At 45.1% G+C, this 130,473-nt stretch overlaps 1 protein-coding gene across 1 annotated transcript; it reads left to right on the forward strand.

Annotated features, from left to right (window-relative positions):
* Positions 1-4,005: 4,005 nt before the first annotated feature.
* NID1 (nidogen 1) lies at positions 4,006-92,555 on the forward strand. Its single transcript, XM_003824506.7, has 20 exons — positions 4,006-4,373; positions 20,245-20,544; positions 23,562-23,788; positions 26,959-27,341; positions 30,928-31,077; positions 35,865-36,116; positions 38,741-38,941; positions 42,338-42,583; positions 44,261-44,404; positions 51,189-51,314; positions 54,900-55,049; positions 56,421-56,543; positions 74,508-74,735; positions 77,344-77,516; positions 82,873-82,999; positions 86,598-86,769; positions 87,725-87,882; positions 88,433-88,556; positions 89,271-89,383; positions 90,397-92,555. The coding sequence occupies exons 1-20, from the start codon at positions 4,149-4,151 to the stop codon at positions 90,516-90,518; spliced, it is 3,744 nt and encodes a 1,247-aa protein (XP_003824554.2). The 5' UTR covers positions 4,006-4,148; the 3' UTR covers positions 90,519-92,555.
* Positions 92,556-130,473: the final 37,918 nt, after the last annotated feature.

Below are 130,473 nucleotides of genomic sequence, written 5' to 3' on the forward strand. Positions count from 1 at the left end.
GTGCACTCCACGCTGGGCGACAGAGCGAGACTCCGTCTCAAATAAAATTAAAAAAAAAAAAATTCATGAATTAGGCGAATTCCCTGGAATTGGAACACTAATACATTCACATCTATATGACATCTGGAAAATAAAAGAAAGCTCCATGGCCATACATGGTCAGTTACCAATCCTCACAGGAGAGTGAGATTAGAACAAATGCCTCCTTCAGAGCAATAGCCAATTGAGCTATTTTCCCACTCAGCTGCCTGGACTTTTGTCTGAATCGTCAGAGAGAAGAGTTACCTTGGGGCCGGGTGTGGTGGCTCACAACTGTAATCCCAGCACTTTGGGAGGCTGAGGCAGGAGGATCATCTGAGGTCAGGACTTCGAGACCAGCCTGGCCAACATGATGAAATCCCATCTGTACTAAAAATACAAAAATTAGTTGGGCGTGGTGGCATGCCTGTAATCCCAGCTACTCAGGAGACTGAGGCAGGAGAATCACCTGAAACTGGGAGGTGGAGGTGGCAGTGAGCCGAGATCACGCCACCGCACTCCAGCCTGGGTGACTGAGGGAGACTCCATCTCAAAAATCAAACACACAAAAAAAGAAAAGTTACCGTGGCTTCTTATAGACACACAGCCTGAGACCTGCTTCTTAAATTTTGTGTTTCTGCCTCATCAGGATGACAGCCATCAAGAAAAGAGTATAAGTCTCAAAAGAGCAAGGTTTCATTTTTTTTTTTTAAAGCTGGTATATTACAGAATTATGGGTACCATTGGTACTGCAGATATCAGACGATTCTTAAATATATCAGTGAGTTCTTAAATGGTTAAGAACCGTGCACATTTTATTAATGTGTATGCAGCATTGGGCTAGGCTCTGCGAAGTCAGGAAAACAAATAAAGCACATGGGCCTTGCCCCCAATGAGCTCTTATCCCCGACAAACATACGAAATGACTAGAGAAAAAGACCGAATTATTATATACACTTAGAAAATGTCCAGAGCACAATATAAAAGTAAGTATTCGATGATGAATGTGTTTGGAACTACTAATTCTAAAGGAGTGACAGGGACACACTGTCCTAGTAGGAGACACAGCATCAATATTACGTCCTACAAGGACTGGGCAATGTGAGGCGAGTGCAGGGCTATAAATAGTAAATGACAGAGAATTTACCGTATATACTGGACTTACTCAGGCCAAGAGATACTGATGAAATAAAGGAGCACAAGCATGCACAGATAGATCGTGAGCATTATGTATAAACAATGGAGCAAATAGATCTTGTGGGTGGAAATAAAGGGAGAAACCTTTCCTTCCATAGATGGGCAGGATGGCGCGGCAGAAAGAATAATAGCTTTGGTGTCGGACAAACTGGGATTCAAATCCTAGCTCTTTCACTACCTGTGTAAAACTGGGCAAGTTATCTAATCATTGCAAACCTTGTTTTCACTACATAGGGCTACTAGCTTGTGCAGTTATTAGTATTAAATTGAATGCTACATTAAGCATCTAGCAGAAGCAGCATTCAACAAGCGATATCTCTTGTTGGTTTGTGTATTTCTTAAAGCATCGCACTGTTATTGTTGTGTTTGTCTCCCTGATAGATTGTGAGCTTCTCAAAGAAAGGATTGTGCCTTAACGGTCTTGGCATTTTGAATTTCTAGTATAGAATCTGGCTCATGGTAGATTCTCAGTAAATATTGACATAATAAGAATCACGAAAACGGTACATTTAGGTAACAACGATGGTTTGATATTAACGGAAAACTTACTTTGTGCCCAGCTAGGAGCATTTAATGAATCACCTTATCTAATCCTCACGACAATCCTTTGATTTTAACTATGAACATCCCATACAAGTGACAAGGATATTGAAGCTTAGAAACCTGCCCATGCTTATACAGCCAGTAAATGGAGAGCCTTGACCTCAGCCAGGTTGGATTCAGGCTGTGCTGAACCAGCAAAGTAGAGAACTGCTCTCCTCCTGTAGTTGCTGAGGAAAGTCCCATGGACGGACCAATAGGAGTTTCAGAAGCTGCCTGAGTACCAAAAAGGGAGAGAATTCGTGAGAAGGGTAAGAGCATTCCAGGCACAGACTACAGCTTCAGAGGCAGCTCTGATGTGTGACAGAGGCTGGGGTGGGGTTTTTTGAAGGAGGAGTGTTGAAGGCACAGGCCAAAAAAGGCCTACTGAGCTTGGGGTTTCCCTCAACCACAGGGCATGGGGAAGTCGTGGGGCCCGTGTCACGTGCGGGTGAACATAGAGAAGAATCTCCATACAGAGATCCTGTAGCAGCTGAAACAGGCAGTGCTGGGGCCCAGAAGCCCAGAAATAGTCAGAACCACAGATGGCATAGAGTAGAGTCAGAAGTGCTTCTGGGGAGCAGGCTGGGGGCTCACAGTGCTGTATTGTTGGGAGGGAACTGAAGGAAAAGCACCATATTTGACAACAGACTGCAGGCTGAAGTAAAAGGTAGTAAACAGAGGGCACTTAATGCAGTGGTTATAAGTGGGGTCCTTGCAGCTGGAACACCTAGGGTCACTTACCGGCTCCCAGCTGCATGACCTTAGCAACATGACTTAACCTCTCTGGGCCTCTATGCCCCTTCTCTGTAAAACAGGGAAGGTCTGTTTCCTAGGGTTACTGTGAGTGCAAAATGAATGAATACTTGTAGAACACATGTTGTCTCTGATGGGTAATAAATGTTATTTCTGATGGCGAATGAATTCATAAGAAAAAGACAAGGTCTCATGAGTAGATCAAAAGCGTTTTGCTTAGAAGGCATGTTTCCTTTGCTTTTTCTTCCTGTCTTTGCTGGTTCAGAACTCATGCCCCCTAAATTTTATACAGAATTTGCTGTTTTCTGAAAAATTATTATAAACTAGGTTCAAGGTCGTTACTTTTAGCTGCTGACAGGAAACGGGGACGTCCTGTTGACCCCTGCAAGTTAATAGGTCTGACATCAAACATATCCAACTCCAGCTGTCCCAGATCCTCTTCCCTGACGTCAAAAGGCAGTACTTGTTTTCCAGTCCTCCAAGTGCAAACCCTTGAACTCAATTTTAACTTCGTTTCTTCTCCTCTTCAATGCCAATCTTATAATCAGGTTTTGCTCCTTCTTTCATTTCAATGTTTTAGACTTGGTCCTCTAATAACTTACCTGTCTCTACTTTCACCCTAGTGCCAAATTAACGATCAACCGATTATCCAGGATACCACTTAAATCGCTTATCTCCCTTTGTCAAGAACTTTCAATAGTTTCTTCTCCGAGTGATAGAGCGAATTCAAATTCCTAAATTTGTGATTCAAGGCTGTACTTCAACCCGTCCCTCCCCACATCCTCTGCTGGGGGATGGTGCCCTGAATAAACCCAGCTCGGTCCTCCACCTCCCTTCTCTGCCGCCTGACGACATCCCATTCCTTCCAGAGCACCCGGCTTGATTCCCGCCGTCCCACCTGCAGCTTTCCCCGCCAGTTTTTCCAGCCCTAATGTCTTTGATGACTTGGGGCCCCCATCTGACACTGGCTTGTGTTGTCCACTGGTGACTTTGCCTCGGAGGGTGAGACCCCGTTTCCTGGCGAACCTCCGCAGTAGGGAGCACAGGATCAGGCACTCAAAAAACGCGCAATGAATGGGTGGATGAGCCCATGAACGTGTTGGTGGCTCGGTCCCTTGGCTGATTCCCAGCTCCCACCCCGTCTTCCTACCAGGGTCAAGCGAATTGGACCCCGGACGCGGCCGAGCGGCAATGGGGTGGGCGCCGTTCCTGAATCCGGAGCGTTTCCACGTCGCCGGCTCTCCACGACCCAACCCTAATCAGAGGACCACGGTGCGGGTCCCGCGCTCTGCTCCCCCTCCCGGAGGCGCCGTTCGCTGGGAGTCGGGCTGGTTTCGAGAATCGCAGGCACCGGCGCCCAAGGCGGGAGGTTCGGCTTCGCCCCTCGCCCTCCCCCTCGCGGCCATTGGGCTGCCCCGCGGCGCGCCCGCTGGACGGGGCGGGGCCCTCCGCTCTCCCCTCCGCTCCCCTCCCCTATTTCCCGGGGTGGGAACGCCGGGAGGCGGGAGGCGAGGGGGCTGCCAGGGGCGTCCTGTTACATCCCCGCCTTCCTCTGTCCTGGCCGCGGGACCGGGTTTGCGGGACCGCAGTTCGGGAACATGTTGGCCTCGAGCAGCCGGATCCGGGCTGCGTGGACGCGGGCACTGCTGCTGCCGCTGCTGCTGGCGGGGCCTGTGGGCTGCCTGAGCCGCCAGGAGCTCTTCCCCTTCGGCCCCGGACAGGGGGACCTGGAGCTGGAGGACGGGGATGACCTCGTCTCTCCTGCCCTGGAGCTGAGTGGGGCGCTCCGCTTCTACGACAGATCCGACATCGACTCGGTCTACGTGAGTGAGCCCCGGGAGGGCGGGCGAGGGGCTGCAGGGCGCGGCGGGCCGGGGGCGCCCGTGGAGCCGGACGGACTTGGGCGTCGCAGGCGGGGACCCGGACCCGCTGGCCGCCGGGGCACCGAGCACGGCGCAGGGTCTCCCGCCTCTGCAGGGTCCGCGAAGGTCTTCCCGACCCGGTCCCTGCTATCCGAAGAGCGGGTCGCGGGGTCTGGGTGGCTCCACGCGCCCCGGGCCGTGACCCCGGCACCCATGGACCCCGCGGAGCTTCCTCCCCGGCGGCTGTGGGCTGCATCGCCGCAGGGAGGTCAGTCCGCATCCCTCGGCTGTCCAGTCCCTTCGGGGCTAGGACCTGGCCGGTCCCGGGTGGAGCCAGGGTCTCGCGCGGAGCCTCCGCAGGGCAAGAGCCGGAGCTGGATCGCAGCCTGCGCGCGGGCCCCGGGACTCTTGTGGCTGCGGGAGAGTTTCGCCGGCAGCCTCCTGTATTTGTGTGTGGACTCCGGATGTGTCTTGGCAGTGATGCTGCTTTCCAGTTGGGCTCGTTTCAGAGTCCAGAGTCCAGAGCGGGAAACACAGGGCTCCCAGTGATCCCATTTCCTGTGGCCAGGCATTGTCACCACGGAGGCCCCAAACGAGGAGCGGGACCAGATGACCTACAGCTCCCTGGATCCTCCCCGTGAATGGCCGGGCCTGGGGTCGCTGTCAACTTGTTGAAGTCCTTCCGTGCCGCTGCCTTCCTCGGCCGCGCACCATGTGGATTTCATATAAGGCTTGTGTGCATTCCAGAAGTGTGGGGGGTTGGCCGGGGAAGGGGGTTGGAACTGCAAACGCAGCGGCTGCAGCCTGTCCTGCCCGTGAAATGGCTGTGCTCCCGGTCTGGCCTGGGGACACTGCGCCTTAGACAACACTCACGTGGAACTTGTAGGCTTTGCCTAAAACGAATGAGCCCTTCAAGTCTGGATCCACAAAGAGCCCTCCCCCATGTTGGTTGACTGCCCTGGCCCCTTTGGACACTGGTGAAGCCTGTGGATCCCTTTTCAGTATAACGCTTTTATTTTAGCTTTTAGAGAGACGAGGTCTTGCTCTGTTGCCCAGGCTGGGTGCAGCGGCGCGATCTTGGGTCACTGCAGCCTCCAACTCCTTGGCTCAAGCTGTCCTCTGGCCTCAGCCTCCTGAGTAGCTGGGACCACAGGCGAGTGTCACCATGCTGGGCAGTATAAAGTTTTAAATGCATAAAATAAAATCCACAAGATGACCAAGGAAGGCAATTATGTTGAAATACAGATCAAAATATTAAAAAAACACACATCTTATGCTCTTATGTACTATATATGCTTATATGCTTACTTTTTTTTTTTTTTTTTTTTTTTGAGACAGAGTCTCTCTCTATCTCCCAGCCTGGAGTTTAGTGGCACAATCTCAGCTCACTGCAACCTCCACCTCCTGGGTTCAAGTGATTCTCCTGCCTCAGCCTCCTGAGTAGCTGGGATTACAGATGACTGCCACCACACTTGGCTAATTTTTGTATTTTAAGTAGAGACATGGTTTCACCATGTTGGCCAGGCTAGTCTTGAACTCCTGACCTCAGATGATCTGCCCACCTCAGCTTCCCAAAGTGCTGGGATTACAGGCATGAGCCACCATGCCTGGCCCAATATATGCTTACTTTTTTTTTTTTTTTTTTTTTTTTTGAGATGAAGTCTCACTCTGTTGCACAAGCTGGAGTGCAGTGGCGAGATCTTGGCTCACTGTAACCTCCACCTCCCAGGTTCAAGCGATTCTCCTGCCTCAGCCTCCTGAGTAGGTGGGACTATAGGCATGCACCACCATGCCTGGCTAATTTTTGCATTTTTAGTATAGACGGGATTTCACCATGTTGACCAGGCTGGTCTTGAACTCCTGACCTCGTCATTCACCCACCTCCGCATCCCAAAGTGCTGGGATTACAGGTGTGGGCCACCACGCCTGGCCTATATGCTTACTTTTAACAACATTAAATAACAAGGTGTAGCAGTGGATCCAAGGGCAGTTCAGGTAACGATTGAACTTTGAAGATCATGAGCAATATTCTGAGACACATGCAGCAGCTATGATATGATATGAAAATATCTGTGACTTCTATTAGTGACTGCTTTGTTGCCTGCATTCATAATTAAAGGAAATGCTAAATATCAGTTTTTGGTTATCCTTTTTTTTTTTTTTTTTTTTTTTTTTTTTGGAGACAGAGTCTTGCTCTGTTGCCCAGGCTAGAGTACAGCGGCTCAATCTTAGCTCACCACAACCTCCGCCTCCCAGGTTCAAGAGATTCTCCTGCCTCAGCCTCCCGAGTAGCTGGGATTACAGGCACGCACCACCATGCCTGGCTAATTTTGTATTTTTAATAGAGGCGGGGTTTCTCCATGTTGGTCAGGGTGGTCTCTAACTCCTGACCTCAGGTGATCCACCCGCCTTGGCCTCCCAAAGTGCTGGGATTACAGGCATGAGCCACCATGCCCGGCCATTAGAGATTTCTAAGTAGATGGCTGACACGATTTAACTTTAAAAGATTATCATTTTCTTCAACAAATAAATGGCATGGTGGGGAAAAAGAAGGAGGGAGACCTGGTGTGGATCAAAAGAGACTTCAGAGGCTTGCTGACCAAATGCAAGTGAGGACTTTGTTTCAGCCCGATTAAGACAAATTGGCCATAAAAAGGTGTCTTTGAGACAAACTGCATTTCGAGAAGAGGTATACATGCAAATGTGTAGATATAAGTTTCATTTCTCTTGGGTATATACCTAGGACTGGAATTCCTGGGTCATATGGTAACTCTATGTTTAATATTTTGATGAACTGTCAAAATGTTTTCCAAAGCGACAGCACCATCTGACATTCCCACCAACAATATATGAGGGTTCCGATTTCTCGACGTCCTCACCAACATTTCTTATTTCTGACTTTTTGATTTATGGCCATCCCAGTGGGTGTGAAGTGCTGTGTTGTGAATCTGATTTGCATCTCTCTGATGGCTAATGATGTTGAGAATCTTTTCATGTGCTCATTGGCCATTTGTGTTTCTTCTTTGGAGAAATGCCTGTTCAAATCCTTTGGTCATTAAAAAAAAATCGGGTTTTTTTTTTTTAATTGTTGAGAAGGGCCTCATCTTTCAACAAGAATACTTCATAAATGAGACCAGCCTGGCCAACATGGTGGAACCTCATCTCTACTAAAAATACGAAAACCAGCCAGGTATGGTGGCGTGCACCTGTAATCTCAGCTACTCAGGAGGCTGAGGCAGGAGAATCTCTTGAGCCTGAGAGATGGAGGTTGCAGTAAGCCAAGATCACGCCATTGCACTCAGCCTGGGAAACAGAGTGAGACTGAGACTTTGTCTCAAAAAAAAAAAAAAAAAAAAAAAAGAAGAATCCTTCATAAACGAAGCTGTATTTTTCACATTGGATAACATTAGCAGGCAAGTGATGTCTGGTTATTACTTGGCTTGCCACGCTAAGATTAATACCTGGTGTTAAGGAGATTACAGCCAGATCATGCCTGTGAAGTTATATTTTTCCCCAGGTGAGCAGCAACTGAGCTACGGGGTGACACTCACTTTGGCCTTATCATCTATTTCCTGCCCACTAATCTTTCACCTAATGGTTTTAGCATCTATTGATGATCTTTGCCTGAAACAGTAATTAAATTAAAGTTTGCAGGATGATGTTTTATTTTGTTTTGCTGGTTGCTTGTTTCTGTCATTCTTTCTGCATTTATTAGCTGGCATATTCTGTAAAGAGGTTTTCCTCATCAACCATGACTTTTGGGTAACACTGATATACTGTTCATTCTGGAAAGGCAGATAAATGCTGAACTCTTTTCCTGTAATTTTTTATGTTTAAGTTAAGGAATTTGTGTAATACAGTACTAGGCTCCAATTGCCACAGGTAAACTTCTGATATCTATATTCAGGTTGTTAAGGAGAAACATGTGTCTCCCCAGAGATTGGGGGTCTCACACCCCAAGGCCCTTGGTGTTGCATCCTCAAGGGCTACTTCTTTGATAGACACACCCGTAGTTAAAATTTAAAGAACCCAACAGATTTTTTTTTTGCCAGTCTAATTTAGCCTGGGGGGTTTGTATATCAACTTTAGTGATACTAATGCTAATAAGTTCAGATAACCCACTACCATCGGAAAAGCCCCAACCATTTTTAAATGTTGGAAAGTAATCTCAGGTAGAAATTTTCTGCAGAAGAGAGGGGTAACTGATCCAAAGTCACTTGGACATTAACTGGATTAAGTTGAAAATATTGACTCATCTCTATTACCCTTATGTCAGAGGCATGTGAACTGAGCAATTCCATCTTGAACAGGCGCTGGGTAAAATGAGGCTGAGACCTACTGGACTGCATTCCCTGATGGTTAAGGCATTCTAAGTCAAAGGATGAGATAGGAGGTCAGCACAAGATACAGGTCATGAAGACCTTCCTGATAAAACAGGTTGCAGTAAAGAAGCCGGCCAAAACCTATCAAAACCAAGACGGCGATGAGAGTGACCTCTGGTCATCCTCACTACTACACTCTCACCAGCGCCATGACACTTTACAAATGCCATGGAAATGTCAGAAAGTTACCCTATATGGTCTAAAAAGGGGAGGCATGAATAATCCACCCCTTGTTTAGCATATCATCAAGAAATAGCCATGAAAATGGGCTACTAGCAGCCCTTGGGGCTGCTCTGTCTATGGAGTAACAATTCTTTTTTTTTTTTTTTTTTTGAGACTGAGTCTCACTCTGTCACCAGGCTGGAGTGCAGTGGCACGATGTCGGCTCACTGCAACCTCCACCTCCTGGGTTCAAGCAATTTTCCTACCTCAGCCTCCCAAGTAGCTGGGACTACAGGCACATGCCAACACGCCCAGATAATTTTTGTATTTTTAGTAGAGACGGGGTTTCACCATGTTGGCCAGGATGGTCTTGATCTCTTGACCTCGTGATCCACCCGTCTTGGCCTCCCAAAGTGCTGGGATTACAGGCGTGAGCCACCACGCCCGGCTGCTGTTCTTTATTCCTTTACTTTCTTAATAAACTTGCTTTCACTTTATGGACTTGCCCTGAATTCTTTCTTGTGCAAGATCCAAGAACCCTTTCTGAGGGTCTGGATCGGGACCCCTTTCCAGTAATCCTTAGATTGTCTCTAAGCTTTATTTACCAATCCTTTTGTTTCTATTTCTATTTCATGCCAGAGTCATTTCTTCTGTGGGGTTAATGGGGATCACTTGCAATTTGGACTTGGAGTTCTGTTCTGGCACTTCTAGTGTTTGATCTTAGGCAAGTTATATAAACTGAAACTCATTTTTTCTCAAATGAAGAATGAAAATGATATTAATCTTTACTAGGTTTAATGAGATAACTAAAGTAAAAATGCTTTGTAAACTGTAAAGCACCTTGCAAACGGATTAGGCTCCAGGTCCACTTGTGGGCTCTAGGCTGAAATTAATCAGTCTCCACCTTGATTGTGTCCCGGACTTGCCTATTTTCTGGACTTCCTTTTTGTGTTTTACTTTTTTTTGGACTCATTTTGTTTTCCAGCTTTTTGTAGCTACCCAGTCACTAACTTTGAAGCCATCCCAAAAAACATTGCAACTTGCATGACTTTTGCCCTCAGTGTCTCTAAACCAGGCAGCCAAGTGTAACAGAAAGAGCACGGGTTACGGACTCCAGCAGATGTGTGTTCCGATCTTGGTTCTATCACTTACTGGCTGTGTGACATTAAAGCTAAATTAAAATCTCTCATCATTTCCTTGTCTGTTTCAAGTATGCGAAAAGAGGGATGGTTGTACTAAATGCCTGTCACATGAAATTTTAAAAGATAAAAAGAGCCTTAGTAAAGGACCTCAACATTAGGTGACAGCCCATGTTTGCTGCATTTCCACTCTTTATGTTAAATTATTTTAAGTTCCTGCTGCCTCTCACCCATGGAGTTTGCTTTTGCAAGTTTCACTGTCTTCTCAGTACAGCGATTTGTATTTGTAAAAGGACGCTGTTTGTTTCTCATTTGTTTCTACCTCAAGTATTCTCTAAACACACATGTTTTGGAGAAGGCTCCCCCTAGACTATTGCAGGCTGCTTTCTGCCCTGGGGACTGTTACTAGGCTCATCTAAGCCCCCTGCCAAGTGGCTGTTGTTTCACTTTTTCAGGGAGTATTTGGACATAAGAAATCTAACATAAATTTTAAATGTATTGAGCATCTGCATATAGACTTTCTCCGGTGATTCATGCTATCTGAAAGTTCACGTTAAAGATGAAATGAGACAGGAAGTGCTTTCTAAGATGGGAAACACCCTCCCATTATAAGTTAGGTGCTCTGTCCATCCCCTTCTTGTCAGTTGGGTTGAAACAATTGTACATAAGTGGTTCCAGCTGTTACCCATGTGGTGCTTGGCATTTTCACCCTGGGTTTTTTTGTGATCTAATTGACATGCTCTGCCCTAGGGCAGCTGGATGAAAAGCCGTATTGTTTGTTGTGTTTCTTGGGGTGAGTGGGAAGACATGGTTCTGTAAAGGGGCATTTAGTTTTACTAGCCACATAGTGAGCTGAAGTTTAACTTTGCTAAAGGAACTTTTTCTCAGTGTGAACTGATGTTGTAAGCAGTATTTCAGGGAAATATTTACATTGCTCAACATGCTGGAAATAGCTGTTTTTCAGTAAACAAGTTTTTACTCCTTAATGCAAATTCACAAAGAACCTCACCTAGGCAATATTTGGTTACCTTAAGTTACCTTAAGATGATAATATTACATTATTATCATCAGCAGCACTCTCAGTGATTCAGATGGGCTTTCTCAGAAATGCATTCACCCCATGAGGGTTTTGCGATATGATCAATACAGCAAGGAACGTGCTGCTGCCATTGGGAGTCAGGATCCCTAAGTGAGGGGTCAAGATGCCAATTGCAAACTTAGAGAGAGGGGCAGACAGCAAGAAACATGTGATAAACCCTGGTTGGGAGGTCAGAAAGCCTTCACAAGGGAAAATAAGACTTTGCCAAGCACCTGAGCTGAGAATTATCAAGAAGGTTTTTGGAGGAGGTTTTCTTTTTCTTTTTTTTTCCTTTCCTTTCTCTCTCTCTCTTTTTCTTTCTTTCTTTCCTTCTTTCTTTCAGTCTTACTCTGTTGCCCAGGCTGGAGTGCAGTGGCGAGATTTCGGCTCACTGCACCCTCAGCCTCCTGAGTAGCTGGGATTACAGGTGTGCATGACCACGCCCGGCTAATTTTTGTAATTTTAGTAGAGACAGAGTTTCAGCATGTTGGCCAGGCTGGGCTCAAACTCCCGACCTCAGGTGATCCGCCCACCTCAGCCTCCCAAAGTGCTGGGATTACAGGCGTGAGCCACCACGCCCAGCTGAGGAGGTTTTCAAGAAGGAGGGAATCATAGATCCAAAAGCATGTAGTGTTAACTAGGAGAGACACCATGGAGAGTTTGGAGAATTAAAAGCAATCTAAATTTTTTTTCTGGCACATTTCTCCTCTAGCCTTTTACTCACCAACATTCATAAAAACTAAAGTGCGATCCCATAATCCATGTACTTTTTTGAGATGGATTCTCTCTCTGTCGCCCAGGCCGGAGTGCAGTGGCACAATCTCGGCTCACTGCAACCTCCACCTCCCGGGTTCAAGCGATTCTCCTGCCTCAGCCTCCTGAGTAGCTGGGATTACAGGCACCCACCACCACGCCTGGCTAATTTTTGTATTTTTAGTAGAGATGGGATTTCACCATATTGGTCAGGCTGGCCTCAAACTCCTGACCTCAGGTGATCCACCTGCCTTGGCCTCCCAAAGTGCTGGGATTATAGGCATGAGCCATCGTGCCTGGCCCCGTGTACTTTTTAAACTAGTACAAATGTAGTGAACAGAAAGTGATACTGGTAACTGCTGTGCAATACTTACGCTTCATGTTTTGTTTTTTTTTTTTTTCCTGGACTCAGGGCACTGTATGGGGTGCCTCAGGCTCTGTAACTTTTGATTAGTTTTAATTACAAAATCTGCTTTTACCAGCACCACCTTCTGCTCATTAATGTGGTCTAATGTGCCCAGTGCAACTAACACTCCTGTGTCCCTGGGAGGGGAGTGGCAGTGGTAGGAAAGTCTGGGGAAGGAAGAAATTCAAAGACCAGGAAGGGTGGACGTAGACAGTGGAATGGTGGTTACCAGAGGCTGGGAAGGGTAGGGTATGAGATGAAAAGAGGTTGGTTAATGGGTACAAACATACAGTTCGATAGAAGGAATAAGTTCTAGTGTTTGGTAGCAGAGTAGAGTGACTATAGTTAACCAATATTGTATATTTCAAAATAGTTAGAAAAGAAGATTTGAAATGTTCCCAATGCAAAGAAAGATAAATGTTTGAGATGGTGAATTTCCTAATTATCCTGATTTGATCATTACACATTGTATGTATGCATGTATCAAAATATATACTCCACATGTACCCCATAAATATGTACAAATATGATGCATCAATACAAATAAAATAATAAAGTGGATCTTCACCAACACAAAAAGGACAGTGAAGGAGTCCCTCTTCTTAATTTTTGCTTTTGTTGCTTGTGCTTTTGGTGTCATCTCCAAAATGTAATTGTCAAGATCAATATCAAGGAGTTTTTCCTTATTGTTTTCTTCTAGGAGTTTTATAGTTTCAGGTTTTACATTTAATTCTTCAATCCATTGCGAGTTAATTTCTATGAGTGCTATAAAATAGGGGTCCATTTTCATTCTTTTGCAGGAGGATATCCAATTTTCCCAGCACTGTTTATTGGACAGACTACCTTGTCTCATTGTGTGTTCTTGGTGGCCCTGTCAAACACTAGTTGACCGTAAATGTGTGGGTTCACCTCTGGGCTCTCAGTTCTGTCCCGTTGATCTATCACGGCTATCTGTGATAGCTTTGCTAACCAACTTGATTGTGCTATTCATTTCACAACATATACCTGTATCAAATCGCGTTGTACACCCTAAACTTATACACTTTTGTTTATCAGTTATACCTCAATAAACCTGGAAAAACAAAACCAAATAAAAACAAGGACAATGAGCCACAGGCCCTACTGACAGAGAACGTTAGTCTTGGCTTATCTATTAGGGCCATTTGCCTTTCTTTGCTGAACTTCAGATCAGTCAGGTTTGTTGTATGTTTTTTTTTCTATTTTTATTTTTTGAGATGGAGTCTCACTCTGTTACCCAGGCTGGAGTGCAGTGGCGTGATCTTGACTCACTGCAACCTCCACCCCCCGGATTCAAGTGATTCTGATGCCTCAGCTTCCCCAGTGGCTAGAATTACAGGTGTGATTATCCACTGCACCAGACCTGTTATATGTTTTTAAAAAATAAACTTTTATTATGAAAAATTTCAAATATACTCAAAAATATAATGAACTCCCATGTATCCATTACCAGCTCCAACAAGTACCAATTTGAGGCTAATCTTCTTTCATTGATGTCCTCACTTATTCCTAATGTTCCCTCCCCATCCCCAAACTGAATTATTATTATTATTATTATTATTATTATTATTATTATTATTATTTTTGAGATGGAGTCTTGCTCTGTCGCCCAGGTTGGAGTGCAGTGGTGTGGTCTTGGCTTACTGCAAGCTCCACCTCCTGGGTTCCCGCCATTCTCCTGTCTCAGCCTCTCGAGTAGCTGGGACTACAGACACCCGCCACCACGCCCAGCTAATTTTTTGTATTTTTAGTAGAGACGGGGTTTCACCGTGTTACCCAGGATGGTCTCGATCTCCTGACCTCGTGATCCACCCACCTTGGCCTCCCAAAGTGCTGGGATTACAGGTGTGAGCCACCGCACGTGGCCCTGAATTATTTTTAAGCAAATCCCAAATATTTTATCGTTTTGTAAATGTTTCAGATGTGCCTCAGAAGAAAAGACTCTTTAGGCCGAGCACAGTGGCTCATACCTGTAATCCCAGCACTTTGGGAGGCTGAGGCGGGCGGATAGCTTGAGCTCAGGAGTTCCAGACTAGCCTGGCCAACATGGTGAAACCCTGTGTCCACTAAAAATATACAAATTAGCCAGATGTGGTGGCACACACCTGTAGTCCCAGCTACTCGGGAGGCTGAGGCAGGAGAATTGCTTGAATCCAGGAGATAGAGGTTGCAGTGAGCCGAGACTGCACCACTGCACTCCAGCCTGGGTGACAGAGTGAGACTCTGTCTCAAAAAAAAAATTCTTTAAAAAAACAAAATAGTAAAATCATGATCATACTTTAAGAAATGATAATAATTCCTTAATATTGTCCAATATGCAAATGGTTTCATGAAATGTTTTATTTTGCTTTTCAGTTGATTGGTTTAAATCAGGGCCCAGACAAAGCCCACACATTACATTTGGTAGATGTGTCTCTTAGGACTTTTGTTTTGAGATGGAGTTTTGCTCTTGTAGCCCAGTATAGAGTGCAATGACGCAGTCTCGGCTCACTGTAACCTCCACCTCCCAGGTTCAAGCGATTCTCCTGCCTCAGCCTCCCAAGTAGCTGGGATTACAGGCACCTGCTACCTTACCCAGCTAATTTTTGTATTTTTAGTAGACACAGGGTTTCACCATGTTGGCCGGGCTGCTCTCAAACTCCTGACCACAGGTGATCTGCCAGCCTTTGCCTCCCAAAATACTGGGATTATAGGAGCAAGCCACCTCGCCTAGCCATCTCTTAGAATTTTTAAAATCTATAGGTCCTCCCCCAACCCCAGCTCTTTTTTTTTTCTTTAAAATTTATTTGTTCAAGAAACTAGATATTTCTCCATTTTAGTGCTTTATATTCTGGATTTTGCTGATTGCATCCCATTGTGTCCATTAGCATGTTCTTCTGTCTCCTGTATTTCTTGTAAACTGGCAGTTAGATCTGGAGACATGACTGAATTCAAGTTATGCACTTTTTATTTATTTTATTTTAGTAATTGGCATTTTACTCCAGTGGCAAGAACGGCAGTAATGCACAGTTCTCTGACCCTTCATATCACTTACAACTGAGCTCACCCTCAGGCCTTATTTCTAAAATAACCTGGGCGCACAGGTCTTATCCTGCTTTGAACCTGCCTGTCCCCTATATTGGAGGAAGTCAGGAAGTGGGGAGACTCATATGTATCAGACCACGTGTAAGCTCTGGAACTACTGTGGTGACCAAGACAAATGGAGTCCCTGACCGTGAAGAAATGACCACATAGTGGGGAGAGAAGCCAGAACCTGCAAATAGGCAGGAAGAAGACATATCAGGGGCTAGGGTTGTGAGGGAAGGGAGAAAGGCATCCACTGGAGGGGATGCCAGGAAGCTCTCTGAGAAGGCACTGTTTCAGCTGAGGAATAAGGATAAGAAAGGCCAGTCATGTGACTAACGAGGTGGTGGGGTTGGGCGGGGGCGTGCTGGTGGTAGCTGAGATGGAGAAAGTGCCATATACAGTAGCTTCTCACTTAACATTGTGGATAGGTTCTTGGATACTGTGGCTTGAAGCTAAAAATGCATAACTAAACCGATTTGACTGTCGGGTAATTGACAGAAACAACATTTAAGTTCCTATGGCTTATTTCTGGTCAGAAACATATCACCAAACTTCCCATGAAGCCCAAAACACTTCTAGTATTAAACATTGAAATAAATAAATGTGAGCTATACATAAATTTAAGATGAATAAAAACAACCAAGATATTATTTACCCAATTTTTGATGAATCAGTGAAAAATGGAGGTCATGATGGTAGTGGGTTCAATCAAGGAAGAAGTGTTTGCAAAGCAACATTGTCAACACTTCTGACCCACGAAGTTCGAAAACAAACAATCACAAATCCGGCAGCTTGCTGAGTACTTTTGTTGGTGTATAATTCATTGGTGCATAATTTATTGGTGTGATTACTCATACTTGATACATTTTCATTCTGTGATAATTTGTATTCATTCATTCATTCCTTCATTTTCCAGCTGCTTATTCCAGTTCAGAGAGGAGGGTGGCCAGAGCCCATCCCAGCAGCTCAGTGTGCCAGGCAGGAGCCACCCTGGACAGGATGCTGTCCTATCACAAGGGGGCTCCCACACACCCACACTCACTCACAGTCGGACAGTTTAGACATGCCAGTTCACCCGACTTTGGCATAGCTTTGGGATGTGGAAGGAAACAGAGTACTCAGAGAAAAGCCATGCAGACATGGGGAGAACACGGACACCCCACACAGACGGTGGCTCCAGCAGGGAATAGATTTTTTTTTTCTCATCAACGTTATAACAAAACAACGTTGAATGCAATGAAGTTATTTGAGGACCTGCTGTAGTTGGAAACAGGACATGCAGCGTGGGTGGTGAGAAAGAGGAAGGAACCAGGACCCACTTCCAGGTTTCCTGGCTTCACCAACTGAGCGAATATTGGTGATGGCCTGGGCATCAGTGGTCACATGGGCCCGAGGACTCCCCGGCCCAGTGCCCTTGGGGATTGTGCCTGAGTCTGTGCCTCCTCCTGCCTGAGTGCCTGTGTCCTTTCCCTTTTTGCTCCCTGCCCTTCTGCTGTTGAATTGCCCAATGGTACTTTCAAAAGATGGAGAAAAGGAACAAGGCTGATAGGAGCATCGTGAATTTGACAGACTTTTCAAAATGAGACTTGCACCCAAGTGGAAGGGAATATTTTTCATCAACTTTGCTACTAACTGTTACTTCCAGGAAAATGAAGTTTACAAGGTAGAAGTTTAAAGCTAAGAATCCAGTGAAACTTCTGGCTGTTCTGCACATTACATTTATCTTTGAAGTCGTCTTTCTTCATTATCACAGACGATCGAGCTGAATGTTCAGTAAAATTAGCTGAAAAATAATTTTCCAATGCAAATACTAATGAGGGTTATATGACCGTTGTCCAAAGCATTTACAGTGCTGCATGATATTTGTCCTAAAACCTGACTCTTAAAACATTCCTTGTGAAAATAGAAATATTCCCATGCCTAGATTCCAAATAATAAAAGACACTGAGAGTGTTTTCAAAATTAATGGACTGATTTAAATTTCACTGGAAAGCAGCTTTTTAAAACTAAATTGTCTGGATGTGGCCTCCCTGTGATCACTTCCAACTGCTTACTGCCAACTTCTGGCGGCTCGAGAGAGTGAGCCGTTTCCCACGCTCCCACATGGCAGCTCCCTGGGATGCTTGTGCTGAGAGATGTTTGGGTCCCTGGAAGGGAGACAGAGGGACCAGCTGGAAGAAGCCCCGTGTCTGACTCCCTTCTCCACAGCCTGCCAGTATCTTCTAGAAAAGCCTTGCTGGTGCCGGGTGATGATGGAAAATATGTCACCCAAAGAGTTAATAGCCCATAACATGTGGTTAAAAGAGAAAGTTTTGTTAAGTCTGCATTTCACTCCCAGAGCTCTGGTTCCAATCCTCACCTGGGCGCCAATCGGTTCTGCACATTGAACCTTTTTATTAATAGCAAGTTTTTGGCATGTTTAGAGTTTGGTCTTTAATTCCTCTCTTTGTTTCTGCCCCTGCACTCTCCTCTAGTAATGAGGTGTGAAGTGACTGAGGGATAAGACTCTGGGAGGAGGAGGAGGGAGGGGAGGGGGAGGGGCAGGGGGAGGGGGAGGGAAATAAGTGGCCTGGAAAATCCACTGGCCTTCTAACAACTGAGGGTTGCTATTCTGGATTCGTGTTTTTCCAATCTGCAGCCCTTAAAGAGCAAAATAAAGTGCCATTTGCAAAATCTCTCCCTTTTGATTAGGGAATCTTCTTTCTCTCTCTTTTTTTTTTTTTTTTTTTTTTTTTGAGGCACTCTTGCTCTGTTGCCGAGGCTGGAATGCATCATCAGTGCAATCTCGGCTCACTGCAGCCTCTGCCTCTTGGGCTCAAGCGATTCTCCTGCCTCAGTCTCCCAAGTAGCTGGGACTGCAGGCACTTGCCACCATGCCCAGCTAATTTTTTTTTTTTGTATATTTAGTAGAGACGGGGTTTTGCCATATGGGCCAGGCTGGTCTCGAGCTCCTGGCCTCAAATGATCCACCCACCTCCGCTTCCCAAAGTGTTGGGATTACAGGCGTGAGCCTCCGCACCCAGCTAGGGGATTTTTTCTTTCAATTCACAGATTATCTAAGGAAAACTATCACTGGCTTGGTCTTCCATGTCATCAGTGGATTGTGCACTAACAAGAAAGTGAGGGGGTGTTAGACCTCATTGGTGAGCCTGAGTGCCCCCACTCCAAGGGGCTGTTTGCCACAGTATCTCAGGGGCCCTCTTCCCATTTTCTCAAGGAGCATGAGTTTTAGCTGAGTAAGAACAGTGATATCTTTTTTTTTTTTTGAAATGGAATTTCTCTCTTGTTGCCCAGGCTGGAGTGCAATGCGCAATCATGGCTCACTGCAATCCCCACCTCCCAGGCTCAAGCGATTCTCCTGCCTCAGCCTCCTGAGTAGCTGGGATTATAGGCGTGCACCACCATGTCCAGCTAATTTTGTATTTTTATTAGAGACGGGGGTTTCACCATGTTGGTCAGGCTGGTCTCGAACTCCTGACCTCAGGTGATCCACCCGCCTCAGCCTCCCAAAGTGCTGGGATTACAGGTGTGAGCCACCACACCTGGCCAGTGATATCTTTTAATAAGCAGTTATAACTGATTTCAAGAAGGCAATTCATGAAGTAATTAAAAGGACTGATTTTGGAAAAGGACCAATTTTGGAGTCGGACTCCGTGGGTTCAAATCCCAGTGTTGCCACTTATTACTTGGTAACTTTGGACACATTGATGAATTTGCCTAATTTTCCCCATCAGAAAAATATGGATATTAGTAGTACTTAGTCTTTTTTTTTTTTTTTCCCTGAGATGGAGTCTTGCTCTGTTGCCCAGGCTGGAATGCAGTGGTGCAATCTTGGCTCATTGCAACCTCCGCTTCCTGGGTTCAAGTGATTCTCCTGCCTCAGCCTCCTGAGTAGCTGGGATTTGGTGCCCGCCATCACGCCCAGCTAATTTTTGAATTTTTAGTAGAGATGGTGTTTCACCATGTTGGCCAGGCTGGTCTTAAACTCCTGACCTCGTGATCTGCCCACCTCGGCCTCCCAAAGTGCTGGGATTACAGGTGTGAGCCACCACGCCCGGCCAGTAGTACCTAGTCTTAAGAGGTTCTTCTGAGCATTAGACGTTAGTAAAAATGCCTGGAACATGGTGAGTATTCAGTAAATATTAGCTATTATCCTGACACATTAAACTTCAAAATAATTAGTGATACCATAATGCCCCATACAGATTTGCTTCTTGATGCTATATTGTGTCATCATCTCTTTGTGTCAGTCCTTTCCCTTATCCTTCTGGATTGTGGGTTTCTTAAAAGGCGGGGGCTGGACCTTAACCATTTTTCTTTTCTTGCTTTTTCTTTTTTGAGACAAGGGTTCACTCTGTCACCCAGGCTGGAGTGCACTGGCGTGATCATGGCTCACTGCAGCTTTGACCTCCCGGGGCTTAAGCCATCCTCCCAGCTCAGCCTCCCAAGTAGCTGGAACTACAGGCCCGAGCTACCAAGCCTGGCTAATTTTTGGTATTTTTGTGTAGAGATGGGATCTCACTTTGATGCCCAGGCTCCTAACCATTTTTGTACGCACACCAATTAGCAGTCCTGGTAGGGAGTGATTACTCCCTTTTTCGAGTAAATTCACTAGGATTTGAATAATGACTCCTGTTCTTTTTCCACACAGCCCATTTTGCCTTAAAATGAATGCTGGGGTCTGCAGTTCAGGCTCGTATCTTTCTCAGATTCTGTTGTATTCTACATAGCATGGGTACAGCTGACAGTATTCTAGGAGTGGGTGCTCAGTCTTACTGAGAAAGGACCCGTTTCTGCATTCCTTTTAACCACACTTGGTTTTGTACAGGTCACCACAAATGGCATCATTGCTACGAGTGAACCCCCGGCCAAAGAATCCCATCCCGGGCTCTTCCCACCAACATTCGGTGCAGTCGCCCCTTTCCTGGCGGACTTGGACACGACCGATGGCCTGGGGAAGGTTTATTATCGAGAAGACTTATCCCCCTCCATCACTCAGCGAGCAGCAGAGTGTGTCCACAGAGGGTTCCCGGAGATCTCTTTCCAGCCTAGTAGCGCGGTGGTTGTCACTTGGGAATCCGTGGCCCCCTACCAAGGGCCCAGCAGGGACCCGGACCAGAAAGGCAAGGTAAGCTCCCCTCCAGGTCCAAGTGCAGGTAATCAGACACATTGGCTTCATACACTTTGGTTTCACGCCTTGTGCTGCTTTGACATAAGTTATACACCATTGATAAAGACAGGAAATCCAAAGCAAAATCTAGTAGGCTGGTTATTGCAGGTCCCAAACCTCCAAAAGCTTATCTGCAAGGTTGTATAACTCTACGTTTTAATGACAAGTAGACATAAAGCAAACCACTTCCTGGTAAGACTGCTACGTGGCAAAAATAGGGTTGATAAATGGCATCCCCTGGCTGCTCTTACCTCAGGTGGCAGATAGTGGAAGGATAATTTATTTATTTATTTATTTATTTATTTATTTATTTATTTATTCTTTTTTTTTTGAGATGGAGTCTCGCTCTGTCGCCCAGGCTGGAGTGCAGTGGCAGAATCTTGGCTCACTGCAAGCTTCGCCTTCCGGGTTCACACCATTCTCCTGTCTCAGCCTCCCGAGTAGCTGGGACTACAGGCGCCCACCACCACGCCCGGCTAGTTTTTTTTGTATTTTTAGTAGAGACAGGGTTTCACCATGTTAGCCAGGATGGTCTCTATCTCCTGACCTCGTGATCTGCCCTTCTCAGCCTCCCAAAGTGCTGGGATTACAGGCATGAGCCACCATGCCCGGCCCTTTTTTTTTTTTTTTTTTGAGATGGAGTCTTGCTCTGTTGCCCAGGCTGGAGTACAGTGGCACAATCTCAGCTCTCTGCAGCCTCCACCTCCCAGCTTCAAGCAATTATTGTGCCTCAGCCTCCTGAGTAGCTGGGATTACAGGCATGGGCCACCACACTGGCTAATTTTTGTATTTTTAGTAGAGATGGGGTTTCACCACATTGGCCAGGCTGGTCTCCAACTGCTGACCTCAAACGATCCACCCGCCTCAGCCTCCCAAAGTGCTGGGATTACAGGTGTGTGCCACCGAGCCCGGCTGGAGGGATGGTTTCTGATTAGAGAAATTATTAATATGAAACGATAGGTTAAAATAACAAAGTACTCCTGAGGGATGCAAAGATAGAAAGGTAAAGCCCAGACTCTAGTTGGGGAGACAAGAATCATTTGGACCATGTGAGTGGTTCAAAACCCAAGTATTGTCATAACCCAGGGTTGGCCTCTCCGTGGGCGCAGTCATCAGGGACGGCTGGAAGGACCAGGCTGTAGAGCACGGACTTGCCCTTGAAGGAAGCAGGGTCTTTGAGTAGGTCAGGAACTCGTTGCTAGACCTGAAGTGACTTTTTAGGACAGGCCCCGATTTTCCCTTGGAAAAATAATTTCTCTCTACCATAACTTCACCTTTATAGGAAAATGAGGAAGAAAGAAACTTGAAGGGTCCCAAAGCACTTCATATAAATGGGAGGTATTTCAGGCTGGTGGTTCCTAAAGTGTGTACCACAAAACACCAGTCCTACAAGATAGTCCTTGAGGAAATGGCCTTCTAGTTTGGGAAATGCTAAAACTGTATCTCCCTCTTGGTGATTCACCCTGTTCACTCTGAAAAGTCCTGCAGTCAGGAAACTTGCAACTTGCCTAATACTATTTTTTTTGTTTTCGTTTTTGTTTTTTTTTTTTGAGACAGAGTCTTGCTCTGTCACCCAGGCTGGAGTGCAGTGGTGCCATCTTGGCTCACTGCAATCTCCACCTCCTGGGTTCAAGTGATTCTCCTGCCTCAGCCTCCCAGCTAGCTGGGACTAAGGGCGTGAGCCACCATTCCAGCCTTGCCGAATATTGTTTAACTGAGCAGTCTCCAAACCTGTGACCATACCTCTTCCCTTCCCCCGCTCCAAAAAGGATGCATTACATCCCACAGAGCACACTTTGGGAAAGTCTGTTAGGTGCCTGCATGACACATTTTGCTTGCCAACTGTTATCTGTCTGAGTGCCAAACTTGAAAACAGCTTAAATGTTAAATGTCTCAGCTGCCTCCCTTTCACTTGGGTGATAAATGCCTAACCCATTGGAATGGAGCCCTTGCTTGACTCTTGGGCCTAATCTGTTCCACCTCCGCATACCCGTTGCAGCCGCTGTACCAAATTACATATAATTCCCTGACTTTGCCCTTGCTCTTTTTTTTATCCGCAGTATCTTGCACAGGCTGTCCTCTCTGTTTGGGACGTCCTCTCCCTGACCCCCCTGCAGGTGGCAGCTTCCTCCTGCTTGTTCATTCAGACTGGGCCCTGCTGTGAGGCCTTGACCAACCACAGCCTCCTGGCATGGGATGCACTCCCACCGCTCCTGGCACGGGACGCTTCCTCTTACGGCTCCTGCAGCGCTTTGCAAATGTTTCGATTAGAGAATCCAACCTCAGGTTTTGCAATGTTTTCTTCACATGTCAGCCTTCCCAAAGTGCTGGGATTACAGGCATGAGCCACCGTGCCCGGCATGTGCCTGCTCTTTCATACGTGACCTCATGTAGTCTTCCTCATTTCTGTGAAGGAGGTGGTTTTATCTCCATTTTACAGATGCAAACATCGAGGCTTAGGGAACTCAAGTATCACGCCCAAGTCACATAATAATGAGTAGAGCAAAGATTTGGATCCAGGTCTGTTTTCTCCCAAATCTCATGTTTTGTTTTGTTTTTTCTACTGTATGGTGCTTGGGTTCAATAAATGTTTGTTAAATGATGAATGTGGTTGAATATGTTAACAGCCATGGAAACAAATTCTTTGGGTAAGAATTTCCTAAATTGCATGAGATTTTAGACCACCATCTGGAGGTACCATCTGTATAATTTTTGGTTAACCTTAGGGCCACAGTTATGCAGAAGATATTTATGAATTAATCAGAAAATGTCATGTTGATGTAGCCTTAGGGATATTTCAGTAGAACTATCCCAGAATCCTAGGTTCTTGCTACAAAAGTCCTTCTTTTAGAATAAGGTGAGAATATTGCCATCGCTTTACAGCACTGTACGCTTTATAGATAGTCTGGCGAATAACACATTTTAAGATCTATAGATATTTTTCCAAGTAACTGAATTTTAACTCATCTTCACAGAGAAACACGTTCCAGGCGGTTCTAGCCTCCTCTGATTCCAGCTCCTATGCCATTTTCCTTTATCCTGAGGATGGTCTGCAGTTCCATACGACATTCTCAAAGAAGGAAAACAACCAAGTTCCTGCCGTGGTTGCGTTCAGTCAAGGTTCAGTGGGATTCTTATGGAAGAGCAACGGAGCTTATAACATATTTGCTAATGACAGAGAATCAATTGAAAATTTGGCCAAGTATGCTTTCTTTGTTCTTCAGTAGATTCTCCTCTTAATATTTTTTAATGTGGATAATGTAATGTGTATTATAGATCATTACCTAAAAATGTTCCTATGGATTTAAGTTTTGCATATAGTTTTTATATTATGAGATACTCCTTTTCTGATGAACTTAAGGAAATGGATTTTTAGAATGAACAGATATCCTAGTTTTTAGATATCATCCTCATTTAAAATAGTTCTTTTTTTTGTTTTTTTTTTTTTTTTTTTGAGACAGAGCCTTACTCTGTTGCCCAGGCTGGAAGGCTGGAGTGCAATGGCACAATCTCGACTCACTGCAACCTCTGCCTCCCAGGTTCAAGTGATTCTCTCGCCTCAGCTTCCCAAGTAGCTGGGATTACAGGTGTGTGCCACCATGCCCAGCTAATTTTTGTATTTTTAGTAGAGACGGGGTTTCACCATGTTGGCCAGGCTGGTCTTGAACTCCTGCCCTCGGGTGATCTGTCCACCTCAGCCTCCCAAAGTGCTGGGATTACAGGCATGAAGTGCCGCGCCCGGCCTTAAGACAGTTTTTACCATTTTGTCTATAAACACTGTTAGAAATAAGGGTTATTCAAACCTATCTCCTTCTTTGATCTCAAGGCTGAGAAAACCTTTTCCTTCACATTGACTAGGGGGAATATTCTTACAACAGAAATAGTGCTCTCAGGTTATGTTGTAGAATTTGACAAAAGAGGGAAAAGCCCAAATTGGATTTTGAAAATTAAAACCTTTCCTCTCCCATTATTCTTTAAAAACCAAGAGTGAATCCCCTAAAACCACCTTTTAATTTTATATCATCAAATCTAGCTTGAATTCCTCTGCCCTTCACTTAGTGGTGTGCTGGTAAATGCTTAACAACTGGTTTTATGAGGGCAGAGGAACCTGATTTATAGCATTTGCCTATTTCTGTGATGTAAATACTCCTACGATGGCCAAGTTCAAGTTATTAACGTCATGTCACTCAACGAAGAGTTCAGAAAACATGCACCATTATATATATTCTCACCATAAAGATAAAATAGGTTTAATATATATAATTTCAAGAGCATGGACAGTAGTAAAAGGATTAGAATATGATGAGTTCTGAATATTTTTTCCTTTTAAAAAATATAACTTGTTTAATTGGAAGTTCATGTAATTTAATTGTTTAGAATGGCTGTGTTTAATAACTGGCTTGCAAAATTCCTAAAGCTTTAACAGCCAGCTCTCACAAGCTAGTACATATAAGCTCCCACACACCACTGTCTTTACTTGAATCCCAGGCAGACAAATTGCTTAGACATCCTATTTATGCAGGATTTTTGTGATTTATCATCCCCACCCCACCCCATTGTTTTGCTCAGTATTTTCCACTGAGTAATGTGTGTCCCCTCTGTCCATCGTATAATATAATTATTTCATGTAATTTCTGATAGGAGCACTTCCAATCACAGACACAGAAGAATGGTAAAAATGGTGGACGAAGAAGTGGAGATTAGGCATATTCTACTATATTTCATAGTTATAAAATGCTTTTGGATTTTTGTATCTCATTTGCTTTTCACCATATCCTTTAAGCACCAAAGGTAAACTGAGACTAGTCCAAGATCCCACAGCCAATGGAGTTGGGATTTCTTTTTTTGTTGTTTTTGTTGTTGTTTTGAGATGGAGTCTTGCTCTGTCGCCCAGGCTGGAGTGCAGTGGCACGATCTTGGCTCACTGCAAGCTCTGCCTCCTGGGTTCACGCCATTCTCCTGCTTCAGCGTCCCGAGCAGCTGGGACTACAGGCGTCCACCACCACGCCCAGCTAATTTTTTGTATTTTTAGTAGAGACGGGGTTTCACCGTGTTAGCCAGGATGGTCTCGATCTCCTGACCTCATGATCTGCCCACCTCGGCCCCGCAAAGTGCTGGGATTACAGGTGTGAGCCACCGCGCCCGGCCCTGGAGTTGGGATTTCTAAAAAACCACGTCTGCAATGTTTTCACTCACACTTCTGACACCAAATGGGTGGGGTTTTTTTTCCCACACCAACCAATTCTCTGCACACCAGCCGGGTGTCCTACACTTCAGTTCAATTCTAGCACTGGCGTTAGTGCAGACCCCACAGGTTAAGGGCTCAGTCCCACAGGACTGCCCCCACTTCAGATGCCAGTCCCAAGTCCTGTGTTTCCGCCTGTACTTCTGACCAACCAGCTATAAATGGAGGGTTTCCATGGCATGCTCCTCAGATTTGATAATTTGCTAGAATGGCTTACATAACACAGAAAAATGCTTCACTATTACCAGTTCATTCTAAAGGACACAACTCTGGAACGACCAAATGGAAGAGAGGCATAGGACAAGGTATGGGGAAGGGGGCAGGGTTTCTATGCCGTCTCTGAGTACACCAGCCTTCCCGCACCTTGATGTGTTCAACCCAGAAGCTCTCTGAACCCCATCATTTTAGGGTTTTTATGGTGGTGTTATTTCATAGGCACAGTTGATTAAATCACTGATCCTTGGTGATTGACTCAATCTCCAGCCCATCTCCCCTCCCTGGAGGCAGTGGGGAAAGCTGGACATTCCAACCCTCTAATCATGCCTTGGTCTTTCTGGCCACCAGCCCCCATCCTGAAACTGTCTAGGAGCTCCCAGCCATCAGTCAACTCATTAGCCTACAAAAGACACTCTTATCACTCCAGAAATTCCAAAGGCTGTAGGAGCTCTTGTTTCAGAATGTGAGGACAGAGACCAAACATGTATTTTCAATTGTATCATACCATGTCATGGAAAGAGATAGTGGAGAGCATGAATGACTTCAGTCCTAAAGCCACTGTCAGTCCTATGAGCCACCTTAGCTCATAAGGTAGAGCATGTAACCAGCAATTAGGGTGAGCAAGTTGAATTTTAAGTCCTGATAGTGTCCCTGGAGCACACCTCTGGAATGGCTGGGACTGAGCTTGTGCTAGTATTGTGCCCATTTGGACACAGTCTCACCAGACAGCCCTAGACTGCCTCAGCCACATGACGCCCAGACATGACGGCCAGTGCCCTTCCACTCTCCAGTCCTAGCTGCAGGTGATGGCTTGCAGACCAACACAGATCCTCAGGGCTCCCTCTGCTTGGGTGGTGGTGGCTGTTGGTGGGTTGCTGGCCTGTTTCTAAGAAGCCTGTCCTTCCTCCTAGGAGTAGTAACTCTGGGCAGCAGGGTGTCTGGGTGTTTGAGATTGGGAGTCCAGCCACCACCAATGGCGTGGTGCCTGCAGATGTGATCCTCGGAACTGAAGATGGAGCAGAGTATGATGATGAGGATGAAGATTATGACCTGGCGACCACTCGTCTGGGCCTGGAGGATGTGGGCACCACGCCCTTCTCCTACAAGGCTCTGAGAAGGGGAGGTGCTGACACATACAGTGTGCCCAGCGTCCTCTCCCCGCGCCGGGCAGCTACCGAAAGGCCCCTTGGACCTCCCACAGAGAGAACCAGGTCTTTCCAGTTGGCAGTGGAGACTTTTCACCAGCAGCAACCTCAGGTCATAGATGTGGATGAAGTTGAGGAAACAGGAGTTGGTAAGACCATTTAAGTTGCAGTTGGTAACGATCTTGGATGTGTGGGCTTCCAGACAGGCGTACTGCTGGGGAGATGTCAGTTGTGAGCATTACATGGTGGTTTGTAAAGATAAGAGCTTGGGAAAGTAGAGGCTGAACTCTCACAGCCGTGGAGCCTTGGTGTTATATGCCCAGTGGCTTCAGAGATGCTCAGTGATCTTTTGGGATTAGGACCATGGTTTTGGAGACTGTTGAGTGTGTCTTCTTTCAAGTTTCCTAGTATTCCGTTCTGTCTGTTTTAAAGAGAAAACGTCCGTTAGAATTGTTTTGAAAGTCAGATTTTCTTGTGATTTCTCAGATCAGAAATGTATTCATCCACCTGAAAAAACATTTTAGAAGTTCTTTTGGCTGTCTATGAAGCTTATCTTTGACATTTATTTCCTCTTGGTTTTGGAATTAGAATTGTTGATTATTTTTCTTCCCAGGTCCCGTCAGTTTCAGAGTTGGTTTGTGAAGATTAAAAAATATATATATATCAAAGTAGATACTCTTTTAAAAAAAAATAGGGTCGGAGGTGGTGGCTCACACCTGTAATCCCAGCACTTTGGTAGGCCGAGGCAGGTGGATCACAAGCTCAAGAGATTGAGACCATCCTGGCCAACATGGTGAAACCCCATCTCTACTAAAAATACAAAAATTAGCTGGGCGTGGTGACACACGCCTGTAGTCCTAGCTACTTGGGAGGCTGAGGCAGGAGGATTGCTTGAACCTGGGAGGCAGAGGTTGCAGTGAGCCGAGATCATGCCACTGCACTCCAGCCTGGCAACAGAGTGAGTCTCTGCCTCGAAAAGAAAAAAAAAGTTTTACAGTACATTTTCTGGTCAACTATGTTATATCAGATTTTTGCTACATTTTGAGGGAAAATAGAACTCCTGGATGCTTTCATTTGTCTTATAAAAGATGTTCTGGCCGGGCACAGTGGCTCATGCCTGTTATCCCAGCACTTTGGGAGGCCAAGGCGGGTGCATCACCTGAGGTCAGGAGTTGGAGACCAGCCTGGACAACATGGTGAAATCCTGCCTCTACTAAAAATGCAAAACATTAGCCGGGCGTGGTGGCGGGCATCTGTAATCCCAGCCAATCTGGAGGCTGAGGCCAGAGAATCGCTCAAACTTGAGAGGTGGAGGTTGCAGTGAGCCGAGATCGCTCCATTGCCCTCCAGCCTGGTTGGCAAGAGCAAGACTCTGTCTCAAGAAAAAAAAAAAAAGATGTTCCAACTAAACTGTCCTCATTATTTTTTTTTCACATTAGTTTCATACGGAATCCACTAAGACTCATATAAATGGGATAGTCCAAGCCTTTAGATAAGCTTATTGCAGCTGTCTGCTGCTTTTCTACTAAGGAATGATCATAAAACTCTTAGAGAAGTCTGGCCCATTCCACACTGTTCACTCATTTTTATTTGCCCTTACTTGTTCTGATTTATCTCACAGCAGTAGCCATACACGCTTGTTCTCACTAGTATCCCAAACTGTGGACGAGATGGGGTGCTTACTGGCTGGCGTGCTCACTTACTTCTGAGGCACGGAAATGGAGAAGCTGCCATTTGGTGGCAGGACAAGGACAGGGGCTCATGTCTTAGGGTTCTCCTACTGCACCCTGGGTTCCTGGGGTGATGCTTACATTGCTCAGCACATGCCACTCTGCCGTGGGTTTTGGAGTCATCTCCCCCAGATGTGTTGGGTGTGTTTCCTTGCATATGTTGGGTTTTGAGTTCCATCCTGTCTCCACCCTTTCTAGGTATCTCTGAAATTTTCATTTGTGAAGCCATCACATTTGAATGAGACCATATCCAGCCCAACAACTTGGGGCAGTGTATTACTTAAGACTGAAAAAAGCCTAGATTTGAACGCAGATTGTGTCTAAAACAGATGTTTTCCTGTCCCTCTACCCCAGTTATTTCCCTATGTTGAAGAGAAAGGTCAGTCTTCTGTGGCCAGTAGTGCATTCCTGGTGTTATTTGAATAGTTCACATGTACACAGGCCATAATGACCCCTGAGAGCTCTGCCCACAGCTGGAGTTTAAGTAATCAGCGGCATCACGTGTTCAGTTCAGGGCTCAAGTGTGCTCGGCTCCAAACGCTGTCTTTATAAAGCCAGAAATTCCCTTCCGAGTATGTAGGACTCATAGAGTCTACCTGGGTTTAAACTTTGCTTTTCTCTTCACTCGTAACAGTCAATTATGAATGGGATCATTATCTTCTCTGAAAGTTTACCCCTCTTGTGCTTTTGAATTTCATTCCAAATTAATTTGCTCTGGATTATTAAATATAATGAGCCAGTTCATGATTCTAATAAAACGAAGTTGGAATGTGGAAATTTAAAATAGGGAGACATTCTTTTTCTTTCTTGGGTCAAAGGCTTTTTAGCCCAGGTGTGACTAGGGCATTATTTTTGTTCAGCTTTTGAGTGTAAGTGCTTCCAAATTATTCCTCAGGGAAAAGTGTATGTTGGGGTGGGGTGGGGGATGATTTAAAATGAAAAAGAATATAAGCCAGGCACAATGGCACCCGCCTGCAGTCCCAGCTACTTGGGAGGCAGAGGAAGGAGGATAAAATATATGTACATATTTTAAGGTTGTTAAAATGGCAAATTTTATGTTATATATATTTTACCACAATAAAAAATTAAAAAAATTATATCATATAATTATATGTAGTATATACTGTATTATATATTATTATATAACATATAAATATATTTTATCTGTTATAATGTAATATAATGTAATATATTTTATTTTATATAATGTAATATAATGTAAATATATTATATAAATATTTATAATGTAAATATATATAATGTATATATAAATATATAATGTAAATATATATTATATAATATAATGTAAATATATATTATATATTTACATATATGTATATGTACATATTTACATATATAGTTACACATATATGTTATATATTTATATTTAATATATATTACATATATGTAATATATTTATGTTATATATGACCTATATAACATAGGTAATATATATTATATATGACCCATATAACATAGGTAATATATATTATATATGACCCATATAACATAGGTAATATATATTATATATGACCCATATAACATAGGTAATATATATTATATATGACCCATATAACATAGGTAATATATATTATATATGTTTTAATATATATTTTAAGAGTCCCCCCAAACATGAAGCTCATTGTTCTCACTAGTTTGGATGGACACCATCCTGAGATTGCTATTGGATAGCACTAATCTAACATTGATGCCAAGTACACTAGATTCTAGCAGTTTTCAATAATTAATAATCACCTTGTGATTTCTCAACTCCTTTTAGACCTGTTTGCCTCAGTGATGTGAGTTTCACCATGTTGCCCAGGCTCACGTAACTATTTAAGTGGCTACCTGTAGGGGATTGTAATCTTCTGTAGTGAGCCTGGTCCCTTGAATTGCCCATGCAGGTGTGAGTCCCTGCAGTGCTTGAGGGTGCCTAGATGAGACAGCCCACCGGGCTAGAGCTGCATGAAATGCTTACAGGTATGCAATTGTTTTCTCGGACCAGTTTTCAGCTATAACACGGATTCCCGCCAGACGTGTGCCAACAACAGACACCAGTGCTCGGTGCACGCAGAGTGCAGGGACTACGCCACGGGCTTCTGCTGCAGCTGTGTCGCTGGCTATACGGGCAATGGCAGGCAATGTGTTGCAGAAGGTAATTTGCTTTTCTATGTTCGTTTCATGCGGGAGAAGGAGGAGCGGGGTTTTTGTTTTGCTGCTCGTTTTCCATGTTGCTTTACCCACATCTCCGTAGGTGTGTAGAGTTTTTCTTATGGCAGCCATACATGGTCTCTCTTTCCTCATTTTTTCTCATATTCTCTACAGGCATCCCCCAGGAAGGCCCATTTTTCAAATATGGCAAAGTCTTTCTTTCCTGTGCTATTTCTCCATCTCAGGGGACAGTCACTGGGAGCCCATCTTCACAACTGCGTGGTGTGTGGCCACAAAGGCCGTAGTGTTAAAATTATGCAGCCTGGACAAAGAATTGTTTATGTCCCTCACTTTCCTTCACTTCTTTGAAATCTCTTTCATGTATTTTTTTCTTAGAGTCTCTCTAATTTTATGTTGTGTTGCTCACAGACCTATGTTTTTTTTTTCTTGAGACAGAGTCTTACTCTGTCACCCATGCTAGAGTGCAGTGGTGTGACCTTGGCTCACTGCAGCCTTCATCTCCCGGGTTCAAGTGATTCTCTTGCCTCAGCCTCCTGAGTAGCTGGAATTACAGATGTGCGCCACCACACCCAGCTAATTTTTGTATTTTTCATAGAGATGGGGTTTCTCCATGTTGGCCAGACTGGTCTCAAACTCCTGACCTCAAATAATCTGCCTGCCTCGGCCTCCCGAAATGTTGGGATTACAGGTGTGAGCCAGCGCGCCCGGCCAGACTTATCTTAATGGTTGCTAAGCCCCAGCAGGGCCACAGAAGGCTGGCTTAGACCAAAGTCTGTGGCAAGTAAAGTTTATCCCATCATCCTCTCCCTCCTGTCTCTCTTTCCTGGTACTCCTGAAGTCATAGCGTGGTTACAACTGAGCATCAGAGATGCACCATGGTTAATGCTGGGGTGCCAATTCCAAATGGATTCGGCTATGGGCCAATGTCCATTCTAAACTCTGCCCTCAAAAGGATCAACTGGTTTGGATGCTTGCAGATGGTCAGGAGAATCCTTTCTGTGCAAATCTGGGGGTCCTGGTAATGTCACTCGGTGCACCATCTGGGAGGCTGGAATTTGTCTTAATTCCAGAATTAACACAAAAATGGCAAAACCCCACCATGTTAAACGTTCCTCCCTTCAGATGCGGTCTTAGTCACTTTTCTGATGCTTCTAGCAGAATACCTGAAACTGAGTAATTTATAAAGAAAAAAAATTTATTTCTTACAGTGATGGTGGCTGAGAAGTCCAAGATCAGGGAGCCGCATTTGGTGATGGCCTTGTTTCTGGTGGGGGCTCTCTGCAGAGGTGGCACAGGAGGCTGAGCATCCTGGGTCGGGTCTCTCTTCCTCTTCCTGTAAAGCCATCAGTCCCATTCCCGTGATAACGCATTCATCTGTTAATCCATGACTGCATTAATTCATTCTTCAGGGCAGAGCCCTCGTGACCCAATCAGCTCAGAAAGGCCCCATTTCTAAATGCTATCACATTGGGGATTAAGTTTCAATATGAGTTTTGGAGGGGACATTCAAGCCATAGCAGATGCCAACAAATTGTCTCACTTGTCATGGGTCATTTTCCTTGTGTGTTTAATGTGGAACTTCAATTGCTTTGCAAAATTTGACTAAATAAAAGTCAACTGGAGGAATGGTTTCTGCTTTTCAGACCCCCTACCTGCCATAGTTACAATTAATTTCATTATCATTTCAAGTTGCTAAAAACAAAAAATCATTTCCTTCTGTGTCCCCATTAGATAAAGTGAGGTTTTAAAAAATACTACCTTCAGCAATGGAAGACAATTGAGTATGCTTTACTTATTAATTTTAGGGGATGTTATTAACTTCTAAACTGTTTTTGATTTTCTTTTAAATCCCATCACCCCAGGGGTGGTGTGCCTTTGCTTCTTTGTTTCAGGCTTGGCTTTTGTATCTTCTCCACCCCAGGAGAAGCTTCCAAAATCCACAATAAAAGCTTATTCTTAAAGAGCAAACTCTTAGCCTTTTCTACCCCAAATATCAGAGCTTGAAATGCTAAACAGTTTGTGTTTGGCAGCCAGCTCAGATATGACAAACTGTTCAGCCACATATTTTGACATTATATACACACCCTGGAATAGATTTGTGGTTTAAATATTTGTTGGATTCTTGCTACTTAAAAAAAAATGTTTCTAGCTCAAAGTTTGGTGGAAAATTTTTTGTTTGGTTTCTTAACTTGGCCTTCTTGCTTGTTTTCCTGATTGTTCTTGGGATACCTTTATGCGCTGTTGGCCAGCTAACTTCACAGTGTTCCCCGGAGTAATGACACAACATGCGTGCCGAATGACTCTGTTGGATATGTCCTGGCTGATCAGAGAACCTGTTGAGCCGTTTGGGCATATGGAACCCAACAAAAGGTCATCAGAACGCAGCTGATCCCCGGGTGCCAGCCCCTGCCTAGGGCTATTCAACAACATTCACTGAGCACTTACTACATAAAGAAAACTCCGCCGAGAACCTGTGAGGGGCTGGGTGTGAAAGTCCTGACCCTGTGATGATCATAATCTAGGAACAGAAATAAGATATGTACAATCAATAACTGAAAGTAATACCACATCAAATATAAACAATGCAATGTAACCTTTGTTTTCCCTCTTCCTTCAGTTTTTGTTTTCCTGAGATATAATTCACATACCTTTTTAAAGTATACAATTTGGTGGGTTTTAATATATTCACAAAGTTGTCCAACTATTACCTCTATCTAATTCTAGAATATTTTCATCACCCCCAAAAGAAACACCGTGTCCATTAGTAGTCACTCTTGATTTCTCAAAATGCCCCCAGCCCCTGTCAAGCCCTCACCTACTTTCTGTCTTTATAGGTGTTCCTATTCCAGACGTTTCATGTACATAGAATCGTACAATACATGACCTTTTGTGTCTGACTTCTTTCCCTTAGCATGACGATTTCAAGGTTCATGCCTGTTTTAGCCCATATCAGTATTTCATGCCTTTTTCTTTTTCTTTCTTTCTTTCTTTTTTTTTTGAGATGGAGTTTCGCTCTTATTGCCCAGGCTGGAGTGCAATGGTGCAATCTCAGCTCACTGCAACCTCTGCCTCCTGTGTTCAAGCGATTCTCCTGCTTCAGCCTCCTGAGTAGCTAGGATTATAGGTGACCGCCACCATGCCTAGCTAATTTTTTGTATTTTTAGTAGAGACGGGGTTTCACCATGTTGGCCAGGCTGGTCTCGAACTCCTGACCTCAGATGATCCACCTGCCTTGGCCTCCCAAAGTGCTGGGATTACAGACATGAGCCACCAGGCCCAGCCTCATGCCTTTTTCTAGTCAAATAATACCTTAATGAATGGAGGTACCGTATTTTGTTTATCCATTCATCAGTTAATGGACATTTGGGTTGTTTTCCTTTTGGCTCTGGTGAGTAATGCTGCTAAGAACATTTGTGTTCACATTTTTGTGTGGACATATGTGCTCCTTTCTCTTGGCTGTATACCTAGGAATTAGAATTGCTGGGCCATACAGTAACCTTCAGTGTTCTTATTTGAATACAACAAAGAGCAATTTAATTTCTTTAGTTATTTTTTTCCTGTTTGAACAATAATAAATATATGGAAGTTATAAATACTCAAAAATTATAAAAATTTATAGAATAGGAAATGAATTCACCACATTTGCCCTGAGTTAACCATTGTTAGCAGTTTTCCCCCAGGTATATGCCAACATTTATTATGAATGTAATTTTTTAAGCAAAAATGGTATCCCAGATCAATTTATTGTCAAGGTATTAAGGAGGCTTTTAAATTTGTCATAGTAGGTCTCAATTCCATTGTTCCCAATTGTCTAAATGGAACAAGCAGCACCAGACACGCCAAGCTGGTTCTGGTTCAGAGGGCATGCCTGTGTAGCCTGGGCGGTGACTCTGTACTTGTCTGTGTGGCTTGTGCTGGCTGAGGCTCCAAGACTCAGACTGGCAGTGCTAACGCTGGGTGGTGGGACTGTATATGAGCTCACAGTGTTTATTAAAGTGTGTTATAGATCAGGCAGGCAAATGTCTATACTCCCAGGGCCATTCAGGTTAGCCTTGCTGTCCCAATGAAATGAGCAATTCCGCGCTCCTTTTACTCTCTCTCTCTCTCTTTTTGAGATAGAGTCTCGCTCTGTCACCCAGGCTGGAGTGTGGTGGCACGATCTTGGCTCACTGCAACCTTAGCCTCCCGGGTTCAAGCGATTATCCCACCTCAGCCTCCTGAGTAGCTGGGACTACAGGCACCCGCCATCATGCCCAGCTAATTTTTTTATTTTTAGTAGAGACAGGGTTTCACCGTATTGGCCAGGCTGGTCTTGAACTCCTGACCTCAGGTGATCCACCTGCCTCGGCCTCCCAAAGTGCTGGGATTACAGGCATGAGCCACCATGCCCATCCTCCTTTTACTCTCAAATGTGATAAATTCTATGGTCCCCTTAGTTCTAGGTTACCCCTGATATTCTTCTTCTTCTGAAATTATATTTTTAACTCCTGCAGTTCCTCCTCAATGGCTGTCTGTGGAGACAGCTTTCATGCTATCCATTTTCAGTCACAGGAAGAGAGGCAGGGGCATTGGAATTTTGAAGGCCCGCAGCATACAGTTGTGGGTAGTCTCAGGAAGAACAGCTGCTTTTGCTTACCCAAAGCCATTGACCCCAGTGCTGTTTTGTTTCTTTGCTTTCTTCACCAATAGGTACAGGTCCTACATATTACTCGTGTTTGAAAGGCTGGCTTGGAAGTGATCTCTATATTCTTTCTTTGTTTTCTTGCTCAGGTTCCCCCCAGCGAGTCAATGGCAAGGTGAAAGGAAGGATCTTTGTGGGGAGCAGCCAGGTCCCCATTGTCTTTGAGAACACTGACCTCCACTCTTACGTAGTAATGAACCACGGGCGCTCCTACACAGCCATCAGCACCATTCCCGAGACCGTTGGATATTCTCTGCTTCCACTGGCCCCAGTTGGAGGCATCATTGGATGGATGTTTGCAGTGGAGCAGGACGGATTCAAGAATGGGTTCAGCATCACCGGTAATTTATATCCAACATTAAAATTAGTGGGTCACACGGTAGTGCCTAGGGGGAGGCCTGGGGATGGATGGAAGGAGAACTCTGAGTCTGCAGACAACTTAGAAGCATGTTGTTGCTCCTTTTTGTCTGTAGACAGGGCATCCTGTAGTTCTGTCTTGGAAATAAGATGATGAGGTAGAATGAACATGTAATATTATCATTAATATATAGCAACTGAGACTGCCTAGAATTGGGTTTTGATTGAGGAGCAATTTCGTGGTGGAGATTTAGGCGTTTCTGGCAGAACAAGTGATATCAGCTCGTAGAACCTCACAACTTCACAGTTTGCCTCATTCTATCAAGCCTGCCTCTGAATTCCAAACCAACCTGAAACTGATCTTTGATATTTCCTCAGGATTTGCTCAGAGAGAAGGAACCTGCCATTTCTAGCTAGTTAATTAAGCTGCATAAACAAAATCCTCAGAAGTCTTAGGAAGCCCAGATATCCTTGGAGTTTTTTAGAGACTGTGCCCTATTGAGGAAGGTTCAGTCTTTACTGGACGCGTGGGCAGATGGCTTGAGGGATGTTTCCTTGGTGTTGTGGTGGCCTTCCCCTTGCTCTGCCAAGACCAGCCCAACCTTTGCATGCTAGAGACCCATTCCCGAGAACAGCTGGGTTGGAGGAGTCTGTGTCCTTCATCACTGGTCACTTCCAGGACCTGGAGTTTGTTGTGCTGGGGCACAGGTACCTAGCCACTGCCTCCGACGACCTAGGCCTGCCTTCTCCCCCACTGCCTGCCAACCTGGAGCCTTACCCAAGGCTTTATTAGAGGAAACACTGCTGGAAGCAGGGTCTCCATCCAGGCTGCACGCTGGTAACCCCTCCAAAAGTTATGGCATATAAATACATAAAGCGTGGCCATCTTAAGAAAGGAGAGGCTGTCTATCAGAAAAGGAGTGAGGCCGGGCATGGTGGCTCACGCCAGTAATCCCAGCACTTTGGGAGGCCGAGGCACGCGGATCACAAGGTCGGGAGATTGAGATCATCCTGGATAACACAGTTAAACCCTGTCTCTATGAAAAATACAAAAAATTAGCCAGGTGTGGTGGTGGGCACCTGCAGTCCCAGCTACTCGGGAGGCTGAGGCAGGAGAATGGCGTGAACCCAGGAGGCGGAGGTTGCAGTGAGCCGAGATCTTGCCACTGCACTCCAGCGTGGGCGACAGAGCGAGACTCTGTATTAAAAAAAAAAAGAAAAAAGAAAAAAAAAGAAAAAAAGAAAAAAAGAAAAGGATTGAACCTGCTCAAAAGATTTGCTACTTTTTGGCCTAATGTTTTTTCTTCCTAGTCCACAGGCATATATATTCTGAGTGTTATAACCATATTGATGCTCTCATGCAAACCAGATGCCCTTTTCTTTGCAAATATCATTGAGCTGCAGTCAAACTCACAGACCCCACTCCTTCCCTGCACAGCTTTTCACAGTTTGTTTTTTTTAATATGAGTTAATTTATATTGGTGCTATTTTGTAATATACATGGACTTCAGCTGGACTGAGGGAGAGGAAGTCTTTGCAAATTCCCGACAGCAGCAAATCTGTTTACTCCAATGATCCTTCTGAATTTCTCCTGGTCCTGTGTTATCTTTGAGATACTTGCCTGGGACTTGTTTAACTATAAAGCTGAGGTTGTCAAACTTTTTCGGCAAAGGGCCAGATAGTAAATATTTAAAGCTATGCCTAATTATTTTAGGCCATATGGTCTCTGTTGCGACGGCTCAACTCTGTCATTGCAGAGTGAAAAGCAACCACAGACAATATATAAATGAATGAGCATGGCTGTGTTCCAATACAACTTTTTGACTGGGCACTGAAATTTAAATTGTATATAATTTTCACATACCATGAAATACTGTTCTTTTGATTTTTTTTTAACCATTAAAAAATGTAAAGACCTTTCTGAGCTCAAGGTTGTAGAAAAATAGGCAGCTGGCAAGATTTAGCCCTGAGGCCATAGTTTGTCAACCCCTGCTGTCACGGGGCAGGTCATTGTGGAAAAGGGAGAAGTACTTTTCCTGCCTGTCTGGGGCTGCCGCCTTGCACAGACCAAGAGGAGTTCCTAAGCCATCATGGTAGCAGGTGATCCTAGGATGGTTTCTGGTACTGGGAATGGTTTGCCACGAGCAACTCACCCATCCAACCAGGACGTAGCTATTTCAATATTCATCACCGTAACTGGCATTATGGAGCACTTGACAATTTGCAGAACATAGATTGTATCCTTTTTTTAATCATCAGGAAATGGAGGCTCACAGGAGTTAAGTAGCTTACTCAAGTTCACCCAGACAGAGCCTAGCACAGCTGGGAGTCCAACCCCTGTCCTCCGCTATTTCCAGCACAACCCTTGAGCCAACCCAACAGATGCTGGGCTGTGGCTAGGAAGCCTCTTCTCTCTTCTGCGTGTGGCTCAGTTGGGCCACAGGGATGTCTGAGCTCTGTCTTCAGTGTCACCAGTTCTATGTTCTACAGCCAAACCAAAGCACCTGCAGAAGGGTTCGCACCAACCCCACTCCACACTGTGAGCCTGGGGCGGGCAGAAGGGCGCGCTCCCCAGTCAGCAAAGTGTCAGTCTCATCTTGTTTTTCAGGGGGTGAGTTCACTCGCCAGGCTGAGGTGACCTTCGTGGGGCACCCAGGCAATCTGGTCATTAAGCAGCGGTTCAGCGGCATCGATGAGCATGGGCACCTGACCATCGACACGGAGCTGGAGGGCCGCGTGCCGCAGATTCCGTTCGGCTCCTCCGTGCACATCGAGCCCTACACGGAGCTGTACCACTACTCCACCTCAGGTGAGCCCCAGCCATGTCCCAGGGCCAGCCCCAGACTGGCCACTAGCCTCGTGCTCTTGACCCACCACGGCAGCCGTGAACTGGGGCTGTCTTTCGGATCTGGAGAGGGAAATACACCGGGCCTTACAGTCACCTTCCCCTCAATTATAGACATAGGACGCACTACTCCTTGTAGAGAATTTTGTGCAAAAAAGACAATACGCATGAGTTAGAGTTGTAAAACCTGGACATAATTATTATGACATTTAAGTGTATTTCCTTTCAGCTTTTTCTCCAGCATCTATCTATTTACATGTATATGAAATATCCCAACATATAATTTCATGATAAACTAATTTTATTATACATCTATTTGTACTTTTTTTTTTTTTTTTTTTTGAGACAGGGTTTCACTCCTGCTGCCCAGGCTGGAGTGCAGTGGTGCGATCTCAGCTCACTACAACCTCCACCTCCTGGGCTTGAGCAATCCTCCTGCCTCAGCTTCCCAAGTAGCTGGGCCTACAGGCACATGCCACCACACCTGGCTAATTTTTGTATTTTTAGTAGAGATGGGCTTTCATTATGTAGGCCAGGCTGATCTGGAACTCCTGACCTCAAGTGATCTGCCTGGCTCAGCCTCCCTATGTGCTGGGATTACAGGTGTAAGCACCTGCACCTGGCCACATCTGTATGTACTATTAAAAACTACATTTATTCTCCATTTGGTGCCTGGTTTTAAATAATATCAAACTTACGTGAAAACTGAAAAAAGCCCAAAAAATGTTCACATACTATTTATCTAGCTTCACCAATTGTTAACATTTTGCCACATTTATTTTACCATTCTCTCTCTGTCTCTCCATATATATATGTGTATACTGACCATTTGAGAATAAGTTGTATATATCATGATAGATCGTTCTTTAAACACTTCATTTGTTTTTCCTAAGAACAAGGACATTCTTTTACAAGGCCACAGTACAGTTATCAAAATTGAGGAATTTAACATGGATACACAGTGATATGTATAGTTTTTTGGTTGTTGTTTGTTTTGAGACAAGCCCTCACTCTGTCGCCCAAGCTGGAGTGCAGTGGCGCAGTCTTGGCTCACTGCAGCCTCAACCTCCTGGGCTCAAGTGAGCCTCCCACCTCAGCCTCCTGAGTACCTGGGACTACAGGCACACTACCATGCCTGGCTAATTTTTAAATTTTTGTACAGATGGGGTTTTGCCATGTTACCCATGCTTATAGTTTTTATTTAAATAAAATTGCAATCATACCACATTGTGATATCTTCACCTTTTCAGTTAATGTCAAATCATGAATGTTTAGTAGTCTCATTAAGCAGTCTTTGAAAACACTTTTTAAGGAATCTGTATGATTCTACTGGATGGCTATTAATTCAAACCATTCTTCTACTTTCTAAAGCTTGGGTTGCTTCCATTTTCTCCTCTTATTATGAGTTGAAATGATTGTCTTAATCATAATTCTTGGCCAAATTTCTGATTCTTTTCTAAGACTCAATTCCTGGAAATAGAAGTGCTGAGTCAAACAATAGGAATTTTTTATTTTTTAATTTAATTTTATTTTATTTTTGAGACGGTGTCTTGCTCATGTAGAGACCCACTGAATAATATTCATGAACATGAACTCATATGTGGGTCATTAAACCCCAGGTTAAGAATCCTTTCTTTTTTTTGGTTTTGTTTTTTTTTCTGGTTGTTGTTGTTTTGAGACAGGGTCTTGCTCTGTCACCAAGGCTGTGGTGCAGTGGTGTGATCTCAGCTCACTGCAACCTCTGCTTCCCAGGTTCAAGTGATTCTCCTGCCTCCACCTCTGAAATAGCTGGGATTATAGGTGCCTACCACCAGGCATGGCTAACTTTTGTATTTTTAGTAGAGACAGGGTTTCTCCATGTTGCCCAGGCTGGTCTCGAACTCCTGACCTCCAGTGATCCTCCCGCCTCAGCCTCCCAAAGTGCTGTGATTACAGGCATGAGCCATCGTGCCTGGCCACCTTTTTAAAGGCTCTTATTAAATTGCTGTTCGGAAAGGTTGAAGCAATTACTGGAGTTTTGTGGCTTGGTTGAGTTCTCCTGGGGAGCTGGGAGACAGTGAAGAAGAGGAGGAACGAGCAACAGGACCACTGTTGCAGCCAGCTTGTAGCTGAATGGCCTTTCTGGCGTGTGGGAGCTGGACAGGAGGCAGCTTACACTGATCTTTTATTTATCCTCTGGCTTTTATGCTTCTATTATGGAGCAAACTGCAGCAGAGCACAAAGATAGAAAGAGTCTTTTATGCTTTTTTTAAAAAAAACAGGAAGTTGAGGGTTTTGTCGTATGGGCCATAGCAGGCCCTCTTCTGAGTGGGGAGGACTGTCTCTCCTCTCCTCTGTTCAGGCTTGCTCACGGTGCTTTAGTAATTTTTCCAAACCTGGCTACTGAAACTCATTTAATATCTCATTTTTTTGGTATTGCAGAATGGCTTGGTCTAGACCGGTATGTAGAAATCACCATTTATTGGCCAGACGTAGTGCCTCACACCTGTAATCCCAGCACTTTGGGAGGCCGAGGCAGGCAGATCACTTGAGGTCAGGAGTTCAAGACCAGCCTGGCCAACATGGTGAAACCCCGTCTCTACTAAAAATACAAAAAAATGAGCTGAGCGTGACAGCACATGCCTGTAGTCCCAGCTACTTGGGAGGCTGAGGTGGGAGAATCGCTTGAACCCAGGGGGCGGAGGTTGCAGTGAGCCATGATCGTGCCACTGCTCTCCAGCCTGGGTGACAAGGCGAGACTCTGTGTCAAAAAAAAAAAAAAATGAAAAAGAAATCACCATTTATTGAATCATAATTGAGATAACCTACATAAAGCAGTTAGCACGTTGTGACAGAGTAAATGCTCAGTAAATGGTAGTTTATCTTACTAATACTATTAGTCTGCTTGATTCCAGAAATTGCACATACATTACCTGGTCTGATCCCCACCTTGACCTATTTTGTGTGAGAAACTGAGACCAAAGATGTTGAGTCATCAGCCAGTGGCCACACAGCTTGTGAGTGGTACTGAGTGTGAATTCAGGGGCGTCTCTTTCCAAGTTTGTATCCTCTCCACCTGACCTTCATCTCTAGTTCTGGGAGTCTTCAAAACTTATAGAGAACCACTTGAGAGAAAAGCAACAAATACACATAATACGAATAATACCAATGATCATATGGGAAATCCAGGTATTTCATAGAATGAGTCTCAATACAAACAAATGGTCTTATTTAAGCTGTTCTGTCTGGTCTGTCATCTGGTAGCCTTATGGGCAGGGAATACCACTGGTGCCTTGAAAGCCGTTGATTCAGCTTCTTGCATCCTTAACCATCTTCCCTCTGTCTCCCTGCCTTGTCCCCTCCATCCTTCCCACTCTGCAGTGATCACTTCCTCCTCCACCCGGGAGTACACGGTGACTGAGCCCGAGCGAGATGGGGCATCTCCTTCACACATCTACACTTACCAGTGGCGCCAGACCATCACCTTCCAGGAATGCGTCCACGATGACTCCCGGCCAGCCCTGCCCAGCACCCAGCAGCTCTCGGTGGACAGCGTGTTCGTCCTGTACAACCAGGAGGAGAAGATCTTGCGCTATGCTCTCAGCAACTCCATCGGGCCTGTGAGGGGTAAGGGGATACAGCTCGTGCTGGGCACAGGTGCTCATGCATTTTTAAAACCCCACTCTTTGACATTGTTTTTGGTCTCTTACTCTCAGTCTATAGAAGAAAATTATGCTAAAGTATCTTCTGGCAGGAAAAAAAGAATGTCTTGTTATTTTTGATTCTTGGAAAAGCTGCCTGTCTGTTCTTCTAACCAAAGGCCTATTCGTGATTCTATTTAGAGTAAAGTGCAGAATGCTAACCTGTTGAGGTGCCTTACAGAGTGGACCCTCTTAAGGCTACTGCTGGCATTGGCAGGGCTTTTAAAACCCTTTAATATTCAACCTTGAAAGAAATTGTAGGCCAGGTCCAGTGGCTTACGCCTGTAATCCCAGCACTTTGGGAGGCTGAGGCGGGTGGATCACTTGAGGTCAGGAGTTTGAGACCAGCCTGGCCAACATGGTGAAACCCTGTATCTACTAAAAATACAAAAATTAGCCAGACATGGTGGCACGTGCCTGAAATCCCAGCTACTTGGGAGGCTGAGGCAGGAGAATCGCTTGAACCCAGGAGGCAGAGGTTGTAGTCAGCCGAGATCGCACCACTGCACTCCAGCCTGGGCGACAGAGTGAGACTCTGTCTCAATAAAAAAAAAAAAGAAATTGTAGGGCCGAGCTTGGTGGCTCATGCCTGTAATCCCAGTACTTTGGGAGGCCAAGGAGGGCAGATCACCTCAGGCCAGGACTTTGAGACCAGCCTGGCCAACATGGAGAAACCCTGTCTCTACTAAAAACACAAAATTTAGCTGGGTGTGGTGGTGTGTGGCTGTAATCCCAGCTACTCGGGGCGGCTGAGGCAGGAAAATCGCTTGAACCTGGGAGGCGGAGGTTGCAGTGAGCCAAGATCACATCACTGCACTCCAGCCTGGGCAGCAGAGAGGGGCTGTCTCAAAAAAAAAAAGAAAAAGAAATTGTGTGGTTAGTGCCTGAGGAAATTAAATAAAATTAGGGAGGGAGCCTAAAAGAAACGCTTGCCCTGTGACTGCACATCACTGGCGCTGCGGTCTGCTCTATGGGCGTTCCCGGCTGTCGGGAAGGAGCTGAGGTTTAGGGAGCTTTTGTGACATACCAGTGTCAGACTTCACATTTGTCCATATCTTTAAGCCTCAGGGGTCCTGTGTAATTGGAGTCTGGTCTGAGCCTTAAAATCTTTCCCTTTTTTCGGTTGTCTTTGATTCTTCCTCCATATCCAAATCATTTCTCCAGCTAATTAATTTGTCCTCACTTTAACTTTATGAAGCAGAAAGAAGGCAGGCGTTCTCCCTCCTATAGCAACTGTGGCTCCAGGCATCAGGAGTCAGTGCATTTTTGGTGAAGGACCAGATAGTAGGTATTTTAGGTTTTGCTGGCTATACAGTCTCTATCACGACATGTCAGCTCTGCCGTGGTAGCACAAATGCAGCCATAGACCATACATAAATAAATGGACGTTGCTGGTTGCTAATAAAACTTTATTTACAAAAACAGGGAGGGAGCCATGCTGGTCCTGCCCCGGGGCAACACAGGAATTGGCTGGTGTCCCATTCCACTCTGCTCTTCTGTGATCACCTTCTTGCTCACCAGTTGTGGTTGACTTTCTGTGGAAGGAGGAAACCTGCAAGAGCTCCTGAAGACTCACTTGGTTCCAATGTCTCTGTCTTCACAGAAGGCTCCCCTGATGCTCTTCAGAATCCCTGCTACATCGGCACTCATGGGTGTGACACCAACGCGGCCTGTCGCCCTGGTCCCAGGACACAGTTCACCTGCGAGTGCTCCATCGGCTTCCGAGGAGACGGGCGAACCTGCTATGGTACAGCCTTTGATTCTGACTTGTTGGGGCTGGGAAATCGGCGAGGAGGAGGCATCCACATTCTGTAAACCAGAGAACTGGGTGCAGCAAGGAAGCACGGATGAGATAAATACTGGTGGACATGCCAGGCCTGAATTATTTATGCTTCACATTCACTGTTCCCATGGGTAAACTCGGGAGTACTGGCCCATTCTTTTGTCTGATTAAGCAGCAGAGTAGAATTCCTAAGGCCACACTCCACTCCGTCTTAAGAATGCACAGGTTTAAAGGGAGTTTTAAGTCAGAGCTGTTAATGATAACACCAGTAATATAACGATAGCTATAATTTACCCAGGCACTGTTTGAACTAAGTGCTTCACAACATCGTCTCATTTAATTCTCCAACAACTCTGACGAGATGGATTTTTTGTTCCTTTTTAAAAAAAAATTGTTTGCGGTAAAATATACATAATATAAAATACACCATTTTAACACTTTTTAAGTGTACAGTTCAGTGGCATTGCATGCATTCATTTTATTGTGTAACCATCACCACTGTTCATCTCCAGAACTCTCCATCTTGCAAAATGAACTCTGTACCCATTAAACAACAGCTCACATTTCCCCCTTCCTTCAGTCTTTGGCAATCACCATTCCACTTCCTGTCTGTATGCATTTGATTATTCTAACGATTGCATATGTGGAATCGTATTTGTTCTTCTGTGATTGGCTTATTTCACATAGCACAGTGTCCTCAAGCATCACCTATGTTGTCACATGTGTCAGAATTTTTTTTCCTTTTTAAGGTTAGATAATATTCCATTGCATGTACATATCACATTTTGTTTATCCATCCATCAGTGGACGCATGGGTTGCTTCCACCTTCCGGCTATTGCAAATAATGCTGTTGTGAACGTGGGTGTGCAAATATCTGTTGAAGTTCCTGCTTTCCATTCTTTTGGGTATATATTCAAAAGTGGGATTGCTGAATCATATGGTAATTCTATCTTTAATTTTTTTTTTTTTGAGATGGCGTCTTGCTGTGTCGCTCAGGCTGGAGTGCATTGGCGTGATCTTGGCTCACTGCAGCCTCTGCCTCCTGGGCTCAAGTGATTCACCTACTTGTCTCCTAGTAGCTGGGACTACAGGTGCTTGCCACCATGCCAGGCTAATTTTTGTATTTTTAGTAAAGAGGGCTTTCACCATGTTGGCCAGGCTGGTCTGGAACTCCTGACCTCAAGTGATCCACCTGCCTCAGCCTCCCAAAGTGCTGGGATTACAGGCGTGAGCTGCCACGCCTGGCCTTTCCATCTTTAATTTTTTGAGGAACCACCACAATGTTTTCCACAGGGGCTGCCACATTTTACGTTCCCACCTACAGTGCACAAGCATTTCGATTTCTCCATCTCCTTGAAAACACTTGTTTTCTGTGTTTTTTAAAATAGGAGGCCAGGCGCGGTGGCTCACACCTGTAATCCCAGCACTTTGGGAGGCCGAGGTGGATGGATCATGAGGTCAGGAGTTTGAGACCAGCCTGGCCAACACGGTGAAACCCCGTCTCTACTAAAATGCAAATATTAGCCAAGCGTGGTGGCAGGTGTCTGTAGTCCCAGCTACTTGGGAGTAGGAGAGGCAGGAGAATTGCTTGAGCCTGGGAGGTAGAGATTTCAGTGAGCCGAGATCACACCACTCCACTCCAGCCTGGGTGACAGAGTGAGACTCCGTCTCCCAAAAAAAAAAAAAAATAGGGGCCATCCTAATGGGTGTGAGTTTCATTCTCCTATTTATTTATTTATTTTATTTTATTTTTATTGTTTTTGAGACAGGGTCTCACTCTGTTGCCCAGGCTGAAGTGCAGTGGCACAATCTTGGCTCACTCCAGCCTCAACCTCCTGGGCTCAGGTGATCCTCCCACCTCAGCCTCCTGAATAGCTGGAACTACAGGTGTGCCACCATGCCTGGCTAATTTTGTATTTTTTGTAGAGATGGGGTTTTTCCATGTTGCCCAGGCTGGTCTCAAACTCCTGGGCTCAAGCAATCCACTTGCCTTGGCCTCGCAACGTTCTTTTCTTGTAGACGAGAAAACTGAGGCTCATTAAAGTGAGCCGTGACAAATATAGTATTTGAACACAAGTCTCTGACTCAAGCATCATATTACTCCATCTTCTAGTTGCAGTTATTTTGTTATTTATAACTTAAGTTCAAATACTTTCATGTAGGCAGCTTGATATTTGTTTGTTACTAAATTGTAATCTACTGCCAAGGGGAAGTCAGTCCACTACTAAGGGCAAGAATGCCAAGTGCTTCGAGCAGTGCTATTTAAGTCTGCAATTAGTGAGAGGGCTCACTAATGAGCATAAGGAATGCTAGAAGTAAGCTTCCCTGGTGGGATGAATAGTGTGTTCACATATGGTTGGCCAGGAAAATGAACAGCTCCCTCTACCCCTGCTTGACGGAGATATAAGAATCTGGCAAGCCCAGCAGTCTCAGAATTCGGGAATCATGCCTGAGGTCTGGAATCCAGCAGCCGCAGCTAATGGCAGATTTGGTGTGCTGATGTAACATGAAGGTTAGAAGATCCTGCTGTCAGGGCCTCGCGGTGTTGGCTTCATAGTGAACCTTTCATGCAAGGTGCCTGTCAGGGTGTCTGAAATACTGGAGGGCAGGAACTTGTGCGCATAGTGCAGGCTGTTTGTTTGGCCAGCTTGCTGATAGCTTTGTATATGTGGTAGAATTCAGTCTGAGACTCACCTTCCTGGTAACGTATCGCTAGGGAGGGGACATAGTGCCTACTCACCTGTAATCGTCAGTTTCCCAGTATTTCCTGCAGAGAGCCTGACAGCCTTGAATGGCTGAATTGGCTCTGGCCAGTTCAAAGCAGCATGATACTGTGTGTGTGTGTGTGAACAGGAGCCCTCCCAGGCTGTGAGACGGCTGGCGTGCGGGGATGGGGCTCCTTCACCGATCCACGCCTCCTCATTACACAGCTCTGCTTCAACTTCGTAAGCCTCCTGGATAGTAATAAGGTGTGGAAGTAACCAGTCTGCTGCTGTTGAACTGTGACCTCGTGGCTAATTCTGCCCTTGGTGCCTGAGCTTGCCACAGTGGGAGTGCTTCACTTCAGAAGGCACAACCAGCCATCCTTTATGTAATCTGCACCATCCTAGAAAATCCTCCGATATCCTTGTCCAGAAAGACAGGTGGTCGCATGTAGACTTGCTTTTGTCCTGTGGTGAGTGGTTGTTCTGACTTATTACCTCCGTGGAATGCGAGTGTATTCCCAGTCAGGACACTTATTGTTCTGGGTCACTAGCACATGCCTTGAAGTGTTAATGCATCGAGACGTGAGGCTTAAAATAGGAAATTGCATTAAGCAGATCACTTCATGTGTTATTTGGACTTGGGAAGTGCGTTAGAGGAGAATGAGGAAGAGCCTTTGTGATTCAGTGTGTGCAGTGCTGATATGATGGTATATGACACCCCAAACAAGGGTGGTTTTGGTGAGACATCGCACAGTGACTCTCCACAGTAATTTGGAGACGATTTCACAGAGCTCTGTGATTCCCTCTGGTCCATGGCAGGATGGCTCCCGCTGTTTCTCAATTTAGAGCCCGTAGAGATAGTTTTGGCTCATCTCTCATTGAGTAATTGTCGAGTATGTAGAAGGCATTTAGCAAATTGGTAATGAGACTCTTCTCTAAGAGCCTGGCCTTTATAAAAGGGAAAAATTGGAGAAACTTAGAGTTGTTGAAAATATGTGAAAAGTAGCCACTCTGAAAAAAGTCAAAAAGGAGGCAGCAATGACAAGGATGATCCAGGATTTTCCTATTGAGTTAGAAAGTGATCCTGTGAAAGGAAATCTCTTTCCAGAGAAGAGGTTGACCAGATGTTAAACAATAAGAATAATCATTTTCTAGCAGATACTGTGGTATGTTATGAGAGACAGTTATTGCCAGTTTTCAATACCACTGAAGAAAGGGTTAAGGACCTGGCTTCAATTTATAGAAAATAAGTTTTTTGTTTGTTTGTTTGTTTGTTTGTTTTAAGACAGAGTCTTGCTCTGTCGCCCAGGCAGGAGTACAATGGCGCAATTTCGGCTCACTGCAACCTCCACCCCCTGGGTTCAAGCAATTCTCCTGCCTCAGCCTCCCGGATTGCCAGGATTACAGGCACATGCTGCCTGGCTAATTTTTGTATTTTTAGTAGAGATGGGGTTTCACCATGTTGGTCAGGCTGGTCTCGAACTCCTAACCTCAGGTGATCTGCCTGCCTCAGCCTCCCAGAGTGCTGGGGTTACAGGCCTGAGCCACCGTGCCTGGTCCTAGAAGAGAAGATTTAAATTATACATTAGGAAGAATTTCCAAACTGCAAAGACCGTGGACTATTAGCTCAGAAATTGCTAGGGTCTTGTCCCTTAAGAAAGGGTGTTGTCTAGTCTGGTGTGTATGTGTAAGCCGGCATGGAGGTGGAGGTTGTGCTAGGGAACCATTCCCTCCATCATCCCAGCAGCCCTGAGGTCCTATTTGTCAATAGCTTTTCAGGTAGGGCGAGAGAGAAGAGCCTGGTCACATAGAAGCTTTCCCAAAACACAGCTTCCCCTTGCGTAAATGTTCCCAGGGAGGAACAGAGCTTGAAGAAGATCCCCTGTGATTTTGCTCTGTCTTCTTGATTGAAAACTGCTGCTCTGTGCTCTCGTGCTTTGGCAATGCAGTCTAAGTCACTGAGCCCTGCAATATGTACAATGTTTCCAGACATCTGTGCTGGGAGTGTCCTCTGAGGGTTGCAGCACAGAGGCAGTGGACACAGGAAGCCCCTTTTTTCTCCCATGTTGCAGCGGCAGCTGATGGATGGAGCTGTGAAGTCCAAACGTGCTGGGTGCACTCCTCCCCCACAGCCTCCCCAGCTCCAGCTTGCATAACAGCCTGCTTTGGGAGGGGCTTTGTTCCAGAACCTTCTGGCAGTGCCTGGTTCAGTCCTGAGACCTTGTGTCTTAAACACGTCACAGAACACACACATATCAGTATAATCTCTAAAAGTTGAAGAGCATTTGGTTTGGGTATTTGCTTGGGTACAGGACAAACTATGAGGCTGATGTGATCAAGAATGCTTGTCTTGTGCAATGTTGACCAATAGGCCAGTAGGACATTTGTCTCACCAATAAAGGCCTGGCTAGACTGGACATTGAAGGTGGACATAGGAGGCTTTGACTCCCACATGTCAGAGATTCATATGAAAGCACTGGGGAAGAGATTTATCAGGGGGAGAAGAGCTGTGTGGTCTCGGCCATTATGAGAAACATGTCTTATTTGTTTTAGGTCTGAAACATGTCTAAATTTGTTTTAGGCTAGGGGCTGTGGCTCACGCCTGTAATCCCAGCCCTTTGGGAGGCCTCCTCATGCACATCTCAGGGTTTTAGAAATGCCAGAAGTAGCTGTCTACACTCTGAGTATGAGGTTGACGTGGGAAGGACCTTGTGTAACTGTTCATTGCAACCCATCAGTGGCCACATAACCAGGGGGAATGACAGGTTAGCTCAGTTTCTTGCCTGGGCCCACCAGCCTTACACAAGTGGTAGCCACAGCCTGGCCCCCAAAGCCTGGCGGCCATCTGAGGAGCGTGTTCCCAGAGTTAGCCAAATTCATCACCATGGCTGGGGTGTTGGATGAATCTCTAGTAAGTATAATCATAGCTGGGTGTCTGGAACATTGTTGGGTGCTTCTCTGGCCTCCATCCATTTTCTGTAATCTGCAGAAGAACCCTCAAGATGAGCAGTAGTATACTTATTTACCAAAGGGAGAACTGAGGCTGAGTAGTTGGATAACTTGCCCAAGACCACACAAGTTAATAGCTAAAGGAAGCAGGATTTGAACTTAGCTATGTCCAACTCCAAAGCCTGTGTTTGTTTGCTCCACGTTACCCCATGATGGTGGCTGTAGTATTGTCATATAAAAGGACATCACTCTCTTTGTTCATTTACAGTCTCATGAGTGAATGACTTCCCTTTTAGTCCATTAAGCCCTAGATAATATTCAAAAATTCACAATTAAGCTGTAAATTGTTCAATTTTCCTTTGTAACAGTAACAGAGAAAGTAATATTTTCGAATAATAGCATATTTAAATATACTCTCAAGTTTAGGATTTGAAAGTATATTTAATATTCAGAGACTCTCAGTATTCAGAGTCCAGAGATGTGTCTCTGTGTCCTTGTAACATGTATTTGGCAATCTAATGGGAAAGACTCGTGTTCAGGGGCCCCAGGCTCGGAAATTAACTCCAGGAGAGGTGGGGGAAGCACACGTTTCCTTAGGAGAAAGGCATGGGGATCACTCTCTCCAGTTATGCACAGACAAAAATTGTATTTAACACTACTTTTGATACATAGAAAATTTATTTTAGGCTAGGGGCGGTGGCTCACGCCTGTAATCCCAGCACTTTGGGAGGCCAAGGCGGGTGGATCACGAGGTCAGGAGTTTGAGACCAGCCTGGCCAACATGCTGAAACCTCGTCTCTACTAAAAATACAAAAATTGGCCAGGCTTGGTGGCGCACACCTGTAATCCCAGCTACTGGGGAGGCTGAGGCAGGAGAATCACTTGAACCCTGGAGGCAGAGGTAGCAGTGAACCGAGATTGCGCCATTGCACTCCAGCTCTGGGCGACAGAGCAAGACTCCATCTCGGAAAAAAAAAAGAAAAGTTTGTTTTAAAATTGATCTATTCTTAGGTGACAATGCTATTTTATCATAGTCAGTAATGTTTGAAGAGCTTTAAAAAAAAGCCTGCATTAAAAAAAAATTTTGCTGCAGATATTGATGAATGTTCAGAACAACCCTCAGTGTGCGGGAGCCACACAATCTGCAATAATCACCCAGGAACCTTCCGCTGCGAGTGTGTGGAGGGCTACCAGTTTTCAGATGAGGGAACGTGTGTGGGTAAGTTCTCCAGGTAACTTTTCAACACAGTATTCACATGGTGTGCATTAGCTCTTATGCAAAAGTTCTGGTCCCAGGTAAAATGAGTCTGGTCAAGTTGGAAGGTGCGGGGAAGAGCAATTTATAAAGATGAATCAGACTTAGCCTCTGCCCTCCAACTATCTGGAGAGTCACAAGTATAATGAGTAAGCAACATTATTGCCTACACTAGTAATACCATTGCCTCACCTGTTGCCAGCTTTTGCATTACATTTGCCTCTTATAAACTTCTTTTAATCATTTTCATTATGCTTTTAATAACTATAAAGCTATTAGACATGTTTCTTCCAGTAATTAGTAGCCTTGGGGTTCATATTGAGGGAGCACCTTATAGGTACTTTTGGATCATTACCTATCTTAGATTGAATTCTACTTTAGTTACACCTAAAATTCCAACTGGGGTCATTCTATTTATGGATTTTAATTTTACCAACCACGAGCAGCAGCATAATTTCTTAGCCTTATTGAAGTAAGTTGCGGCTATTAATTAGGTTAATTATGCTCTTGCTGAATGATGATTTAGGTGATGATGAGGATGGGCCAGCCACAAACAGCCAGGTTGTTTAAATTCTTCCTCTTTTTCCTCCTGCTGCACTTTGACCTGGTCGTTCAAGATTCTTGTTCCCAGGTCTGGAGGGTGCCATGTCAAATGCTCATCTGAACTCAACATGTCTTCCCAATTTAAAACAGATTCCTCTTGTACATGTCAGCAAACCATCTTCTTGCCTCTTCCTCACTGTTCACTAAACCCTAGAATGTTTTCTTTTTGCTCTGTCTCAAAGCTTGGGTAAGCCTGCCAAGGTCCTGGGGTGAGGTGGTGTCTTGAGGGTGGGAGGGAACAGGCAGTTCTCATATTTTGAGTGTGACCCAAACATCTGTGAGCTCAGGGAGGCCAGTCCCCTCTGCACAGTTGAGATTTTCACTCTGCTAAAGTTACTTCTTTTTTTTTTTTCCTCAGTAGAGAACATCAGTTTCTGTGTATTTGACCTGATTTCTTTCTCTGCTTTTTGAGGCTAAGCAGATGCAAACGTTTAATTTTAATGGCCATACCATTTACATTACACTTCGGCTTAAGCTTGGGCAGTGGATACTTTATCCCTTGGGTGCTGATGTGCACAGTAACTGAGATCCATCCTGGGACACCTGTGTGGAGCATGGTGACCTGGGTTTCTGGATCCAGTCATTCCTGATGTCCACACTCACTGAAGGGGCAGGGTGGGGTGCAAGACAGGTGCTGGGCAAATGTCTGCTTCAGACATTTACTTTTGAGGAAGGCAACCTCTCTGGGGCTCAGTTCCTCGTCTGTAAAATGAGGTGATTAGACCAGATCATTGGTTTCCTGTGACCCATGGAGCTCTTGGAGGTGCCTCAGGAGCTGTCAAGGAGGACACAGACCAGCTGCAGGCAGGCTCTTGTCCTCTCCCCTGACCTCTAGCCTCCCTTTTTTTTTTTTTTTTTTTTTTGAGACAGGGTTTTGCTATTGTCACCCAGGCTGGAGTGCAATGGCATGATCTTGGCTCACTGCAACCTCTGCCTCCTGGGTTCAAGAGATTCTCCTGCCTCAGTCTCCCGAGTAGCTGGAATTACAGGCATGCACCACCACTCCCAGCCAAGTTTTGTATTTTTAGTAGAGATGGGGTTTCACCATGTTGGCCAGGCTGGTCTTGAACTCCTGGCCTCAGATGATTTGCCTGCCTTGGCCTCCCAAAATGCTGGGATTACAGGTGTAAGCCACCATTCCCGGCCTACATATTTGAGGGAGAACATCTTCACCCCTTTTAATTGGCTCCTTTGAGACTCACTGTGCAGAGAGAAGGCTCACTGTAGAACCAAGTCTGCCTACACGCATTCAAAGAAATAACTCTGGCTTGTCACTGAGTAATTGAGTGGTCATTCCATCTCTCTTGGAATTCCTTGTTGAAACAGTGTTCTAGGTCGGAAGCCTGCACTGGGAAGGTTACCCTGCAGGTCAGAACGGGGCAAGATGAAGAAATAAATGGGGCAAGGTGTGCTCTGCCAACTGTGAGGGGCTGGGGGCTCAGGAAGGGCATGTGGGCTGACCAGGAGGAATTCTCTTTTCATGAGGATTGGTATCCATTATCGGGGAAGGGATGTTTGTGGACTTCCATCTTTGGCATTTTCTGTAAACTCATAACTCTCTTTTCCACTGGGAACCAACTTTTGCAGTTAATTGAAATGTGCAAAACATGTTTTTGTGAAGGAAAGGTGGGCCTCAGCTTGCCCATAAGTCAGCTTGATGTGAAGATGTAGATACCCCTCTGAATGGACATAGCCCTGTGACACTGGGCTGGCATATGGAGTGTGGTGAACTTGAGGTCCTACTTCACCTCCCCTGGGCACCTTGGTGCAGGGCATGATGGCATGCATCAGCTCTTCTCTTGAGGGAAGAACAGGGCCCAGGCTTAGGCAAAAAGCTGTAGCAGTTAACTTCCAGTATGCCAAGCACAGAGAGGCCAGTAGATGGGACTGTGATTCTCTTAAGGGTCCTGATGATAGAACTCATGGAAGGAGGGCTGAGGAGTAGGTGAGTGTCACAGAGGCTAGCTGATAATGCCCCATCTTGTGCTGTTGCCTCAAGATGGAAGGCAAAGGTTGAGGTCTACAGGGTGATTTTCAGCTGGTTCAGTTACTCTGGGGTTCCTAAGGCACCATTGCATTTTGCTTCTGATTTTCTAAAAGAACTCAGAGCCAGGACAGAGTCCCATCCTCACAATGTCAGAACACAAATCATTCCCTCCCAGCAGGCTTTGGGTAGTTGGATTATCCCAGATGAAGGAGGACTCATGTTTTTCCTCCATGAGTCTTCCTAAGATTGATTTCAGTTTGTCCTACCTTAAGTGCAGACAGAGAAAGAGAGAGAGAGAGTTGGGGGGGTGGGGGGAAGAACATAAGGCAATTTATCTAAGGCCATGTGGTTGACCCATGGTACCTGGTATATACCAAGGCTGCCTACTCCAAAGGCTCACAGTCTTCCAACCATAGCTATCTCCCTGCCTTAGAAACATTTATTTGTCCTTCCTTGGTGGCAAGTGGGTGACTGACTTGGGCATTTGTAGTGAATGTTCCACCTGTACAGGGTGGGCCAAGGCTGAAGACACCACGTGGAAGTCTCAGCTCCTTTCCTCCAAGCAGTCTCGACAGAGTTGCCATCAGAAGTGTGGCATCTGCAGATGTCCCACCCCCATGTCCAGATGAAGGGAAAGTTGGGTCCTGGGGACCTGTGATGGGGATCTAGTTTGGAGAGTGGCCTGAGACAGACCCCCAGAGTGAAACTGAGGTCAAGCCAGGTGGAATGACAAACCACGGTGTCAGTCAGCCAAGACCCATCAGAGGCAGAACCCAGGTGGGAGGAAACGGTGAAGGCAGTAGTACCAGCCCAGTGAGGAGTGGGGTGCGGGTGAAGCTGTGGACATGCCTAGAGATCTAGGGTCCAGGCATGGTCCCTCTTTATAGAGCTGGGAGGGGCATGTGGCCTGCTCAGGGGACTTTCTTCCTAAGACTGTGCATCAACCTTTTGTTCTGAAGCTGTCGTGGACCAGCGCCCCATCAACTACTGTGAAACTGGCCTTCATAACTGCGACATACCCCAGCGGGCCCGGTGTATCTACACAGGAGGCTCCTCCTACACCTGTTCCTGTTTGCCAGGCTTTTCTGGGGATGGCCAAGCCTGCCAAGGTGTGTGGTTGCTCTGATCTTCCCCTGTGTGTAACCTGAGAAAGTTTCCTAGGTGGTACCTGTCATGTGCCAATCACCAACTCACTCCCAAATAGAAGAAAGAATTCTTCTGTCATCTCCACTGAGTAAATGCGTTGCTTTTTATATCTCTCTAGTAGTTTGAACTATGCATTTTCTTTTGGGGGCTGTTCTCATTGGTGACTGTTTTGTTCTAGGTGACTAGTTCATTCAGGTGACAATTAGACACCTGCTCTCTGCTAGGAACCGGGGATATTTTCTGTCTTTCACAAAGAGACAAACTGTCCTTTTACATGGAGGACATGCATGGAGCTTAAAGTCTATCCTTTTATTTAATAAGATGTATTAATATATAGCCATTCAACTGGCTTGTTCTAACCTTCTCCTTCAAAAAAGCAAAGTTCTCTGATTGAATAAATGACTGCGGAGTCAAAGTATAAATGACTCAATAGAATCCTTCAGACTTGAGCTTCTTGGCTGCCATTGTTCTCTTACAGGTAATTTTAGGTAAGATAGCCCATCAATAGAGTACCCTGAGTCTCTTGGTTTGCACAATTACTTAATATTATACCATAGAGTATTTCTAAAAAGTCCCAACTAAGATAGAATTTCTGAGATACTTTCTCTTTATTACTGAACATGTGAATATTTTCTTTTCACTGAGGGTTTTCTGCCTAGCAGTTAATAATCTGTCAGTAAACACTCAGACAGTTTTGAAGCTCTCATTTATGACAGGAGGGAGAATTTTATAATACAAATAGATCCTATCTTTTCCCCTGTTGTAAGGTTGATGAAAACATTCTTTTCTTTCTTTCTTTCTTTCTTTTTTTTTTTTTTTGAGATGGCATTTAGCTCTTGTTGCCCAAGCTGGAGTGCAATGGCACGATCTTGGCTCACTGCAACCTCCACCTCCCGGGTTCAAGCAATTCTCCTGCCTCAGCCTCCAGAATAGCTGGGATTACAGGCACGTGTCACCATGCCCAGCTAATTTTTTATATTTTTAGTAGAAACAGGGTTTCACCATGTTGGCCAGGCTGGTCTCGAACTCCTGACCTCAGGTGATCTGCCTGCCTCGGCCTCCCAAGGTGCTAGGATTACAGGCGTGAGCCACGGTGCCTGGCCAAAAACATTTTTCATGAAAACATTACTGCCAAAGTGAAACACATTTGCAAGTACGACAGATAGAAATTGGGGAGTTAGTGACTTGATAGTTAATGTTTAGTGAGTTTTGGATTACTGTTCCCAGATCAGAAGCAGGTTCCCATAGATTTGAGTAAGTGGCTTAAATTATTGGGTAAACTACGAATTCCAGAAGAAATCTCATTGTCCCTGGGCCTGGTGGCTGTTTTACAGATGTGGATGAATGCCAGCCAAGCCGATGTCACCCTGACGCCTTCTGCTACAACACTCCAGGCTCTTTCACGTGCCAGTGCAAACCTGGTTATCAGGGAGACGGCTTCCGTTGCGTGCCCGGAGGTAAGGTGGTGAGACATCTGGAGTCGGTAGCCCATTGCCCTGTCCATGAATCCAGAGCACATGGCCCATTGCCCTGTCCATGAATCCAGAGCACATGGCCCGTTGCCCTGTCCATGAATCCAGAGCACATGGCCCGTTGCCCTGTCCATGAATCCAGAGCACATGGCCCATTGCCTGCCCTGTCCATGAATCCAGAGCACATGGCCCTGGGAGAGAAGGTGAGGTGGGAAAGTAGGAGGCTCCATGGAGAGTTCTAAGGGTTGTTGAGGTGGGAGATCAGAGCATGGACTGCAATGTAGAGCATTCTTTGAAATGGTAGAACATCAGGTGGGAACATTGCCTATAATCCCAATACTTTAGGAGGCCGAGGTGGGCGGATCCCTTGAGGTCAGGAGTTCGAGATCAGCCTGGCCAACATGGCAAAACCCCCTCTCTACTAAAAATACAAAAATTAGTCAGGCGTAGTGGCTTGTGCCTGTAATCCCAGCTACTACGGAGGCTGAGGCATTAGAATCGCTTGAACCTGGGAGGCAGAGGTTGCAATGAGCTGCAATTGAGCCATTGTAGTCCATCCTGGGTGACAGAGTGGGACTGCCTCAAAAAAAAAAGAAAAGAAAAAAAAAAGAATATATTTGACACCTTAGACTGGAGTTAACCAGTTGTGTTATTTATTTTTAATTACTGCTGCTGTTGTTGGTCAGATATATTCATGCCACTATAAATGTTTTCAATTAGAGATAAGTAAACATTTTCATCTCATCGCTTTTTAAGCAGTTAAAAACTTTAAATAACCATCCCCTTCACTAGCCTGTGAGCACATTGAGGACCTGTGAGCTCATTGAGGACCTGTGAGCTCATTGAGGGTGGTGCAGGTATACTTTTTTTTTTGTATGTTTCCAGTACCCAGTGGAGTGTTTGGTATATGGTGGGGCTCACAGCTATTTATAGCTGTTGAAGAAATAAATGAATGCATCAGCTCCATTCCTACAACAGCATTTGAAAATATTTGTTTATCTTCACTCTCACTAAGACTAGTTTTTAGAGTAGTTGTCTATCAAAAAAGAGAAAATATCAGATTAAGATTTAAATTTTGATGTATAGTAGCATATATCGTTAGTCTAAATTATTTTCTTCTGCTTAAAATGGGGCTTAGCAAACTATGGCCCATGGGCCAAATCTGGCTGTCTGTTTTTGTAAATAAAGTTTTATTGGAACACAGCCATGCTTATGTATAGTCTATGGCTGCTTTCGTGTTACAAAGGCCGAGTTCAGTAGTTGTGACAGAGACTGTAAGCTCTGCACAGCCTAAAAAGCATAAATAGGCTGGGTGCCATGGCTCTCGCCTGTAATCCTAGCATTTTGGGAGATCGAGGTGGACAGATTACTTGAGTCCAGGAGATTGAGAGACCAGCCTGGGCAACATAGCGAGACCCTGTTTCTACAAAAAATAGAAAAATTAGCTGGGTGTGGTGTGGCACACCTGTAGTCCTAGCTCCTCGGGGGGCTGAGGTTGGAAGATTGAGCCACGGAGATCAAGGCTGCAGTGAGCCAAGATCACACTACACCCCAGCCTGGGTGACAGAGTGAGATTCTGTCTCAAAAAAAAAAAAAAAAAAGTATAAATAGCCTACTACGTGGGCTCTTGACAGAAAAAGTTGCTGACTCCTGGCTTCGATAAACCCAGGCAAGGCAACCTTTTGTTCCTGAAATTATGGGAACAAATACCACTACTCATAGATTTTAATGGGCAGGTTACATAGAGAAGAGTTTATGATCATTTGAGTCAACGCATTCCAGCTACTATTAACAATGACTAATATTCATTATTTCCTCAGGCTTGCTTCACATCTCCAGTTTAAAGAGAAGCAGATGTTTCCAATTTTGTTTTTCTGTTTTTTTAACCTGACTTTTTGTCCCCTCTTGAAAACTCTGTTGACTAAACAGAAACAGATCCAGGCGTGTAGGCTGGAATCTAAAGATGGGACAAAGTTAAAACCAATAAGGGCTGCTTGCCAGGATTGTTTAGATATTGGATCTCGTTCCCTTAAGAAGTTTAACATTTGGTTATATACTGGAGAGAGTGTTCACTAGAAACGTGTAAGAATGTTCATTGAGTTTTGTTTGTAATAGAAAAAAATATAAATGACTGCAAACAAGAGGAACAAACAGATGACTGTTGGTATAATCCATACAATGAAATGACATAAAGCAGTTAAAATGAATGAACTAGAGTTCAGGGGTAAGTCTCAAAAGCGTAATGTTGAGCAAAAGAAATTATAAAAGGATATATATAGCATGGCCCCATGTGTATAAAACATAAGCCTATGTGAAAATATACCTACATGTGTTATGTTATGTACATACATAAGAAAGCTACAACATGCATAGTGAATGAGAAATGAAAAGTTCAGGGCAGAGGTTACCTCTGTAATGGGAGAGAGGGAATCGGGACTGGGGAGGGATACATGGTGTGTCTTAGTCTGTTTGGGGCTGCTCTGGCAAAATACCATAGACTGGGAGTTTATAAACAACAGAAACTTGTTTCTCATAGTTCTGAAGGCTGGAAAGTCTGAGATCGACGTGCTGAGAAGTTGAATGTCTGGTGAAGGCTCACTTCCTAGTTCACAGACGGCCAGACATCTTTCTGCAAAGTACTTATATGGTAGAAAGGGCAAGAGGTCTCCTTGGGGACGCTATTATAAGGGCACCACTAAGGCCATTCATTAGGGCCCCCCTTTCATGACCTAGTCACCTGCTGGTGGCTCACCCCCAATGCCATCACCTTGGGAGTTAGGATTTCAGTACGTGGATTTGGGAGGGACATAAACATTCACACTGCAGCACAACAGCTGCATCTGTGTTGCTAATGTTTTATTTCTCAGTCGGAATATGAATACACATATTTTCATCATATTATTCTAAATTGTGTATGACTAAAATACTTTATGAAGACTGGATGCAGTGGCTCATGCCTGTAATCCCAGCATTTTGGGAGGCTAAGGTGGGTGGATCACCTGAGGTGGGGAGTTCAAGACCAGCCTGACCAACATGGAGAAACCCCATCTCTACTAAAAATACAAAATTAGCCAGGTGTGGTGGTGCATGAATGTAATCCCAGCTACTTGGGAGCCTGAAGCAGGAGAATCACTTGAACCTGGGGGGCAGAGGTTGCGGTGATCTGAGATCACGCCGTTGCATTCCAGCCTGGGCAACAAGAGCAAAACCCCGTTTCAAAAAAAAAAAAAAAAAAAATTAGCTGGGCGTGGTGGTGCATGCCTGTAATCCCAGTTACTCAGGAGGTTGAGGCAGGAGAATAGCTTGAGCCCAGGAGGCGGAGGTCATAGTAAGCCAAGATTGCACCACTGCACTCCAGCCTGGGTGACAGAGAAAGACTCCATCTCTAAATAATAAATAAATAAATACTTTATGAAACATTACACAGAGAAAAATAATGCATAGTGTCACCTGGTCGCCTGGTGCCTATCATAGTAAAGGACAGGGATCATACAGCACTTATTTGGTACTTACTGTATACAGAAGGGGCTAGTTTCCAAAAGAAAACTAAACTGGCTTTGAAGGTGAGCCAGTGAAGATCATGGCTACCGAAATGTCAACTGATGACAGACAAACTACAAGAAATTGCGATTTGTTCCTCTCTGTCTTCTGCACGCTGCTCCACACCCTGTGTATGGATTGTAAAGTTAGTTTAGTGGCTTGCTGTTCTCACTTTCTTTTAAATGGCATGTTGAAATAGCAAACAATAATCTAGAAAATATCAGAGTGAGGAGAATATATGTAGTAGGAGTAAGTATTGTTTCATGAAGCAATACTTGTATGTATGTTTGTGTATGTGCATGGGTGAGTGCATGCCAGCATGTGTGCGTGTGTGTGTGCACATGTGTATGCGTGTCTAAGTGTGCATGGGCTGGTGTACTGGAATGCTGAGTAAAATCTATTTCTTTCTGTGGGTCATGGTTAGAAAGTTAGAAACCACCATATTAGTTCTCTATTGTTGCATAACAAATCATCCCCAAAGTTAGCCACTTAAAACAATGAACATTTATTTTCTCACAGTTTCTGTGCGTCAGGAGTTCAGGAGCAGCTTTCCTGGGTGGTCCCTGGACCCAGGGACTCTCATGAGGTTGCTGCTGAGACATTAGTCGGGGCTGTGGTCTTCTGTGATGGCAAAGAAGGATCCCTGCTGAAGGACCCGCATGGTTGTCGGCAGGCCTCAGTTCCTCGCGACATGGGTCTCTCTACAGGGATGGCTAAGTGTCTTCAAGACCTAGCAGCTGGCCCCCTCCACAGCAAGTCAAAGGAGAGAGAGAGAGAGAGAAAGAGAGACTGACCAAGATGGAAGCCACAGTCTTTTATAAACGAATCTTGGAAGTGACAAGTATCACTTCTGTTGACACCATCAGTCTCGGGCCATCCCTCTTGCAGTGTGACAGGGGTCTGCCCAAGTATGGAAGACCAGGCGGTGGGGAGAATGAGGGCCATCTTGGAGGTCGGCCACCGTAGCCACTGACCCTGACCTTGCCTGGACAACATCTGAGGAAATGTAACTGGCTGGGTTTTTGTAACATAGGGGAGTTTATTAGAGGATCAAAGAGAGGCATTAAATGTCTTGGGCTAGAAATGTAAAACCTGGTCCAGGAGTTTAAGAACACCCTGGACAACATAGCAAGACCCCATCTCTATCAAAAAATTTAAAACTTCTAGGCATGGCATTTAAAAATTAGCACACACCTGTAGTTCCAGCTATTCACAAGGCCGAGGCAAGAGCATCACTTGAGCCTGGGAGTTCAAGGCTGCAGTGAGCTATGATCGTGCCCCTGCACTGCAGCCTGGGGTGACAGAGCTAGACCCTTTCTCCAAAAAAATTTAAAAATAATAAACAAAATGAAGCTTTCCCTCAACCCTGCATCCCTCTCTCACTGCCATCCCCTCCCCGTCCTTCCCTTTATAGTTTAACTCTTCATCAAGGTTGTCTGGAATTGCTGCCTCCACTTCCTCCTCTCTCATCTTCCATTTTTTTTCCTATCTTTATATTGTAAAAATAAAACATAGATGCAAGCAATATGTACTTCAAGGAGTTACTCTAAGGTGAGCCTGGTTGTCACTACCACTCAGATCTTGAAGTAGAGCTTTACCAGCAGCCCCAGGAGCCCCACGAGCCCCACCTGCCCCAATCATAGCCTCCTCTCTCTCCTCAAAAGCAACCACTAACCTGGCATCTGTAGTTGTCTCTTCCTTGCATTTCTAATAGCTTTATCACACTTGAGTGCATTCCTAGTCATTGTAGGTTTGGTGCTGCTCATTTTTCTATCTATAGTTTTCTTCTCCATCCCTTTCCTTTCCTTGCATTTGGTCTGTTGAAGAACCCATGCCTTTAGATCTGTAGTTTCCCACAGTCTGGATCTTGCTGATTGCACACTCATTGTACAGCACTACACGCTCCTTTGTCCTCTAAATTGTCTGCAGATTGTCAGATGCTTGATCAGACTTAGGTTCAATCCTTTTGGCAAGACAATAGGTGGTGGTGTGATCTTTCATTGGGAGTGTATGTCTGCTTGTCTCACTTTTTGTGATGTTAGGAGCTATTGATGATTACTGCCTAGACCCATTAATTTCTAGGGAGGGTCAAATGGTGATATTCTAATTTCATCATTACTTTCTCATTTATTCATTGGAATTCATGCTCATTATTACCTGGGTCCACTCATTTCTAATGGGGGGAGCAAAATGGTGATAGTCTAATTCTATTCACTGCAATGAAATAACAGCTAAAACTGTATTTGTAATTTGGAAGTAGAGAGGTAGCTTTATTCGGTATATGGGTGGAGAAGCAGAGGACAGTCAGTCTCCCAAGAGAAAAATAAAGCAAGTGAGTGACAAGGAGACAGGAGCTCTTAGTTCCTGACAGTTGTCTATTTCTGGTTCCAGTCCCTTTTTTGATTCACATGACATAACTATATTTTCATAATAAATTCTTCCTTTGGGTTTAGGTTAAGTCAGAGTGGTTCCTGTTACTTTAGTTAAAGAACTTTGACAGTGAGGTCACTGTGCACATTTATGATGATATTATTACTATTAGAAAGTGCAGGCTGGATAATTAGCTACTATGTTCTGTACAGAAGTTAGTTGATGTTTATGGATTTTTGTTCATTTTAAAATTCAGATAAGCTATGTTTTCAACCACTTTTCCTTTCTGATGTGTCTTCATTAAAGAATGCCTCCCTAAAATAATATGAATAGATATCTACTACATCAAACAGTAGTTTAAAGAAGTGAAATTTTTATCTAGTGGAAGGGGTAATACTAAAGTAATAATAGCTAACACTTATATAGCACATAATTTTTGCCCAGTATTGTTTTAAAAATAGCAAAATGTAAGGTAAATTAGAAGAAATCTTTTTAGTAAATGAAATTTTCTGTCAAAGTGTATGGCATATGAATCATTTTGCAATCAGAAAAAACAGACAGTTGGTTCAAATATCTTGAGAGTTGTGTCTTACAAAATTACGATCGTGTGTTATTTATGCTTTCCAAAAGCAGTTGTTTAGGTTCTTGTGTTTAGACTGCCAGTAAATATGCTTTCAGCAGAACAAAACACTCTTGCATCTTCAAAAATAAAAAAAACAAAGCATTGCAATTTGCTTTTGAGATTTCCTGGCTCTCTCCCCATCCCCCGCCTATATCTGGGCCTTCTCTTACCTGGTCTCTGCTTACATTTTTTTGTTTGTTTGCTTTTGTTTTCTTGAGATGGTGTTACCCAGGCTGGAGTGCAGTGGTATGATCTCAGCTCACTGCAACCTCCACCACCCAGGTTCAAACAATTCTCCTGCCTCAGCCTCCCGAGTAGCTGTGACTCAGGCGCATGCCACCATTCCCAGCTAATTTTGTATTTTTAGTAGAGATGGGGTTTCACCGTGTTGGCCAGGCTGGTCTCGAACTCCCAACCTCACTGATTTGCCCACCTCAGCCTCCCAAAGTGCTGGGATTACAGGCGTGAGCCACCGTGCCGGGCTCCATCCTGCTTAAGTTTGATCCCACTCTCAGCACTGTCTTCCCAGTGTGATGCCCTGACAGCCCGGTCAATTTCCTAGGGTCTAGCTCTTCTAGCCCCTTTAGTTTTTAACTTTTTTTTTTTTTTTTTTGAGACAGAGTCTCACTCTGTTGCCCAGGCTGGAGTGCAGTGGCATGATCTCGGCTCACTGCAAGCTCCGCCTCCCGGGTTCACGCCATTCTCCTGCCTCAGCCTCCCGAGTAGCTGGGACTACAGGCGCCCGCCACCACGCCTGGCTAATTTTTTGTATTTTTAGTAGAGACGGGGTTTCACCGTGTTAGCCAGGATGGTCTCGATCTCCTGACCTCCTGATCCACTCGCCTTGGCTTCCCAAAGTGCTGGAATTATAGGCATGAGCCACCGCGCCCGGCTTAGTCTTTAACTTAAAGGAAAAAAAACCCTCCCAGTTTTGCTGCTGTTTTTACATTGGCCTGCAGTGCCTTCTAGAGTGCCTGTTAGCGCTGGGGCTTTCCTGTTCCCACACTGTGAGATGCTCTGCCCCTTTCCTCTGCTGTCTGCCACACAAAGATGACAAGTTAGTGGTGTGTCCCTTCACCCTTCCTTATCACCGTGTTGCTTTGTAAATGCTACCCATGGGCTATGGATTTTGTTATCTAGTTAATCCATCTGGAACTGGACTCTAAAAGGTAAGCTCCTGCATTCTTCCAGAGTCTCTCATTCTCTCTCTAACCACTGCAGTCAGCTTCTTTCCCCACCACAACACCCAAACTGCTCTCGTAAAAGTCAGCAACAACCCTCCCTTTGTTAGATCTGAGGCCTCATTTCTTTTTCTTTTCTTCTTGTTTTTTTTTTTTTTTTTTGAGACAGAGTCTCACTCTGTTATTCAGGCTGGAGTGCAGTGGCGCAATCTCTGCTCACTGCAACATCCGCCTCCAGGGTTCAAGCGATTCTTGTGCCTTGGTCTCCTGAGTAGCTGGGATTACAGGTGTGTGCCACCACGCTTGGCTATTGTTGTTGTTGTTTGGGACAGGATCTCACTCTGTTGCCCAGGCTGGAGTGCAGTGGCTGCATCTCAGCTCACTGCAGCCTCCACCTCCCGGGTTCAAGCAATCCTCCCACCTCAGCCTCCTGAGTAGCTGGGATTACAGGTGCTTGCCATCAAGCCAGGCTAATTTTTGTATTTTTAGTAGAGACGGGGTTTCACCATATTTGCCAGGCTTGCCTCGAAATCCTGGCCTCAAGTGATCTGCCCACCTCTGCCTCCCAAAGTTCTGGGATTACAAGTGTGAGCCATCGTGCCTGGCCTGAGGCCTCATTTCTTGATAGCACTTGGCACAGTTGGTCTCGCCCTCCTTCCTGAAACACTTTCTTCATTTGGTATCCAGGACAACACACCTCAGGGTTTTCTGCATTTCTGGCTGGTGCACGTCACTGCTGGTACGATTAGCCCCATTGAATGCATGAAGATATGGGGGTTAGAGAGACTAGATAATTTGTCCAAGGCATCCAACTAACTAGTAGCATAGCCAGGACCAATAGTTAAATATTTCTTAAGCATCTCTTGTGTGCCTGTCACTGTGCTTGACACATGAACAGTAAAATGTCTCCACCCTGGAGGAGTCTGCACTGTAACTGGGCAGGAAAAGGGAATACTTGAAATTAGTAGTGAATAACTACTAGTCGTTCACTAGGAGTGACAACTACTACTCAGTCACTAGGAGTGACAACTACTACTTATTCACTAGGAGTGATAACCAGTGATAACTAGCAGCAGGAAGCAGAGATGCAGGTGGGCTAAAAAAGCTGGGGAGAGTGAGAGAGGGAGGATTTGCACTCAGCCTTGAAGGACAGGTGAGATTTGAATAGGAGACAGGGAGGAATAATGAGGAGGAGGGGCAGTCAGGCAAATGGGGGAGTTGAGGTTGAGGAGGGTCCAAACCAGGCCACCCAAAGGCTTGACAAGCTCCCGGTCTTGATGTCTGTGGCCACGTCTGACCGCCACCTCCTTCCCCTGTGACTCTCACATGGCCTCGTTTCCAAATCCGCGGAGTGATCGCTGAGCCTGTGGTTCCTCCATCCCTTCTTTTTCTTGAAGTCTTCTCTAACCTAACCCCAGGAAGCACAAAGGCAACCGTCCTCACCAATGCTTGGAATTTCTTGACTTCCTATCCGTCTGCACTCTCAGCCTGCAAAGCTCTTGTCTTAAGTCCGTTCAGCCACTGCGCCTAGGCTGCTGTGGCTGGGTGTATTGGAGACACCGCAGATTTATCGTCATTTTTTGTTTGTTTGTTTGTTTGTTTGTTTGTTTTTAGACAGAGTCTCGCTCTGTTGCTCAGACTGGAGTGCAGTGGTGCCATCTCGGCTCACTGCAACCTCCGCCTCCCGGGTTCAAGCGATTCTCCTGCCTCAATCTCCCGAGTAGCTGGGATTACAGGCATGTGCCACTGCGCCTGGCTAATTTTTGTGTTTTTAGTAGATACGGGGTTTCACCATGTTAGCCAGGCTGGTCTCAAACTCCTTGCCTCAGGTGATCTGCCTGCCTCAGCTTTCCAGAGTGCTGGGATTACAGGCGTGAGCCACCGCGCCCAGCCTGATTTATTGTCTTTAATGTCAGCCAAGCCCTTGACCAAGGCAGGTGTGGTGCTCTTCCTCTCTGTCCCATAGCAGCCTGTCCAGACCACAGCCAGCCGCTTCTCCCACTGTGCCACTGACCAGGGCCCTCATCTTTTGCACTAGCCTGTACAATCAAGGACTCTCCTATTTAGCCCTTGCAGGGCGCCTGGCTGATGGCAGCTTTCACTAAATGCTTATAACACTAGTGAGTAAGTGCTTCACGTGTCCATGGGGCTCTTGACCTGAAGCGTATGATGACTACAGTGATTTTAAAAGCCCTGCAGTGGTAGAATTTTGGGAGAGGAAGGCAGCTGGGAGCCAAGAGCTGCTCCAGAAAACAGGTGTGATGAAACTCAACAATGCAGTTTCACACTGACAGAAGAGACTGCACACAGAGCAGGAGTGCGAGCTCTCTTCCATGCTGGTTTACGACCTTTCTGTTTTCCCTTCTTTGTTTGCCTTTTCCTAACTGCGAGTTCAGTGCCCCTCCCTGGCCATTCGTCTTCCTCTCTAGCCCTGTGAGAATGGGGGTAAATGTTGGGAAGGGACATGAAGAGAGTTCATAAGTAAAGAAAGCTGTCATCACCGTTATTGCTGTTGCTATCACTATTATTAGTAGTGTTGTTCTTAGTGGCCCCTAGGAACATGAGGATGAAGACCATGTCAGATGGACATTGCCCCCTTGACTTGTAAATTCTCCTTCTTGGAAATTTGGCAGTCTTGCTTGGACTAACAAGTGTCTATTTGGCAGTGAATGAGATGGGGCTATAAGCCAGCAAAATCTCAAAGCCAGGCTGGGCGTGGTGGCTCAAGCCTGTAATCCCAGCACTTTGGGAGGCGGAGGTGGGTGAATCACAAGGTCAGGAGTTCGAGACCAGCCTGGCCAACATGGTGAAACCCCGTCTACTAAAAATACAGAAAATTAGCTGGGCGCAGTGGCAGGCGCCTGTAATCCCAGCTACTTGGGAGGCTGAGGCAGGAGAATCGCTTGAACCCAGGAGGCAGAGGTTGCAGTGAGCTGAGATTGCACCGCTTCACTCCAGGCCGGGCGACAGTGATATTCTGTCTCCAAAAAAAAAAAAAAAAATCTCAAAGCCAGCAGAGACCAGGGACTGTTCACTGCACCCGAGTGACCTTGTCCAGAGATGTGTGTCCCAGAGGTGCATGCTCAGAACCCGTGTAGGCCCTGGGAGTAGCTGCCTCTGTAGTGGGGCGTGGACTCTGTGTAGGAAGATGCTGAATAAATAGCACCTTCCCAAACAAGTTCCATTCTGAGTAGCCCATGGGTTCTCCCGTGGTTGCATGTCATCTCTTTCCAGAGAGTCTTGACATCTGTGAGCACCTCCCCTCTCTCCACTCTATTGAGTATATGAGAGGCTACAATTGTCATTTATTTGAATGAACACAGAGAAACCAATTTAATCAAGCAAGGGAATGGAATGCAAATCCAAGGTCAAGAATGTACTTTCTTCTTAGTTCTCCTTCTTGTAAACCAAAAAGTATCTGAGACAGGTCTCAATCAATTTAACAATTAATTTTGCCCAAGTTAAGGACATGCCTGTGACACAGCCTCAGGAGGTCCTGATGTCATATGCCCAAGGTGGTCAGGCTACAGCTTGGTTTTATAGATCTTAGGGAGACATAAGACATCAATCAATACAGGTAAGATGTATGTTGGTTTGGTCCAGAAAGGTGGGACAACTGGGAGCCAAGTGTAGGAGGGAGAGCTTCCAGGTCATAGGCAGATTCAAAGATTTTCTGATTGTCAATTGGTTGAGTTATTATCTAAAAACCTGGAACCAATAGAAAGGAATGTCTGGGTTATGATAAGGGCTTGTGGAGACCAAGGTTTAATCATGCAGATGAAGCCTCCAGGTAGGTGGCTTCAGAAAGAACAGATTGTAGATGTTTCTTATCAGACTTAAAGAGTCTGTTCTGCCAGGTTTTGTTGTTGCTGTTGTTGTTGTTGTTGTTTTAATTGAGATAGAGTCTCGCTCTGTCGCCCAGGCTGGAGTGCAGTGGCGCAATCTCAGCTCACTGCAACCTCCACTCCCTGGGTTCAAGAGATTCTCGTGCCTCAGCCTCCCAAATAGCTAGGATTACAGGCGCCCATCACCACCCCCAGCTAATTTTTGTATTTTTAGTAGAGATGGGGTCTCACCACATTGGCCAGGCTGGTCTCAAACTCCTGACCTCAAGTGATCCACCCGCCTCAGCCTCCCAAAGTGCTGGGATTACAGGCAAGAGCCACAGCGCCCGGCCTGTTCTTTCAGTCTTAAGGTCCATGTTGATGTTAATGGTAATGAGACATGGCCAACCCTCCCCTTCCTCTCATGGCCTGAAGTAGTTTCATAGGTTGACTTTGGAATGCCCTTGGCTGAGAGGGGGGGTCCATTCCGATGGTAGGCGGACTTGGAATTTTATTTTTGGTTTACACTCTGTTTCATTTTCCTCTCATTCTCTTTGTCCCCCCACCTTAAGAAAAGTCACCCCAGACTTCCTGCCATTCCTCAGATAAGTATCAGATCTTGAATGCTTTCTTCCCTAGCAGCTCGAACTAGATGAGTAAGAAGACGCTTGTCTGAGTCATCAATGTATCAACCAGAAACAAGCTCAGGAAATGCGTCTTTCGCATCCCCACTACCCCCACCCCATCCACCAGGCCTTTAATGGAAAGTTTCCCATGGGGGCCTGGGACACTCAGCAGGGGGCTCTCCCTAGAGCCCCTGGGCTGCTCCCACTGTCTGCTGGCCCAGAAAGTCCACCGAGATCACAGCTTTTTATAAACACACTTGAGATTCTATTTCCTGAGTACAGTTGAGGTTCCCCCTCCTTTTTACAAGTTCAAGATACAGTACTTCAAAGTTCCACTGTAAATTCTAGATCCCTTGAGATTTTCTATGCTGACCAAATACTTTGTTAACACAACTCTGTCGGCCACATAAAATGGAACAACGCTTACTGCATGAAAAGTTTTGTTTGGTTGACAGCACACAGGACACCAGTTTTGTTTTCTAACTGGAAAAGCACCACCACATGCAGATGTGATTGGTAGGAAAATGGGGCTGTGGATGCACAGGTAATTTTGGTGAATGTGCTAAGGTACTGTGTGTACATCGCTGTTGTCATAACAGGTTCAATGTGAGGGAGCCGTCTAAGCACTGGCAATGTGGACGCCAGATGCCAGACCAGAAGGGCGGGGCTAGACCAGAAACCCAGAGACCTAGGTTCTCGTTAGAACTGAGCCACCAACCAGTGCTGTGGCCTGAAGGAGTCTCTGAGCCACCAACCAGTGCTGTGGCCTGAAGGAGTCTCAACTTCTCTGAGTTTCAGTTTTCTCATTTGGTGTAAAAACTGCAGTTGCTTATCACATAGGATTGCAATGAGAATCAAATGAAACATATCTGTGAATGGAAACAGCTTATATGAAAACTCTAAAACCCTATGCCAACGTAAAATTTTGTGGAAGTACACACGTTTTACATTCAAGAGTGAACAAAACCAGATTTTTTTTTTTTTTTGAGACAGAGTTTTGCTCTTGTCGTCCAGGCTGGAGTGCAATGGCACAATCTTGGCTCACTGCAACCTCTGCCTCCTGGGTTCAAATGATTCTCCAGCCTCAGCCTCCCGAGTAGCTGGGATTACAGGCACCCGCCACCATACCCAGCTAGTTTTTGTACTTTTAGTACAGACGGGGTTTCTCCATGTTGGCCAGGCTGGTCTCAAACTCCTGACCTCAGGTGATACACCCACCTCGGCCTCCCAAAGTGCTGGGATTACAGGCGTGAACCAACGTGCCCAGCCAGACATTTTTTATTCTAACCAGATGGCTTGCTTGTATCTTTGTTTGGTGCTTCCTACTTCAAATGTTTTGTTTTGTTTTTTATATTAATTAGCCTCTGGGACAAAAGAAAAGCATGCATGGTTTTGTCTTGCTGGGTTCAACAAATACTTTTCTGGCATGCTAACTGCTTCTCACCAAGGGAGCAACCACGTTAAGCAAGCCAACATGAGAACTGGCAACACAGACAAAGGTACTTCAAATATTCACTGGCAACACACTTGTGGAATGTCACTGTGTCTGCTTTGCGAGGATCTAGTCGCAAATGAACATCTGGGTGCAGAGCTCGAAATGTCTCTGTGTGCCTTGTCTCGTCACCTCCCACTGACTCCTCAAACAGTCCTATGAGATCTGTTATTACTGCCATCCCTGTTCCACTGCTGCAGGAGGCACAGCTTAATCTGTATCATTGACATGTGCAAGGTGACACCAGAAGTAATGGAACTGAGGCCAGGCGTGGTGGCTCATACCTGTAATCCCAGCACTTTGGGAGGCCGAGGTGGGTGGATCACCTGAGGTCAGGAGTTCGAGACCAGCCTGGCCAACATAGTGAAACCCCGTCTCTACCAAAAAAATTCAAAATTAGCCAGACATGGTGGTGGGCACCTGTAGTCTCAGCTACTCAGGAGGCTGAGACAGGAGAATTGCTTGAACCCAGGAGGCAGAGGTTGCAGTGAGCTGAGATCAGGCCACTCCACTCCAGCCTGTGCAAGACAGAGTGAGACTATAATTTAAAAAAAAAAAAAAAAAAAAGTAATGGAACTGAGAGTCAAAAACATTCCCAGGTGCAGAATTCTGAGAAATATATAATATTCTAGTCTATGTGATTACAGTATATTTTTTATTATTAATTAACATTTTAGTATATATTAATTAATGCACACATATGTAAACATATATACAAATAAGTACATATTTCCCCTTAACATAACTGGTAATGCCTAGAGCAGGGATTGGCAACTACAGTCCCCATAGGCCAAATCTGGCCCACTGTTTGTTTTTGTAAATGAAGTTTTATTGGGAAAGCCACACTCATTCATTGAGGTATGAAACATGATTGCTTTCATGCTACAACCACAGAGTTGCGTAGTCATAACAGAGACCTCATGGCCCACAAAGCCGAAAATATTCATTCTTCCTCTTAACAGGAGAAGTCAGTTGAGCCCTACCCTAGACCTATTCAACCACAATCTTCTACTCATCAAAAAAAAGCACAGAGGAGGCCAGGCATGGTGGCTCATGCCTATAGTCCCAGCACTTTGGGAGGCTGAGGCGGGCGGATCACCTGAAGTCAGGAGTTCAAGACCAGCCTGACCAACATGGTGAAACCCCATTTCTACTAAAAATACAAAATTAGCCGGGCATGGTGGCAAGCATCTGTAATCCCAGCTACTCGGGAGGCTGAGGTAGGAGAATCGCTTGAACCCGGGAGGCAGAGTTTGCAGTGAGCCGAGATCGCACCACTGCACTCCAGCCCAGGCAACAAGAGCAAAACTCCATCTCAAAAAAAAAAGCACAGAAGTCTGAGACAGGAAGATGACTCGAGTCCAGCAGTTGGAGGCCAGCCTGGGCAACATAACAAGACCCTGCCACTTAAAAAAATACATGAAGTGGCCAGGCTTGGTGGCTCACACCTGTAATCCCAGTACTTTGGGAGGTCAAGATGGATGGATCGCTTGAGCTCAGTAGTTCGAGACCAGTCTGGGCAACCTAGTGAGACACCATCTCTACTAAAAATACAAAAAATTAGCCAAGTGTGGTGATGCATGCCTGTAGTTCCACCTACTCAGGAGGCTGAGGTGGGAGGGTTGCTTGAGCTGGGAGGTTAAGGTTGCAGTGAACTGAGATTGCACCACTGCACTCCAGCCTGGGTGACAGAGTGAAATCCTGTCTTAAAAAAAAAATACATGGAGTGAAAATGGACATAATTAAAAAGAGAAATACAAATTATATATTTTTTAAAAAAGCACCTAGGCATTCCTTGGCTCTCCATGCCTTGTGGACGGTCTCTTTTGTGTAGCTGCTATCTCCCTCTGTCAAGGCAGCCACTCACTGAATTGCAAAGTGTGTGTTCAGCTGTTGGCTTCCCTCCAGACTGTGAGCTCCCTGACGGCAGGCGCTATGGGTTATTCCTGTGTGCATCCCCCAGCACAGTCAAGTAGGTACTTCTTGGTTTTTTGGGTTTTCATTTTGTTTTTTGGGGGACAGGGTCTTGCTCTGTCACCCAGGCTGGAGTGTAGTGGCCTGAACATGGCTCACTGCAGCCTCAAACTCCTGGGCTCTAGAGATCCTCCTGCCCCACCCTCCCAGGTAGCTGCGACCACAGGTGCATGCCATCACACCCAGCTAAGTTTTTATTTTTTATAGATATAGGTCTTGCTGTGTTGCCCAGTTCTTGAACTCCTGGACTCAAGTGATCCTCCCTCCTTGGCCTCCCAAAGTGCTGGAATTACAGGTGTGAGCCACTGTGCCTGGCCAAGTAGATGCTTCTTGACTAAATGTTAAGGAGATTTTTTCCAGAGAGATAAACAAGGAACAGCTCCTTAGAGTCAGTGAGATACAGGTATGGTGTGGGCAAGCCCAGATCACCCTGAGAGCTCACAGAGGGGATTGGACTCAGCCCTGGGGAGCTGAACAGACTTCCTGAAGGGAGTTAAGTGCCTAAGCTGATTTCTGAAGGATTAACCAGACAGGGAGAAGGAGAGTCACAAAAAGAATAGCACGTGGAAAGGCCTGGGAGGGAGAGGCAACAAGACATGGATGAAGTATAGCTCTTAGCAGACAGTGACATGGAGAATGGGTACCTCCTGCCAGTGTCTGGACATTGCTTTGTGTGGTCGATACTGCAGAGGCTACAACTCTGGACTGGTGACTGAACTCTAACCAGTGTGGAATCCACTACGGCTTGGAAGTTGTTTATTAGCAATTCCACAGCTTTAGAAGTACAGCTGTCCCTCAGTATCCACAGGGCATTGGTTCCTGAAGATACCAATCCACAGGTACTCAAGTCCCTGATATAAAATGGTGTAGTATTTGCATATAACCTATGCACACCCTCCCATGTACTTTAAATCATCTCTAGATCACTTATAATACCTAGTACAATGTGAGCGCCATGTAAGAAGTTGTTATATTGTTTAGGAAATGATGACAAAAAAGAAATCTGTTCATGTTCAGTACAAATACAACTATCCTTTTTATTTTTCCAAATATTTTCAATCTGTAGTTGGTTGAATCCACAAATGTGGCACCCGTGGATATGGAGTGTTCACTGTATTTCCCTGTCTTAAGATCTGAGTTGTACAGTTTAGAGGTCAATTTCCATGCCAAAAAGCAGGACATAAATAAAGGAAAACATACAAATGTTGGTAAACGCACTTGGTGGTATCTGGTGCCTGAAATCTTTGGCCTTGACTTGTCGGTTATCAAGAAGCTTGAGATGCTAGTATGGCCAACATGGTGAAACCCCGTCTCTACTAAAAATATAAAAATCAGCCAGATGTGGTGGTGCTTGTCTGTAATCCCAGCTATGCGGGAGCCTAGGGCAGGAGAATCGCTTGAACCTGGGAGGCATAGTTCGCAGTGAGTCGAGATCACGCCACTGCACTCCAGCCTGGGCAACAGAGCAAGACTCCGTCTCAAAAAAAAAAGAAGAAGAAGTTTGAGATGATAAAAATGACACATTTAGAAAAAACAAACAAAAAAATTTTCTTAAAATAAAACCCAGTGATGTTCATCAATGGATAAGCAAAATATGATCTGTCCCTACAATGCAATATTATTCAGCCAGGAATATGAAGCAGGTTCTAATACATGCTACCACTTGGATAAAGCTTGAGAACATTCTGCTAAGTGAAAGAATTGTTTACTTAAAAATGGTTCACTTGGCAGGGCGCAGTGGCTCATGCCTGTAATCCCAGGACTTTGGGAGGCTGAGGCAGGTGGATCACCTAAGGCCAGGAATTCGAGACCAGCCTGGCCGACATGGTGAAACCCTGTCTCTACTAAAAATACAAAATTACCTGGGCTTGGTGGCGGGTGCCTGTAATCCCAGCTACTCAGGAGGCTGAGGCAGGAGAATCACTTGAACCCGAGAGGCAGAGGTTGCACTGAGCCGAGATCGTGCCACTGCACTCCAGCCTGAGCAACAGGAGCGAAACGCCATCGCAAAAAAGCAAAAAAAAGGTTCACTGTATGTTCTATCAATTTGCTTCAATTCTTTTTGCCTCAATTTTTAAAAAGTGTTTTAAAAGGAACTACCTAGGAGTAAAAAGGAGATGTAAATATCATTTTCTTGACAGTTAAACCTATTCAATAATAATGATGTTTCTGCATTTTGAATAACTGATGAAACAAAACCCAGTGACACACAGGCAGCCCTCGTGGTTCTGAGCGAGTTGCGGGGACTCCTGCAGCCCCGCCAGGGAGCACTGACGGATGACGCACCTGACAGCTTTCTTGTTGCCTGTTTCTCTGATAGAGGTGGAGAAAACCCGGTGCCAGCACGAGCGAGAACATATTCTCGGGGCAGCGGGGGCGGCAGACCCACAGCGACCCATTCCTCCGGGGCTGTTCGTTCCTGAGTGCGATGCGCACGGGCACTACGCGCCCACCCAGTGCCACGGCAGCACCGGCTACTGCTGGTGCGTGGATCGCGACGGCCGCGAAGTGGAGGGCACCAGGACCAGGCCCGGGATGACGCCCCCGTGTAAGTGGGTGCAGGCCGTGCTTGGGCGTGTGCCTGAGAAGGACCTCGGGGAACGGAATTGCTGAACACGCTCTTTGCTCTTCTGCTGGCCCTAAAGCTTGAACTGTTCCACTGGCTCCAGCCCCACCCGCTCCTGCTGCACCCCTCTTCCCTCTCACTTACCCCGCTCCTCCCCATGCTTCCTCTCCTCCTCACCCTCTCTGTTCTCTTACCCTCTTCTTTCTCCTTCCCCACCCAACACACACACGTGTAGGGTGTAAATACCCAGTGGGGCCTGCCACAGCAGTACCCGTAATGGTAGCAGAGCGGCTGTGTGTGCTCCAGGCCTCCCAGAAGAACTCTCTGCCGAGGGAGGCGTGGAGGTGGAATGTTCCTGCACTGGGACATGGCAGGGATGGTGGGGACCAACCTGAACGCTTCCCCAGGGCTCTGTGTCCTAGGCAGTAGGACCTGTTCAGACCCTTGCAACCCTTGCCTCCTTCAATCGTGCCCTAGGGCCTTTAGTTACTTGGGTTGATTTTCCAATCCAAGGAGCAAACAGCCACAGAGCTTTCTGCATGAGCTGGCTCTAAGACCATCACCGGAGGCAGTGAGAAGCTGCTGTTCTGGGGGCCAGGGGCCCTGTGTGAGGCCCAGCCTGGTGGCTGTGTGACTCTGGACAGACACCTTCCCCAGCCTCAGCGTCCCCAGTCTCAACCTAAACATGAGGCAAAATAACCCCGAGAGTGATTCCCAGCTCTAAAATTCTGCTTCTGTTGCAAATGTAGAAATTGGTTATTGTCACAAATTACCAAAAGCGAATATAATGAATCTTTGACTCTCCACTCACAATTTAGCTAATAATCATTGATTGATATCCTATCAAATATTTCCCCAAAGCTGCTAAGAAACAGTAAAACAATTACTCAGAAACTTCACTCGTTCACACAGCCAACATTCACTGAGGGGCCAGTGCTGTGGTGGGTGCTAGGATACCCAGAGGAAAGTCACGGTGCTGGGCCCCCAAGAAGCGGAAAGGACGGCAAATAGACAGGAACAGTGTAGGGAGATGAGCTTTAGAAGAAGCAGACAGCGACCAGGGAGCCGAGGCGGAATCCTGGCTTGTGTGGGGCGGTGGGCTCATGGGTGAGGCTTTCCAGAAGCAACACCATGTGAGCCACGTTTCTAAGCCTGCGTATTGGTCATGAGGGCAACGAGGAGCCTGGGATGGGTTTGGAGCAGGCGCCCATGTGAAGCAGGGTTTAGTTTTAGAATATCACTGGCTGTGGGGGTAGAAGCTGAGAGTCAGGCTTGACAGTCCCTGGCGGGGGGAGGTGAAGGCTGTTGCACTACTTACGATGAATCCAGGTGAGAAACGGATGGATTTCAGAGGTATGAAAGAGGTTGACCAGATTGGTTTGTGTCACCGATTGGGTGTAATAGGCAAGACAGACAAGAGAAAGTGACCTTGGGGACAACCTTGTCCAGCTCTCACTGTAGAGAGCAGGAGACCAGGCCCTGGAAGATGCATGCCCTGTGCACACAGCGAGTGAGTAGGGGGGCCAGGACAGGGCTCAGGTCTCCAGACACCCGATCAGCCCTCTTAGCCCTCCTTGCTTTGTGGCACAGTTGTGTGTCCCTCCTGGGACATTGTCTTATCAAGTGAATCAAGGAGCCGGGCGAGGGGTTGAGGTCAGGAGATAGGAAGGCAAGCCTGATTCTGAGGGAAAAGGAGCCCCTGGCCATGATTTTGTTCTTGGAAGCCCATAAACATCATGTTCTTGCTTGTCAGGCCCCAGGCTCTCCCATCCCTGTGGCACTGGGACAGAGTGCACGGTATGGGGCAACTCATTCTGATAGGCTCCTCCAGCATGGCAAAGCTCAATAGTTTGCACTAGAACCTGGCTCCCTGTGGGCAGGGAGTTCAGGGATGCTGTTTTCGCTGTTGTGCTACCGCTGGTGCTGCTGGTGCTGCTCTTATCTGGTTCCTTCCTCTAGCACCAGTGCCTAAAGCACAGCATGGGTAGCCAAAGCTTTTCTATTAAGAGGGAGGCCGGCCGGGCACAGTGGCTCACACCTGTAATCCCAGCACTTTGGGAGACCTAGGTGGGCAGACCACTTGAGGTCAGGAGTTCGAGACCAGCCTGGCCAACATGGTGAAACCCCATCTCTGCTAAAAATACAAAAATTAACTGGGTATGGTGGTGCATGCCTGTAATCCCAGTTACTCAGGAGGCTGAGGCACAAGAATCGCTTGAACCAGGCAGGCAGAGGTTGCAGTGAGCCAAGATCGCACCATTGCACTCTGGCCTGGGTGACAGAGCAAGACTCCATCTCAAAAAAAAGAGGGAGGCCAAGCCATTTTTTTTCACGTGACTTTTAATGCTGTGTATTACCTTCTTCATCAGTGCCCTTTGATGGACTGAGGGCTTTCTAATTCTGGTGCTTTCAGCTATAAAATGGGCATTGTGTGGCTGTGGCAATTTGTGGTGCCATGAAGGTGATGTGACCTGATGTGTGGGTGTGTGTATGTGTATGCATGCGTGCATGTGTGTGGGGGTGTGTGTGTGTGTATCTGTGTGTTCCTGGTGCACACGGGCCTCCCTCACTGACCCCCTCTGCCATGCAGGTCTGAGTACAGTGGCTCCCCCGATTCATCAAGGACCTGCGCTGCCTACTGCCGTGATCCCCTTGCCTCCCGGGACCCATTTACTCTTTGCCCAGACTGGAAAGATTGAGCGCCTGCCCCTGGAGGGAAATACCATGAGGAAGACAGAAGCAAAGGCGTTCCTTCATGTCCCGGTGAGTGCTGGCTGATTATACCTGGTGACAGCTCCTGCTTCAGTGACCTGGAGAAACAAGCAGGACGAGATCAGACCAGAACCCCAGGCTCAACCCCTGGAACCATGGGTGCTCATTCCATGTAGCCCTGGGTGACCATCTCTAGATGGGGCCACTGTATTGCTGAGCTGCTCGTGATCTTTCCATTCCCCTGCCAAATTCATAGTGATTCATCTTTCAGCAGCTACTCAATTTAAGAGCCTCATATCTGCTCTGACGTAGCAACAAGCATTGGAGTTTTTAGAGGCTTTCAAAGCTTCAGAGATGCATTTTGTGATTTAAGGACTTCTTTTCCCATTAGATAGAGGTTGGGCAATTCAGAAAAGCCATTTGGTTTTATCTGATCCTGACCCCTGCCAAGAAACCAAACCTGAGACCTGCAGGCTTCCACTACAAGGCTGAGTCAGAATTGCTGGAGCAGTGGGAGGGGCTGTGAGGGTCCCATGAGGAGTGAAGGAGAGGGGAGGGTCTGAGATCACTGGCTCTTGTAAAAGAAAGTCCAGCAGAAAGCCCTATCATTCCTCACTGGAGGCACAAAGTCTACTTGAAGATTCTTGGTAAAGACGCTACTTGGACCATCTTGCCTGCCACAGGCCCAACCTCCAGCTTTTCTTCTCTTCCTCCTTTCTCTGCCCATTGTGTTTTCTTCTTTTTCTATTTACTCTTCCTGAATTGATCTCCACTTCATAGATGCCACACACAGCCACATCCCTTCTTTGGGACCAGGGAGGAAACATCAGCAAAAAAGTATCCAAAATAAAAATACTTTTCAAAAGCCTCTTGCAAAGAAGTCTTTATGAGATTCATGTCCTTTTCCTGCACAAAGCCCTCAAATGGGTTCCCTCTTCACTCAGAATAAAATCCAGTCCTTTGCATGGCCCTCAAAGCCCTATAGGATCTGGCCTCTGGCTCCCTCTCCCACCCTGTTCCCTACCACTCTCACCTCACTTACCAACTTCAACCCTCTGGCCCTCTGGCTGGTCCTTGAACACACCAGGCACATTTCTGTCTCAGGGCCTTTGCACTTGCAGTTCCCCCTGCCTGACAATTGCACAGTTCACTGCCTCACTTCATGCAAATTTCTGCCAAAACATCATCTCTCAGAGAGGCCTGTCCTGATCCCCCTGTCCAGACAGCAGCCACCACTGCTCTCTAGCTCTTTATGCTGCTTTGTATTTCATCAGCGCTCTTGGCACTATGTGATGCATTAAATACCCATATTTGTGTTGTGTATCTGACATGTATCTTCCTATTAAAATATCAGCACCACAAGACAGGAACTGTTCATTTGTTTCATGGAGGTATTGGTTTCATGTGGTATTTCTAGACCCAAAACTGCTTGGCATATAGGAAGCACTCAAAAAAATATTTGCCGAACAAATGCATGCATGATCATTGTATTCATCTATTGCCTTGCTGAAAATGTAAACCTTGAAGATCATCTGTGTCATTTCCATCTCCAGCACATGCTCTCAGGTAATAGGAATGGGTTAAATTCCCTGTGAAAGACATTATTTCCCAAGACCAAGGGGAGAGGCTAAATGTCATGTGAGGCAATAAAAAGCAGATAATTTACAGCCTGGGCAACATGGAGAAACCCCATCTCTACTAAAAATACAAAAATTATCTGCACATGGTGGTGCGTGCCTGTAATCCCAGCTACTTGGGAGGCTGAGGCACAAGAATTGCTTGAACCTGGGAGGCAGAGGTTGCAGTGAGCTGAGATCCTGGGTGACAGAACGAGACTCTTGTCTCAAAAAAAAAAAAAAAAAAAAAAAAAAGCAGATAATTTAAGTGGGTTAGGTGGTGGAAGGGGGAATGCTGAAACAATGGGATAAACATTCACCATCTTTTAAAAACCTGTTGAAAGTGGTATTAAGAATATAAACAATGTTATGCAACTATCACCTCCATTCATCTCCAGAACTTTTTCATCATCCCAAACTGAAGCTATTAAACAATACCTCCCCATTCTCCCTCCACCCATGTCCTAGCCCCTGGCAGCCACGATTCTACTTACTGCCCTTATACTTTTGACTTTTCTAGGTACCTCCTAGAAGCAGAATCATACAGTATTTGTCATTCGTGTCTGGCATATTTCACTTAGCATAATGTCCTCAGGTTCATCCACATTGTAGCATGTGTCATAATTTCCTTCTTTCTTAAGGCTGAAATCCCATTGTACGGATCTGCCATATTTTGTGTATTTATTCATCTATCAGCAGTTGCTTCCACCTTCTGGCTTTTGCAAATAATGCTGCCATGAACATGGGTATACAAATATCTGTTCGAGTCCCTGCTTTAACTTCTTTTCGATACATATACCAAAGTGGAATTGCTGGATCATACAGTAATTCTATATTTAATTTTTTGAGGAACAACCATACTGTTTTCCACAGTGGTTGTACCATTTTACCTACTCACCAGCAGAGCACAGGGGTTTAAACTCCTCCATATCCTTACCAAAATTTGTTGGCTGTTTTTGTTTTTTAATGATAGCCATTGTAACGGGTGTGAAGTGGTTTTGATTTGCATTTTTCCTAATAATTTATAGCACTGAACATCTTTTCACGTACTTATTGGCCGCTTGTATATCTTCTTTGGAGAAATGTCTACTTAAATCCTTTTGCCTATTTTTTGATCAGTTCTTTTGTTGTTGTTGAGTTGTGGGAATTCTTTATATATTCTGGATATTAACTCTTTAAAAGATACTTGATTCGCAATATTTTCTCCCATTCCATGGGTTGTCTTTTCACTCTCTTGATTGTGTCCTATGATGCACAGAAATTTTTAATTTTGATGTAGTCCAATTTACCTTTTTTTTCTTTTGTTGCCTGTGCTTTTGGTATCATATCCAAGAAATTGTCGCCAAATCCAATGTCATGAGGCTTTCTCCCTGGTTTTCTTCTAAGAGTTTGATAAGTTTGCTCTTACATTTAGGTCTTTGATTCATTTGAGTTAATTTTTGTATGTGGCGTGAGGTAAGGGTCACTGTCCTTTTTGACTTGACCCCTTGAGGAGGAAGCATGTGCTCATCCTCCTGATTTTCCCAGTAAAAGATCATCCTGGTCCACCACTTCCTTGGTCCTGAGACCCTCCCTCCTGAGACCTTCCCTGGCTTCCTAATGCCTAGTACTGTGTCCACGACCAAGCACCCACTCCCAGGGTTTCTTGTAACTGAACAATTCAGTGTTTCAATAGTTTCCAGGCTATTGACAGAATCTAACCTCACCACATGCTGAGATCATACAGCCCGGCAGCTTCTTCCTGAGCCTCTCATGGGCAGCATCTAAAGAAAGGAACTCCTCACTGTCTGATCAAGGGAAAAGTTTGTGCTTCTGTTTTGTTTTTAAGTTTTTATTTTGAAGTAATCAGAGCCACAGGAAGTTGGAAAGGTATACAGAGAGGTCCTGTGTACCTTTCACCTGGTTTCTCCCAATGGCTAAATTTTACATAAGTATGAATTCCTATAGTTTTAAAATATTTTAATTTGCAAAAGATCTCGACAAGGCTTTGCCAAATCAACCTATGGGCAGATGGCTTGTTTTGAGGTGGTTGCTTTAGAGAAGTTAAGTAACTCAGTGTTCTTTCTAGGTTGGAGTTTTGTCTAAATATCACCATAGTTCGTCATATATAATGAGCACCTAATAAATACTCATTAATGAGTTACTGGCAGGTAATTGATTTGCCTCTTCTGAGGAGAGGCTGGCTTACTCAGAGCTAACTCTCAGTGGCTTTTCAAACCGAGCAATAGCCCAGTAGATTTTCATGAAACTCAAATCACATGTAAAACGTTACTCAACTTTGCTTCCTCTGGTCCTTTTCTGTCTCACTTTTGTAAGAACTAATGTGTGGAAAAGGACTCTGGGCGTGTTTGCTGAAGGAAATGTTTTCTTTCCTTAAAGCCATGGAGGGCCAGAGAAGTTGATGAGCATGTTTGCTGAAGGAAATGTTCTGTTTCCTTAATACCATGGAAGGCCAGAGAAGTTGATAGGCATGGGATGCCGTGAAGGAGGTACCCACAGTTGGGGCCTGAGCATTTGGTTGTGATGGTTTAAGAGAGTGAATATCTTAAAAGTGCACAGCGTTGTCTGGGCGCAGTGGCTTACGTCTGTAATCTCAGGACTTTGGGAGGCCCAGGCGGCTGGATCAGTTGAGCTCAGGAGTTCGAGACCAGCCTAGGCAACATACTGAGACCCTGTCTCTACAAAAAATAGAAAAATTAACTAGGTGTGCTGGCACATGTCTGTAGTCCCAGCTACAATTTAAATGTAAATTGTTTACATTTAACCTTATTTATCCCTTCATTTATTTGGGTCTTTTATAGTTTCATGCTGCAATGTTTTATAGTATTCACTGTGGAATCCTGCATATTTAAAAATGTTTATCCTTATATATTTTCTGTTTTTTTTATGCTGTCACAATTATTAAGGTTTATTTTCTATATTTTGCTAATATATAGAAAAATAATTTTATATTGACTTTGTATCTTGCACCCTTGCTAAATTCACTTTTGATTATAGCAGTTTTATAGATTCCCCATGACTTTCTTCATAAATAACCGTATTATCTTAGAATAGAGTAATTTTACTTCTTCAATATGTATGCCTTTTATTTCTTTTTCTTTATCACCTTCAAGTAGGCGAAGATTTCTTAGTATTCAAAAACCATTAGCCATAAAGGGAAAAAATAATAAATTAGACTTACTAAACATCAAAAACGTTTGCTCTTCCAAACACTATTAAGAAAATGAAAGAGCAAACTACATACTGAGAAGAAATAACGGGTGGATGCAGTGGCTGGTGCTGGTAATCCCAGCACTTTGGGAGGCTGAGTCAGATGGCTTGCTTGAGCCAGGAGTTTAAGACCAGAGTGGGCAAGACAGTGAGACCCTGTTGCTACAAAAAATTTTAAGAAATGAGCTAGGCATGGTGGCACATGCCTGTAGTCCCAGCTACTCGAGAGTCTGAGGGCGAGGATCACCTGAGTTCAGGAGGTTGAGGATGCAGTGAGCAGTAATCACGCCACTACACTCGAGCCTGGGCAACAGAGACCCTGTCCCAAAAAATACATATTTATGCATATACACACACACACAAATTCCTATACATATAGATGTGCATATATATGTATATGACAGGAGTTTTTTCTGAAATATACGAACAACTCCTACAACTCAATAATAAAAATTTTTAAATGAACAAAACACTTGACACTTCATTACAAAACATATCCAAATGCCTGTAGGCACGCAAAAAGATTCTCACTATCAGATGCTTGTAGATGGACCATTCTAACCACTGGTCTTCACATCCAGGCTAAAGTCATCATTGGACTGGCCTTTGACTGCGTGGACAAGATGGTTTACTGGACGGACATCACTGAGCCTTCCATTGGGAGAGCTAGTCTACATGGTGGAGAGCCAACCACGATCATTAGACAAGGTAAGCAAGCAAATATCATTTTTCCTTTTTGGTTTTGCTTCTAGCAGCCAAAGTGGCCATGTATGCCAGAGAAGAATAGCAAATGAAGCCAAACTTTCACGAACATTTCTCAGTCTTTTGTTGCATTACTACGATAAAGTGTGTGAAGTTTAGGCAGGTTCTACTTTTTTTTTTTCTTTTTTTTTTTGAGACAGAGTCTCACTCTGTCACCCAGGCTGGAGTGCAGTGGCGTGATCTTGGCTCACTGCAAGCTCTGCCTCCCGGGTTCACGCCATTCTCCTGCCTCAGCCTCCCGAGTAGCTGGGACTAAAGGCTCCCGCCACCATGCCTGGCTAATTTTTTGTATTTTTTTTTAGTAGAGACAGGGTTTCACCGTGTTAGCCAGAATGGTCTCTATCTCCTGACCTCGTGATCCGCCCGCCACGGCCTCCCAAAGTGCTGGGATTACAGGTGTGAGCCACGGTGCCCGGCAGGCACAATCTACTTTTCAGTGTTCAACCTCAATTCCTCAATTGAGGAAATTCCTCATTAAGGATGCCAATTTCAACCAATGACTCTGTGCATTGTTTTTCATGCCTACCTTCAACAAATCAAGACTGTTTTACATGGGTATGATTTATCTAGTTCAAAGACCATTACAACAAAAATCCAAAGGCCTCTAAAAATTCCACTGTGCTGAAATGGTCAAGTATTACATGTTGCTTAATTCAGCGACTCATCAACTGACTTGGGAATATTTTTGCTCCTATGGCATTGTCATGCTGATGATATTTGTTCTGTGGAGTCACCTTGCGTTCTCTGCAAAATATTCACATCAAAGATACATCTTTAAAATAGAGCAGCCTCATTTTGTATTTCTTTTTACTTGGCACTGAATGTAGTTTTTTCTATTTTCAATGGAATGTTTCCCTCACAATTGATATTCTAGAAGATTTCCTGTGCCTGTGGAACAACTCCCGAAGCATTTTTTCCCTTCTTTGTTGCCTTCAGTAAAGATGATGCAGCAGGAATGAAGCTGAGGTTGAATTAACTATGTCTGGCTTAGGACATAGATCCCGAACCCTTTTCTGGAAGCCAACAGGCTATTTAAATCATGTCTTCCAGTTTTCATGCTTTGGTTTAGTGAAAAACAGTTTGAAAATGCCTATCTCCGTGTGTTAAAAATGTTATTGTTATTATCTATGATTTCATTTTAAAACCCAGTGGAAGAGGGGAATAGGTCATTGTTTGCTATTTCCTGTTGCTTTTGGAGCTCATAACCATCCAAGAATGCTGTAAGCACAGTAAGAAGCATTCCAAGCAAAAGCCTAGTTACTGTGAAAACACAGAATTAAACCAAAATGTGATCTTTGTAGAAGAAAGATCGCTGGGAATAATTTTCTTTTTTTTTTTTTAAGAGAGAAAGAAGCTTCCAGTTATCTCCTTAGCATGGTACAGGTTGGTGCTTCCCTAGTGAGTGAGAGTGACAGTTAGGTATCATTTTCATTTCTTCCTTATTTCATAACAGCCCGGATCCCAGGCTTTCTTTCTTTCCTTGAGTTACAGACCCAACCAAGTATCTCTAAAAAGTATCATATCTTTGAGGTAAGCAGTAAGGAATACTTCTTCCTCGGACTGCACATTGAAGGATAAGATTATCCAGACCTTTCCCTTGGAAGAGTAGCTCATAAAGAAGTATTTTGAGTTGAGGGAGAGGGGGTTGGTTGCTCTTGGGTTTGAGATCGGGACCAAGGCTGGTTCTAAGGAGACGATATGCATGGAGCTCATGGAGCTTCCTCCAGGTGCCTCGCAAAGATACTCTCACAGAGCAGCCTATATTCTCTGTTTTATTTGCGTATATCTGAGTGGCTCTTGTCTCTCACACAGGATGTGCTCATTCCAAATATACTCCAGAATGACTTATTCTGGTTCTATCTGAAAGCCAGAAGGGACCTTTGGAGGTCAGTCTCACTGTCCCTGTTCATCTAGGGACATGGGAAATATTTTAATATTTTATAAATCTCTACTTTGGGTTTAGATAATAAAGATCTTGTTCAAGTGGGGTTTCTAATTCTCAATAAACTTCCTCTGGTGGGCTTTCTTTCTGGGGGCTCTGATGTGTCCAGCATCCAAGGTCACCATCATATTAGGGCTCTGGCGAAGGCTAATGCAAAGGGGGCTGAGGGTCTGCACTGCTTGTATGTTGACAAAAGAACACAGTATTGGAGCCAGGTGTGGTGGCTCATGCCTGTAATCCCAACACTTTGGGAGGCCAAGGCGGGGGATCACTTGAGGTCAGGAGTTTGAGACCAGCCTGGCCAACATGGTGAAACCCTGTCTCTACTAAAAATACAAAAATTAGCCGGGCATGGTGGCACGCACCTGTAATCCCAGCTACTCGGGAGGCTGAGGCAAAAGAATCATTTGAACTCAGGAGGTGGAGGTTTGCAGTGAGCCGAGATGGCACCACTGCACTCCAGCCTGAGCAACAGAATGAGACCCTGTAAAAAAAAGAAAAAGAAAAAAAAGAAACCACAGTGTTGGAATGGTTGCCTCATACCCCAGATCCCTCAGGTAGGGCAGCCCCTTCTCCTTCCTGCTTATACTCCAGTCATACTAAATGACCTTCATTCCTTTAATCAGTAGAAGGGAAAGAGTTCTAAGTGATATCAATAAAACACAATTATTATTATTAATTTAAAAAAACTATATAATAAAACACCAATGCAATCTTCAGCTTCCCGTAAAGTTAGATGGGTGCTGAGGGTTTGCAGTCAAGGTTTATGTTACCCAGTGGCAACTCCTGGCTTGAAAATCAGTTGCTATAACCCAGTAAAGACTGGGGTGTTATTTGTAATCACTGACACCCCTTCTTTGTACCCCTTATACTTGTATGAAAGTAACAACAGCTATGGTTTCTTGAAAGTATTATTTCAATGACCTTTATCCCCGATAGCTAATGAACAAGATAGAACTATTTTTCCATTCCCCATCTTAAGATCTTCCACTGCCTCCCCTCTGCCTAAGTTCTAAGTTCATTAACATGGCCTCCTACCTTCATCTCTGACCACTCCCCCACCCTCATAGTCTCCAGCCACATACAATGACATCCTGTTCACTTTAAGCCACCATCCAGCCTTCCTTTATACCTATGTGCCAGTCTTGCTACCTAAAAAGCCCTCATCCAGGATCCTTGTTTGATAAACTGCTATTGGTCCTTCAGGTGCCAGCTTCAAGCAATGTCACCTCCCCCAGGAACCCCTCCCTGTTCTCCCCAGGCTGGGGTTCCTCCTCCAGGCTCCCATAGGACCTGGAACTCAGTCTCAACTGTGGTTGGCTGTGGGCTCATGGAAAACTGGGCCTCGGCTTAGTCATTGTTACTGTCCTGGTTCCCAACGTGCAGCATGATGGATACCCACAGAGTGAGTAAATGGCATTTTTGAATTTGTCACTTTGAGTGTTGTTTATCTTATAAACAACAAGCATTTCACATTCCCATTTGGTTTCTTAAAGTGCAGGGATTGGACACCATGTGAAATAACATTGAGTATTCAGAAAAACCTCATCTCACCTGCTTAGAAAACAAAAAAAATTAGAGGAGCTCTGTGTTTACTTCTAGATCTTGGAAGTCCAGAAGGTATCGCTGTTGATCACCTTGGCCGCAACATCTTCTGGACAGACTCTAACCTGGATCGAATAGAAGTGGCGAAGCTGGACGGCACGCAGCGCCGGGTGCTCTTTGAGACCGACCTGGTGAATCCCAGAGGCATTGTAACGGATTCCGTGAGAGGGTATCTTTGTGTAAATATGTGTGTGCATCTCTTTGATTTGGATCTGCCCTTTTAGAGATTCTCAGATGTGAGGCTTTAACTCCAGCATTGGTCTCCTGAAATTAATGAGTACGGGACGAAAGAGTCTACGGTTGGTGACTTGTAGATATCCACGGTACAATGCCAGAACATGTATTACGGTGTGGACTTGATACCATGTCCCACTTTCAGATCTTTTGCTGAGAGACTTTACAAGTTGGCATGCTCAGAAATTGGATATTTTCCATATGGCTTCAATGTAGACCAACACTCAGGTTATATCAACTCCAGAAGAGTAGCAGGGCGGCATAAATGGACTGCTGAGGCTGCTTTCAGGGGCAGACCCAGACTGAACACCCTGGAGATCCCTTCCTGTGTGTTTCTTCGGCACATCCATGCTTTCTCTTCCTTCTTACTGCAAGCTCTACCTCTTACACAACAGGCTCTTAGTTCCTCGACACTGATTCCTTCCCTTTGAGACCACATCTCTTATTCTGTGGCCACTCAGCCACCTCCTTGAAGGCAGGTACTTTGACCACAGCCCCTGCCAACATCTGCTTCTTGTCCTAGTCTGGTCCCCTGGGTCTGCTGTGCTCTCCTCCATGTGGGCCTCATGCAGGGAATTCCATGTATTTATGCCAGTTATAGCCCTTTACTTTGTTTCCTTTTGCTAACAGCTTCATTGAGATATTATATGTCAGTTATGTTAAAGGGAACCAAATTTGTTAGTAACAGAATCACCAAACTCAAATGAGGAACCAAATTCAAGTATCTTTGCAAAAGAAAATGTGTTTTATCACCTCTCGATCCTTTCAGTCATTCTGTTTTCATGTCTGCCAATCACTTCATTGTAATTCTTTTCAAGTGTTTTTCATAAACTTTTTCTCATGCATCCTTATTATTTCTTTTCCTCTTTCCCCCCTTTTTCCTCCTCCAGGAACCTTTACTGGACAGACTGGAACAGAGATAACCCCAAGATTGAAACTTCCTACATGGACGGCACGAACCGGAGGATCCTTGTGCAGGATGACCTGGGCTTGCCCAATGGACTGACCTTCGATGTGTTCTCATCTCAGCTCTGCTGGGTGGATGCAGGTGATGGAAAGCTGGACACTGTCCAGAGCGGGTCTCAATCTCCTAAGTCAGGGGTGGGCAAACTAGGGCCCTGGGGTCAAATCTAACCAGCCACCTGTTTTTATATAACCCAGAGGCTATGAATGGTTTTTACTTTTTTAACTGGTACGTTAAATATATACTGGTACAAAATTGTATAGATACCTGCATACTGTCCTTGGTTTTGCCTCTTGGCCTGCAAAACCTGAAATAATTTACTATCTGGTGCTTTAAGAAAAAGTTGGCCACCCTCATGTTGTAAGTGGCACTGCACAGAGCCTGGAGTCACCCTGATACCGATAAGCAATTCGCAACTTACATTACTCTGCCCTGGCTCGTGCCTTCCCAGCAGAAGCAACACAGGAGGAAGAGACAACTTGCCAGTTCTTAAGAGCAAGCCCCATGTGTTCTCTGGGACTTGTCATTGTAATGCTTCATTTCTCCCACTCTTGCCCTCATTACTCTTGTTTTTTTTGCACAAAGGGGCCATTTCTTGTGTGAACAATGAATGACTTGTTTCCACTCCACACAGGCACCAATCGGGCGGAATGCCTGAACCCCAGTCAGCCCAGCAGACGCAAGGCTCTCGAAGGGCTCCAGTATCCTTTTGCTGTGACGAGCTATGGGAAGAATCTGTATTTCACAGACTGGAAGATGTACGTCAGCTGTAGCCATGGGGGCTGCGTGGGCCTGCCCCTCCACCCACTGTCTCTGGGAGGCCAGGCCCTTCCCATCTGGCCTCTTGGCTTGACTTTTGAGCCTCCAGAAATGCCCCCTCTAGAGATGTCCCCTCTCCCTTATCCTTCTGGTTGTCAGGAGCCAAGAGAGGAGCATGAAGAAGGAGGGAGGACAAGGCCCTAGGGGACAGGAGGTGCCATTTATCATCCAGATGCTCCTGACTGTGTGGTTTCAAGTCTTTAAACCTGGACTTCCTCAGCACGTCTGTTCTTTCCCCAGGAGTTGGCCCAGGGTCACGTGGCCGGTGGGCTCCATGTCCACTTCATGTCCCTGCTTCATTATAGTTGTTAAACTGCAATATTCCCACGGCCTCTTCCTGACTACCCCTTCCTGCAAAAGGAGGGATTAAACTAAGAAGACAACTGGCCAGGGGCGTCTGTCTAGAAAGCTCATTTCCTGCCTGGGATCTAGAGTGGGAGGGGAGAGCTAGCTGGTCTTTACCCTTTTGTAAAAAGCCAGAGAAATGCAGGCTTGGCCCACCCCAGGGGAAGGAAGGGATATCTAGGAAGAAGGCCATCATGTCTGTTTATGGCCTCCAGTTTATCCTCAAAATGACAAAGAGGCTGCCTTGTTTAGATACAAGTTCAAGCCATCAGATGTGTTTTCACCTTCTGCCCTTTGGTGCTTTGTAGGAATTCCGTGGTTGCTCTCGATCTTGCAATTTCCAAGGAGACGGATGCTTTCCAACCCCACAAGCAGACCCGGCTGTATGGCATCACCACGGCCCTGTCTCAGTGTCCGCGAGGTAACTCTCCTTTGCTGTTACTGTTGGCGTACTGGGGGCACCTGGAGGCTCAGAGCCCACACTCTGGCTGCTACCCATACGGCCACTAGTAGCCTTGATTATGCCGTAAGAGAGATCCAGTCCTTTGCATCCAGGGTCTTCATTAGCAGGTGAACCAGTTAAATAAACAGAAAATATTAGGTCATGAAGTTGTCAGGATGAGGAAAAGCATTGAGTTTTGGGCTGGATATAAAAGTATAGGGTCTTCAGGTTCCAAATAGTCAGGTTAGGATATTACAATGTTAGGATCTCTGCTCCTTTAAAAGTCCATCCATTTGGCCTAACAGCAATAACAATAATTAATAATAAGAATTGAAAACATATGTGTGGCACTTACTGTGAGCTACGAACTTTACATATATCAACTCACTTAGAGTTCTAAATACTTTGTATTTGTTAGTTCATGTAATCCTCGTAGCAACCCTGTGAGGTAGGTACTATTATTATGTTCATTTCATAAATAAGCAAACTGAAGCAACTTGCTCCAAGTCACACAGCTCATAGGGGCAAGTCCAGGCAGCCTGGCCCTGGAGTCTATGCTGTACTGCCTCTTGAAGGCCTCTCCCCTCACCCACTTTCCTTCTCAGCTTCCCTCATCTTCTTCTGTCAGTGTGAAGCTAGGAGTGCTACATAAAAAGCTACATAAAAAGAACTTTGCACTTTAAAATTCCAATTCTATGTTATAATCAGAGCTGGAGAACTTCCCCTGAGATCTGTTTAATAGCCTTAGTAGAAAATCTGCATAACCCCCAAGTTGGGAATCAGTGTTTGTGTCTGGTTTAATGCTGATAAAACAAACAATGGATCAGCTCAGCTGACTGCCTAGCACAGTGTCCCCATTCTCCTGAAGCCTTTCTAGCATGGCTTCAAGGAAACTAAAAGGGGGATCACACACAAGAAGGAGCCCACTATCTTAAATTGCTATGGAGTCAGATCAGAGAGAGGGCTATTGAACTGATTTCTGCCTTTTCCAGGCCATAACTACTGCTCAGTGAACAATGGCGGCTGCACCCACCTCTGCTTGGCCACCCCAGGGAGCAGGACCTGCCGTTGCCCTGACAACACCTTGGGAGTTGACTGTATCGAACGGAAATGAAGACAAGAGTGCCTTATTTCCTTTCCAAGTATTTCACAGCAACACTCTACTTGAAGCAACTTGGTCCAGATTGAAAAGTGTCCTCTGGCTGAGTGGCCACTAGGCCCAGACCCAGCCCAGCCTGAGCCCCAACAACTTTTCCCTCACTGTTCCCCAAAACATGCACCCTGGACTTCTCTAATAGAAAAGTCTCCACCCCTACACAAGGACAGAACCCTCCACCCCTACCCCCAACCCTCAGACAGACTTATACACCCCTGAGTGAGGATTACATGCCCATCCCAGTGTCCTAGGACCTTTTCCCAATACTAGCCCCCCAGTGGTGAACAGAACCTCCCAAATTTGAGTTGCACCCTTCCCTGTGGCCTTATGAGCTCAGCCTCGCTTTGAGGTACCCACCATCCTGTCAGCTCCTTGACCTATGAGCCGGGGCCTGACTAGGAAAAGTTGGGAGTTAAGGAGGAAATTAGCATTCCTTAATGTTTTGTTTTGGTGCTCTGAATTTCTTCTTTATTATAGTCCTATAGTTTTACTCCTCAGTTCCTCACCATCATCATCTTGTCTAAGACCCCCATTATAATATTCATGCTCTGCTTTTTCATCAAAACCTACCCTGTCCTAGAGATCTATGGGCATTTGGTGGATGATAATGAGCAGCCCCTCCCAGATAGAATGTCAATATTTGAGCAGTAGGATATTGGCATTTGTTAGTTAAAGGCTTAAATCAAAAGAATGTCCAATGGTAGGAATTTCAAGGTGTAGGTCAGATATTTGAGAATAGGGGATTGTTTTGATGTGCCTTAAATTATACCAAAGATTACTAATTATTCCTCTTTGCCCAAAATACTTGCATCCAAGGTTCTAGTCTCTGTTGCTGTGCTGGTCTTTAGCCCCACTGCTGGCACTGATGTCCCTCCTTTTCACGGAGACCTATCTGAGGTACAGGATGGGGCTGGCACCAGATGATGTCCCACCACAGTCCCTCACCTCCGGCCTCCACATGACAGAACCAATTTACACTCAACCATGACCTCACCCCTCCTTGGTTTCTCCCTCGATCTGTGGCCCTTTTTGGATGTATTCTTATCTAACAACACAATCCGGAAAGACTGAATTGAATATTTATACTAATGGTTCATATCCTTTATTGCTCAATGATCTAACTAAAAGGATCATTGCCACATTTCATGTTTATATTTCTACAATTTGTTTAGAAAACATCTCCTGACCATATCAGTAGCTCGCGTTATCTTTTTATCAACTGCTTCCCAGAGTCCTAAAACAATAGAAATTTTGGATTGAAAAGTTCAGCATAAGGAGTTTGAGTCAGTAAAGGATGGGATAAAGGAGTCGAGATGATTCAATGAAAAGTATCACAAAAAAGAGATTGATCAACAAGAGAAATAAAAAAGCCCAAGAGGAAGTGGTAGGGGAAGGAATTTAAGAACAGCAATAAGTAAAACTCTTAAGTAACTCCAAAAAGAAAATGGTACATTTTGCCAAAGACCACTTATACTTGAGAACATGGAAGAATTTGCCTGACACTCTCTTTGGGGAAAAGAGTCTCTCCTCTTTTCCTCAAACCCCAGTACACTCAGCCTCTCTGCCCCACCTTCTCCTGACTTTGTCCTCACTTGCTTCTGCAGTACATTGGAACCTGAATTGAAAGAAAGTCTTCCTTGAATAATTGGATTTGTCTTGAGAGGCAAATATAGCCCCAAGAATCACAAGATTCGAGGACCATGTAGGTCTTTTACATAGCCCAAATCCATAAATTAGTCTCACTTTTTGTATTTATCGTTTCATATTAAACCCTCTATATCAAATGTTCATCATGATTTTGTATGATTTTTATAACTATTTTATTCATTTTATTAGATTTATTCTAAAAATTTTTAATGGTAAATTCTTAAACTGTGGAAACCACTGAAGGTGCTTATTAACTGTTCTCCCAGATTTGTACAAGTATTGGATGATTCCTTGAGTTTACAGCTGTACAAATAGTGTGGAAAATAAACTTTTTTGTTAAAAAGAAAATCTTCCTCTATCTTTTCTGAATGAAGAGATTTAATGTTGGGAGGCTGATTCACGATAGACAGACAGACAGCCACTTAATAATCTGCAAAACCTGTGGAGCCCAGAAACTCTTATCCCAGTATTATGAGAGCTAGTATGTTTCTCAACCGCAAAAAAACTTAGGGGTTGTAATTTACCTAAAAATGAGTGCAGTGTCTCACACCTGTAATCCCAACACTTTAGGAGGCCAAGGTGGGTGGATCACTTGAGGCCAGGAGTTTGAGACCAGTTTGGGCAATACAGGGAGACTCCATCTCTGCAAAACATCAAAAAAAAAAAATTAGCTGGGCATGGTGGCACACACCTGTAGTCCCAACTACTCAGGAGGCTGAGGTGGGAGGATTGTTTGAATCCGGGAGGCCAAGGCTGCCGTGAGCTATGATCGTGCCGCTGCACTCCAACCTGGGCAACAGAGTGAGACCCTATCTCAAAAACTGAAAAAAAAAATAAAAATTATATTATAGATTTCAAGCCACCCTTTTGGATATTGTTTTCATTGAGAAAATATATTCTACAAGGAGGCAACAGAAAAAGTTTTCTGATTCAGCTCTGGAGATAAGCTATGTTTTAATTCTCTTTTTACCTCCAGAAGGAAGAAAGATGCTTTCCTAGCACTGGCTATGGAGTGAGACCCCTGGTCTGTTCTAAGCTGCCACCAACAGGCAGTGCCACTCATGCTGGCCCCTGGGTGGGATGAGAATGGCCTCTGAGTTGAACAGAGTGAAGGGGGCTCAGAAGTTGCAGGAATGAGGTGTCCAGAGCTCAGTTGTTGCAGAGAAGGGAATTGGCACCATCAGTGGAGCCAGTATACAGCCTGCCAGTGTGAATTTCTTGAAAGAGACAACTTACATATGTTAGGACTAAAACTTCCAGTGTTTTATGCTGGCCATAAAATCTGGTTACTCAAAGACGATATCAAGCTCCATGGTGGAGATAAGAAGCTCCTGGAATCTATCCCTCCATTAAAACAATTGAACTGGCAAGAGCTGTCTGATGCAACTATTTTGGAATTCAGGATCTTAGGGAACACTTGCAGCACCCAGGAGAAAGCTTGATGAGGAGGCTGGCAAGTTTTGGTCAATTTCAGCTCTTTACTTAGTGGTGACTACCACCCACCTTGATCAGCCCCAGGGCAGTCAGTTGTGGGGACAGCAGCTCAGGTACTTAGTGTGGCTTGCTGGAGCCAGGTTGGACGATAAAGACCCAGTTTTCCAAAAACCAAGGTTGTGGGTTCTGATTACTGATTGCTGCTTTTGATCCTTGAGGAGCTAGCATATAGGGAAAAATTTTCATGATACTGGGTTTGTCAAACATTTCTTGGACATATCAAAAGCACCAGCAACGAAAGAAAAAAAACAGGTAAGCTGGACTTCATCAAAATTAACATTTTTGCATCAAAGGATACTATCAAGAGAGTAAAAAGACAACCCATGGAATGGGAGAAAATATTTGCAAATTCTATATGTGATAAGGAATTAATATTCAGAATATAACTACATTTCAACAACAAAAGCAAACAATTTAAAAATGAGTAAAGGATTTGAATAAACATTTATATGAAGAAGATATACAAATGGCCAATAAGCATATGAAAAGATGCTCAATATCATTAGTCATTAGGTAAATGCAAATAAAAACCACAATTTGACACCAGTTTACAGTATTAAGATGGCTTTTATCAAAACAAAACAAAACCAAACAAGTACTGGAGAGCATCTGGAAACGTTGTCCGTTGCTGATGGGAATGAAAACAGACAGCTTGGTGGTTCCTCAAAAAGTTGAATATAGAATTACTATATGATCCAGCAGTTCCACTCCTAGGACTATACCCAAAATAATAGAAAACAAGGGCTGGAACAGATGCTTCTGTGTTACTGTCCATTGCAATATCATTCACTGTAGCCAAAAGATGGAAACAACCCAAGTGTCCATCAACAGATGAATGGATAAACAAAATACGTTATGTACATAAAATGGAATATCACTGAGCCTAACAAATGAAATCCTGATACATGCTACAACACAGATGAACCGTCAGGACATTATGCTGTGGGAAATAAGCCAGACACAAACTATCAAGCAATATATGCGCTTCCATTTATATGAGGTATCTAGAATGGACCAATTCATGGAGACTGAAAGTAGATCAAAGGTTACCGGGGGCTGTGGGGAGGTGGAATGGAGAGTTATTGCTCAATGGCTACAGAATTCTTACCTGGGAAAATGAAAAGTATTGGAAATAGTGGTGATGGTTGCACAATATTGCGAATGTAATAAATGTCAGTGACTTGTACACTTAAGAATTATTAATGGCTGGGCACGGTGGCTCACGCCTGTAATCCCAGCACTTTGGGAGGCCAAGACGGGCGGATCACAAGGTCAGGAGATCAAGACCATCCTCGCCAACATGGTGAAACCCGGTCTCTACTAAAATGTAAAAAATTAGCCGGGTGTGGTGGTGCGCACCTGTAGTCCCAGCTACTCAGGAGGCTGAGGTAGAGGAATCGCTTGAACCCGGGAGGCGGAGGTTGCAGTGAGCTGAGATCGTGCCATTGCACTCCAGCCTGGCAACAGAGCAAGATTCTGTCTCAAAAAAAAAAAAAAAAATTATTAACATGGCAAATTTCATGATATATACATATTTTACAATTTTTAAAATTAATAATGTAATATACCCAAAACCATTGCAGATATACTTTGGGTGAATTACATAGCATGTGAATTATATCTCAATAAAGCTGTCTTGGGTGGGCACAGTGGCTCACATCTGTAATCTCAGCACTTTAGGAGGCTGAGGCAGGAGGACAACTTGAGGCCAGTAATTTGAGACCAGCCTGGGCAACATAGTGAGACCCCCATCTCTACAAAATCTTTTAAAAATTAGCCGGGTGTGGTGGCAAGTGCCTGTAGTCCTAGCTACTCAGGAGGCTGAGGCAGGAGGATTGCTTGAGCCCGGGAGTTTGAGGTTAGAGTGAGCTATGATCATGCCGCTGCACTCCAGCCTGGGCCACAGAGCAAGACCCTGTCAAATAAATAAATAAGCTGTTTTTTAAAAATCACTGTAATTAAAAACAAAAACTCCTGGATACCTAAGGTTGGCAAAATGCTGATCGTTGTTGTGGCTGGCTGAATTCTAAAGATTTCAAGATTCTAATTTTGTACTGCTCTGAAGGGACTTTGCAGATGGAATTTAGATGACTAAGTAGCTGACGTTAAAACAGGGAAATTATTCTGGGTTATCCAGGCAGGCCCTTAAAAACAGGAGGGAGGCAGAAGAGTCAGAGAGATAAGGCAGAAACAGAAAGCGGGAGAGGAGAGGGTGAAGGGGGAGAGGGACTATTTACACTTCCCTTTAGGTTATAGGCACAGAGAAACCTTTAGGCTGAACTTAAAATATGTGAGTAGCTTTAGGCTAAACTTGATTTAACAGGGAAAAACAGGACTTTGCAAAAATTCTTTTAGGGAGTGTACTAACGAGCACATTTGAAGACCACAGGTCTGCAAAGCGGGGAAGACGGGACCCAGAGTCCCCCGCAGCAGCGTCACGGCCCAGCTCTGGTTCTCAAGTTGGGCTGCTGTTTTTCCCTTTTTTCTCTTCCGCCAGGATGCCAGGCGCTGCTGAAAGCTGCAGCCGAAAGGATTTAGAATTCCTTACAACGGAGAAAGGGTCTTTGCTCAGACAACATGGACTTAAGAGACGGAAGGGCCAAAAAGGCTTGAAAACAGGCTCGAAGAGCGGCTTCCTGGTAGCTAGAAGCTTAAGTGGGGACAGATGAGCTTAAGTGGCAAGCCTGCGTGTGTGCTCTCCAGCCCCCGTGATTCAGTTTAAATCTGGGCGGGTCTCCTCAAAGACAGTTCCAGAAGGGGCCACGTGAGGGCAGTAAGAGCCTCTCAATGCCTGTTTTTGGGGGAAGAGAGAAGTGAGGGCGGAGCGCGGGGAGCGTCCCAGGCCTGGCTACCCGGATAACTTCCCCAAAAGAAGCTATGCTCGGACCTTCCCCTCGTCCCACTCAAGAGCTTTCTTCATATGGGTGAGTTGCCCAACTGCTAGCAAAAGAACTTCCCAATTATGGTCAAGCCTCTTCATCTAAACTCAGATTTCCACCAAATAGCCCAGCCCTTTTCCTCCCCAAGTCATCTCCTTACTCAAACATTTGCAGACATTCATCACACGAGATCCCCAGCCGTGGGCTCAGCATCTTACACCGAGGTACGAAAACACAGAAGTATTCCTGAGTGTATTCTGTGTATGCAAAAGTGCATACGTCTCTTTATGGACCAGGTTCTGAGTGAATCTAAGTGGAAAACACGGAATAGCAGGCTAATTCCAGAAAATGCAGGGCTTTTGCAAATAAGTGGGCGTCTAGTCACTAAGCAGGTAGTAATAACAGGTGGTGCTAAATGATTGCTTCAAACCACTTTGTTAAGGGGATCAGAGAAGGGAGAAGGCTCAGGAGAGAGAGTGCAGCAAGAAGTTTTTATTAGCTGGATGGAAATGGGAAAACTAACTCAGGATAACCTTATGTAGTAGAATTTATTGTGCCCATTGAGTAAGTCAGGAAACTGAGGGTTAAGGAGGTGAAGTAACTTGGCAAAGGTCACGCCGTCAGAGCAGAGTCCAGCTCCAGATTTGGTTTACTCTAAATACCCTTCCTCACCCCCCTTTTTAAGAAATACCTTAAATAAAAATTTATTTTTACTTTATCTTACATTATTATTTATTTGTATTCAGCACATTTTCATTTAGAAAGTTGGAAAATAAAGACACAAGAAAAACAAATAACAGTAATTTCATTACTCAATAATGGCCTCATCACTACAATCTTGTCCAGAAATGTTGTAAACACACACACACACACGCACAATACTGTTACATATATTTTTGTAAGATATATATATAACAAAAAATGCGATCCTGTTATACTTTTCCGTATTTTTGTTTTCCATTTAAATAAATGTGCATATGAACATTGATCAACTACATAATAGTATCATACTCTATTATATGGACAATAAACTCTCACCAATTCATTTATTGATGAACTTTTAGGGTGTTTCTATGTGTTTTTTGATGTGATAAATAACAATAAACCAATAAACACCCACATACTAATATCAGTGTCCTTTTTTTTTTTTTTTTTTGAGAGTCGCGCTCTGTTGCCCAGGCTGGAGTGCAGTGTTGCAATCTCAGCTCACTGCAAGCTCCGCCTCCCGGGTTCAAGCAATTCTGCCTCAGCCTCCCGAGCAGCTGCGACTACAGGCATGTGCCACCATGCCCAGCTAATTTTTTATATTTGTAGTAGGGATGTGGTTTCACCATGTTATCCAGGATGGTCTCAATCTCCTGACCTCATGATTCACCCGCCTCGGCCTCCCAAAGTGCTGGGATTACAGGCATGAGCCACCACGCCCGACCCTCAGTGTCCTTATTAATATCTTTAGGATAAATTTCAACTCAGGATTATTTAAAAATTTAAGACTTTCAATAGATACTCCCCAACTGCCTTACAGAAAGTTTGTACCACTTTATACTTCCACCAGCGGGAGTGTTGGAGAGGGCCCGTTTACCTATGTTTTTGCCTTTGCATAGTTTATTTTTTCATTTTTGCCAATTACATAGGTGGTGTTTGTTTATTAAAATTTACATTATTGGCTGGTTGCAGTGACTCGCACCTGTAATCCCAGCACTTTGGGAGGCCAACATGGGAGGATTGCTTGAAGCTAGGAGTTTGAGGCCCATCCTGGGCAACATACTGAGGCTCAGTCTCTAAAAAGAAAAAAAATTACACTCTTTAAGTTGTGGTAAACTTTTGAAATGCACACTAGCCACTTAAAGTTCTTTTGTCAATTGTCCTTCTAGTCCTCAGTTCTTTTTTCTAATTGGGAGAATCTCACTGATTTATAAGTGTCCTTTACATTTTAAAGCTAATTAACCTTTTGTTGTCTATTTTGCAAATAATATTCCCCAAGGGTTTGTTGTTGTTGTTGTTTGTTTGTTTGTTTGTTTTTTGAGACAGGGTTTTGCTCTGTTGCCCAGGCTGGAGTGCAATGGCGTGATCTTGGCTCACTGCAATCTTGGCTCACTGCAACCTCTGTCTCCTGGGTTCAAGCTATTCTCCTGCCTCAGCCTCTCCAGCAGCTGGGATTACAGGCATGTGCCACCACACCTGGCTAAGTTTTGTATTTTTAGTAGAGATGGGGTTTCAGCATGTTGGCCAGGCTGGTCTTGAACTCCTGACCTCATGATCTGCCAGCCTCGACCTCTCAAAAAGTGCTGGTTACAGGCGTGAGCCACTGCGCCCAGCTTTTTTGTTGGTTTTTTGTTCTGGGGGATTTGGGAACATACGGAAGGTTTTAATCTACATGTAGTCAATTCCTGCTCAGTACGAATTAGAACAAAAGTACCAGCCAAGAAGTCATGAGGCGGAAAATGTCCAGGCTGCACCCTGTGGCAGATGGTATTTTCCAAAATGGCCTCAACACAATCTCCCACCCCACATATTCTTACAATGGTGTGTCGATGTGATATTGACATTCCTCTCACCAAGAACTAGCGCCTATGTCCCTCTCCTTGAATCTGGATGGGCCTATGACTATAGCAGAGGGGATGACATGTGGGTTCTGAGGCTGGGTCATACAAGGTGAAACAGCTTCCATCCAGTCTTCTTGGGATTCTCTCTCTCCGGTTCTGTGATAGGAAGAAGCTCAGGCCACATGAAGAGGCCATGTGCCTGGGGTGGCAGCTCCAACTGTAGCCTCAGCCTACAGCAGACATCAATCACTAGACATGCAAACAAAGAGACCTCCCCCGTGACTCCAGCCCAAGCCACTGTCTGACAGCAGTCTCACAAGAATGGTCCAGGAGACCCCAGTCAATTTCAGACCATGAGAGAGAAAACAGGCTGAGCAGCCCTAATCCAAAATTTATAAAATCTGAAATACTCCAAAGTTCAAAACTCTTCGAGTGCCGATATGATGCTCAAAGGTCATGCTCAAAGGAAATGAATATTGGCACATTTTGGATTTCTCATTTTTGGATCAGGGATGCTCAACTGGTGAGTATAACGCAAATATTCCAATATTTAAAAAAAAATCCAAAATCCAAAACATTTCTGTTCCCAAGCATTTTGGGTGTTTTTTTCCATAGGTAATTGGGGAACAGGTGGTATTTGGTTACATGAATAAGTTCCTTAGTGGTGATTTGTGGGATTTTGGTGCACTCATCACCCAAGCAGTATACACTGCACCATATTTGTAGTCTTTTATCCCTCACCCCCCTCCCACCCTTCCGCCCAATCCCCAAACCCATTGCATCATTATTATGCCTTTGCATCCTCATAGCTTAGCTCCTAGATATCAGTAAGAATATACGATGTTTGGTTTTCCATTCCTGGGTTACTTCACTTAGAGTAATAGTCTCCAATCTCATCCAGATCACTGTGAATGCCATTAATTCATTCCTTTTTTTGGCTGAGTAGTATTCCATCAGATAGATAGATGATAGATAGATAGATAGATAGATAGATAGATAGATAGATAGATAGATAGATATAGATAAATAGATATCTAGACAAGGATGCCCACTAGATATCTATCTATCTATCTATCTATCTATCATCCATCTATCTCACAGTATCTCTATCCACTTGTTGATTGGTGGGTATTTGGGTTGGTTCCACAATTTTGCAATTGTGAATTGTGCTGCTATAAACATGCATGTGCAAGTATCTTTTCTGTATAATGACTTTTCCTCAGGGTAGATATCCAGTAGTAGGATTGCTGGATCCAATGGTAGTTCTACTTTTAGTTATTTAAGGAATCTCCACACGGTTTTCCATAGAGGCCGTACTAGTTTACATTCCCACCAGCAGTGTAGAACTGTTCCCTGATCACCTCATCCACACCAACATCTAGTGTTTCTTAATTTTTTTTTTTTTTTTTTTTTTGAGATGAAGTCTTGCTCTGTCACTCGGGCTGGAGTGCGATGGCGCGATCTCGGCTCACTGCAACCTCTGCCTCCTGGGTTCAAGCAATTCTCTGCCTCAGCCTCCCAAGTAGCTGGGATTACAGGCACCCACCACCAGGCCTGGCTAAATTTTTTTGTATTTTTAGTTGAGACGGGATTTCACCATCTTGGCCAGGCTGGTCTTGAACTCCTGACCTCGTGATCCACCCGCCTCGGCCACTCAAAGTGCTGGGATTACAGGCGTGAGCCACCGCGCCCGGCCGTTTTTTGATTTTTTTATTATGGCCATTCTTGCAGGAGTTAGGTGGTATCACATTGTGGTTTTCATTTGCATTTCCCTGATCATTAGTGATGTTGAGTATTTTTTCATAAGTTTTTTGGCTATTTGTATATCTTCTTCTGAGAATTGTCTATTGTCCTTAGCCCACTTTTTGATGGGATTGTTTGTTTATTTCTTGCTGATATTGTTTGAGTTCATTGTAGATTCTGGATATTGGTCCTTTGTCAGATGTCTAGATTGTGAAGATTTTCTCCCACTCTGTGGATTGTCTGTTTACTCTGCTGACTGTTCCTTTTGCCGTGCAAAGCTCTTTAGTTTAATTAAGTCCCAGCTATTTATCTTTGTTTCTATTGCATTTGCTTTTGGGTTCTTGGTCATGAAATCCTTGCCTAAGCCAATGTCTAGAAGGGTTTTTTCAATGTTATCTTCTAGAATTTGTAAGGTTTCAGGTCTTAGATTTAAGTCCTTAGTCCATCTTGAGTAGATTTTTTGTGTAAGGTGAGAGATGAGGATCCAGTTTCATTTGCCCACAGGTGGCTACACAATTATCCCAGCACCAGTTGTTGAAAAGGGTGTCCTTTCCCCACTTTATGATTTTGTTTGCTTTTTCGAAGATCAGTTGGCTGTAAGTATTTGGGTTTATTTCTGGGTTCTCTATTCTGTTCCATTGGTCTATGTGCCTATTTTCATACCAGCACCATGCTGTTTTGGTGACTACGGACATGTAATTTGAAATCGGGTAGTGTGATGCCTCCAGATTTGTTCTTTTTGCTTAGTCTTGCTTTGGCTATGTGGGCTCTTTTTTGGTTCCATATGAATTTTAGGATTGTTTTTTCTAATTCTGTGAAGAATGACGGTGGTATTTTGATGGGGATTGCATTGAATTTATAAATTGCTTTTGGTAGTGTGGTCATTTTCATAATATTGATTCTACCCATCTAGGACCATGGGATGTGTTTCCATTTGTTTGTGCCATCTATGATTTCTTTCAGCAGTGTTTTGTAGTTTTCCTTGTAGAGGTCTTTCACCTCCTTGGTTAGGTATATTCCTAAGTATTGTAATTTTTTTGCAGCTATTGTAAAAGAGGTTAGGTTTTTTAAATTTGATTCTCCGGTTGGTCATTGTTGGTGTTAGAAAAGCTACTGATTTTTGTACATTAATCTTGTATCCGGAAACTTTGCTGAATTCTCTTATCAGTTGTAGGAGGTTTCTGGAGGAGTCTTTAGGGTTTTCTAGGTAAACGATCATATCGGCAGCAAACAGTGAAAGTTTGACTTCCTCTTTACTGACTTGGATGCCCTTTATTTCTTCCTCTTGTCTGATTGCTCTGGCTAGGACTTCCAGTACTATGTTGAAGGGGAGTGGTGAGAGTGGGCATCCTTGTCTTGTTTTAATTCTCAGAGGGAATGCTTTCAACTTTTCCCCATTCAGTATTATGTTGGCTGTAGGTTTGTCATAGACAGCTTTTATTACATTAAGGTATGTCCCTTGTATGCCAATTTTGCTGAGAATTTTAATCATAAAGGATGCTGGATTTTGTTAAATGCTTTTTCTGCATCTATTGAGATGATCATGTGATTTTTGTTTTTAATCCTATTTTATGTGGTGTATCACATTTATTGGCTTACATATGTTAAACCATCCCTGCATCCCTGGTATGAAACCCACTTGATCATGGTGGATTATCTTTTTGATACGTTGTTGGATTTGGTTAGCTAGTATTTTGTTAAGGATTTTAGCTTCTGTGTTCATCAAGGATATCGGTCTGTAGTTTTCTTTTTTGGTTACGTCCTTTCCTGGTTTTGGTATTAGGGTGATGCTGGTTTCATATAATGAGTTAGGGAGGGTTCCCTCTTTCTCTATCTTGTGGAATTGTGTCAAAAGGATTGGTACCAATTCTTCTTTGAATGTCTGGTAGAATTCTGCTGGGAATCCATCTGACCCTGGACTTTTTTTTTTGTTGGTAATTTTTAAATTACCATTTCAATCTCACTGCTTGTTAGTGGTCTATTCAGGGTATCTAATTCTTCCTGATTTAAGCTAGGAGGGTTGTATTTTTCCAGGAATGTATCTGGCTCTTCTAGACTTTCTAGTTTATGTCTGTAAATGTATTCACAGTAGCCTTGAATGATCTTTTGTATTTCAGTGGTGTCAGTTGTAATATCTCCCGTTTCGTTTCTTAATGAGGTTATTTGGATTTTCTCTCTTCTTTTCTTGGTTAATCTTGCTAATGGTCTATCAATTTTATTTATCTTTTCAATGAACCAGCTTTTTGTTTCATGTATCTTTTGACTGTTTTGAATTTCAATTTGGTTTAGTTCTGCTCTGATCTTGGTTATTTCCTTTCTTCTGCTGGATTTGGGCTTGCTTTGTTCTTGTTTCTCTAGTTCCTTGAGGTGTGACCTTAGAATGTCAGTTTGTGCTCTTTCAGTCTTTTTGATGTAGGCATTTAGGGCTACGAACTTTCCTCTTAAGACCGCCTTTGCTGTATCCCAGAGGTTTTGATTGGTTGTATCATTATTGTCGTTCAGTTCGAAGAATTTTTAAATTTTCATCTTGATTTTGTTTTTGCCCCATTGATCATTCAGGAGCAGGTTATTTAATTTCCATGTATTTGCATGGTTTTGAAGGTTCCTTTTGGAGTTGATTTCCAGTTTTATTCCACTGTGGTCTGACAGAGTGCTTGATATAATTTCAGTTTTCTTAAATTTATTGAGGCTCTTTGCTGCCTATCATATGATCTATCTTGGAGAAAGTTCCATGTGCTTTTAATAGAATGTGTATTCTGTAGTTGTTGTATGAAATGTTCTATATATATCTGTTGAGTCCATTTGTTCCAAGGTATAGTTTAAATCCATTGTTTCTTTGTTAACTTTCTGTCTTGACCTGTCTGGTGCTGTCAGTGGAGTATTGAATTCCCCCACTATTATTGTGTTGCTGTTTGTCTCATTTCTTAGGTCTATTAGTAATTGTTTTATAAATTTGGGAGCTCCAGTGTTAGGTGCATATATGTTTAGGATTGTGATATTTTCCTATTGGACAAGGCCTTTTATCAGTATATAATGTTCCTGTTTGTCTCTTTTAACTGCTGTTGCTTTAAAGTTTGTTTTGTCTGATATAAGAATAGCTACCTCTGCTCGTTTTTGTTGTCTTATTTGCAAGAACTGCCTTTTTTTTTTTTTTTTTTTTTTTTTTTTTTTTTTTTTTTTTTTTTGAGACAGAGTCTCTCTCTGTTGCCCAGGTGGAGTGCAGTGGTGCAATCTTGGTTCACTGCAACCTCTGCCTGCCGGGTTCAAGCAATTCTCCTGCCTCAGGCTCCTGAGTAGCTGGGACTACAGGCACGTGCCACCATGCCAAGCTAATTTTTTGTATTTTTAGTAGAGACGGGGTTTCACCATGCTGGCCAGGTTGGTCTTGAACTCCTGACCTCATGATCCGCCCACCTCGGCCTCCCAAAGTGCTGGGTGGCATGAGCCACCAAGCCTGGCTGAAATGCCTTTTTCCACCCCTTTAAGTTTATGTGAGATGTGAGTCCTTACGTATTAGGTGAATCTCCTGAAGGCAGGCAGACGGTTGGTGAGTTCTTGTCCATTCTGTGGTTCTGTATCTTTTAGGTGGAGCACTTAGGCCATTTACATCCACGTAACTATTGAGGTGTGAGGTACCATTGCATTCATCATGCTCTTTGTTGCCTGTGTACTTAGGTTTTTTTGGTTTTGGCTTTTGCTTTTTAACTTGCATGTTTGTTTTATAGGCCCTGTGTGATTTATGCTTTAAAGAGGTTCTGTTTTGATGTGTTTCCAGGATTTGTTACAAGATTTAGAGCTCCTTTCAGCAGTTCTTCTAGTGGTGGCTTGGTGATGGCGAATTCTCTCAGCATTGTTTGTCTAAAAATGACTGTATCTTTCCTTCATATATGATGCTTTGTGTCGCTGGATACGAAATTCTTGGCTGATAATTGTTTTGTTTGAGGAGGCTGAAGAATAGGGCCCCAATCCCTTCTAGCTTGTAGGGTTTCTGCTGAGAAATCTGCTGTTAATCTGATAGGTTTTCTTTTATAGGTTACCTGGTACTACTGTCTCACAGCTCTTAAGATTCTTTCCTTCATCTTAACTTTGGATAACCTGATGACAATGTGCCTAGGCGAAGATCTTTTTGAGATGAATTTCCCAGGTGCTCTTTGTGCTTCTTGTATTTGGATGTCTACGTCTCTAGCAAGGCCAGGGAAGTTTTCCTTGATTATTCCCTGAAATATGTTTTCCAAAATTTTAGATTTCTCTTCTTCCTCAGGAACACTGATTATTCTTAGGTTTAGTCATTTAACATAATCCCCGACTTCTTCGAGGCTTTGCTCTTATTTTCTTTTTCTTTTTTTCTTTATCTTTGTTGGATTGGGTTAATTCAAAGACCTTGTCTTTGAGCTCTGAATTTCTTTCTTCTATTTGCTCAATTCTACTGCTGAGACTTTCCAGAGCATTTTGCGTTCTGTAAGTGTGTCCAATGTTTCCTGAAGTTTTGATTGTTTTTTCTTTTTGCTATCTATTTCCTTGAATATTTCTCCCTTCACTTCTTGTATCATTTTTTTTGGATTTCCTTGCATTGGACTTTGCCTTTCTCTGGTACCTCCCTCATTAGCTTAGTAACTAAACACCTGAATTCTTTTTCAGGTCAATCACGGATTTCTTCTGGATTTGGATCCATTGCTGGTGAGCTAGTGTGATTTTTGGGGGGTGTTGAAGAGCCTTGTTTTGTCATATTACCAGGGTTGGTTTTCTGGTTCCTTCTCATTTGGGTAGGCTCTGTCAGAGGGAAGGTCTAGGGCTGAAGACTGTTGTTCAGATTCTTTTGTCCCACGGGGTGTTCCCTTGATGTAGTATGCTCCTCCTTTTCCTATGGATGTGGCTTCCTGTGAGCCGAACTGCAGTGATTGTTGTCTCTCTTCTGGGTCTAGCCACCCAGCGAGTCTCCCTGGCTCCAGGCCGGTACGGGGGGTTGTCTACACAGAGTCCTGTGATGTGAACCATCTATGGGTCTCTCAGCCATGGATACCAGCACAGTACTTGGGGTGACTCCCGGGTCCTGCAGGAGCAGTCCGCTTCCTTCATTGGGTCTGTGGATCCTCTCAGGGCTCCTGGTTTGTTCTTGCAGTCATTCTGGAGCTAAAATTCATGATGTGAGCCTCCACACACTGCTCTGTCCATCCGAGTCGGAGCTGCAATCTAGTCCTCTGTTCCCAAGCATTTTGGATAAGGGATACTCAACCTGTAAAAAAGTGATTGCTCTTATTTTTGGTCCTAAGTTTAGGGTGATTCATTACACAGCCATGGATAACTGGCATTTGCCAGGACAACTGATATTAAAAACCCAGAAACCAAACACTTCCTTGGCCCCTACTCTGTTCTCTTATTTGGAAAATGTGAATAGAAAATGAAGAAAAATCCCTTCCTCTGGGTAGAATGTCACAGCCTCAGCACTTGCAACTCTTGATTCCACAGGGTGGGTCTTCCATATGACCTGTGAGCAACATATGGCCTCTTCTCTCTTCAGAAACAACGTTCATCCATTCACTCAACAGGAAAAACGAGAAGAAGGACGCAAGCTGTGGCTCAGTCTCTACTCAGCCATGGAACACATTTTAGCAAGTGATCAGATTCATAACTGCCTTCTGGCCAGGCGTGGTGGTGTGTGCCTGTAATCCCAGCATTTTGGGAGGCCGAGGTGGGCGTATCACTTGAGGTCTGGAGTTCAAGAGCGGCCTGGCCAACAAGGCGAAACCCTATCTCTACTAAAAATACAAAAATTAGCCAGTGTGGTGGCAGGTGCCTGAAATCCCAGCTATTCGGGAGGCTGAGGCAGGAGAATTGCTTGAACCCTAAAGGCAGACGTTGCAGTGAGCCAAGATCTTGCCATTGCACTCCAGCCTGAGTGACAAGAGCGAGACTCGGCCGGGCGTGCTGGCTCAGGCCTCTAATCCCAGCACTTTGGGAGGCCGAGGGGGGCAGATCACGAGGTCAAGAGATGGAGACTGTCCTGGTCAATATGGTGAAACCCCATCTCTACTAAAAATACAAAAATTAGCCAGGTATGGTGGCGCATGCCTGTAGTCCCAGCTACTCAGGAGGCTGACGCAGGAGAATCGCTTGAACCCGGCAGGCAGAGGTTGCAGTGAGCCGAGATTGCACCACTGCACTCCAGCCTGGGGACAGAGAGAGACTCCATCTCAAAAAAAAAAAAAAAAAAAGTGAACTCAGTCCTATTGGGAAGTAGCCTGATTTGAGCAGGAAACACCTTTGTGGCGTTGAGATACATGTGGAATCCTTTAGGAGAGGGAAAAGAACTATTTGTGAAATTTGAGATCAAGTTATACTTGGTGTGTTTAGAGGTCCGATGAGGTTAAGACTTGAATAATTCATAAGCGAGAGTTGGACTGTCAGCCCTATAGCTACACCCAACTGTAGATGAGCTGCTGGGCTCATCATCTCAGATCATTGTGCTCTTTCCTGTAGCACACCAGGCAGAGTGTGTTCCACCCTTGTGCACAAGGAGCATAGGACTTGGAGTGGGAGGAACCTGAGAGCGAGTCTGGGCCTGCCATCTGCTGGGCCAGTCCCTTTACCTCTTTGACTCTCCTTTTGCTTTTTTGTAAAATTAGAATGTTACTATTCATCTCATTTTTATTGTGGAGCTAAATGAGATCAGTGAAAGTGCATTGCATATAGCAAGAACACAGTAAGTGCTTGCTGTTTCTTACTTTTGTATAGTGCTTTAACATTCACAAAATGATCTTACCTTTATTAAGTCTATGGGGATAAACATTGCTGTTACCATTTCATGAATGATTACATGGAGACACAGGGAGGTTAAGCCACTTAAGATCTCACAGTTGGTAAATTTCAGGTCTAGAATTCAAACTGAGCTTTCTCCAGTTGCCAAAGCCCACTCTGTTTCTGCATGCCATGTCTTCTTTCCTGAAAGTGCATGCATGTCCCATGCATTCATTGGACACCTGCTTTGTGCCAAATGTTGGGCTTAAAGCAGGGTGCAGAGGTTAATGGGGGGATAGGGAATGTTGTGCCTGAGCTGGGTCTTGAAGGGAAAGAGAAGTTTGCCAAGCAGATAGAAGAGTGGGCATTCCTGATACATGAATAAATAGTGTGTGCAAAGGTCTGGAGATGCTGCCTAAACAATCTCAGATATGGCTGTCAACAATGGGCCACTCTTTAAGGGGGAACATGGGGACGGGAAAGACAGGCTCCTTGAACTCCATTCCTGAGGAATGACCATTAATTATGGATTATATCCCTGCCTGTGCTGCAGGAAGGGAAGAGGCAGAGGGCTGTCCCATCATTTCCTCCCAGAATGACTGGTACCCAGGCACAGCGCTCATCCTGTGCTCTCTAACCCAGAGAGAACACAGCTCTAACATTCTCAGCAAAGAGCCAGTAGCTTCTCCTGTCTTCCTGCAATTCTGGCCTACCTTTTCTGGTGCCCAGCCCCAGAGGTGTGGCTTAGCTCCTACCTGACAGCTCCAGAAAACACAGTCACGATCATAAAACAGAAGGAACAGACAGGTTCTGAAATGTTCATCAACCTCATTAGCATCAATGAATCCAGAGACTTTTTGAACACTGAAAACAGAGACCCAAAGTTTTAAGCCCCAATTATTTTTCTTTTCTATTTTTTTTTTTTTTTTTTTTTTTTGGAGATGGGGTCTCACTCCATCACCCAGGCTGGAGTGCTCTGGCATGATCTCCACTCACTGTAACCCCCACCTCCCCAGCTCAAGCAATCCTCCCACCTCAGCCTCCCAAGTAGCTGGGACCACAGCTACATGGCACCATGCCCAGCTAATTTTTTTTTTTTTTTTTGAGACCAAGTCTCGCTCTGTCACCCAGGCTGGAGTGCAGTGGCATGATCTCGGCTCACTGCAACCTCCGCCTCCTAGGTTCAAGCAATTCTCTGCCTCAGCCTCCGGAGTAGCTGGGATTACAGGCCCCCTGCCACCACGCCCGGCTAATTTTTCTGTTTTTAGTAGAGATGGGGTTTCATCATCTTGGCCAGGCTGGTTTTGAACTCCTGACCTCGTGATCCACCCGCCTCGGCCTCCCAAAGTGCTGGGATTACAGGCGTGAGCCACTGCAACTGGCCAATTTTTGTATTTTTAGTAGAGACGGAGTTTCACCATATTGCCCAGGCTAGTCTCAAATTCCTGAGCTCAAGTGATCCGCCCACCTCGGCCTTCCAAAGTACAGGGATTACAGGCATGAGCTACTGTGTCCAGCCCCAATTCTTCTTTTTTTTTTTTTCCCAAGACAGAGCTTTTTTCCAAGACAGAGCTACTGTGTCCAGCCCCAATTCTTTTTTTTTTTTTTTTCCTCACTCTCTTGCATAGGCTGGAGTACAGTGGCATGATCTCTGCTCACTGCAACCTCTGCCTCCCAAGTTCAAGCAATTCTCCTGCCTCGGCCTCCCGAATAGCTGGGATTACAGGCGTGCACCACCACGCCTGGCTAATTTTTATATTTTTAGTAGAGACGGGGTTTCACCATGTTGGCCAGGCCGGTTTCGAACTCCTGACCTCAGGTGATCCGCCCATCTCGGCCTCCCAAAGTGCTCGGATTACAGGCGTGAGCCACTGCACCCGACCCCTGTTCTTACATGAGCTAAAAAAAAAACAAAATCTATGTGCTAGAGAAGCAAGGATTCATGGAAGACAAAATAAAATGCATCAGCTTTTTTAACTCATTGAAAATCTTAGACTATGAAATCATATCACTAGGCCATGTGAGTAAAAGGGTTTATACATCATTAGGTAATCTCCTGAGGTAAAACATCCTCTCTGAGTTTCAAACACATGCACCCATCCCTGACAAGCTGTGGACAGTAATAGGTATTTCCATCTACGATAAATTGTTCCAGTTGTTTGACAAAAGTTATTTCATGAGATTGTTACAGTAGGTAGCTAGTCAGACACAAGCAGGGCGGGAGAGGGCCCCCTGCACACACCAGGAATGTCAGGCGACCATCTAGTGATGGTCAGGCAGTTGTTAACTGTCTAGAATAATAATTGGTTGTAGCAAGTGCCTGGGAAATGTTGTCTCCCAATAGACAGAAAATACCTGAAACTGGTGATGAGCAGCTTCCCGATAAGATCTCAGGAGGTGGGCGAGTAGGCTAAGCACGCACACTAAGAGGCAAACTGGTGGAGTTTAACTGGTATACGACCTTCCTCTAGAAACACTCGACTGGTAAGGAAAGAGCGCCTCAAGTGAGCTTGTGCACAATTTTGGTAAACGCACTGCACTTGAGGCCCCTCCTGAGCGCCGGCAGGCCACTGCGCATGCGGACAGCCCACCCAAGGGAAGAATCAGAGGAGAAGGACCGCAAGCCCCTGGAAGCATGCTGAAGTATTAAACCCCAAGTCAAAGGTCAAACAATGCACTTGGTCTCTCAAGCCGCCCTCTTGGCCCTCTCCCAAGTGTACTTAACTTCCTTTCACTCCTATCCTAAAACTTTTCAAGAAATTTTCACTCCAGCTCTAAACTTGCCTTGGTCTCTCCTTCTGCCTTAGGTCCCTTGGTTGAATTCTGTGTTCTGAAGAGGCAAGAATTGAGGTTGCCTCAGACCTGTATGGATTCGCCACCAGTAACAAGATCTCAGAACATTGGAAAAATCGATGCAAAAAAAAAAAAAAGGTTAGCGCTGACTGCAACACTCTAAAATAATGACCACTATTTAGTCGTCAGTGATATTACAGTCTAATCTCATTTATAAATACATTTTTTAAATAAACAATCTCTTGAAGGATAATGTACATTCTGAAAAGTGCACAACTCTTAAGAGTACCTACAGCTCAGGGCATTTTCCCAAAGTCAACGCCACTGTAGAGAGTCACTTTTGAGGGTAAACAAGAATTTGAGGGAGAAAGAGGTTGTTAGCAGTAAAGTGACATCCAGCTCATCAGGGGCTTTTCCCACTGTGATTACCAACAAGACCAGTGGTGCCAATGGACACAATTGTAGAGGAGCTTTTGGGAACATAGCATCAGATGCACTTGGTGGCATCCGATAACCACAACTTTGCTGTTCTGAATAAGGCAAATGGGCCAAGGGTCAAAAAGATAGATGGATTATAGTCCTTCGATGTCACCTGTATTAATATAGTGCCAGTCTTAGTATTTGATAGGGTGCTGAGGGAATGGGGAGGAATCTTAATAAGTATTCTAAAATTAGCTCTTAGAAACCTGGAGTTACATTTTGTTGGTTGCTTTGGTCAAGCAAAATAAAGGATAATATATAGCTTTTGTAGGTACCCTCTGGCCCCTCCTCCCAGCCTGTTTCCACCCCTCCTTCCCCACCTCCTCATCCCCCATGAAATAAACATTATAGTAGCACTCAACTGTTAGAACATCTCAAACTTTCCATCCAAATGCTCTTTAGGGCAAAAGAGCTGAATTGCACCCCCTTAGGGAGGGGACAGTGGAGGGGAGGTGTAGGAGGGTACCTGTGGAAGGCATGGGGACATATCAAAAGCTAGATATTCCTGTGACGTGTCGTGGTTTATCTTTTAAAAATCTGCATGAATCTTGCATTAAACTCTGTAGTAATATAAAGTTTCAAATGTCCCATTTTAACTCCTTAACCATGTGTTGTGGTGAGACCTCCAGCTTTGTTCCTTTTACTCAAGATTGCTTTGGCTATCCAGGGTCTTTTGCATTTCCACATGAATTTTAAGATTGTTTACTCCCACTTCTGTGAAGAACATTATGGGTATTTTGATAGGGATTGCATTGAATCTCTAGACCTCTGGGTAATATGGACATTTAAATACTATTAGTACTTCCAATCCATGAATATGGGATAGTTTTCCATGTATTTGTGTTAATTATCTGTTATGGGTTGACTTGTGTTCCCCCAAAAAGATATTTTGAAGCCCTAATCCCAGTACCTCAGAATGTCATATTTGGATTAAGGTGTTTGCAGATGTAGCTGAGTTAAAATGAGGTCATTAGGATGGACCTTAATACAATATGACTGGTGTCCTTATTAAAAAGGAGTGAAAAGCCTGCTGGGATTTCGATAGGGATTGTGTTGCATCTACAGGTCACTCTGGGGAGATTTGCCATCTTAATAACATTGAGGCTTCCAATCCATGAACATGGACTGTTTCTCCATTTATTTAAGAAGGGCTATAATTCCTAAGCAACTATTACACTCAGGCCCTTAGCCTAAATCACGTATGGTGTGCCATTTACCGATGTGGCATCTGAGGCCACAGACGTTAGGAAAACTATGAAGATGACACATGGCTAGCATGCTGGGATTCGAGGCTCCATCTGTGTGATGCTGTTTCCACTTCATCCTGTTGCTTCTTCTCACTGTTAAGGTGGCTGACAGCGCCCCAGCTATCCCTAGTTTAGGGCACTTCACTGGCATAACTGGTTGTCTTAAAAAAGAGAAGAGAGATTGATTGCAAACAAAAGAGAGATTGGATTCTCTATAGTGACCTGGAAATATGTTCAAGATACAGAGGTAAGTGAGTAAGGAAGTCACAGAACTGTGTATATTTTATGGCCTATTTTTGTACAAACAAAGACATATGTGTATTTGCACTTAGGGAAGGCCTGGAAGACGATCCAAGAAATTCTTAACAGTGACTCTCTCCAGGGAGGATAACAGTGATCATGGTCAGATTAATGAGGACTTTGACTTTTCATCTTACATTATTGTCTATAGTCATTAGGATATTTTACTATAAGCAGCTGGACGTGGTGGCTCATGCCTGTAATCCCAGCACTTTGGGAGGTTGAGGTGGGAGGATCATTTGAGCCCAGGAATTTGAGAATAGCCTGGGCAACATAGTGAGACCCTGCCTCTACAAAAAATCTAAAAATTAGCAAGGTGTGGTGGCTTACACCTGTAGTCCTAGCTACTAAGGAGGCTGAGGTAAGAGGATGGTTTAATCGGAGGCTGAGGTAAGAGGATGGTTTAATCAGAGGCTGAGGTGGGAGAATGACTTGAGCCCAGGAGTTTGAGTCTGCAGCAAGCTATGATTGTGCCACTGCACTGGGTGCAAAAAAAAAATAATTAAAAAAATATATATATATATGACTATAAACATGCATTTCCCCCTTACGCAGGTGTATCCAATCTTTTGGCTTCCCTCGGCCACATCGGAAGAAGAATTGTCTTGGGCCACATATAAAATACACTAACGCTAACGATACTGATGTATTGCAAAACAATCTTATAATATTTTAAGAAAGTTTACGAATTTGCATTGGGCCACATTCAAAGTCATCCTGGGTCACATGTGGCCTGCAGGCTATGGGTTGGACAAGCTTGCATTGAAAGAATCGAGTTGGGTGATAATGGGGTAAGATTTTCCCATATTGCCAATTGTAGAACCTCGAAAATGGGAAGTTGTCTGGTTCCGCTTCACAACCGTAGTGACTGTGGAGTAACATCCTTCTGAGAATGCACCTTGCAGGAATGAGAGCAGAGGAGGAAGTTGCACACAAGCACACGCACATATGCACCTGAGGGAACACACCTGTATCTGTCATTCCCCAGGGCTGAGTGGAGCTGCTGCCCCAAGACTAGGCTGCAAGCTATTCCTCTGGGGTGCGTAGGCCACTTACCCCATCTCCAGAGCCACTCACCATGGCTGCTGCAGGCCTTGCAGCAGTTCCTGTTTGGGGGTGAAGGTAGCCTGTGAAAGTGACAAAGAGGAAGCTGTGGCTGCAACAGTGAGAGCATGGTGTGGGGGGCCCCCTGCCCTTTGCCCTCTAGTAATGGGTTTCTCCTGGGCACCTGTGCAAATGGCTCAGCAGGAAACGGAACGCTCCCTAGTGGAGACCATGGAGTAGGTGAGATCTTCATACTGATTCTCCTTCTCCCTTCTCCTGTTATTGCCCCTTACCCAACAACCTTCCCCGTCCCCTCCACACCCCACCCTTCCCTCCACTGGGGTGCTTGTTTTTGAGTTGGAGTCTCGCTCTGTTACCCAGGCTGGAGTGCAGTGGCATGATCATAGCTTACTGCAGCCTTGAATTCCTGGGCTCAAACAATCCTCCAACCTCATTCCCTTGAGTCACTGGGACTACAGACACAGGCCACTATGCCTCTGTTTTTTTTTTCTCTAACTTTTGTAGAGACAGGGTCTCCCTATGTTGCCCACACTGGAGATTGGGGCATTTTCACACCGCATTGAAATGACCACCTCCCAAACTGGCCTGTGAGTGTTTTGAAGGTAGGGACTCTTCTCACTGATCTTTGCTTTTCTGATACCTAGAATCATACTGGGTACAAAGCAGGCACCTCATAAATATTGGTTGGATGAATAGAAGGATGGAGCTAAAGCAATGAAGGCTGACATATTTCCACCCAAAACAAATGTTCCTCCAGTCCAAACTCTCTCCCATTGCCTAGATGTGGCCTCACATCTCAGTCTGCTTTCCAGTGAGTATATTCCTCTGCACACACACAAGCACACCGTGGGAGACACCGGTGTTGTCCTCACTGGTCCTCCTAAACATCCAAATGCATAGCAGCCTGTGAGAACAAGACAAGCCACAGGCCAGGAGAAAATATTTGCAAAACACATGTCTGATGACTGATGTCCAAAATATGCAAAGAACTCTTATACTCAACAATAAGAAAAGAGATGGCCTAATTAGAAAATGAGCAAAAGATCTGAACAGATACTTCACCAAAAAAGATATACAGATGGCAAATAAGCATAGGTAAAGAGGCTTAACATCAAATGTCATATAGAAATTATGAATTAAGTCAACAGTGAGATACAACTGCACACTTATTAGAACAGCTCAAATTCAAAACACTGAGAATGTCAAACATACTGAGAAACCAAGAACCCTGAGAACATGCTGGTGAGGATGGGAGCCACAGAAACTCTCATTCATTGCTGATGGGAATGCAACGTGGTGCAGCCACTTCGGAGCACAGTGTGATCATTTCTTGCAAAGCTAAATACAGTCTTGCCATAAGATCCAGCAATCATGCTCCTTGGTATTTACTCAAATGAGTTAAAAACTTACAACTACACAAAAAACTGCACACAGATGTTTATAGCAGCTTTATTCATAATTACCAAAACCTGGAGACAATCAAGATGTCTTTAAGCAGGCAAATGGATAAACAAACTATGGAACACCCAGACGACGGCATGTTATTGAGGGCTAAGACGAAGTGAGCTATTGAGCTCTGAGAAGACATGGAAGAAACTTACATGCATATTACTAAGTGAAAGAAGCCAATCTGAAAAGGCTACATATTATGTAATTCCACTCTATGACACTGGAAAAGGCAAAACAATAGAGACAGTTAAAAAAAAATCTGTGGTTTTGGGGTAAGGTGGGGTGGGGAAGGGATGACTAGTGGAGCAGAGGGGATTTCTCAGGCAGTGAAACTATCCTGTGTGATACTACAATGATGGCTACATGCCATGATACATTTGTCTAAACCCATAGACTGTGTAACACCAAGGGGGAGCCCTAATGTAAACTTCGGACATTAGTTAGTAATAATGTATCAATATGGGCTCATTGATTTGAAAATATATACCACACAAATGCAAGATAATAATAGAGGCTAAGGAGTGTATGGAGAACTCTCTGTACTTCCTGCTTGATTTTTTCTGTCAGCACAAAATCGTTCAAAAAATAAAGTCTAGGCTGGGTGCAGTGGTTCATGCCTATAATCCTAGCACTTTGGGAGGCCAAGGCGGGCAGATCACCTGAGGTCAGGAGTTCAAGACCAGCCTGGCCAACATGGTGAAACCCCACCTCTACTAAAATACAAAAATTAGCCAGGCATGATGGCAGGTGCCTGTAATCCCAGCTACTTGGAAGGCTGAGGCAGGAGAATCGCTTGAACCCAGGAGACGGCAGTTGCAGTAAGCCGAGATCATGCCACTGCACTCTAGTCTGGGCGGCTGAGCAAGACTCCGTCTCAAAATAAATAGGTTGGGCGCGGTGGCTCACGCTGGTAATCCCAGCACTGTGGGAGGCCGAGGCGGGAAGATCACGAGGTCAGGAGATCCAGACCATCCTGGCTAACACGGTGAAAACCCATCTCTACTAAACATACAAAAAATTACCCGGGCGTGGAGGCGGGCACCTGTAGTCCCAGCTACTCGGGAGGCTGAGGCAGAAGAATGGCGTGAACCCGGGAGGCGGAGCTTGCAATGAGCCGAGATCGCACCATGGCACTCCAGCCTGGGTGACAGAGCAAGACTCTGTCTCAATAAATAAATACATACATACATACTTACACACATACATACATACATACATAAAGTCTGTTACAGAGAGAGAGTGGGCAGCTCCTGCCACCTTATTATTTGGCCTATAAACACATCAGGATATTCACAATAACACGATGCTGCTGGGATCATTAGCATCAAATATTTGCACATCAAGGGTCTTCTGTGTGCCCTGGGACACCCAGGGGCAAGAGCAGAGAGGTGCAGCAGGTCAGTCTGGTGAGACCTTCATTTCCAACCCACTCTCTTCAGTCTGGTCAGCTCAGGGTCTGCTCCTGGCCCTGTCGTTGCCCCTGACAAGGAGGCTATAGGAACACCATGGACTTTCCAGTCCCATTCTAAAGCACTTGAATCTCTTAGCAAATCAGGTGGCTGTTTACAGCAGCTCCTGCTTCCCCCTGAATACGTCTCCTTCACCTTCTCTGGGGCTTTCCAGCCCTGCTCTTGGTGAGGAAGCTCTGGGAAGAGAGAACCAGTCTGTGCTCTGCTCCACCCAGAGGCCTTGAATTGACTTTTTAAACTATGCACATATAACTTATAACTGTCCTTTTTTTTTTTTTTTTTGAGATGGAGTTTCACTCTTGTCACCCAGGCTGGAGTGCAATGGCGCTATCTCAGCTCACTGCAACCTCCACCTCCCACGTTCAAGTGATTCTCCTGCCTCAGCCTCTCAAGTAGCTGGGATTATGGGATTGTGCCACCAAGCCCGGCTAATTTTGTATTTTTTAGTAGAAACGGGGTTTCTCCGTGTTGGTCAGGCTGGTCTCAAACTCCTGACCTCAGCTAATCCACCTGTCTTGGCCTCCCAAAATGCTGGGATTATAGGCGTGAGCCACCGCACTCGGCCAACTGTCCTTAGATGTTTAAAACACAGTGAAATGAAACACAAAATCAAAGGTTTTGTTTTGGGGCTGGAGACAAAAGAGCTGGAATTATTGAAGATGCAGGATGGAGCTGGTCCCCAGGGTCCCCAGACCATGCAGAGGACTGCACCAGCCATATTAGTTCACTCAGGCTGCCATAACAAAGTGCCACCGACTGGGCAGCTGAAACAACAGAAATGTATTCTCCCACAACCCTGAGGCTGGAAGTCTAAAATCAAGGTGTCTGCAGGGTTGGCTCCTCCTGAGGGTATGATGGGGAATCTGTTCCAGGCCTCTCTCCTTGGCGTGTCGCTGACTGTCTTTATCTTCATATGGTATTCTCCCTGTATGCTGTTTGCCTCCAAATTTCCCCCACTTTTAAAATAGGGTACCAGTCATATTGGATTAAGGTCCACCCTTAAGACCTCATTTCAACTTGATTATCTCTACAAAGACCATATCTCCAAAGAAGGTCACGTTCTGAGGTCCTGGGGGTTGGGACTTCAATACGGGAATTTGGGGTGGGGAAGCAACATAATTCAACCCCTAACACTCAAGCATCCAACGACTGCAGGAAAAAGCTCTTACAGGGAAGGAAACGCCAAGTCGCCAGTGTCCTGGGAGATGCAAAGAGCACAGAGCCTCTCTGGTTGCCTCAAGAAAAGGATTATGGGAGCTCCAGGAAAATTAGGATAGCAGAGCTCAGGGCCACGGGCTCAGAAGGCTCCTGGCTTTCTGCAATGAGCAGGGTTCACTCTGCCTCCTGCCACTCAGCTCTCCTTCCCTCTCCTTCTGCACAGCCCGGCTCCCCACTGGTTTCTGCCCCAAGTCTTACCTCCTTGGATCAGCCATCCTTCCCCCTGGCCCGATGCACAATGGCTGGGGTTGGGAGGGAAGCAGGAGGAGAGTTACAGAACAAAGCGTGGCTGCTCCGGACAAGGGGCCACAGCAGGCAACACGCGGCAGCTGGACAATCGGCCAGTGTGGCCAGCGTCCCCGACAGACGGCAGGGGCAGCTCTGGGGAGGCTGGTAACGGCTATTGTAAATCAGTTGCTTTGAAGTGATTGACTACATTGTACATCAGTGGGAATTGTGGATTTAATTGGCTAACACCTGCCATGCAAAAGCCATCTTAGAAGCAGCCACTTTTCCTTGTAAGTGTGGCTGTGGGTCTCTGAGAAGACACCCCATCCTGCATCAGACCTTCACACTCCTGCCAAGAGCCAGTCTGGGGACCCAGGGGTGGTGGCAGTGTTGGCCACTGTTTCCAGGGCTTCTTTAAAAGGAAAACAGGCTGGGAGTGGTGACACACACTTGTAATCTCAGCACATTGGGAGGCTGAGGCAGGCAGATCGCTTGAGGCCAGGAGTTGAAGACTAGCCTGGGCAACATGGCAAAACCCCATCTCTACCAAGAAAAAAAAATACAAAAATTAGCCAGGCGTAGTGGCGCACACCTGTAGTCCCAGCTATTCAGGGGGATGAGGCAGGAGGATTGCCTGAGCCCAGGAGGTCAAGGCTGCAGTGAGCTATGATTGTGCCACTGCACTCCAGCCTGGGTGACAGAGTGGGACACTGTCTCAAAATAAAAAAAGGGAAAGCAGATGGGCCACAGGTCTAGGTGTATCCACCCAGCTGGGTGGGAGTCCACAGCACTGCTGGCAGGTTCCTGAATCACATCTACATTATCACTGAACAGAGCTAAATAAACGAAATGACACCGAGGGCCTGAAAGAAAGCCTGGCTGAGGCCGGGCACAGTGGCTCAAGGCTAGGCATGGTGGCTCAAGGCCGGGCACGGTGGCTCACGCCTGTAATCGCAGCACTTTGGGACGCTGAGGCAGGTGGATCACCTGAGGTCAGGAGTTCGAAACCAGTCTGGACAACATGGAGGAAACCTGTCTCTACTGAAAATACAAAAATTAGCTGGGTGTGGTGGCACGCACTTGTAATCCGCTACTCAGGAGACTGAGGCAGGAGAATCAATTGAACCCAGGAGGCAGAGGTTACAGTGAGCTGTGATCGCACCATTTGCATTCCAGCCTGGGTGACAAAAGCAAAACTGTCAAAAAAAAAAAAAAAAAGCCTGATCGATCTTTGGGATTTAAGAGCCTTGTTCTGGTGACTGGGCACAGAGGGAACAGCGTGGCTCCTGTCTGTTCACGAAGGAGTTTATTTTGCTTGGCAGACATGATGGCCCTGGGTATCAACAGGTGGGTGTGCTCACTTGTAAATGAGACTTCCTGCCCAGGGGTAAGCCAACTTATGTTATTTTAGGATAATTCTATTTAATTAATATAAATATTTAATACCTCACCTCTTCCCAAAATGAATTGGAGATAGCAACCCATATCTTAAAGGAACTTGATGTTCTGTATGATAAGGAGTTCTGTGTTCTGGAATACTTCATCAAAAGACTGAAACATTTTCACATTAGGTTCCTTTGACCCTGGCCTGAAAGGGAAAGTGGTAAATGAAAGGAAACAGGCTTAAGCAAAACAAACTTGGAGAGAGGACTTGGAGAGCCTGAAGAGTTGGGGAGGGAAGGTCTGCCTTGGGCATCTCTCCCCAGTGGACTGTGTGACCCCAGGGGAAGATTAGATCATGGAACTCCCCCTGTACAGACCAGAAGCTGGACATCGAGGTTGAAGACCATTGTTAACAATGTTTTTTACCTGTTTTTTGTGATCATCCTAGCTACGAGCTTAGTGGTTTAGGACTCCGAGTCCTAAGCTCTTCCTGCCATTGCTATGCCCCAGTGATACCACTGCAGAATAATACCTCTGTTTGAAAAAGTAAGAAGTTGTCGGTCATGCGTTTCATTTTTATAGAACTCTTTCACACAAGCAAAGAAGAAACTGATGTCCTCCCCCAGGGCCAATGTATCATCAGCTCACTTGTTAACAAGTCCTTTAAAAATGTAAAAAGACTACCTTCTTAGTGAGTTGGCAGTTTTAGCAAGGGCTTAACTAGTGATTAGACTCCCTTTGCCATACTGTTTTATTCATTTGCTACTCAAAGATTCACCCAGGGCTTATAGAGGACTGATACAACTTTCCAGCTATTAAATTCCCCATAAGTTGTATTGTTAACTTTACAAGAATACAAGAATGCACCCACATGTCCTCACTGTGCAGAGCCAGCAGAATCTGACTCCATAGGGTTTACAGGCGACACTTAGTGGAGAGCCGCATTCCCTCCTTGGCAAACACAGCATCAGTGGGAAGGTTCACAAGGTCAGGGAGGAAGATCAATCATCTCTCGCTGTAAAGTTCTCTATGGACCAGGTGCTGGTGGCTCACACTTGTAATCCCAGCACTTTGGGAGACCAAGGCGGGGGGATCGCTTAAGGCCGGGAATTGAGACAAGCCTGGGCAACATAGATCCCATCTCTACAAAAAAAAAATTGTTTTTTAATTAGCCAAGTGTGGTGGCACGCGCTTGTAGTCCCAGCTACTTGGGAGGCTAAAGCAGGAGGATCACTGGAGCCCAGGACTTCGAGGCTGCAGTGAGCTATGGGTCCACCACTGCACTCCAGCCTGGTTAACAGAGCAAGACACTGTCTCTAAAAAAAGAAAATTCTTGGCTGGGCACAGTGGCTCATGCCTGTAATCCCAGCACTTTGGGAGGCCGAGGAGGGTGGATCATGAGGCCAGGAGTTCGCGACCAGCCTGACCAACATGGTGAAATCCCGTCTCTACTAAAAATACAAAAATTAGCCAGGCGTGGTGGCGCATGCCTGTAATCCCAGCTACTCGGGAGGCTGAGGCAGGAGAATCGCTTGAACCTGGGAGGCAGAGGTTGCAGTGAGCTGAGGTCGAGCCATTGCACTCCAGCCTGGGCAACAGAGTGAGACTCTGTCTCAAAAAAAAAAGAAAGAAAGAAGAAAGAAAATTCCCTATTGAGCAACTTCTCTGTTCCAGACACTGTGTCAGGTATCAAGGAGGACGCAGAGACTGTGCAACTTGGTCCCTGACCACTTTAGGACAAGGAGGAAAGCACGAGGACTTAAATGAAAACACGAGGCAGAGGAGCATGCTAACCATACGGCCCTGCCAACACTGAGAAAAATCCATCACTTCTCCAAGGTTGAATTCCAGTGAGGCAGTTTGTCCAGCAACTGTACATTGCCATCTTTTGTTTGTTTGTTTGTTTGAGAAAGAGTCTCACTCTGTCACCAAGGCTGGAGTGCAGTGGTGCGATCATAGCTCACTGCAGCTCTCAACCTCCCAGGCTCAGGTGATCCCTCTCACCTCAGCCTCCCAGGTAGCTGGGACTACAGGCATGCGTCACCATCGCCAGCTAACTTTTTGTATATTTAGTAGAGACAGTGTTTCACCATGTTGCCCAGGCTGGTCTCAAACTCCTGGGCTCAAGCAATCCTCCCACCTCAGCCTCCCTAAGTGCTGGGATTGCAGATGTGAACCACCATGCTTGGCCTACATTGTCATTTATAATGCACATTCCAGCCCTGGCTCTTCACCCCTTCTCTATAAACAGCACACCACAGCCCTGTTGGAAGTTCTCACGGGAAAGCAGCTAGCGGAGTGTGGGGCCTCAATTGTGTGCCCTTTAAAGAATCTCCACTTATTAACCTCAAACATGAAGTTATTATTGAAAAGGAGAAGACAGACTGCCTGCCTTAACCAAGGGTTGTGTTTGCAGGGTTCCTTTCTGGGAGCTGCAATCAATAACCAAGACCTGGTTCTAGAGGGCAGTAGTGACACACCCATTCCAAATTGCAGACAGTCCAAAATTACCAGACCCAGGGCTCAGCCCTTTCAGAAGGACACAGTGGGCAGCATAGAAATAGAAGATGAGTCGAGCCCACTCTGCCGATTGCAGGTCACGAAATTACCAGATGATGCACTGAAACAGGGCATCAAAACCAGGCGAACAGGGGGAGCTTGGAGTAGGAGACTCACTCTTCACCTGGTCATAGAAGGCGGGGAGTCCCTAGCCTGGTCATGGGGTAATGAAAGCTTGTGCAAGGAACACTGTGTGAAATATTATGCAAAACTCTTCCGCCAGACGAAATGCTGCAAAGGACTTCTCTCCAGACGGAAAATGGAACTAAACCTAGTATCGCTTAGGGTGGAAGTCCAATTCACAAAAACTCCCTTGGTGCTCTTCTGGACACTACAAAATTAGCCCCGCCCACAGGTCCACCCTACAGCTGGGTCTGAGTCCAGACTCACAGGCAAGTTCAAGCATGTGGGGCCATCTTTGCCCCACTCAGTGCCCTTTCTGTACACTCAGGGCAAACAAGAGGTTTTGTAAGCAGACCTCCTGCAAAGTTTGAAAACCGTTCATCATCAGATCTTAGGCCAGACTTCCAATTTAGGGCACTTTTCCTTCAGCCTCCGTGTGGTTTCTTTTTTTTACAGGCCTCAACTGTGAGAAGATCAGTTCTCACCACCCCTCAGTCCCCCTGCGCTTTGCTCTTGTCCTACCAGCACCCTTCCCCTGCCAAAGATGCCCCTCCCCACTTCCTTACTCTCCCCCAGCCTCTGTGCCGGCCTCAGAACATGAGTACATGTGTGAGTGAGCACATGCATGTGTGCCTGAGTGCACATGCATATGTGTGTGTGTGTGTGTGTATGTATGTGTGTGTGAAGCTGCCCCTGAGGTAGAATCTAGTAGATGGGGCAAGAATTCATTTATTCAACTCAATTGATTAGGCACTTACTATGTGGGGAGATACAACAGTAAAAAGACAAAAATCTGGCCGGGTACAGTGGCTCACACCTGTAATCCCAGCACTCTGGGAGGCCAAGGTGGGTGGATCATGAGGTCAGGAGTTTGAGACCAGCCTGGCCAACATGGTGAAACCCCATCTCTACTAAAAATAAAAAATTAGCCGGGCTTGGTGGCGTACTCCTGTAATCCCAGCTACTCAGGAGGCTCAGGCAGGCAGGAGAATCGCTTGAACCCGGGAGGCGGAGGTTGCAGTGAGTCAAGATCATGCCACTGCACTCCAGCCGGGGTGACAGACAGAGACTCTGTCTCAAAAAAAAAAAAAAAAAAAAAGACAAAAGGTCCTGCCCTCCTAGTGGGTGATGGCCCCTAAGAGCTGTGCGGTGCTAAGCAGGCCAGGGAGACAACTCTAGGATACCAGCAAGGGCCGCCTCCACAAAACCAGAGAGAGGCCAGCTTGTATGCCTCTGGGCGGTGCTGTCGCCCCACTCCCATCCCATCCCAGTGAGGTGCTCTCCTTCCCCTCGGCGCTCCTCTATGGAAGCATTCTTTCTCCCATAGGTATTTGCGGTCTGTGAGGACCAAAGCCTGTGGCAATCTCAACATCACCTGTAGGAAGTTTTTCTTTTAGGGAGAGGTTGTAGCGGGAGGTTGTGGGGGGACAGAGTACATTTTCCAGGCCGTCACAGGTCCTGAACTTAGGACTGGCCTCTTTCCTTCAGTAGCCACGTTGGCTCTGTGTCCGGGAGAACAGTCATTGTAGATCCACGGAATGGCTGTCGTGTGTCTCTGTTCACTACCGTGGAACGCAGGGGGTCCCAGGAAGGTGAGAAAGCCAGGGCTGGGTGTCGGGCTGAGCATGGGGCAAGGAAGAGAGCTGGAAATTACTGTCGATCAGGTAGGGCAGTGAAGGAGCCTGGCAAAGTTGGTTAAGGTAGGAGGATGCAGGTACTCAAAGGTCACAGAATCACCGGAAAATGATATTCATCGAGTTCACTTGTCACTGTGTTTGCTCATGGGAGGTGGTAGAGAGAGCACACTGAGATGGCTTCCCATTCAAATCCTCCTCCTGTCCATCTCCAGCTGCGTGTCTCCTGATGAATTATTTAACCTCTCCGGGCCTCCTTTTGCTCATTTGGAAAATACTTTTAATTGATACTTATTTTAGAAGGAGGTTGTACAGATAATGAATAGGAAGGGCAGGGCACATTGAACAAGTTTCATAAATAATATGCACCATAATCATGGCACTTAATTCTTATAGCAAGTCTTAAAGGTTTATCTCCTAGGAGGAATTTTAGAGATCTTCCAGTTCAGCGGTTTTCGAACTTTGGCCTGCATCAGAACCTCCTAGATAGCACGTGTGTTAAAACACAGATTTCTGGGATCCACTCCCAGAGGCACTGGTTCAGTAGGTCTGGGTTGGGACCAGAGAATGTGCATTTCTAACTAGTTCCAGGGTGATGCTGAGGTTGCTGGTCTGGGGACCACACTGTGAGAACCACTGTGCTAGCCTAAATTCCTCATTTTGCAGAGGATGGTCCTGAGGTTCAATCCTGTTAGCTCCTTCCCCATGGTCAACAGAATCAGCCTCCCAGATCCAGGTCCAGGCCAAGGTCAGGAGATCCAAGCTGGGAGACAGGAAAACAAAGTACAGCATTCAGGAAATGTGAGGATGCAAAAAGCCAGACTCCAGGCAATGAGCCCCAGGGACGGACCCAAGGTTCCAGCGAGAGGAATGAGCTTAGCAGACAGCAAACCATTGCTGTGCTCCGGAAGAGAACTGGCCTCAGTGAGGTCCTGAGCCACAACAGTCCACGTGTCTGGCCTCAGGGAGCATGTGTGTGTCAGGGATGGGGGGATAAGGATTGTGTGGGTGACACAGGAGGGTGAGAACCGAGTGTAAGTGCATCTGTGTGTGTGAGTGCATCTGTGTGTCAGTGTTTTTGGGTGAGGGTGTGTATTAGTACGTGTGTGAATATGTGAGCTTGTGTGAGTGTGTATGTCAGTCTGCTTGGGTATCATCATGATGCGTCACACACAGGGTGGCTTAAACAACAGGAATTTATTAGTTTACAGTCTGGAGGCTGGAAGGCCAAGATCATGGTATTGAAATGGTAAGGTTGGTAAGTTATATATGTATATTTTATCTCAACTAAAAAGACGAATAATTTTTTTAAAAGATCATGGTGTTGGCAGGGTTGGTTTTTCCTGAGGCCTCTCTCCTGGGCTTGCAGATGGCTGTCTTTTCTGTGTCCTCACAAGGCCTTCTCTTTGTGCGTGTTCATGTCCTGATCTCCTCTTTGCATAAGGACACTAGTTAGACTGGATTAGGACTCACCCTCAAGATCTCATTTTGATATAATTACCTCTTTAAGAATCTATTTCCAAATAAGGTTGCATTCTGAAGGACTAGGGATTAGGGACTCAGCATATAAATTTGGGAAGGGGATGAGATTCAGCCCATAACAGCACATGTATACATGTGCACATGTGCATGTGTGTGTACGTGTGTACGTGTATGTGCATGTGTGTGATGGGCCCGGGAGCATGAAGAAGGTGCTTTACAGAAGGCCTGGTAATGTTGGGGAATACCTTGGTGACATCTTTCCCAGCAAGAGTTCTGGCAGATAAGAAATCTGACTTTCTTCTAGCCTCATCCTGGGTTTGTGAGTTTATGAAGGAGCTGAAGAGCTCCATCACTTCCCAGCTAAACATAGCTCTTCAGATCTCAGGGTTTAAGATGATTTCCTCCTAAGTCAACGCAGCATTTTGCCTCCATTCAAGCAACCCCTTGCTCCAAGCATCGTGATGTGACAGTGCAGCGTTCACCGGCCCACCCCAGCTGATCTGCCCTATGGCACAAGAATAACAATTGGAAAAACTTGGCTTCCCTCCGAGAGCAATGCCAGCTTCGCCCAGGCCAGCCATCTCTGGCATAACTCTGTTCATTTGAGCTTTCCTCATGTGTGATCATCCTTGTATGACCCCGAGGCCAGAATCCCCATTTATTAAAGCTAGGAAAGACATTTTTGAGGCTCTAGTTAGTTTGTTCTTTCATAGTGAAAGAACTGTTTGTGGGCTCAAAGGGGGATGTGGCAATAGGTTATTTCGGGCTTTCGAAAGGCCTGTTTTCCATCTGGAATGGATGTATTACCTAATAGGCCATCCTTTATAGGAACTGAACAAAGACTCGCTGACACAATCTCAACGGTTGGCCGTTCTTGGGACAGCTAGACAATTATTTTGCTTCTGGGTACAACAAGCACAAAAGAAGGGGCCAAGGTACACGCAGACCTTAGTTTGAGTTGGAGAAGGCCTGAGGGATAAACCATCAGGAAAGCTCATGAGTTTTCAGAAGCTTCTGGGGCCATCAGGTTGATACCAGCGTGGATGCACCAGGCTGAGGGCTGATGAACCACAGGGCGGTAAATACAGGGCCCAGCTCAGGGCCTAGGGACAGTTCCCGCCCACTAAATGTTTGTTGATCAAATGACTGATTGGAGAATGAAAAATATTATTTAAAGGAAGGCAAGTGTGTGAGCCAGGCGGGAAAGAGAGGGCTGGACGTGATGGAGAGAGGTTATAACCAGCTTCCTCTAGAAGGCTCATTGCAGCAACCACGTGGCCTTTGAGAAAAGCTTTTCATCAGGAGACGCCTCAGTCTGCCTAAAATTATGTGTTAAGTGTCCATTGTATGCAAAACAGTGGGAGGCAAATAAAAGAAGTCCTTTAGAAAATTTCCATTTCCTGCTTATATTTCATACAGAAAAACATAATTAAAACTATAGACATAAGGAAAAAGACTGGAAGAAAAATGGAAAAATAATAGTAATTGTACCGGGGTCGTGGGATGATGGCTAAATTTATTTTCTCTTCCTGAGTTTCTATAATGCTCTTTCTTGGCTTTAACATCAAAATAGGGATTCAAAGAATCATGATTGTCTGCAGTTGTGATCGCTGCAGTCAACTCAGGACGGGGGTGCCTTTCCTGGAACCCGAAGCTCAATTCAGAGGGTGGGGGGTTTGGTAACAGTGGGGCAAAGACCCCAGCAAGGCAAACCTGAGCCATTCTTGGGACAGGGTTGGTCTTGATGGGGCCACATCTCCACATGGTATCCCCCACTTAATTTGCTCCAATACCCCCAAAACCCGGCTTCATTTTTTCGCTCCCCTTTATCCTTTTTCCCTTGCTCATTCATTCATCAAACAACTATTAAGCTCCTTCCTATGAACAATGAGTCCCATCAAGCCCTGGGAATACATAGAATGAGAATTAGGTCCTGGGCTCACCACTTGCAGAGGAAGCAGATATTTAAACAAATGGAGCCAGGCACGGTGGCTCATGCCTGTAATCCCAGCACTTTGGGAGGCCGAGGTGGGCGGATCACCTGAGGTCAGGAGTTCGAGACCAGCCTGGCCAACATGGTGAGACCCCCCCCCCCCGTCTCTACTAAAAATACAAAAAAGATCTGGGTATGGTGGCGGGCATCTATAATCCCAGCTACTCAGGAGGGTGAGGCAGGAGAATTGTTTGAACCCAGGAGGTGGTGGGTGCGGTGAGCTGAGATCACGCCACTGCACTCCAGCCTGGGCAACAGAGTGAGACTCCATCTCAAAAATAAATAAATAATAAAAAAACAAGTGAAGACAGAACAGGAACAATGGAAGAGCCAACAGGCTCTCAGCGCCAGGAATCTGAGCATCAAGGAAGGGAGGCTTCCTGAAGGTAGCTGATACGTTTGATGATAGATGGTAGATGATATGTTTGAAGTGAGTCCCAAAGAAAAGGTAGGAACACAAATAGGAAAAGACTTTCTGCAAAGAAGGAAATCTGTTTGCAAAGGTACAGCTCCAGAAATGCATAGTGGGTCATACACATTGTTTTTAGGAGGAGCTGTAAGGTCATCAGTCTGGAGCCAAGGGTGCAAGATGAGAGGGGAACATAAGTAGGCATAGCCAGGCTTTGAAGGGCCTCGTCTACCCTACAAAGGTGTGTGGACTTATCCTACAGACATTGGGTTGCCTGAGTATTAAAGTAGCATGAAGACATGGTACCATTGGTTTTATAGCCAGAGAATTCTGGTAGCCATAAATAGGGTAGGGAAGTGGGACCGAGGGCCCGAAGAGTAATGATGAAACCAGGTTGGGTGGTGGGGTGGTGAAAGCCTAAGCTACGTACCCAGCAGTGAGTGTCGACATGATACTGCATTGCTGTGACTTGCAGGTCAGTTGGGAGGAGAATGAGGGTGGGGAAGCCAATGGGTCGATCTCTTCCCTCTGCTAGCACCAAGTTCTGGGTGCTCATCCACTCCCTGACCCACAGCTCTTTGCTGTCCAATGTACCCAGCACCTTGTAGCCACACTAACCTTCCCCAGGCAGTGTCATCTCATCCCTGTTCTCCCCAACCACCTTGTAGAGCATAATTGCATAAAGGTTAAATTCCTCCTTCATTTTTAAAATATTTAATTATTTATACATTTTTAAAGCTATCATTTGTTTTAGAGATAGAGGCTCACCCTGTCACCCAGTCTTGAGAGCAGTGGCACGATCACAGCTCACTGCAGCCTCAACCTCCTGGACTCGAGAGATCCTCCACTTCAGCCTCCCAAATAGCTGGGACCACAGGTGTCCACCACCATGCCCGGCTAATTTTTTAAATTTTTTGTAGAGATAGGGTCTTGCTATGTTGCCCAGGTTGGTCTTGAACTCCCAGACTCACATGATCCTCCAGCCTCAGCCCCTCAAAATGCTGGGATTACAGGGGTGAGCAAACACACCTGGCCAAAATCCTCTTTTAATGGCTACTTTCCAAGTCCCCTATTCAGCCTTCACGCTCAGTATTCCCTAGTGTGAAATACCTCCACCCAAGACACCCTGTTATGTCCTCACAGAACCTGCCATTTCTGCGCTGACACTCTGTCCTCAGTGTCCCCAAGGGCTGCCCTCCTCTACCTGTGTGAATGAAATACATCCCCCAAGGCTCACCTCCCCTGTGAAACCTCCCCCACCAGGGTTCCTCATAGAAAGCTCTCCCTCTGCTGATTCCTACGGCATTTTTTCCTGACACTCTACCACTCTTGTTTTGCACTGTTATTTACATGTTTTGAACATGTGTCATGGCTCACAGAATAACGTAAGCTCTTTGTGGGAGAGAAGCCATGAGTATCTCTCAGAAGCCAGTATAAAGCTGCCTATATAGTAGGGGTCAGTAGATATTGATTGACTGTCAATCTGTCCATCAAGAGGCTTATCAACAGTACCTGTCACTCTGCTGTCATCAGTGTGACTGGTGTGCAGTACTGAGAACGGGCCCTGGTCGGAAGCCTCTGCCATTTATCATAAACTCATGACCTCAGGCCAGTCACTTAACCTCTCTGGATCTTCATTTCCTTATCAGTAAGACGGCAAAGTTAGAGGAATCAATGGTGGTTAATTCCTTTTCACTTTTTTTCGATCATAGGGCCTCCTTTCAAATGTGGACCTGCTTGTGTGCAGTACATGAGAGTAAAGCTGCTAGGAACCCAGCCTTCTCCTCCCCGCTCCTTCTCCTCCTCCTCCTCCTCCTCCTCCTCCTCCTCCTTCCCTTCAATCCACTGTAAACTTAGAAAAAAACCTGAAAACTCCCACACTGGTGTGGTTCCTTCTAAGACTCAACACCTGCATGGTTACAGGATAGCAAAGATGACCATGGCTCTAGGTCTGGGCACTGCTATGTCTACATAGGACTATGGCAGGATCTAGGCTAAGGGCTTGGTCAAACCCATGCTCACTAATTATAGAGAAGTAGTTACTGCAAAATTTCCCGAGGAAACCAAAGCTAGGGTTTGGTTTCCACTTAGATTGAGCAACTTCCTTCCAGGGCACTCAACCTTCTCAGCAAAACATTCTCTTTTAATACAGGCAGTCCAATAATACACAAGGGTTGTGATTGTGCATTTGACATAAACATATAAATGCACCTTCAGGAGGAAGCTGGGCCCCTGGTTATTCACTCTGGTGGTGGTGTTTACGTGAGGCACTGTCCACTTTAATCATCTTAAAAATTTAGAACAGGTTGAGGTCACGACTCACGGCCAGTATGGCGGCAAGGGACAGCTAAGCGTATACTGTGAGATTTGAAGTAAATAGGTGGCTCACACCTGTAATCCAGCACTTTGGGAAGTCCAAGCGGGAGGACTTCTTGAGGCCACGAGTTTGAGAGCAGCCTGGGCAACACAGGGAGATCTTGTCTCTACCAAAAATATTTAAAAACTAGCCAGACATACTGGGGTGCTTCTGTAGTCCCAGCTACTCAAGTAACTGAGGTGGGAGGATGGCTTGAGCCCAGGAGATTGAAGGTGCAGTGAACTATGATTACGCCACGGCACTCCAGCCTGGGTGACAGAATGAGACCCTGTCCCTAAGAAAAATTAAAAATAAAGGCTGGGTGCGGTGGATCACGCCTGTAATCCCAGCACTTTGGGAGGCCGAGGTGGGTGGATCACAAGGTCAGGAGATTGAGACCATCCTGGCTAACACGGTGAAACCCGTCTCTACTAAAAACACAAAAAATTAGCTGGGTGTGGTGGCGGGTGCCTGCAGGCCCAGCTACTCGGGAGGCTGAGGCAGGAGAATGGCGTGAACCTGGGAGGCAGAGCTTGCAGTGAGCCGAGGTCGCACCACTGCACTCTACCCTGGTCAAATGAGTGAGACTCCGTCTCAAAATAAAATAAAATAAAATAAATAAAATAAAATAGAAATTAATAGTATTACCTCAAGTGACAGAGGATGTTTCACATTTCACTC

The sequence above is a fragment of the Pan paniscus genome, chromosome 1 (genome assembly GCF_029289425.2).
Source record: "Pan paniscus chromosome 1, NHGRI_mPanPan1-v2.0_pri, whole genome shotgun sequence".
Taxonomy (NCBI): Eukaryota; Metazoa; Chordata; class Mammalia; order Primates; family Hominidae; genus Pan; species Pan paniscus.

What these genes read in the sequence shown, in the direction of transcription:
- NID1 (XM_003824506.7), top strand. Translation starts at nt 4,149, where the DNA reads ATGTTGGCCTCGAGCAGCCGGATCCGGGCTGCGTGGACGCGGGCACTG. An exon ending in AGACGGGCGAACCTGCTATG is followed by an intron (nt 44,405 to 51,188) that starts GTACAGCCTTTG and finishes ATTTTGCTGCAG; the next exon opens with ATATTGATGAATGTTCAGAA. An exon ending in AACCACGATCATTAGACAAG is followed by an intron (nt 83,000 to 86,597) that starts GTAAGCAAGCAA and finishes GTTTACTTCTAG; the next exon opens with ATCTTGGAAGTCCAGAAGGT.